The following is a 121,896-nucleotide window of genomic DNA, read 5'->3' as shown; positions in this document are numbered from 1 at the left end:
TTGTTCATGTATGTTTGCATTTAATTAATAGGATTTCTATACTGCTTTATCATCAAAACCTGTAAGCTGTTTGCGTCAAACTGTATTGGAGATACATGGGCACAAACTTGCATTTGCTGCTTTGTAAAAAAAAATGGGAAGCTCTAACAACAGTGCAATCCTACACCTATGTATTCAACAGTCAATCCCACTGATTTCAGTGGAGCACAGGACTGCAGACTTAAGTGTGCATAAGCACAGGAGAGGGAACTCAAAAGACAATTTCTAAAAATACTGGCAGCTCCAGTGGGTTCGACACACTCCCTTTGGCTCTCAAAAGCAAATTGCTCAGCAATGCAACAACAAACAGAATTTCACAGCAGGATAGAGCAGGTCACACCCTTGCGTGACTCTCCTGGCTTCTCAGAGAAAGAATGCATTGCTGGGAGGGGTGTGAGGAAGGCTAAATAAATATCTCCTGGCACATACTTAGAAAAACAGCTATTGTAGATGGCCAGGATAGCTAGAAATAAACTAGTATGAAAGGGGAAGAGACTGACCATTGCAACAACAGAAAAGGAAGATTTATGAAGGCACATAAACAAGCAAGCAAGTGAAAATTTGATTGCAGTGAATCTACTGATCCTTGATTCCCAGGTGCACCACACAGCACAATTGGCAAGGGATTTCTTCCATTAATACCCCACCTTTCTTCCATCCTGGACCCCAAGGAGGCTAGGCACTGGCCATCCCAGGCACTGAACAGATGCAGGCCAGTTTAGCTTCAGCAAGATTGTCACCTGGACAACCTTGGATGTACCTAGAGAGTGCTGTCCTCCTTACTGGAGTGAGGAAGACATTTTTCTTTCGAGGGCCACATTTCCACCTGGATGCCAGTGGGTCAAACCCAGCAATGGGTGGGTATGGATGCAGAGGTACTCTATTGCTCTTCCTGACCCACAAGCTGCTAGGAAAGAGGAAGAGGTCTGAACTGATTGCTTTTGAAATGTGGCTGAGGCCCACCTGCACAACACACACTTACCTGAGAGCAAGCCTACTGAACCCAACAAGCGACATCCAGCATTAGTCATAGTTCATTAAAATCAACAGTAACAAGTCCATCCATCTCATTCGGTCTACTCCAAGTACAACCTAGCTAGGTATCACCTAACAGGTCTATGTTCCAAGTATGCACATACAGGATTGCATTTTTAGGGAACACACACACACACACACACACACACACACACACAAGCATTGATAATCCCAGTGTGGCTGCCCCCGTTTCGCTGAGCAGCGCCGCTGCTGAGATATGACAGGTGCCCACTTCTTACTTTCTGTAAATCATTGAGACATTTTTGTTTCAACAAGCTTTTCCAGTTGTATGAAAAGGTGTCTGCCTTAGGTTTATAAACAATAGAAGATGAACACCTACTTTCAAGGTTTCTTTGAACTGTTTTCAAAACCATTTTTAGCAGTTTTAATTGTATGCTTGTAATCACCACTTGAGATGAGTGTCAAGGGCGATTCAAAAATTCGTAATTATATTTCTCATTTTTTGAAGAAAGAAAAACCAACAATCCATACTTTCATTTGCTTGGTATAGGAAAGAGCAAACAACTGTTGTGTCGCCAACTTATTTTATGGCCCTGGATCCTGTGCCTTTAACAGCTGCATGCCATGCAGAAAATGAGCAGGGGAAACCTTTCCCAGCGGTTGAAATGAGCCAAAAGAAAGCAGTTTCTGCCTGTACTCAAGGAAATGCAGGCATTTTCATGCAAGAAGAGGATGAAGTTTTGCTCATCGAGTTGCACTCTTGCTAATCGTTGCAGTAGTAGAAACTTGTCAACTTCCCTGCTCCTGTGCCTTTAACAGCAGCAGTGATACAGTGGTACCTTGGGTTAAGAACTTAATTCGTTCTGGAGGTCTGTTCTTAACCTGAAACCGTTCTTAACCTGAGGTACCATTTTAGCTAATGGGGCCTCCCACTGTCACTGTGCCGCCGGAGCACAATTTCTGTTCTCACCCTGAAGCAAAGTTCTTAACCTGAGGTACTATTTCTGGGTTAGTGGAGTCTGTAACCTGAAGTGTCTAAGGTACCACTGTACATAGAAATGTGGTAGAACATACTTATTCTGGCAGGAAGATAAAGCAAGGGGAAAAGGTTGGACTGCTTTGTTTCAGAATGTCAGGCTCCTGTAGGGCTGCGAGATGTTCAGCTGGCCTCTGTGCTTGCGCCTTCAATTGCAAAGAATGAGCAGGAGAAGCTTTTCACAGCGTGAAGACAAACTTCAACCGCCATTTTCTGCTGCAGATCAAGCGGCTCTTAGAAGGCACTGCTGCAAAACCTGGCTGAAAAGCTGGAAGACCAAGCCTGCTCCTAAAGGCACAGGTGAAAAGCAGGGTTGCCTATTTGTTTCTAACAGGTTCCTTACTCCTGTTTAACAGCAACTTGAAGACATGGCGAAGGTGGTTTCAGGTTACCTTCCCCCCATTGGTTCCAATACTGTTTGATAAGAGACTAGTCCCATTGCCCACTGTCTCTGCATTCAGCACAAGGGCTCTATGCACCTCCAGTGGTACATTCCTAGAGGCCTTCTTTGAATGCTCACATGTTGCGAGGGATGTGGCTGGTAAACATTTTGCTAGAAGGGAGCAGGGCTAGTTCCTGTGCCCCTCCTGGCCTGCCCATTCTCTGAGCATGTGAGCGAGGTCATCTCAGCACCTCTTTTAGCAAGCGATAATGCTATCTCTATGCTGTGATAAACATCCCTGGTTGATTTTTTGCAGACCAAGCTACTGCAGCAAGTAAGGACATTTTCCTGTCCAGCTGGCAAACTTAAGGAAAAGGGAAGAAATAATCACACACGAAACATGAATTGGTTGAGTCCTCAAACTGAATAGTCTTGTGATTTGGGACACTCACAAGTGTGGCTGTCTAAAAGAAATACAAAAGGGGAATCCCCAAGTTCACAGGCATTTTAAAAATAGCTCCATTGGTACATTCTTTCACTTCCACATTGCTAGAAAGTTAGGTTTTAGCAAACACACACACACACATATGCAGCAATGGCCACTGGAGCATTATGCTAAAAAAAACAACCACAACAGCCCAGGAAAATGTTTCAAAAGCAGTCTATAAAGAATCTGCCTCCATTTTTCAACAGATCTGGCAGACTAGGGCAGTTTTGTAGGAAGCACTGATTAGTAGTTAGGCATAGCAAAAAACAGCAAGCAAAAAAAAAATTCATAGAAATTTCTGAAATCCCATTTTCTTTGGTTATTTAGTTTCTCATAATATAAAACCAGGATACTGAATTGATCCTTGTCCAAAAGCGGGCCAACATATAATGTGTGAATGGTTGTAAATATCAGAGTTGGTACTCAAATTATTTACTTTGATGCAACTTGAACGGCCACAGGATTTGCAAATGAGTCTTGAGTTCAAAAGGAGTAAGAAGCAGTAGTGTAAGGCAGAGATTATCTGGGAAGGGAGGGGGCACTTTCTTCTGGTTATCCTTTGGGAAGTATAAAATCAGTCTCTTGGAGGATGCCGTGGTGAGTTAATGCTGAAGATATGGTAATACCATTTCCTGCATGGTCTCATCGGTCCTTAAGGTCTTTATTGCCTAATTTTCAGTCTTTCAGTGAATTGTAGGCTCTTATTGTCTTGTTATTGATGAAATCAGTCTTCTTAAAGTTAGCCTTGTAAATGAAAAAATAAGAGAGATTAAACCAAAAGAGTTTAAATTCTCCTGCTTTCACAATACTAGAACCCAGGGTCTGTGCATGATGCAGAAAACTATGTTTGTTTCAGACATCTCTACAGAGCTGACCACGTGGTTTGGAGGAAGATATGCAAACACTACTAGGCAAACAGCTTTCTGGAGAACTTGCAGGATATTTGGGTAAGAAAAGGGAGACAGGAAATTAATACTTTTAATGAAATGTGGACTACCTTTATTACTTTTTGGTACAAAACACAGACTAAAAGTTCAGCGAAGAAACTGCTTCATTTTATTATGAAACACTGAACTTTTCTTTAATGATTATACTTTTAAACTGAAGTATTAAATTAGAGAAAATGTGTCACTGGCTTGTCTCTTGAAGACTAAGGCTACAATCCTAACACACTTAACTGGGAGTAAGTACCACTGAATCCAATAAGGACTTACTTGAGAGTAGACATGGTTAGGATTGTGCAGTTAGAGAACTGACTTTGCAAACAGACCTGTAAAACTTAAAATCCATTGAAAAACAACAACTGTGACCAACAGGAAGGTTATTGCCCCAGAATTAGTTGACAGCTTACCTTTTTGTAGGCACTGTGGAGATCAGCATGAGACCACAAAGAATACAAGAGGATGGAAGCAGCTCTGCCGGCTTTGCTGAGGAGGAGAATAATAACAGCAGCAATCAGCATTATTTGCAAAGCAGCTCAGCTAAGTTAAAAGGAACAAACCTTGCCCATGGGGCATTGAGTCTCAAAAAAACACAGGAAGGTACACAACAGAAAGGGCGAATAAAGAAGGAGGGAATCTAGGTTAAAAGGTAGGAAAGGAAAGAAGCACAAGGAATGAGACATGTAGATTATTATTAGTTTAATGCTCATTAAATTTAAACAGCTGCCCATTCACTGGGTATAAAATAGTTTAGATAGGTGATCTAAAACACAGCCCAGGTGAATAAAAAGGTCTTCCTTCACCTGTCACTAAAAAGACCATGGATAAAGCAGCAGGTGAGCCTCTCTGTGGAGGCTGTTGTATAGCCGAGGTACCAACCCCAGGAAGACCTTCAATTTGGTACTTGCTCACCTAATTTCACTTGGCAAGGGCACCTTGAACCAAGCCCTGAAAAGGAACTCAATGTCTGTGTAGGTATATACAGAAGAAGGAGGAGGAGGTCTTTAAGGTGGATTTCAGGAAGCAGTGAGTTGCCAAAGAGAAAGGGGAGTTGGAGAAGGGGTGATGCAGGCACAAAATACAAATCATAACCTGAGGTTTAGCAAGGAGGAAGGGATTTTGGCAGAATCAAGATGATGAGAAGGCAAATGGGAGAGTCTAGAGAAGAAAGTGTGAAGATATTTAATAGAAAAAGAGCAGGAGCACATGCTGCAGTAAACAAACAGAGCAACAGAGGGAGTGTAACAAAGAAGAAATGTGGGCAAAATAAGACAGAGAAAAGCCCACGTTCCCCGCCAGCAGAATAAAGAATAAAAGAGGGACAATTATTATTGGGTTGTATCCAATGCTAGTTATGCAAAACAGAGAAGTTAAATATACATGATTAACTTAGATTCCATTAACTTAAATGGGTTTAGTTAGATGAAATCCCTATTATTATTATTATTATTATTATTATTATTATTATTATTATTATATTTAATTAATTTCTTATCCATCCTTCACCATGAGATCACAGGGTGGATTACATCAATTTTAAAAATACAGTTTAAAAATCAGTTGAAAGCAAATAACCCTACTCAAGAGGAAAGGAATTAATATCTGTCTCTCTCTAGTATCAAATGCCATGGTAAAGAAGTGTGGCTAAGAAAAAGGTAAAGCAGAAAGAGAAGACAAGAAGGAATGAGAGTATAAAATATTTCCAATGGAGGGAGATTGAAATGGACGCATTTTAGGAATATATAAAAGTTGGAAATGGCACACCACTGGAATGGGTTTGAGAACTAGGTCTACAGTGCCAGTGATTCCATAAGAGAACAAAGGGATATAGTAACTGGACCACATAACTGCAGGCAGAAACAGTAATAAAGGAAATGTAGTTATCACTCAAGTGCAACCTCTTGAAACGTATTGAAATGTTTTTATATCAATCAAACCACTCACTAAACTCAATTGCATGCTGATGCCAACCTAAGCAAATAATTGCTCAGAACAGAGCATGCCAAGCATTGCCCTGAAACAAGGTAGTTCTTTAGCACTGCAGGGATACCACACAGGGATCTCTGGACAGCAGGACAATGCTGGGGACACTGCTTATTTTATGCTTTTTTGGGGGGCGGGGAGGGCAGGCATATATGAAAGTGGCTCACCTGTCACTCAAGCTGATGTTCAGAACCTTTGAGATGCCATCAGAGTTCAAGAGAAGCCGAGCATTCTGGGAGCTGTTCTGAGTCAGGTTGTATAAAGCATAGCAAGCGGAAGCCGTGGTCTCGTTGGCAATGTCAGAGGTTGGGGCAGCATCTGGAAGCACGGCGACCAAATCCGGCAACACTTCTCTGGCTGGAAGGTGAAATATGATGTGCCCTTAGAATCCTCAAGTTTAGAGCTCTGCAGCTGTCTGCTCAAACGGTATCCAGCAAGTAATATTCAGCATATTTAATTTGCAAAACACTTTAGATGTGGTTTTCTTTAAAGATGCTTACTCCAGAAAAACTTTATGGGGCATGACACTTTTTCATTAGGTTTATCCAGAAGTTGGCTTCCGTTTACCAGTGATCCACTGGGCACCCAGGGCCCCCACTCACTAGGATGAGCAGGAGGCCCCCCTGCGATCATCTGATGACTTTTTTAATGTGTCCCCTCCACGAGAGGTCCGGAGGGTGGCAACATGAGAGGGGGCCTTTTCTGTGGTGGCTCCCTGCTTGTAGAATGCTCTCCCCAGAGACGTTCACTGGCACTGCCATTACATATTTAGGTGCTAGGTGAAAACGTTCCTCCTGACTGATTAAACCATCTATGGACTTTAAAATGTGCTGGGGTTATTTGTTCTGGAGTGGGGCACAGCAGAAGTGGTGCCAGTCCAATCTTGATTCCCTAGTGTAAACAGGATTTGAATGCCATTATAGAGCTAATGGAAACAACCATCACAGATGAAACACCACAAACTGAACTTCCTATCATCCCAGACAGAAAACATTAAGATGAACGAAGTATTGTTCCTATTATTAACGGAAGGGGATTCATCAAGCTCAGCTTTCTTTATATACTTACCATGCATTTAACAGTAATCTGACACTGAAGTAATTTTGACCAGTCATTGCACATTTATTTACCTATTTCATTCTGCAGCGAGGTGTTGCGAGACAAGTTCCTGAGCAAGGAGACGGCCGTTTTCTTAACACTTGGACAGCTCACATGCAGCATGTTTCGAATACTTGGGAGGCCGTTGGCCTTCTTGACAATGACTTGGGCTACTCCAAATGGCATCTGTCAGAAAACACACACAGCTTCTTCAGGCAAGAGCGAAACCACCAGCATGGCCAGTTGTCAGAGATGATGGGAGTTGTAGTCCAACAACATCTGGAGGACACCACATTGTTCAAATGTGTCTACACCATAGACTTAGCAGGTTTACAAACCATTCCCTCTCCCAAGGACAGCTTCTGCTCTATAGTAAGCGACAGGAATTCTCAGCTCCCATATCCAACTATAGTTCCCAGGATCTTTTTGGGTGCAGCCATGCCAGCTAAAATGGTCTAAACCAATTATAATTTCATTGCATGCCACTGAGAGACATTAGAGCTAATTCAGTTCCAGAGCTGTGCTAGACACCTAATAGGATGTCCCAGTTCCATTTCAGCCTTTGCAAGATGCTCCCGCAACAATATTGCTGCCTGCCCCCTACACACAGCAGATAAGGAAAGGGAATAGCCTGGTCAGATATAGTGCAGCTGGTCTCAGAAGAAACTTCTTTGGTTGGTGCAGCAGCACTGATGGCTGCTGCTCAACTAACATTGGAGAGCGGAGTTAAGTGGCAAAGGCACAGAAGGAGAATGATGCAAGATCCAGCATGGAGCAGTATATCAGACTAGGACAGGGATAGGGAACCTGTGCTGGACTACAGCTCCATAAGCATTGACCATCTTGGCTGGGGCTGATGGGAGCATCTGGAGGATCACAGATTCTCTGAACAGAGTTATTGTGAGGACAAAAACATATGCCACCTGAAGCTCCTTTGAAAGAGGACAGGGTAGAAATATATATATATATATATATATTGCACAGCACAGGGGACAGTGATGGCCTCAGGTTTGTGTGCATGTCTGCTGGGCAAGGGCCCCCCTTCTCTGCCTTCCTGCAACTGCCACCCTGTTCTGCCTCTGCTTCTAGTAACAATCCTCCACTGCTGCCTAGGGAGAAAATGGCAGACAAGTGAGTTGGTGGCAGCTCTTGTTCCTTCTGCTTCTTCTCTTCCATTGTTCTCTGGTCCTATCCCTCTGGAGGCAGAGAGATGAAGTGGGTGAATAGGTAGCCATGGCAAGAGAGGACCACCACTGGCACCAGGGAGCTCCGGCAATCAGCAGTGGAGCTTCCTCTTAAGATGGGGGCCCAACAATTCCAACCCGACTCTGGCCCTGGAAGTTCAGAATCAGATCTCGTTTACTGAACAATGTGAAAAGCATTTCTTCAGATGATATTTACTGGAAGATCAAGGAGGCAAACGTAGTTCTCCCCCAGGTCCTAGTCCAGTGCTGTAACCACTACACCTCACTGGCTCTCTGTATTGAGAGCCAATACAGCAGGAAACTGTAAATCCCTCTCATGAGGCCATCAAAAACATATTGAACTAGAGGGGAGAGGCTGAAAGGAAAGAAAGGAAAAAGAGGGAATCCTCTCTCTTTCTACTTACAGGTCCACTTCCTGCTGTGAGGTTCTGCAAAGCTCCCAGCGATGCTTCCTGGGTAAAGTTCCTTGTGCTTTTTGCTATTAAGGACAGATATATCCTTATCAGGGTGGAATGCCAGAGGGTTTCAACACCTCGGGGGTTGCTCTTTTCCTCAGGGAGCGGCAGGTCCTGCTGCTGCTAAACATGCAGATGCATTAAACAACTAGAAACAAAACAGTTAAAACCACCCCCAATACGGCTCACCTTTCTGGATCTAACCAAAAGGAGCCCAGTGCCAGCAATGGGCTGCCAATCCTAAATTAGTAACCCTGAATCAGAGTGAAAGGCTGTCTGAAAATCCTTGCAGGATGAGGCTCAGCAGGAACTAGACGTTAAGCCGAACCATTTTGTCCGTGAGTCCATCACAGCATCAGAAAGGACCACAAGACCGTCTATTTTAATTTCCTCACTGAAAGGTGGGGCTGTCCATTTGCCAGCCCCCTCGCTCTGTGCAGCTGAATCAATGAAACAACATTGTCAGTTGTGGCAGGAGCTGCCATGAACCTCTCCCCCTGATCTGGATGTTGTTGCCTTCAGAGCAGATGCTTCTGGAGAAGCCTGGCAGCAGCTCTCAAAGGATTTCAGACCAGGGTCTTGCACAGCCCTACTCTACCTGGAAATGGGCCCTTCTGCATACAAAACGTGTCCTCTGCACACTAAGTTGCTTGAAGCTCCTTCCCCAAATAACAGCCCTCTATTACCTGTTTCGCTTTCCTGCTCCTTGTTCCAAAGCATCCAATGCTGCTGTCGCTAGTAGGAACATTTCTTCTTTGCATGTAGATATTCTGTGCATAGCTACCAGGGAGTTCGGACTCCAGTTGGTAGGAGAGATTGTGAAGGATGCACACACAGTTCTCCGTGGCCTGGAAGGGAAAACAAATGTGCATTATTCTGGCTGTGTAAATAACTGGAAGCAATCGCTAAAGACCTGCAATACACTTTTGTAACTGGCGCTTAGATGTCTGGCCTTAGAATTTCAGAACTGTTATGTACTGAAGTTCTCACCCTGGGCCAGCAGGGGGATACTGTAGATAGTTTTCACTCAGGTCCACATATGCAAATAAGGGATTGAAAGTGACGTTCAGTGATTGGATAGTTACAGAAAGTGTTACAGTTGCGTTGTAGTGGAGCTCTATATAAGCAGGCTGGCTGAACCCTTCAGTTCAGTTCTGTTCTGGCCTGTGAATAAACAAGAGCTGTTTGAAGAATCGCAGTGTCGTCTGATATGTTCACCCACAACTTAACAAGAACATTGGACTGTTGTCTTGATTTTTTCCAGTGGTAGCCAAGGTGAAAAGTGCCCCAAACATTTAATGTCTCAGGTCAGCCCTGGATCCTGAGTAGGGCAGCCTTCCCTCATCTGGTGACTTCCAGATGTTGCTGCACCACAATCCCCATCAGCCCAGCCGGCATGGTCAATGGTGAGGGATGATGGGAGTTGTAGGCCATCAACATCTGGCACCACCTTGGTTATTTCTGTCCTAGAGACTCAGAAAATCCCTTCATTTGGAAAGCTTACCTTATCATCTGGCTGGTGGTCTGCAGTGGTGCCTTGGATATAATACACCAGCGATTCAATCAATCCTTCACATTCTCTCATCTTTTTCCTCCCTTCAGGGCCAGCAGAGCTCATGTTTCTACAAAAAGGGAATTAAAACTGGTTACAAGGGTGCTGTACAATCAGCTTCAGCTCTATGACAGGTTTCTGTTTCTGTAGCAGAGGGTGCTAGTCCCTGTGCAGAAGGGCTCCAACTTCAGGTTGCTACCTAAGAATACACTTAAAAGGCAGGAAAGCAAACTCAGCACTGAAAATGCTCTGGTTTATACAGGAAGAAATCAGCTCTTCAAACAGCCAGCAGGGAACGCCAATGAAGTGCTTTGCTTGCACCGATGATGCAATCTGTAAAGATGAGAGCTGTGTTGTTTACCCTAGATGGGCAGTCTGATCCTGTGCAGACTTAGGCATACCTAAGCCCACTGGAGTCAATGAGCTTAGGCACACCTTCCCAAGAATTGGGTTGTTAAAGTTATAAGTCATCCAAACGCTGTTGTGTCTTGGGTGGTTATCCTGACCCAAGCTCCTTTAAAATTTCTAACAGGCCAGAAACAGCAAGAATTTTCCTACCGTAAGACATAGGATCTACAGGGATGTTTTCAGCAATTTGGTCCATATTTTTGCTTTCCATTATTATGCAAAAGCTCTTCACTAGTCAATGTGCAAGTACCATTGGAAGTTGCATAGCACAATTGATGCAACATACAGCAGACAATACAGCAGCCTTCTATTTAAGCACAAAGAAAATACACACAATTTAGGATCCATCTCGATGAAGGAGTCAGTTCTTAGGTTGATTCTAGTTATAATTAAATCCCCCAAAGCTTCCACCATAGGGCAAGGTCACCACATATGCCACAGTGTGCCTTGGAAGCCACACCCCCTCTAGGAAAGCTGTTTATGCCTCCTTGTGATTCTAAAGTACCTAACTGGTGTATAATTGGTGACTTGAACTTATTTCCTGTGTTTTATTAAAGCAAGCATGTATCCAACAGGTATCATGTTATCTGCAAAATGTCCTCTTGAGAATTCAATCCATGTTTATAGGGGAGCAATCCCTTTTGAAAACAGCAAAGTGTATTCATTAGTAAATATACATAGGATTGGGCTGAAAATATGAAACTAACAAACTTTTTTCTTCAGCCTCCTGTTGATTGGCTTACCTCTTTACAAATAAAGGTTAAAAAGTGTGTGTGTGTGGGGGGGGAATCAGAATCTCACATCAGTGAATCCATGAATAAAAAAAGGCAAAATACATCACTAAAGCAAGTTAAAACACTAGTTTTTAACAAATGGCAAAGTGTGGTGTAATTACAGTTAACAAGAGGGAAAGCCTTGATAAAGGATCAGAGTAGTGTCTTCTGATCTCCTGCCCCAGCAAAAACTGCATTCTGAACCAACTGAAGTTCCTGAGCTCTCCCTCTCTTTTTTTAATTAAATATTTATTAGCATTTTCAAAAAACACACAACAAACAAAAACAAGAAATAAACAAAACAAAAAAAACAAACACAAAAATACATAATATTCAAAACTAAACAACAAAAAAAAATAGAAAAAACACATAAAGTTTCTGATACTTATTATTCTTAACCTTATTTCTCAGACCTCCTCACACCTCCCCTTCTTGTATTCCAATTTAAATTGTCAGTTCAGCAAGTCCTTAACTTATTTCTTTACCTTAACTTAAACATTTGTTCTAACATACTATTGTTTTACTTTACTTCTTTTTTCCATTTCCTCAATTTATTTTTGAGAGCCTTATTTTCAATTAATTTAAAAAGAAAAAACCAATTTTACCTTATTAAAATCACACATCAATACTTATACCTCATTAATTATTCTTAAACCTTTTTCCTAAAGTCGACCAAAATATCCCTTCCACGATTTACCCAATTTCCTTACCACTAACAAAATATAAAAAGCAAATTATCCTTATGTGCCCTTTGGATTCCCAACCTCGACCCACCCTTTTCCCGGTTCCAGTCCCCAACCAATATCCATCAGTCTTTATGTTATTTATTTAGCCTGGAGATCTCACATCCGAGGCCCTTATATCTCTCTCAGTTCCTTTCTGCCGGTCTCTTTGATAGTCCTTGATTTTAAGCCCCAAGTCTCGGAGGGGCTCCGACCCAACAGAGACCATGTTGCTTCCAGCCAGTCCTCCATAATTAAAAGCAAAGCCTATGGGGTGCTCCAACTCTTGTTTCAAATTTCTTACAGATCCAGATGTCCCCAAAGCTCCAGCTTTCACCTTCAACAAATTTGTAATCCTCAGGTCTTCAGATCTCCTCCAAAGGGGATCTCTCCATTTTCCAGACTCCCATTCAGACCAGGCTTTCCACATCCAATTTTTATTGTCCTTTTTTATCATCATGTCAGGCCTCATATTGTAACTCTCCTTTGACTCCTGCAAATCTCCTGCTCCTCCTTCATTTTCTTCAAAAACAACATATTGCTCCATCGTATCTACACTTTCAGTTTCATTTATTTGTTCAGTTGGATAGGCTTCCTTTTTCATCTCCTTATCAGGCTCAAAACTGTTGTTTACTGTCCAGTGTAGTAGTGATACCTTTGTAGACAAAGCATTGTATTCATCTTGCAAGTTTCCCAAGAGAACGAGTGCTCTGTCCAATTCTGCTTGGATTTTACATACTCCAGCCATTTTTGTGATGTAGTGTCCCTATTACCCCTCTAGGGGGATTTTAGTTCCTTAATGTTCCTTTCAGCTCAAAACCAAAAGTCCAGTTATTTTGTATCAGCCCTCCTTATTTTCAACAAAGTTATACCAAATAAACCAGCAAAAACAGCAGAAACAATGTTCTCTTTTTCCAGCTGACAACTAGCTGACTAACAGCTCACTTGACAGCTGTCAAAATCTTCAATGCATCAGGCTTTCTCATGGGACGTTCCCGGGTCTCGGGGGGGGGTGAAATTTCAGCTCCCAAAATTCTTTTTATCCTCCAGTAAATCTTCTTATAGTGTCAAAACCGTGAAGTCAGGATCTTTCATTAAAAAACAAGAAACAGATTCTCTCGACCTTAGCTGCCCAGTCCTTTGCTTTAAATTGTTTACAAAGAGGGGGGGGTGGACTTCCTTTTTAGCCCCTTCCCGCTCGTTCCAAATCCAAAAATTAAAATTTTTTTTTAAGGTTCCAATCTCCGTATTACTCACGGGTTTATATTTTAGAGTCCAATCGGTCTTGGAAGAAGTTGGTGCTCTCTGTCAATGGCTTGCGGCTTCACTCCGTAGGCGAGGGAGTACTCTCAGCACCACGCCTCACCCTGCCTCCGTTCCGAAGCCTTTAAAAAGGCTCCGTCGCGGATTGGGGGGGCGCAAATGGTGCCCGCCGAGTCTCTGTGTTCACAGGCATCCGCGCCTGTGATTTTAAGGGTCTCCGCTTCGCCGCAGCGGCCAGACCCAGACGCTACGGAGCCGATTCCCTCCGGAGCTCGGAGGGAATCCGCCATTAAACAATGGTGCCAACCCGGAAGTCCTCCCTGAGCTCTCCCTCTCGGTCAGCCCTAGCCTAGTTACAGTGGTGCTTCAGAAGCTGAAGAGAATTCATTCCGGAAGTCGGTTCAACTTCCAAAACATTCGGAAACCAAAGCGTGGCTTCTGATTGGCTCCTGCAATTGGGTTCCAAAGAACGTTCGCAAACCGGAACACTCACTTCCGGGTTTCCGGTGTTTGGGAGCCAAAATGTTCAACTCGCAAGGCGTCCAGGATCCAAGGTACAACTGTACTTCCTAACACTGCCTGAGGACTTTTTGTCTCCTCTCTATAAAGTTCCAGATCATTATTAGCCCCAAAGCAGCCACCACTGTGCTCTGTTTTACACAGAGATGCCTGCTGGAAAGAACATGTTCTTCCTTTTGCCAGTTTGCAAGCTTTGTTGTCAGTAGCATGTTTGCCGTGGCCTTGCTTGTGCACACACAGAGAGTGTTTTGTAGGTATGCCAGAGCTAAATAAAACAAAAGCGATAGGGATGGAGTTTTCAACACTGATGCTTGAAGAGCAGTGCAGTGGGCGGATTTCAAAACAAAGTGAGTAGCTGCAGTTACAGAAGAGAGATATTGACAGTGGCCCTGCTGCTCTGCAACACGTGCATTTCTCTCTCTGGGGGCATGGCTCTGGAAATACAATGGTTCTGCTGATTTTCTGGGTGGTTCAGCTTGAATGGGAAATGCTGAGCCATGAACAGCACATATTGGCTAACATCTGTGACGTCACAAACACACTACCCTCCTCTAATCCCTGGAACAGTGTTATGCCACCTTTTTTTTTTAACAAGGCAGATGGTACCACCTGGTGATGTGGGGATATGTGAGACATAGGGCTGAAAAGGAGGAGTTTGACTTACTGGTATGTATATCTATCACACATGTTTCAAAACTGGACTTGTGCTATGGTGAACAAGCCGCTACGTGCTTTTTTAGTAGCTTACATTTGTTACCCAACTCAGCAGCTGGAAGATGGCATACAACTCCCAGCCTCTCCTGGTACTTTTGTTTTTGCTTTTTTGGCTACAGAACAAAGATGTTGAGATCTGAGCATGAAAGAAAGAGCAGGACTTGCTTTGTGTAAATCGGCTTGTTTAACAGCTGAGGCAGAACATTTTAAGGAGGTAAGCCTTAACAAAAAAATTTAAACCCCTCCAATTTGAATGAATATTTCATGCCAAAGAGAAGATCAGATTCTTCAGTGTTTATAGTGTAACAGAAAGCCTTGTGTTGGACACAGTGCCAGTTATGCAGTAATTAACACAAACACTACAACAAAGGCAAAATGTCAAACGTCTATCTAGTCCTTTGAATGTCTAAGGAAATAAGTTTACTTTGCTTCCCAAATTTATTCCACAGTTGGAAAGTGAAGCAAGCTCAAGAATAAAAAACTGCACTCAGACCATGTGGTGGGCCGGACTATATTTTGAAAAAAAATAATGAACGAATTCCTATGCCCAACAAATAACCCAGAGATGCATTTTAAATAAAAGGACACATTCTACTCATGTAAAAACACGCTGATTCCCAGATCGTCTGTGGGCCGGATTGAGAAGGCGATTGGGCTGCAGGTTGCCTACCCCTGGGATAAACATATTGATGTACCTTGAGAGGAGCAGTATATAATTAAGAAACTGGTATTTGTTGTGCCATTCACAAACTTCGCTCCAATATCAGTTGTAGGAAATGAGGAAATGATAACTGTGTACACAGAGAGGCGTGTTCCTGCAAATCAGGTACTGGGCCTCTATAACAGCAGCTGTGTTGATAGCTGAGGGAGAAACACACACACATACACACACACACACACACACACACACACACACAGGCATTGTGTCCTGGGTAGGCAAGATGAGTGAAATCAAAAGGGACATGCTTGATGCCTAACCATCCAAAATTGGTTTTACTATTTAATGAGCTCGTCGAAGACTTACACAAATTCTGCCTACAATAAACTGCGTGTATGGCTGCATTCACATGGCAATTTGTTCTGTTTCCCTAACTGTTACTTTCCGTATTATATTTGAATCTTCACACGATGTAAAACCTACTTCTGGAAATATGGTGGAAGTCTTGCACTCATTTCTGTGTTAACTGTTCTCCAGAAATTTGCTTGCAACTCCATTAACCAAGAAAGTTGTGGGTGTGAACTGATGGGATTAGGGGTGGTATACAGGCAAACTGTTCTTTCCTGCCATTTTAATGGGCAAATCATGGAGGAACAGGAGCATGCATGCGCAGAAAGGGTGGGGGAGCAGTGACATTGCCCAATGACTTCTTCTGTTGTACTACACCAGGCCCACTAGTGTGGGAGCTTGCACTTCTAAATTTGCCCCTACACTAATACCTGCAATTCCCCTTGGAAAGACAGTATGTGACATGGCACAGTGTCACTCTCACTCAGACATTTCATAGGTTTGAATTTCGCCATATAGATCCACCACTGGTCAAAGCATTGGCAAAACTGTGTAAAAGAAGAACTTCAAAATCTTCTGTCATCTTATCTTAACAGCAAGAGCATCCTACCCTCGTTGAAAATTACTACAATTTTGTTTTTGCTGGAAAGGCAGGTCAAATAATTTAGCCCAGCTGTTATCTCTGCAAGTCTAAAACCTTTATTAAGAGCAGCTCAGGTGTGTTATGCATAATGTACCATTACATCAATAAGATAGTCTTCTTTATGCAATATAGGCTGCAGGCTATAGGTTTTAAAAAACACCTGAGCAGCAAGCGTATCAGCTATTACAAAAGGAAGAACTAATTAGGGATTTGTAATCTGGCAGATGTACAAGTAGTTAGATAAATTGTTTGTTAGCAGGTTTCCCTGTGTGCTCTGTCACCAGCTTTTGCAGATCTCTTTTAAGATACACACCGCAACATATATAACTTCACAAAGTAGAATGGCTCTGGGAATGTTAATTTGGCATTAAAAAAGGATATTTTTAGTGCTCCAGGAGCCCGCAGCTCTGCATATGCTTAGTGCATAAGCAAGGAAATAGAGAACATTTTCAGGGAAAACACAATTGCCCTCCCTACAAGGCAATGCAGCAAACCCGTGCCTGTATTTTAAAATCTTAGTTGGTGGCAGCTGGCAAACTATAGCTTAGATAGCATCCCTTTAAACCAGGAATGGGGAACCTTTATGTTGCTCAGCTATACCTCCCATCAACCACAACATGGCCAATTGTCAAGGCTGATGGGAGCTGTAGTCCATATGGAGGGCCAAGCACCCCCCCCACTCCTGTCTTATGTTTTCATCTCTGCAACAGCAAAAAATCAGGAGAACGCAGGAAGGGATTTCCCCATTGTAGGACAATCTGTCCTTGGAAGATCTTTTGAACCTGAGCTGAGCTATATCCAGGCAGCAGTGCTTTTGAGGGTCCTGGGATAAGGGAAATGGTAGTTAGTTGCCTGCTTTGTGAAGTTTAAGAAGCAGGTGTAGGAAAGATCTTTTCAAGACAGGCAGGGTTCAGAACTGTCAAGGTTACAGCTTAATTCCGTACCACACAGTAATTAGAATGCCAGCTTTTATGACACTGAAATTCACCCATTGTGAAATAAAGCATATATCTGTTTTATTACAGTTTACTAAAGTGAAGAGCCTATGCTCTCTCTCTCCCCGCCCTCCCCCCACCCCGGTTAATTATTCTTTGCTGAATTACATCAGTGGCCTTGCAGCACTCCCACAGCCAGGTGAATGTAACTGAATCCGTTCAGCTACGACTGTGTGCAACAGAAAACACTGTCTGCTTCCTTGTGCAACCAAGGATCAAGGACCTGAGAAACAACAACAACCTTTTCCATGGAAATCCTACCATCTGATGACTGGACATCCTGATAGCTGGCCTCTGTAAGGTAAAGGTAAAAGGACCCCGACCATTAGGTCCAGTCGTGACCGACTCTGGGGTTGCGGCGCTCATCTCGCTTTATTGGCCGAGGGAGCCGGCGTACAGCTTCCGGGTCACGTGGCCAGCATGACTAAGCCGCTTCTGGCGAACCAGAGCAGCGCACGGAAACGCCGTTTACCTTCCCGCCAGAGCGGTACCTATTTATTTACTTGCACTTTGACGTGCTTTCGAATTGCTAGGTTGGCAGGAGCAGGGACCAAGCAATGGGAGCTCACCCCATCGCAGGGATTTGAACCGCCGACCTTCTGATTGGCAAGTCCTCTGTACCCACCCACAATTTTTGCTAGATTATCCAAAGTGCTCCCAAAGCTTTTCCTGGCAGGAAATGCAGACCCTTGCCTTTTCCTTGAGGAAAAATAGAAACGTGGAGTCAACATTCTGTGCCCGCATGTTGAACCTTTGACAGCACAAACCACGCTTAGCCTAGCCTAATGTTAAGAGTAGTGGATTCCATAGTGATCAAATTGCAAGGAAGTGCTGACAGGGAAATCAAAGGCAGGAGGGAGGAAATTTAGGCCCAGGAGTGTGACACTCCAGAAGCTGGACTCCAGCTCCCATCAGCCCCAGAAAGCACAGTTAATGGCCAGGGATGATGAGTGTTGTAGTCCAATACGTAGAGGGACACATGTGTCACACTTCCAAGTTTTAACAATTTTTTTTTTTTAAAAAAACCTACAAATCTGAAAATGTAAGGTTGCAAACAGCAGGATCCACTCCCTTGCAGGGATATCCGGCCATTTTTACACACTTTTAAAAACCGTATTTATTCTAAAAACGTTTTAAATGAGCAAAACTTCTTTCCAGAATCTCCTGTGGTGTCCCCCCCCCCACTTTTCTTTGCAACCCAACAGATTATCCTCCATCTGTCAGAGCTTTCTGTTATTCCTCTGCAAAGAATTTGAGTTACTTTAGCGCAACACAGCGTGTACGAAGCCTTGACTATAATCAATATTAAAAGTCATCAGGTTTTAGATACTTTGGGAGAATGAATGAGACCAAATATTGCCTACATGTTTTCTTCTTGTTTGTTACTTCTTGGTAAAACTGGGTTACTTCTTAGGCTTTCTGCTGTGCTGCTTTTGTCCGCTGAGTGTTTGGCTGAAACTGTTGCAGAGCAGCTCTTGATGGCTGCAGACAATTATGCTTCCTGCCAGTGAACATGTTTGCCTGCATCATCTCCATTTGTGGTGACTTTGGTTGCCTGGGCATAAGCTCCCTTAAACAACCACCAAGGGGTGTCCAATAGCCTTCAGGGACCTGGCCCAGGATGAAAAACCAGGCTGCTATCAAATCCTCTATGAATTCTAGAGTGCTTTGTGGGAAAACCTCCAGATTGTCTAAGATGGCATAAAAATAGGAACAGTTTCACCAAATAAACGAAGAATTAAATTACTATGGTTTGAATAAAAACACAAGGCATCATAGGAAGCTGCCCAGCCCACGTTGGACAACATTGGTCCCTCTAGTATTGTCTACATTGACTAGCAGTGGCTCTTGAGTTCAGGACATCTTGAGTCTTGCCTGGAGATTGTGAACCTGGGACTTTCTGCCCCCTGAATGACAGGCCCTTTCCCTGCACCCAGCTTACCTCAGGCATCCTGTAGCGTTGTAGAAGATATCTGGGTCAGGTACAATGCTTGATTTCGTATAATCTCTATCTGGCCAGCCCGAGTAAGGGATGAGAACAGTCTCCGTCAATGGCTGCAGGGCTTCTCGGATCAGCAAGATCTTCAGCTGGTCATTGGAGGAGAGATTCCATAGCAAACCTGCAAAAAGCATAGGGAACAAGAAAACAACATTGGCTCTCCATTCACAGGACTTCATCTGGTAGTGACAGGCATTTCCCTGGCTCTTTGATAAAACTAAGCCAGGCTCCAATTGAATGAAGATCTTCTTTGACAATCTGGTCATGGATCTACCAGGTTGTCAAAACTTTCCGAAAGCAACCTGTTACTTTCATTGTGTTGGGTGTCAAGGAGGAAAGGAAACCTGGGTCTGATCTGGAGATCTGCACATATTAAAAAATGTGAATGCAAGAGATTTAACAGCTGTGCTTTCTGTTTTGTTTTTTTGTTTGAAATAGATTTTGCAAGTATCATCTGGCAATATATCACATGCACAGTGGCTCCCCTCTACAAAGAGAACTATTGTTTGTTCAGTTAACTGCTCTAGATTTCAAAACACATCTCCTAAAGTCTTAGCTCAAGGCAGATGGCATTGCAATCTCAGCACCAAACTTCTCCTCTGACCCTTGGCTCAAGGATAATCGCCCTTTTGTAATATGCAGATACAGTAATTGCATTGTCATCTCAGTGGGGGAGGTGGAATAGCAGTATGCACAACTTTGGCATTATTGCCACACCTGTGCATGTTATGACAGCAGAAGCTAAGAAACTAGGTAAATAAACCCAATTGAAGGTAGTGTAATGGCCAACGTGTTGGGGTGGATAGAATTTTGGGGCTGGACATGAGAGAACAAGATTCAAATTGTGGATTAATCATACATCTCAGTGGTTGATTGAGCAACTCACTATTTGTTAGACTAAAATATGACTGATATAAACTGGAAGGCCTCCCATTCCCTTATCTGCCATGTCCATGAATTTCACATAAATATGGGAACCTTGAATGAGCTAAGCACAGTAAAATAATTTGCATACTTGAGAAGTATTATAGAGTAGGAGCCAAGAAAGGTAAAGAAAGAATTGGGAACATGTGGCACTCCAGATGTTGGGCTACAACTCTCAACATCCCCGACCACTGGCCATGGTAGCTAGGATGTTGGGAGTCCAACAACATTTGGAAGGTTCAAAGGTTTCCCACCCCTGACTTAAAAGCAAATGCCAGGAACTAGTGCAGTGCAATGGTTAAGTAAGTGAGCTGTGAATCAGAAAGACCCCAGTTAAATCTCACTTTTGCAACTAGAGTGCCTCAGTAGTTTTGCCAACTTTTCAGTGTGCCCCTGCAAACTCTGGCATGATACGTAGGAAGCAACAGCTGAAGCTCTTCAAAGTGTGGAGGTACTAAGTGACTTCACTGGCTAATTCTTGCATATCACGGCTGCTGTCTAAAGCCCAGACGTAAGGACAGATTAAAAAGTTGGCAGCTCTATTCAGATAGCAGGGGTGGGGATCTGTGGCTTTCGATATGTTGTTGGACTATAACGCCCATCATTCCTGACCATGGTGGCTGGGGCTGATGGGAGCTGGAGTCCAACAACGGATTCCCCATCCCTGTCCTAAACCACTGTTAAGTGCTAAGTTGTTGTGTATTGTTAGCCGCATTGCCTGACGTGGAGAACAGTGGGATGGATCAAAATTGCAAAAAGAAGTCGGAAAGATGAAGTCGATGAACTAGCTTAATTAACTGTACTCTGATGGGCACGTGAGTTAAAGGAAATCTTGCAGGGAGAGGTGCTTGCAGAACCAGGCCGTTGGGACGTAGCTGCACCGCATGCATGTGACTTCCATAGCCCTTGGGACTTTCCATGGTAAGAGACTTAGAACAAGATGGGTGTGGCTGCCTTTCCTATGCATGTTTTATTTCACGACAGGTCTGTCTGTCTGTGCTATAATCCTCCTTGCAGAAGGAATGTTCTTCCATTTCTCAGATGTATGCAGTATGAGACAAGATCAAGAGGTTAGACACTCCCTGAAGGCTTGGCTGGCTCCCCTTCAAAAGCTTGTTTTGGCTGCCTCGGCTTTGCCTCTCTCCGTCGCTACCAAGATTACCCCATAATAAAGAAAGCTTTGGTTCCTATCAGCCCTGGCACTCGCTCGCTCGTAGCTCCTCTTCCAAGTGCCTTTCAACCCCTGCAAAGCATTTGCTGCTGATGGAATGGGAAATGAAGCCAGTTTCTTGGAGCTACAGCTTCATGACTTTCTGTATGACCTTGAGAAAGGCGCTTTAGTAGTCCTGGCAGCTAAGCAATGGAAGAGAAAGCAACTTCCACGTACTATATACATTTGAGAATTTCCCTTGGACTCATGAAGCCACAGTTGTGTACATGACACAGTGTTTAAGAAAACAAAAACAAAATTCTATTGCTTAGAATGTGCACCAGGATCTGATCTGAATACTAAAACCATGCAGATTTGCATAAGTTAAACCATGCAGATGTGCATAATTTCCTCATTTTGTATAATTTATTCTGCTTTTTCTTGTGTGACAGGGAAAGGCATTACAGAGGACAATGGACACCCTTCTCATTCACCACGGCACATCCATCTCTGCCAGCCCTACTTCTTGGCTACTGATCAGAGTGATAAAGTACAGTGGTACCTCTAGATGCGAACGGGATCCATTCCGGAGCCCCATTTGCATCTAGAAGCAAACGTAACCAGCGATGGCACATCTGCGCATGCACGTGTCACTTTTCGCCACTTCTGCGCATGACGTCATTTTGAGCGTCTGCGCATGCGCAAGTGACGAAACCCAGAAGTAACGCACTCCATTACTTCCGGGATGCCGCGGAGCGCAACTCGAATGCGCTCATCCCAAAGCACATTCAACCCGAGGTATGACTGTACACATTATTATTAACAATTACTACTAAATGTATTACCTGCCTTCACCAGCAGGGTGAAATACTCCCTAGCATGTTCAGGATTGCAGCCTTAAAGGCCTTTGAATTGTGGCAATGCTGTTAGCTCCTTGCATAGCTCAGTTTCTAGAGCTGAGTTCGGGGCTGTGAGTTCAAGCCCCACACTGGGCAAAAGATTCCTGCATTGCAGGGGGCTGGACTAGATGACCCTTGTGGTCCCTTCCAGTGCTACAGTTTCATGAGCCACTGTTTACACGTGTTTTCATGTTCAATGGTTGAGCAAATAGGAGGGAACCTCTTCCCTCCCTGGCAGCAGACGGATGCTGGAAAGACAAAGCCAATGCATGCAAGAGGATTTCACCTTAGTTTACTTTTGCTTAGTGGGACAAAACAAGAGTTGGACTGAGTAAACAACTCTTGATAAGACTGGAGGTTAGATGGCTTTCAAGGGGGATTAGGCAAATTCATGGAAGGTAAGGTTTACACATCCCGCAGCGCCAAAACCATGGCTTAGTATGAACGTGCTTATTCCCAAAGAGGATATCACACCTAGTGTTTGATGTTGCATTGTGCTTTTACTGTTTTTTGTTGGGAGATGCCTAGAGTGGCTGGGGCAACCCAGTCTGATGGGTGGCATCATCATCATCATCATCCCTAGGCTTTTTAGGTCAGGGCAGCACTGCAGCTAAGTCAAGGTTCGGCATAGGGTTTTGTGCAGTTGTGGTTTAAGTTTCTTCTCCTTAACCGCAATCTGTAACTAAGGTTCGCCTTATGGTTACAGGTCACAGTTAAGGAGATGTATCTCAGGTTCAGATTACAGTACATGCCAAGACAAACCCTTTGCTTAGTTGCCCTCTGGCTTTGACCTGAAAAGCCCAGGGAGGAGTGAAACATGTGCAAGTTCCTCTCTGGCAGCCAGCATCTTCATGCGGCCATGGACAGCCACTCTGGCTTGCTGTGACATGCAAAACAGGCCACGGGCCATTAGGCATGCTGGCTATATGGAGTGGCAAGCTGCCAGGCATTGGGAACAGGCGCAACAGAGGGATGTTCCCTTTAAGCCCTTCCTTGTAGGCTTCCTGGTAGTATCTGGTTGGCCACTGTAGGAAACTAGATCCTTGACTAAGCAGGTCTTTTGGCTGTTCCAGCAGGACTTTTCTAATATTCTATCCTCGTGGCTTTTAACAATAGGACTTTTGTTATCTCTGACAGGTGGAGCTCACAGCTCCGGGAAGGAAAGAGCAATACAACCTTGAGATTAAAGCAAGCCTTGCACCTGGAAAGATCTAAGACGCCTCAGTACTTAAAAATGAAGTCTAGCTACGAAAAGCAGACCTTATCCCTCCCCACCATCACACAGGGAATTTCTGCTGACATCTGCAAGACATCCTGCAGGTTTTTCACGCTGGCTTCTCAAAAAAACAAACCTCGAAAAAAGCACCAAGAAAGAGGCACCCATCCTCCCACCAGATATTTTGACAACTCCTACGAGAGCTATATCAGGTGCTGCCCGACTCCACAAACATTCCTGAGCGGTGACATGCTAGCTACAAAATCAGCAGAGGTGTTACCAGAGGTTAACATTATCAACTTCTCTGAAGACTCTTCACCCCCGCCCCTTCCGCAGCCCCAACAGCCTAATTTGTGGTGATTAATCTGGAGAGGGGCTGTCAGCATTTCAGAGAGTGGGAAATTCTGGCTTGCTGTTCCGTTCCCAAGCCTTTCCACTCTCTGTTATCATGTGCAATGCCATTACATTATTACACAGTAACAGGCCTCTATTTAATCATCTGCAATTGATGGGTTAAGAACATCAGGGCTTTGCTCATGCAGCAATCCCTGAATCAGCTTAAGAAGAAGAAATTCACAGCTTCTTGGAACACTGGAAGTTATTCCACAAGTTGGAATAAATGAAGGCAAAGTTGTTTGGTGGACGTGCCCAAGGATTAAGGTTTTCTGGGAGATGATATATAATGAATTGAAAAAGGTATTTAAATACACCTTCCTGAAGAAACCAGAGGCCTTTCTTCTGGGCATAGTCGGCCAACAGGTGCTAAAGAAGGACAGAACTTTTTTTATGTATGCCACAACAGCAGCAAGAATACTTATCGCAAAGTATTGGAAGACACAAGACCTACCCACCCTGGAAGAATGGCAGATGAAGGTGATGGACTATATGGAATTGGCAGAAATGACCGGCAGAATCCGAGACCAGGGAGAAGAGTCGGTGGAAGAAGATTGGAAGAAATTTAAAGACTATTTACAGAAATATTGCAAAATTAATGAATGTTAGAATGATGTTGGATTAAAAGTTATGTGGTTTCTAGCTATAATGCTATAAGGAGTATGAAAAAATGGACTATTAATAAGTAAAAATCTAATGTTACATTATTTTAAGATTAAAGATTAGGATAAGCAGAGAGGGGAAGGATTTGCTGAACTGACAAATTAAACTGGAATACAAAAAGGGAGGTTAGAGGAGGTCCGGAAATTAAGTAAATGAAAGAATGTAATGGAAAGATGGAACTGTTTTTTATTTGTATTTGTATTTTTCTTTTTTCATTTTGTAAAACTTTAATAAATATTTTATAAAAAAATAAATAAATGAAGGCAAAGTTGTACCCTTTCTAACATTTTGTCCCAATCTCAGGAACAATCCCTTAGAAAACTGTAACATGCACAATATTGTAATCCCATAGTATTTTTCACCTAATTGCCTCTCTTTAAATATAAAGAGAGTTTAGGGAAGCTTTTAATGTTTGATGTATTACAGTATTTTAATATTTTTTTGGAAGCCGCCCAGAGTGGCTGGGGAAGCCCAGCCAGATGGGTGGGGTATAAATAATAAATTATTATTATTATTATTATTATTATTATTATTATTATTATTAGCAGCAGCAGCAGCAGCAGCAAAATTGGGTGGTAGAGCTACCTTTCACCCTGACATGCTGGCTTTCTAAGTTAAGGGAGTCCCCACTCCTGAAGAACACACAAAATGTGCAGCCCCACCCCCACCTGCAGAATGAAGTGACCAGCTTTGGCTTACTGCGATGGAGTGAACATTCAGACTCCTAGAAAGGAATATCATACACATATCCTCCCTTATGTTTTTTTAGTCTTGCCATGCACTGAGCAAACCCAAGATTATATGTAGTGTGTCATGCAAAGCCACTCTTGGTTAACCTTTCTCTTCACCAACCATGAGATAATCCTAACCCCTTCTGGAAGCTTGTGCAGTCCTGGTAAACCACAGTCTGGCTTACTGTGATGTGCAACTGATGTACTTACAGGTTGGGGATGATGCTCCCACATGCATATAAAAATACTAGGAACCCCCTCCCCCAAACTAAGCATAGCATTACATTTAGACCTTGGATGTCTCTAACAATCAAGAGCATTTGTTAACAAAAGGTCTGTGCACTTTGAAGGTGGCACTCCAATGCATCAGCGCTGTTTAATTACCTGTAATTTGCTTTTTAGTCTCCACATCTCTGGTTTGCCGTAACAATCTCAGCAGGGCCGTGATCCCTTTCTGCTCTGACACTTCCAGCTTATTGTCATTGTCTTCAAAGACCAGGTTTCTCAAAGCGCCACATGCTGCCCTCTGCACATCCTCATTCGGCACACTCAGAAGATCTAGTAGCTTGGGAATCCCACCTAACAAGTAAACCTGTTCAGGAGAAAGAGGAAGGTGTGTAAGCGAAGAAAAACATTAAGATAGCAGCTGCAGAGCATGCTAAGGAGTCTAAATGCTTGGAAGTCAATAGGTGGGGCTGGAGTTAAGCCAGGATAATTGCTTTTTGACATGATAAAACAAAGCCAATCTCCCCAAACAGGGAGTGTGTGCAGTTTAGCTTAGAAAATACTGGGGACAGAAATAAGGAAGAACTTATGACCTTCCAGTTCTTAATGCTCTCATGAGATACAGTTGCTACCCGATGCACATGGACTAGCTATTAAAAATACCATCCGAAGTTCCAACAACTAGAATAATACTTTCTTCCTTAGTATTTTTAGTATCTTTATACTGCAAATATTGTGCTGTACATCTGCACCTTCATACTACTGGTAAAAAAAGTATCTCCTGTACTGTTTTAGATCTGCCTTTCCACATGTGGTCTAATTCAGATGACCACTGAACACACTGGGTCCTTAGTGGTTTATTTGAGGGGTGGTGGTCTTCCTTATGCACCCCACTTTTTTGTACTTCTGCAAACACTTAGGTTTCCCAAAGTATGATTCTTGTGCATGGGTGGTTCTGTTTTGGCCGCATAACCAACAGCTCTCACAGCTTGAACATCAGAAATAGAGGGAATGATTGTTATTGCCCATCTGTATCTTTCTCCCTCCTGCCGCATTCTCCCTCTACTGCCTCTTGTGTATCTGGCTCATCTCTGTGCTTCCTGACATATCTCTTTATGGTTTTGTGCATGGGTGGTATTGTATTGTAAGGAACTTTGGCTGACATTGGAGGTAATGTCTACTGGGCGCAGCAGATGAATGGGAGTAGAGGTCAGTTAGGGAGCAGAGTTCCTTTGCCCTACTGTTCAACATAATAAAGATGCTTCTTAGATAATTTAATCTTACAAGTCACAAGTTGTCCCTCGGAAAGGGGTGTGCATTTTGATCTGGGCACATGGCATCTGCATGCATCTTTAAAAGCACGTGTGTGCGTGCACATCCAACCCTGTTTTAAAAAACAACTAGAGGTGGGGAGGTTTGCTTTCTTTATCAGGGTGATTTATAGTGTTTTGTACTTTTTCAAGTGAAACTCAGATTTATTCCATCATAATTTATCAAAATTATTTATGTGACGAAAAAGGGAAGAGAAAATGATCTGGAGGCGGAAGTTGACACTTGGTCAAGCAGCATATAAAAATGGAATTTTTATACGTGTAAATGGCTTTAAAACTTACCTGGACATTAAGTGATATATAAACAAATAATCAACCCAAGGTAATTTTAAATAGGATTGGATAAAGGCATTCAGTGGGTTGGAGCATGGGACAGGACATTTTCTGTGGCAGCCCCCTGTTATGGAACTGCCTCTTGAGGGAGGCCAGACTGGCTCCATCCCTGATGGAGTGGGGAAAATAAAAACATTCTGCTTGGCTTTTGATGCTTTTAAATCTGGGATGGAAGGTTTTAAACTCTTGCTCTGGGGCTTTTCATGCTCAGTGTTAATTGCTATGGTTTCAACTGGTTTTGTGGCATTTTTCTTTTCTTGTCAACCACCATGGGCGGGCCCTGTTAGGGCTGAAAAGCAGCATGAAAATGCTTTTGCAAATAAAGTCACATAGAATAGAGGTGAATAGTGCAGGTCTTTTAATTTCATTAGGTCCATTCTGTGTAAAGCTTCTAACAACTCCATGTTTATTAGCTATGAGGCTATTGAATACTTTGGCTAAAATGACACCTCCGAGTTTAGCAGGAACATGCATGTCGCTGGAAGTGAGATGAGAAGCAAATAGGGAAAGGGCGTGACCTTCACAATTTACTTATCACTTTCCAGTGGTATCTGGCTGGCCAAAGACTGCTGTCTATGTCCCTGGGGTGTGATGTTATCTTTATGAAGGCCTTTGATGTTTTTAGGTAGGAGCCGGCTTGGCAGCAGCTTCTTCTCATGCCAGTCAGTCTGATTGCAGAAGGCTACAGAGTCATTCCATCCTATCTCCTAAGGATTAGACCAAATTTTCCCAACCTGGTGCCCTCCAAACGTTGGGTTACAATTCCCATCATCCACAATCACTGGTCATGCTGGCTAGGAATGGTGGGAGATGCAGTCTAACAACATTTAAAGTGGGGTGGGAAAGCCCTTTTCAGTCTGAGGGTCAAATTCTGGGCAGACTTATGCCTAGAAGTTGGCGGTGAGAAGGCCCAGGGGTAAAAGTGGACAGAGCAATGGGTGCCATTTTTGACCTTTGTATAATAGGCCTGCTGAAGGCATGTGAAATTTAAATGTATCAGCAGAAGCCAGAACTGAGCACTGAATCCCTCCCTACTGGAGGAGCACACTGACACTCCGAGTTTGGAAAACGAGGAAAGCTCAGTTTATTGAAGGAAATAAAGGATCTTTTCTAAGGACCCATGCTTGCATGTTCTCAGCAGGAGACATACAAATATGAAGTAGGAAATGAGATCAGTAAACTTGAAATGTTTTGAGGTTTCTCTCTGTCTATTCACTTTCTCCCCAGGCAGACCCACCAGTCTTCAAGACAAGCTGAGCTGCATTCCAGCTCTAGTTTTTACACAAACTTGCACACCCCTTCATCCAGGCAAACCAGAAGCAAGATCAGAGTTCAAGGACACAACCGGGCAAAAAAACTCAAGGAAGCTGTGAAGTAGGGACAGTGAGGGGGTGTGGCTTAGAAGACAGGGGTGTGGCAGAGGAGGAGCTATATTCTAGGGAGAGTCCAGAGGGCCAAATGCAGAGAGGCATTTGGCCTCTGATCAGACATTTCCCCACTCCTGGATCAGATAAATGGGTGAAACCCAGAGAGCCAAACAGCTTAATTTCTCTTCAAATACAGTGGTACCTCAGGTTACATACGCTTCAGGTTACATACGCTTCAGGTTACAGACTCCGCTAACCCAGAAATAGTGCTTCAGGTTAAGAACTTTGCTTCAGGATGAGAACAGAAATCGTGCTCCGGCGGCGCAGCGGCAGCAGGAGGCCCCATTAGCTAAAGTGGTGCTTCAGGTTAAGAACAGTTTCAGGTTAAGTACGGACCTCTGGAATGAATTAAGTACTTAACCCGAGGTACCACTGTAAACATCTGCATGGGCACGTTTCCCTGCAGTGCAGGCATAGTGACATCAATATAATGTAACATTGATAGTGTACCAACATTGGGTGGTATACCCCTATCTATAGGAAAGATTGGTGAAATTGTTAGGGCTCTAACTCCTGAGAAATTTGTCAAACGACACAATCAGTTTTGCAAGTAGCTTCTTCAGAATCAAATGGTTTATAGTGAAGTAACTTGTTTATTCTTTTAGTCCAATGTTATATAATGCAATGGTTTCTCTGGTGAACAAACCTCTCTTTGTGGAGACAGAAATGCACGTACGAAAACATGGAAATGTTACATAATCCTTAGCAGCGGTGAGGAGCTTTGTGGTAGAATGAAGAATTTAGCTGGCAGGTGCTGAGAACACGCAGAAGTGAAACTCAACAAAAGCTCCTGTTACCCTCAAGCTTTGGCATGGAACCATGAACACCACCTCTTGCTTTCAGTCAGTTCCACACACTTTCCTACAAATGCTTTGCTTACCCATTTCCAAGCCTTTAAAAATACCCTTATTTTTGGTGGAATGAGTTGCAGACAAGACTGTTTGCTTCTAGACTATTACAGTCTTTTGTGGGAGGGATTCCTTCACGGACCAGAACTAGAGGGTCTGTTGCACCAGAGTGTTTAGACTGCTTAAGCCATGTAAACCTCCACATACCAAAACTGGAGGTTTGCACAGTTAGTTAATTTAAACACCCCAGTGCAACAAATCCATTTAGAAATACAAACACAGACTTTCTGTGGCTAGGAAGTGATGGGGAAATGCATTTGAAAGGGTTCAATTATGCGACTGACTTCAATTATGAAGATAAATTCAGTAAAACAGAACAGGAGTAGCTGCATAGTGCTCTCCAGGTGTTCATGAACTCCAACGCTCTCCAGTCCCGGCCAGCATGGCCAAACAGGAGCTGCAATCAGTAACTGGAGGGAACCACTGGCTACACTTGAAACAAGAAACCAATGCCTATTTTATTCTAACATCGTTCCATGTGAAATGCCGAAGTGTCTATAGCATTGTTCTTTAATTGGTGCAATATGATTGATTCGCAAACTTTAGATGGACCACATCAATAGCTGACTTGCCACCTCTGGTCGGAAAAGTCAAAGGCAATTATGGCTTTTAAAAATAGTTTTGCCAGCAATAGATATAGCTGCAGAAGACTGAAGTGAACTCCAGTGCATGAGGAAAAAATATGCTGGGTAAACTAGACTTTTGCTGATAAGTAGGCTAGAGTCTTCACAGAGCTATCTTTTTCCTCCCATATTAGGACAAAGGGTTCCCAGGAAAAACACTGATAAAGTGACAATATTTTCTCTTGGAGAGCTCACCTTGGGAATGCTCAACAACTTGCTGTAAATCAGCGGCTGAGATACAGAGGCGGCTCTTTGTAGAATCTTAGAGTTGGAAGGGACCCTGAGGGACACCTAGTCCAACCCTCTGCAGGAATCTCAACTAAAGCATCCATGACAGATGGCCCTCCAACCTCTGCTTAAAAACCTCCAAGGAAGGAGAGTACACCACTTCTTGTGGGAGTCTGTTCCACTGCTGAACAGCTCCTGCTGTGAGAAAGTTTTTCCGAATGTTTAGTCAGAATCTTCTTTCTTGCAACTTGAAGTCATTGGTTCGAGTCCTACCCTCCAGACCAGGAGAAAACAAGCTTGTTCCGTCTTCTGTATTTGAAGATGGCTATCCTGTCTCCTCCCAGTCTCCTCTTCTCCAGGATAAACATACCCAGCTCCTTCAAGCGCTCCTCATAATGCTTGGTTTCCAGATCCTTGATCACCTTGCTTGCCCTCTTCTGCACATGTTCCAGCTTGTCAACATCCTTCTTAAATTGTGGTGCCCATAATTGGACACAGTATTCCAAGTGTGGTCTAACTAGAGTGGGACTATTATTTCCCTTGATATGGACACTATACTTCTGTTGATGCAGCCTAGAATAGCATTAGGTTTTTTTGCTGCTGCATCACACTGTAGACTCGTGTTAAGCTTGTGGTCCATCGAGACCCTTAGATGCTTTTCACAAGTACTGCTAGTAAGCCAGGTGTCCCCCATCCCACATTTGTGCATCTGGTTCTTCCTGCCTAAGTGCAGAACCTTACATTTGTCCCAATTGAAAATAATTTTGTTGGCTTGCGCCCAGTTCTCCAATCTGTTAAGGTCATTTTGAATTCTGATTCTGTCTTCTGTGGCATTAGCTACCCCTCCCAGTTTGGTGTCATCTGCAAATTTGATGAGCATCCCCTCAATTCCTTCATCCAAGTCATTTATAAAGGCGTTGAACAACAATGGACCCAGGACAGAACCTTGCAGCATCTCACTTGTCACTTTTTTCCAGGACGATGAGGAACCATTAATGTGTACTCTTTGGGTTCAGTCAAACAACCAGCTACCAATCCACCTAATAGTTACCTGGTTCAACCCACATTTTACTAGCTTCCTTGTGAGAATATCAGGGACGCAGGTGGCGCTGTGGGTTAAACCACAGAGCCTAGGACTTGCCGATCAGAAGGTCGGCGGTTCGAATCCCCATGACGGGGTGAGCTCCCATTGCTCGGTCCCTGCTCCTGCCAACCTAGCAGTCTGAAAGCACATCAAAGTGCAAGTAGATAAATAGGTACCGCTCCTGCGGGAAGGTAAACAGTGTTTCCGTGTGCTGCTCTGGTTCACCAGAAGCAGCTTAGTCATGCTAGCCACATGACCCGGAAGCTGTATGCTGGCTCCCTCGGCCAATAAAGTGAGATGAGCGCCGCAACCCCAGAGTCGGTCACGACTGGACCTAATGGTCAGGGGTCCCTTTACCTTTACCTTACTGTGAGAATATCATGGGGGACTTTGTCAAAAGCCTTACTGAAATCAAGATACACTATGTCCACAGCATTTCCTTGATCCACCAAGTTTGTAATTCCATCAAAAAAAGAAATCAAATTGGTCTGGTATGACTTATTTTTGAGAAACCCATGCTGGGTCTTAGTAATCACAGTATCCTTTTCTAAATGCTCACAGACTGACTGTTGAATTATCTCTTCTAGGAGCTTCCCTGGTATCGATGTCAAGCTCATTGGTCAGTAGTTACCTGGGTCTTCCTTTCCTCCCTTTTTGAAGATGTGGACAACATTTGCCTGCCTCCAGTCTGTAGGGACCTCACCTGTTCTCCAAGAATTCTCAAATATAATTTTTATCCATATACTCTCAATCTGCTTTTCATACTCCAGTTTATGGATTTCTTCACAAGAGTACACATCTTTTATATACAATGCTATTCCTCCTCCCTTCCTGTTTGGTCTATTCCTCTTGCTCTGTTATGGACCACAGAGATTACAGTTGTCTGAATAGTTTTTGAGCCATTATGTAAACAGCTTCACAACACGCTTTCACAGCTACTGCTATATTAAATATAGACTTGGAACTGACACTGAATTATGGAGGATGGAGGTGTCTCAAAGATTGTCCAGTCTAAACCCCTGGGGTGAGGACATGTTCTTTGGTAAAGGAACACCGGGTCCTCTCCTCCTTTTATGGCTGGAGACTTGTTAGGCATACAGATTTAGAAAGAGTCATGCCTTTGAAATCCACCAAGAACCTTTCCCCCTCAGATACCCAGTTCATGAAGCCGGTCTGCAGGACTCTTCTCTGGAGCCTCCAACATGGTGTCTGTGGGCACCATGGCACCCTCCGATGCTACCCTTGATGCTCACCAAGGCCACTTTCATTTTTTAAAAACCGGATTTTGTTGTTGTTTGTGTGGTCTGCTTCTTTGGTGGGGATATTGACTGCTTTTTTTGCCTGCAGTTAATTTGTTTTGTTGTGTGTGTTGGTGCTTTGTCTAGGGGTGTGTGTACCACAAGTTCTCCCCCCCCCCAGTAAAATGGGTATTTTGTTGTGCCCATGGCAGTTTCTTACAATTTCCAAATGTGTCCACAATGTTTGGAGAACCCTATTCTTGTTCATAGGGACTAACACCCATACTGAGCAAGATGCTGATATCTGGTGCTATGATGGGCTCAAGCTTGATTTAACTGATGGTTTAAAAAAATTATGAACCTCCATTTGGGAAAAGGGTGACCATGCTTCATCCTATACATCCTCTATCTGCAAGGCTCACTAGTCCAAGTCCAGTTTAAAGGGAGGGCAGGCTTGAAAGTTACACATCAACAGGCAGCCCCAGGGCAGTAGACTTGGCAGGCACACAGACTTCCCTACAAACTTCCATTCTGTGGTGAGATAGACTATGTTACAGTAGGTGGGTTGTGTTCTACTGAGAATTAGACCTGTGTAAATTCATGAACCCATTTGTCATGTCTATAAATTTCAATGGGACTACTCAGAGTATTGCCAGCACTGGACACATCCCATTCTTTCTAAATCTCCATCTATACTGAAAAGTGCACAAATAAATTTTATGCAAACTTATAGCCTTTATTTTTGGCCACCCTCTTTGGGAGGAACCAAGATTTGTCGGCCAATAAGCTAGTCATTCGGAGCGCTTAAAAGACATGTGAAGTTAAAGACCATCTGCATCATTGTGTGAGCTTTGTTTGTTAAAACTCAGAAACAGTGGAGCTGGAGTGGCACTGCAGTAGAGAGCTTCTTTTTCCAATCCAAGGCCTAATTCCCAGCAAGGTTGGGGCAAGGGCCTATTGCTGCAGTATTTGCTTCCCTCAGGTCCAGAAACAACTGTGGGCCTAGGTTAAGTGACTTTTGCGACACTAGTGTAATCTTGCTTTCTGTAGCATCCCAGGATGGTCAGAGGCAGTATGCTTCTGAATACCAGATGCTGGGAACCAGAAGGGAGAGGGCTCTGGTGCAAGTCCTGATTGAAGGCTTCCTATAAGCATATCGTTGGCCACCGTGAGAACAGGATGTTGGACTAGATTGGCCATTGGCCTGATCCAGCAGGCTCCTTTTATGTTCTTACATCCACTGAAAAGCAATGGGATGGCATCCCTGCCCACTTTGAGCACTGGACCTCTCTCATATACGCAATCACACAGTCAGTCACATGCAATATTGAAAAGCATATTTGAAATAAGAGAGCACCAAGGCCTTAACAGTAAAAGTAAAGAAAATGTCAACTGGATTATTATTTCTCCGTCTCACCTAAGTACTGCTGCCAAAGGATTTTTAAAAAGTTACAGATTCCAAAAAGTATTTTATTTGCGGCAACTTCAAGTAACAATATGGCACTTATGTAGCCTATTCTCCAAGATTTGGAGTCTAGATAAAATTGGATTTCAAGCTGAAAGGTAGATTGATTTGTCTCCAGTCTGATCCCTCTGCATATTCAGTGCATGGAGGGGGTTCATCCAGAGGTAATGCACTAATATCCAAAGAGAATTTCATCCAGAAGGTCCTTCCAACCCTAGTATCTCTTAGTTCCATTATTCTCCCATACCAGCTCCAGACGCAATACTCTGCGTGGAAGAGTAGCCTCTGTAAAGAGCCACAATAAGTAAGAAAATGGTTTACTCACTTTCCTCCTGGCTTCTGCTCTCTGGAAACTCTCATGCTGTATGAAGACAACTGCTGGAAGGACTCGAGGGGACGAAGCATTTTCAGTCTGCAATATATTTACCGCACGCTCCAGAGTCATCTCTCCTTCTGGATTCCTGGGTGATTTAAACATTAACACTTTGTAAGCCCAGACTGCAAAATGAGGACCAGTGGAACTAATGGATGTCCTTCAGCAGGCTGTGAACGTCAAGCAACAAGCCTGCTTAAAAACAACACTGTAAATAAGTAATAGATCTGGTGCCCTCCAGATGTTGCTGCTAGACTGCAACACCCATCGCCTATGGCAGGCTTCCTCAAACTCGTCCCTCCAGATGTTTTGGCCTACAACTCCCATGATCCCTAGCTAGCAGGACCAGTGGTCAGGGATGATGGGAAGTGTAGTCTCAAAACATCTGGAGGGCCGAGTTTGAGGAAGCCTGGCCTATGGTGACTGCTGGCCATGCTGGCTGGGACTGATGGGCGTTGTGGTCCAACAACTGCTGAAGAGCACTAGGTTGGGGAAAGCTGGATTAACATACCTTCTGTGCTATAAGCTTTTATGGGCCATATCCTGTTTTGTGAAATACATGAACTTACTGCAGTTGGCAGAGGTAAGTAAAGAGATGGGTACAGAGGAGTAAAAAGTAAACAGTGGGTATAAAATATCAGGAAAAGCACACACCCACACCCTACATTTAAAGCACCATGAGCCCATTTTAAACAGTCATGGCTTCCCCCAAAGAATTCTGGGAGCTGTAGTTGGCTAAAGTTGCTGAGACTTGTTAGGAGAACTCTCTTTTCCTCACAGAGGTCCTTGGGAAGAGAGATTAAGCTGCTCTGGGAATGGTAGCTCTGGGAGCAGGCAAGCTCCTCTTCTTTCTCAACAGAAACAATGCAACAATAAATTAAATAGCCAATGTTCGGCTGTCCTTTCATGATGCTAAGAATCAGCTGCCTGAGACGGCCGACTCGCTTTACCCAACAGTAGGGCTGGCCCAGCTTGATCTCAGCACACTATGTAGAATGTAATAGGTAAGAGTGGCACCATCACATGCTTCAGATGTCACTTGCGGTACAGCTGCAAATAATAATAATAATAATAATAATAATAATAATAATAATAATAATAATAATTTATTATTTATACCCCGCCCATCTGGCTGGGCCTCCCCAGCCACTCTGGGCGGCTTCCATAAAAACCAAAAATACAGTAAAATATCACGCGTTAAAAACTTCCCTGAACAGGGCTGCCTTAAGATGTCTTCTGAATGTCAGGTAGTTGTTTATCTCTTTGACATCTGCTGGAAGGGCATTCCACAGGGCGGGCGCCACTACCGAGAAGGCCCTCTGCCTGGTTCCCTGTAGCTTTGCTTCTCGCAATGAGGGAACCGCCAGAAGGCCCTCGGAGCTAGACCTCAGCGTCCGGGCAGAATGATGGGGGTGGAGACGCTCCTTCAGGTATACTGGACCGAGGCCGTTTAGGGCTTTAAAGGTCAGCACCAACACTTTGAATTGTGCTCGGAAACGTACTGGGAGCCAATGTAGGTCTTTCAAGACCGGTGTTATATGGTCTCGGCGGCTGCCCCCAGTCACCAGTCTAGCTGCTGCATTCTGGATTAGTTGTAGTTTCCGAGTCACCTTCAAAGGTAGCCCCACGTAGAGCGCATTGCAGTAATCCAAGCGGGAGATAACCAGAGCATGCACCACTCTGGCGAGACAGTCCGCAGGCAGATAGGGTCTCAGCCTACGTACCAGATGGAGCTGGTAAACAGCTGCCCTGGACACAGATTTGACCTGTGCCTCCATGGACAGCTGTGAGTCCAAAATGACTCCCAGGCTGCGCACCTGGTCCTTCAGGGGCACAGTTACCCCATTCAGGACCAGGGAATCCTCCACACCTGCCCGCCTCCTGTCCCCCAAAAACAGTACTTCTGTCTTGTCAGGATTCAACCTCAATCTGTTAGCCGCCATCCATCCTCCAACCGCCTCCAGACACTCACACAGGACCTTCACCGCCCTCACTGGTTCTGATTTAAAAGAGAGGTAGAGCTGGGTATCATCCGCATACTGATGAACACCCAGCCCAAACCTCCTGATGATCTCTCCCAGCGGCTGCATGTAAATGTTGAAAAGCATGGGGGAGAGGACAGAACCCTGAGGCACCCCACAAGTGAGAGCCCAGGGGTCTGAACACTCATCCCCCACCACCACTTTCTGAACACGGCCCAGGAGGAAGGAGCGGAACCACTGTATGACAGTGCCCCCAGCTCCCAGCCCCTCAAGACGGTCCAGAAGGATGTTATGGTCGATGGTATCAAACGCCGCTGAGAGATCCAGCAGAACTAGGAAACAGCTCTCACCTTTGTCTCTAGCCCGCCGGAGATCATCAACCAGTGCGACCAAGGCAGTTTCAGTCCCATGATGAGGCCTGAATCCCGACTGGAAGGGATCCAAATGGTCCGCTTCTTCCAGGCGTGCCTGGAGTTGTTCGGCAACCGCTCGCTCAATCACCTTGCCCAAGAATGGAAGATTTGAGACTGGGCGATAGTTGGCCATCGTGGCCGCATCTAAAGATGGTTTTTTAAGAAGCGGTTTAATAACCGCCTCTTTCAGCGGGTCTGGGAAGGCTCCCTCACGGAGGGAAGCATTCACCACCCCACGAAGCCCATCGCCCAGTCCTTCCCGGCTAGCTTTTATAAGCCAGGATGGGCAAGGATCCAGGAGACAGGTGGTTGGTCTCACTCGTCCAAGCAGCCTGTCCACATCCTCGGAGGTAACAGATTGGAATTGATCCCACTCAACTTGACTAGACAGAACTCTAGCACTCTCCCGCCCCGGCCCTGCTCCCACGGTGGAGTCTACTTCTTCCCGAATCTGAGCGATTTTATCTGCAAAAAACTTTGCAAAATCATTGCAGGAGAACATGTGGCCCATACTGGGCCCCGATGTTGCAGGTGGTTCCGCTAAATTGTGAACCACCTGAAAAAGTCTCCTGCTGCTGTTTTCTGCAGATGCAATAGAGGCAGTGAAGAAATTCTTCTTCGCCGTCGCTATCGCCACTTGGTAGGCTCGACGTTGAGCTCTAACCTGTGTCCGGTCAGATTCGGAATGAGTTATCCGCCACCGGCGCTCTAGCCGTCTCAACGATTGTTTCATTGCCCTCAGATCCGTGGAAAACCACGGGGCTGTCCGGGCTCCATGCAATCGGAGAGGGCGCTTCGGAGCCAAACAGTCAATAGCCCTGGTTAACTCCGCATTCCAGCGGGCCACCAGGGAATCAGCTGAAAGGCCATCAACATGGGATAAAGCATCCCCTACCACTCTCTGGAAACCATTTGGATCCATTAAGTGGTGGGGGCGGACCATCCGAATTGGTCCCACCTCCCTGCAGAGGGGATGGGTCGCAGAGAAGTCCAGTTGCACCAGGAAGTGATCTGACCATGGCACTTCTTTCGTTTCGCTTTTACTTAGTGTCAGATCACCAACATCCATAGAGGTAAACACCAGGTCCAAGGCATGTCCGCGGCTATGGGTTGGGCCAGACTTATTCAGGGACAGCCCCATGGAGGCCATGCTTTCCACGAAGTCCCGAGCAGCCCCTTGTAAGGTCGTGTCGGCATGGATGTTAAAATCCCCTAGGACGACCAAGCTAGGTGTCTCCAGGAGAACATCCGCCACGACCTGAAGCAGCTCGGGCAGGGAATCCTTGGTGCAGCGGGGAGGTCGGTACACCAAAAGGAATCCTGTACTGCCCCTATTGCCCAACTTCCAGAACATGCACTCGGAAAACTGGGTCTTGCCGCTACTGTTGTACATCACCGTACACAACAGGATTCCTCCTTTCCAAGGTTCTACCTTAGATGTTGGACTACAGTCCCAGTTAGCCTGTTGTGTTGACCCCACTGTGTTAATGCATCAAACTAGCATGACAGAGAAGCCAACATGTGACTCTAGGAGGGAGTAGTCTTTACCCACATTTTTGCATGTACTTAAGCCCCCTCAAAATAGCCTTAAATTAAGTAATATTAAACATTAGAAAAGAGCAACCAGATTAAATTTAATTGACTGAAAATGTTTAAACGGTTCTAGTCAACTCATTATGCCCTGCCCCTTTCAATGCCTGTTTCAAGCAATGTGTTTTGAGCTCTATCCATTTTCTCCTACACTTCTCAAGTGATGACGAAATCAAAATGTCAGCTGCTTATATCTGCACTACTGAGCCAACCTGGAATTGACAGCAAACATCACAGTCACCTGGGGAATTTCAGCTGTTCTGTTCAATCCAGTTGTTATCCTAACCAGAAGTTCAGTTCTTGTTCTGACCTGACATCTTGAACAAACCCTTTCTGTCCTCCTGACATTGTATACCTTAACAGCTGCAAAGTTAATTTCCGAGTACAGAAAATCATGTTCTTATAACTCAGTAGACTGGAGTAGGAATTCCAGCAATGAGTAAGGCAAGATATTGTTACGAAAACAATACATAGCAGTCGAAATAAAAATGATCTGCTGCGTTTGGAAGATAGTTTATTCCAACAACACAATCCTGAGCATGTCTGCTCAGAAGCCCCATTTAGTTCAATGGGAGGGAAATGTGCAGTGGACTGCAGCCTATGTTATGTAAGATACATGTGCAGTAAGCTCTGTGTCAACATGGGAAGGTTAAAATAAAATAAGCTCCATGAGTGCTTATTTGCTGAGTATGCGCAGAGACAAGTTGAGCCGGATGCTTTCTTACATTGCTAAGCCTGGTCAGGATCTTTGCTGGATTTGCAAAGTCTCATGAACTGGGTGCACTGCTCATGAAAACTAGATAAGAGCAAGATGTAAAGCACTGGTGCCTGGTGTGTCTAAAAAAGGGTGGAGTTAAACCATACCCTGCTTGGGATCCAACGGCGCTGGCCCGTTCTTGAAGCATGTGTCCACTTCCTGCTGCAGCTGCCATAGCTGCTGTCATTGCCATCCTCCTCCCTGTCTCGGCGGTGGTGCTGGTGATTGAAGCTGGTTGAGAGGCCTCCCTTGTGCTCTGCGACCTGACCGTCGTCTGGTGCCAGCTGGACCTGTTCTGAGACTGCCTGTTCTGAGACCAATTTTGGGAAGCGACAGGAGTCCTGACTTGTCCCGTGGCATAACCAGAAGTCGGGTAACTCTCTTTCTCCAAAAGGTTGTTCATGCTCCGACTGGTCCCAATACGCTGATAGACTGGTACCCGTGGGCTGTTTGGGACGCTGTCAACCTCCGTGTCGTTACCAGACCCAATGTAGAACTGCCTCTGCACAGCATACCTTCTGCTTGCAGCATTCTGGCCTCCGTAGCCAAGGATTTCGGAGCGAGCGTACCTTGGAGGCACGGCACCGGATCTCTTGCTTTCGCCATGCCTCACAGTTAGAGCCCTGTGGTAATGGAAGTCGTTTGGGTAGTGTGCCAGCTTGCCAGGGCTGCCATTGGGGGAAACTTCTAATCTCTTCAAAGGCTGCCTTTGAGATGTCTCTTCCATGCCCCTGTAGGAGCTATAGGAAAGGATTCTAGGCTCCCAGCCATTTTCATAACTGCTTTGCGATCCTATCTGTTAAACACACAAAAAAGGGACAATACAGTCAATGAAAAGAACATCATGATAAGGCAGTGATATGGGGTGGAATGTTTTCTGGGGGGAAATTCCTTTGGTATATGATCCCATGGAAAAATGTGGCCATAGCCACATCTTCTGGAAACTGAGCCTGTAGTTTAGCTATGCACTTTGTGAGGAAATATGTCCTGAGCCCTTTGTATTTATTACATTTACAGCTGCTCATTCCTCCAGGAAGCTCAGGGAAGCTGCATTTTACCATCATGATAAGCCTGTGAGGCAGGTTAGGCTACGATATATTGGTTGGCCCAATATTATCCAGTGATTTTCTTGAATGAGTGGGGATCTGAAGTAGAATGCTCTACCTGTTTCATCACCCTGGCTAGCATAATTCCCCGCTCCTTCTTTCCTAGCACTTAGCTGTTCAGTATTCTTTGCATTATGAGTTCCTGGGCCAAATGTCCCATCTGTCCAATAGATGTCTGGGATGTTTTTAGCAACAAGAGTCCTTCACAGGAGGTTAAGTTACAGTTGTGCAGTTTCCAAAGCATTTCCATTGCCCTATACAACATATAAAAACTTCGGTATTTCCTCAAAGGCTTGCACGACTTTCCCATTCTACCTCCTTTCCAGAGCAGTTACTTTTTTTGTAATCTAGCAAGAAAACTACATGCAACTACAACAGAATCAAAGACTGAAAACACAGAGAACTCTGATGCAGGTGCAAAGGAGACTATTGATAATGGAGAAAGCAAGTAATTAGATAAATTCAGACACTGTAATTAAAAGCTGGGAGATGTACTTAAGTTAAGCCACACAAGATGATTTAGTCTACACAGGGTCCACAACCTGTCTGACAAATATAAACAAAGGCAGAATTCCTCTTGGCTCATGTACAATCAAAAGCTCTAGTGTCTGAAATGAGGATTAGTTTCCTTCCTGGAATCTAATATTGTACGCAAGAATAGTTAGCTCCCTTAAACATTTTTGATCCTGCTTTGTAAAACTAAATGCACCATTCCTTCCTCAACCTCAAACACATCGCTTTTGTAGCAACAATCTTTTTTCCGTCCTTCGATTATCACATTATCGATAACATAAAATAGAGCCCATTTGTCACACAATGGGACTGGGTGACTAAGCCAATTTTCCTCAGCAAATCTTCTATTTAGGAGATTACTTTTGTTTGTGGAATTATAGCAACGCTTAAGATATGGGTGGCCTTCAAGCATGAGAGGAAAACTCAGCAGGCATTCTCAAGAGTATAAAATGGATGAATCTGACTATGATCCAGCCACTATCCATCGCAGCAAAGCAAGGAGGATAGGCATCTGAATTCATATATACATCCACCGTGTGTGTGCATATTCCTTCAGTGTTTCTTACCTGATATGATGGATAGTATGAAGTTCCATGAGGAGGTCTTGAAGCAAAGTCTGTTTCATCTGATATGAACACATATTCTGGAACGCTGGCAGTCCGATGCAGACTCCCTGTACAAAGGCATGAGAAATACGTTCACAGCACAGTGCGCACATTAATAGTGAACTCAGGTGCTGAGTTACAATGGCTTTACTGTCAAAGTAGGACTCACTGAAAATTAAGAGAGGCGCATCAACATGCTCAAGAGAACCCTGCAAATTTTGCAAAAGTGGGATGGATAATTTTAACAGGATCAAAATGTTGAGCCAACTACCTGGCTGAAGCTCAGCAACTCTGGGTTTGGTTAGTGCTTTGGATGGGCGACTCACATATCATGGCTTCCATGATGGAAGGAATATGAATAAAATAAAATAAATAAATAAATGTGTTACATTAGTGAGGTCAGTAATAATAAGAGCAACAATACCAACAATATCTTAGAAGTGCACAACAGTTTGCAAGTCTATCCTTGCCATAGGTGATTAAACTGTTCATGCAAGATGACAACTACACACTTTCATGCTGTGGGTGTGTCCATAAAGCGCTGTGCTTCTTCTCATTCCTCTACCTCTACAGCCGATCTCCCTGCTTTGACATCTCTTTAATCACTCAATTACAAACACAGCAAGCAATACTGTTCTAATCCCTATCCTCACATTACTTTAAAGGCAACCAGCAAAATTCTGCAAATTTAGAGGAGACATATGGCACATGGTGTGCAGGGAAGAAATGAGAGTTAATGAAACTCTCACATCCATACCTGGAAGGTTAAGTAGTTCAATTGAAAATGGGAGAGGCAGAGAGCACAAGGTCATGCTATTTGAACTGTTGCTCTGTTTCCTCAGCCACAATCTGGTTTCTGCCCTAATTTTAAACAAAAATTTCTCCCAGGCTGTATGTCTCAACATACGGTCCCCCAGCAAATCAAGTCTGCTGATTAAAATGGATTATTTGTCTATGCAATGATGGGGCTGCGGGACTCTTTTGAGGTCAGAAAAGCTGGGAGCGATTACTCTAGATGGCAGCAGGTTTTAAAAAGCGGTGAAAGAGGTTACTTGGTCAAAACCTTAAGAGGAGACCTAGCCGAGAACACTGTGGGATTTCCCTCATTGGATATTTTCAGAGAAAAGGCTAGAGAAACATCTTTTAGTGTAGCACTCCATCCCGGCCCTCGCCAGCCTCGTGCCCTCCAGAAGGTTTGGACCACAACTCTTATGTCCTGGCTGGGGCTGATGGGAGCTGCGGTAGATCAAAATATCTGGAGTGCACCAGGCTGGTTTATACATTCCTATGCAAAGCACAGGGAATGCATGTTGAAAACACAGCCACTAGCTACCACCCACAGGTAGATGAGGAGAGCTGATGGATGGACCGGTTGTAACTGATGAGGTGTGTCTGGTTCATATGTTGTAGGTCCTGCTACCTGCACCTAATGCAGAAGCTTATAATAACCTGTGCAGTCAGTTTGTCCAATGACAGTGCCAGCTGTTAGCCCCCTGTTCAGGCAAAGAGTGGTGGTACTTCTAGTGTACAAACTGGGCTCCCACTCCTCTGTCACAAGCCGATCCTAGCTGGCTCCTTAGGGGATGGTGTGTATAAGCACTGAAACTCAGTGTTTGTGGTTTTGAAGTGCTTGGTAGCTACCACAGTGAACTGATGTGATGGGATAAGTCAATCCTGTTGACAGACAGAAGTTTGTGACCTGGGTTGCTGTTCCTCTGTCCTACTCCTCTCAGTCCACTCCGATTGCTACTAGGCACTGCACAGAACACCTCTACCCTTCCCAGTTTTGTATACTGCAGTGCTGTCTTTTCAACTGACCCCATGCCTTGTGCGTCACTCCATAGAAGATCAGGCAAGTCCTATGATAGTTTATACAGGTGCTCTATAAAGTATTGTTTTGATTTCGATTCAGAATACGCAGGCCCTGGCCTCAGGGTTGGCTTCTAAACAACAGACTAAACGTCATGCAAACAGAGCAGAGGGAGAAGGTGCAAGATCAGTTAGAGTAAAGATGCAAATGATCTTGAGATGGGAAAAATTTCACACGGAAAATGAAACAGTTTATAGCTTGCCTGTTTCACATATAGCCAAAGATCAGCAAACAGAAGATGCTTGTCCATATCCACCACTGACACAGATACTGTACATTTGCTGTGATGGCATTCGTGCAACGTCCAGCATCAGATTAGAAAGTGATAATCCTCAAGGAACGGTTTTGTGGATGATCAGTTGTTAACCGAGATTTCAATTTAAGTTTCTACAGATTAGGGCTTAAAGCATTTGCCATCTTAATCAGGGCGATAAATCAACCACTGCCCTATCTCTAATTGGACTAAATCAGAGCTGTGCCCTCAGAAGCAACGTTCAGCTAGGCTGGTACTGTAAACCAACTTCACAGATATCCACTCCAATGGAGCAGGCTGCAGTTCCAGTGATGGTGCTATAAAACCACAGGTGGGGAATCACCAGCCTTTGGGCCAAACCTGGCCAAATGATAGAATCATAGAGTTGGAAGGGACCCCATGAATCATCTAGCCATCTAGACCCATACAGGGATCAAACTTGTGACTTTGGCATTATCAGCACCATGCTCTAACCAACTGAGCTAACCCACGAGGCCGTTTTACTCAAATGATGGCCACCTGCCCCACACCTGACATTGTATGTCCCACTGTCAGCTGACAGGCAGAAGGAATAAATCCTGCTTTTTGCTGGCTTGCAAAGTACTATGTATGGGGGCTCCTAAACACCTGAAAGCCAGGAACCACAGTAAGTCTTTCACTCAGCATTTCCCCAAGTGTTAAGCATAGGGCTGGAAAAGTTCCTTGCACTGTGGTTCAACTGGCTGTTGGTTCAACTGGCTGTTATAGATGCTTGGCAAGTGCTGCACAAGGGACTTTGACAGATGGGTGGGACAACCCACCTGTCAATCACCTGCCATCGTCTGACAATACAATGGTAGTTTACATAGGTACTCTGTAAAGTGTAGCCCCATCCACCTGCCAAAGGTGGCCCTTGAGGCTGGGGGAAAGATAAGCCAGAAAAATTCCCAATCCTTTTTGGAAATCTTCCTAGGTGTGTACACGTGTCTCTGACTGCTTATTATTTTTATTTATTAAATTTGCATACCACCCTTCATCTTCATCACGGGTGGTTCACAGCATAAAAAACACAAAATATGTAACAAAAACAAATAAATCACACACACACACAGCCTTCGTATAATTCATACTCAACCCATTCGTCTAATACAGGGATGTCCAACTGGTCGACCGTGATCGACTGGTCGATCCCCGGAAGGTTTTAGTCGATTGCAGTCGATTGTGGGCTCTCTAAGTGCCCACACTTTTCCTTTGTGGGGGGGAAAAAGAGCACCCGGCACCACCCCCTCGCTCTGTCCTTCATTCGCGCATGATCGCTAGAACGAAAGATGGAGTTTTCGCTGTGAGGTTGATTGTTTCCTTTTTTTGTTTTTGGCTATTACTATTATTTATTAAATTTCTGTACTTCCCTTTATCCGAAGATCACAGGGCAGTTTACAATATAAAAAGACAAAAATACATACCATAATAACAAACAGACAATACCACCCCCAGTATTATCATTTATTAAATTTTCTGTTGCATAAAGTACAGTGGTACCCCAGGTTAAGTACTTAATTCGTTCCGGAGGTCCGTTCTTAACCTGAAACTGTTCTTAACCTGAAGCACCACTTTAGCTAATGGGGCCTCCTGCTGCTGCCGCGCCGCCAGAGCATGATTTCTGTTCTCATCCTGAAGCAAAGTTCTTAACTTGAGGTAATATTTCTGGGTTAGCGGAGTCTGTAACCTGAAGGGTATGTAACCCGAGGTACGATGTATTTGCTTGGCTGCTCTGCCAAAGGCTGATTGTTTCCTGAGCAAACTTTTGGTGAGCGACTTTTTCCTTTCCCCCCTAAAGACCTGCCCCTCTAAAAAAAGGCCAACAGCTTTGACCTGAACCCCACCCCCAAAAGGGGTAGATCACTGCCAGTTTTTTATTCTGTGAGTAGATCGCAGTCTCTTGAGAGCTGGATGTCCCTGGTCTAATAGATGGGCCGGCTCTGCAGCTAACTCACAGGAAAGTTGTAAGGATGTGGATTAAAAAATGGATGCTGTTCTTCCACCTGTGCAGGGTGGGATTCACATCTAATACTGAACTCAGGTGGTGCGTGCTGACAGAAGTGGATCTAAAACAGGGCCACTGAGAAAGGAGGAGATTATCAGCATGCTCAGACGAACACTGATGTTTGCAGAGGCACAATAACGCTTTTTACAGACAACCAGCCCAATAACCAAATGAGTACAGTGAACACTCAGTCACCATGGAATGCCAAGTCAGTTGGAAAAGAAAGACAAGCCTTCATTGTGCAGCTCAAATCAGGTAAGGGTGTGTATGTGTTCAGGTGCTGCTTTTGCACAAATCAGCCCCACCCCTTCCTGTCCCAACCTTTATACATTCAGCATGAAAGTCTGGAGACTCTAACCCTGTTCAGCAGAATACCATTAGAATCCTCCCTGCAGATATTCAAGCATTGGGAGAGGAGGCGAGAGGAGTCCAATGGGAGGAGCTGAATGCCCTGTTCGGAGGGAATTGCTGGCCGCAAGCCTGAACAGAAAGGATCCTGTTAGGAAGGAGAACACACTGCAACGTTTTGCTCCAGGTCCTTTACATCCAGAAGCCAGTTATCAACATCCATCCCGTTCCAATGTAGATTAAAGCAGGCATGGTTCAGGAATTGCTAGCAGAGACAAGGTAGATTGGCTCACATCTCTGGTGCCTTAGAGAGCACCTGTTTTGACTTTCTCTCACATGAGTGAATGGTTGCCATCCACTCGCGTGGGATAGGGAACCAATGCATTTGCAACACTGGCTGTGCAAAGATTCACTTCACAACTGATGCTGAATAGCCCAGCAACACATTCGCAGGGATCCTGCAGTGTCTGCAATCTGTTCTGTTTCCTCCCCAGGGACCCTTATCTTATACAGCTCCTTCACACAGCCTCCTGGTCCCCAAATTAACAGGATGTTGGGCATCTTGCCAGCAATATGCAAAAAGCATATTGTGGTCAGGCATGCTTAAACAATTTTTGTTTTTGAAAGCCCTATGCAGATTTTCTTTTGTTTTCAAAAACCCATGCAGATTTCCGAAAGCCTGTGTTGATTATCTTTTGAATGTCTTTAATACCTGTTTTTAACAGTCTTGTATCGATAATCTGAATGCTTTGTTTTTTGTTCAGGTAGGTAGCTCTGTTGGTCTGACGCAGTAGAAATATATATATATAAATAAAGAATTGTCCAGTAGCTCCTTAGAGACCAACTAAGTTTGTTCTTGGTATGAGCTTTCTTATCTCATACATGATAAAGCTATTTTTGGCCATCTCATCCCTTGCTTTTTCCTGTAAGACCAACTGCAGTCGTTAACAGTCGTCAACAGGTTTACCACACCTATCAGCCAATCACCCATTCCCACCACCCTTCTGAGTAATACCCCTCCCTTATTATTATTATTATTATTATTATTATTATTATAATTATTATTATAATATAAAGGTCTGGTGACTTCTGTTTCAGTGTATCTGAAGAAGTGTGCATGCACACAAGCTCATACCAAGAACAAACTTAGTTGGTCTCTAAGGTGCTACTGGACAATTGCTTTGTTTTTTGTAAAACACCTAAAGGTTTTATTACAAATGAGTAGTGTATAAATTTTGTTTAAAAACATTCAAATAACATTCAAATAAGACTTCAGCCTTAAAATCAAGATGTCTTACATTTACCCTGCTTTACAGATAAACATAGCATCAGAATCCTTAAAGCAGAGTTTTAAACATTAACACAATTCCTTATTATTCTATTCGGTATGTAACTAATCTAATTTAGGCATCTCCTGCTAATTTTTTTTGCCAGAAATACATGAATACCATGTCTGTCTAGAGATAGATTTAGTGGCTTTCCTTCAGCAGCTTTATCTCATTTAATTAGCAAACTGGGCTTGTAAGGGCTCTGCTCTGATCTAGCAATTGGGTTACACAAAGTTCATTTTGGTTAGCTTGCAGGCTCCGGCAATTCTATCAGGCTAGCTGAGCTCTTGGGCAACTTTCTTTAATTGCCAGGAACATCATTTTTAAGGTTTCCTAGAAGGCTGGCGGACCAGTTTCAGAGAGATAGCTCCATGCCTGTCTGCAAATGTGGAAGAGAATATTGTGAATATTCCAACTATGATTCTATTATATATTAAGATTTAATATTTTGTTGACTACAGTATGCTTAACCAGCTGGTGGGCTCTACTCTATGAATGTGTATGCCACTGCGGCATCTGATCATAGCCTGCATTTTAATCAAGGCTTATATTTTGATCAGATTCCTGTATTCTAAAAATGAGCTTAAATTCACAAATGTTTCTTTTCGAGACAGGAAACCAGCAGGCAAGGTCTTTGTCGCAGGCAAGGTCTTTGTCAGAGGCCCCTTTGGTTTATTGCGGTCATAAAACAGGCTGGGAGCAAAAGGTCACACTGACCATACAAATTATAGAATACAATCAAGGTTGCAAAAATAGTAATAATTATTGTGCCTCCCATTAAACTTGAGCCACATCTTCCTAAGGTTAAAAGGGCAAGAGCTAATACAAACAGCAGCTGGCTAGGGAAGAGGCTTCTCTCTGAAGCTGCTTTGAAGCTTCAGAGAATTTAGAATTTAGCTTAGCTTTTACTAAGTTCCCTTTCTTCTAAAAATCTATATATGTTATGAAATATATTGGCTTAAATGTAATTATGCAAAGGATTTAGAAAGTAAGAAATTATAGAATCATAGAAGAGTTGGAATAGACCATGAGGGCCATTGGGTCCGGACCCCTGCCAGACAGAGAGACGCCATCGGAGCACTCCTGACATATGGTTGTCGGGCCTCTGCTTAATGACCTCCAAAGAAGGAGATCTTTCATTGATAATGTGTGAGGAGGTGAACCCAAAATATCTGTTTAAGATAAAAATTAGAACCATTAGCCACCATCTGTTTTGGAGTGAATAGGGCAATAGGGCAAAAGATGAAATGTTAGTTAAGGCGCCTAGTCTAGGGCAAAAGGTTATTTGGTAATTAAGGTGCCTGGTCGAGGTAAATGTAAGATATATGACTACTTATTTGCCAATTATAAATAGAAGAATATATAGCTCTTTGTCTCCCATAAAAGGTAATAGGAAATGGGTGTATCTTTTATGATTGGTTCTAGCAAACAGCCAATAGGAATTTTAACCAGGCTGATTGGACAGAGGCAGCCAAAGGAGGAGCAAGGGGGCTGAGCTGAGGGAATATAAGTGCTGGCCATAATGGCAGGAGGCCAGGCCAGAGCTTGGTAACCATATACCACTGTGCCTCTTATTTATTTGTCCGACAAATAAATTATTATTTTAATTTCTCTATTGCTGCGTTGAATATTTCATTCCAGCTAAGCGTTAACCACAAGCAGGGTGCTACATTTTATGGTGCCTCTGTGACTCGGATAAGTGGTCTGCTGGAACGCAGCCCCATCGCCTTACTGGGCAGGGTACAAGAGGGAGGACCACTGACTGCTTACCCAGCGCGCACTGGAACATTTTTCCAGGGGAACGCAGAAGTCTCGTCTGTCTGATACCCTGCCCACCAACGGCGACGGACCGGGGGTAACCAGAGAAATAAACTGGGAACCAGCTAAGGGTAAGTGCACAAAGGGTTTGGCCCTCCAATTAATTAGGAGGAAGAGAAGTCCTGATCAAACTTCTGCGTCTCAGTAAGGGGAAACTGAGTACGCTACATGGCTGGGTACATCAGATGGTGATCTGATGTAGGGAAAAGGGAAAGGTTGGGAGGTAGAGTGTGGTGAAGTATCCAGCGCATTGTATGTGTGAGAAAGTACAATCTGTAAGTGTGGAGTGGGTACTACTTCGTTTCCCAGTAAGGCGAGTGTGTGAGTGACTGAGTGGATACTTCACAGGCCCATATAATGGGAGTTGGAGGTTCAAAGGGGGGAAATACACCTCTTGAATGTATGTTAAATAATTTTAAGAAAGCCTTCTCAGGGGCATATGGAGTCAAAATGACGCCAGAGCGCTTGAGAACGTTATGTGAATTAGAGTGGCCGAAACAAAATACTGAATGGCCATCTCAGGGAACCTTTGATATAAATTTAGTAAGCAAACTTTGGTCTAATATCGCCAAAGAAACTGGAGGGTGCCCAGAACAATTTTCATATATAGATTCTTGGCTGAGCACATTAAATAATAATCCTCCATGGATAAGGGAATGCAAAGTCCAACGATGCAAATTATTGGCTGTAAAAGCCGAAGCTAGGAAAGGAATCTTGCCAAATAAACTCAAACCCATTTTTGAGGGACCAGAGGAAGAGGTGCTTCCACCTCCACCCTATGCTCCACATCGAAGGGAGCCTAATCCAAATACTCCACCAGTTGTAACCCCAAGGCAAGAAAGTGGAATGAATAATGGGGGTGGAGTCACAGAACTTGATTCCTTGATAGATTATGATAAATATCTTCAGGAGGCCTTGGAGTCCTATAATAAAGCCCAAGCAGAAGTGGTTATTCCACCTGTGAGTCCCAGTAGAACTCCATCTACAGTCTCCTTTAGTGGAACAACCAATTGCCCACCCCAAACCCCTGTACATCCAAATCCTAGAGAACTATTACAGAAGTTACAGGGAGACCTTGATCGGTCAGCAAGCAATAGAGCCAGGCGTATAAAGCTGCTAAAAGAACGCCTTGGGGCAGATACCATCCCCTATGATTTGAGGCCCCTAGAGCAAAGCGAAGAGAAAGGTCACGTAGTAGCCCCTCTTAGAAGAGTATTTGATGCACTTGAGGAGCCTGTGCTGGTTAACGGGTAACCCAGACCACGGCCACCTCGAACTTCGACCCTCCAGTACTTTCCATTCACAACTACGGATCTGATGAATTGGAAAACACACACCCCATCTTTCGCAGAAAAACCTCAGGCTATGATGGACTTGGTGACTTCAATAGTAAATACTCATAGTCCTACTTGGACAGATTGCCGCCAACTCTTGAATACTCTGTTCACCACTGAGGAAAGAAGAGACATAATTATAATAATAATAATAATAATTTATTATTTATACCCCGCCCATCTGGCTGGGCCTCCCCAGCCACTCTGGGCGGCTTCCATAATTGAAAAGGCACAGATATATTTGCGTGAGCAGGCCAGAATGGGAAATATTTTTAATATTGACCGTCATCTCCAGGATAACTTTCCTTTGGAAGATCCTAATTGGGATCCAAACAATGCAATTCACCTGGCCAGGCTTACCACCTACCGCCAGACGCTTGTGCAAGGTATCCGCAGGGCATGCCAGAAGCCCACTAATATGTCTAAAGTCTCAGAAGTAGAACAGAAACCTAATGAGAGTCCGGGAGACTTTTTAGAGAGGCTGCAGGAAGCCTATCGTATATGGACTCCTTTTGACCCTGAAGCCCCTGAAAACAGCAGAATGATTACTGCTACTTTTGTGGCCCAGTGTGCTTCTGACATTCGTAAGAAAATTCAGAAATCAGAAGGATGGGAAGGGATGCTGATGAGCCAAATTATGGCCATTGCACGCCGAGTTTATCGGAATAGGGATGAGGCTGAGAAACAAGAGAAGAAGAAGTGGCAGAAAGAAAAGATGGTAATGCTGGCCACAGCAATGATGTGTTACCCATAACACTGTTTCGTGTTCGGTGCGCACCCACAAAAAGACTTAAGTTGTCACCTTTTGAGCTCCTGTATGGGAGGCCACCCTCCTTTGTTCAGGATATTCCAGCTGACCTCAAACAAATAGGAGACCATGTGACACAGGGACAAGTGCAATCTCTCTCCTGTGTTTTTGTCTCTCTCCCGTGTTTTTGTTGTTGTTGTTTATCTTAACAGGTGGGCCCTCAAGCACACGCCGTGCAGCATTGCCGAGCCGATTCATCAGTTCCAGGCTGGCATAGCCTATGGGTGAAAGAGTGGAAACATGATCCACTTGCACCTAAGTGGCGTGGACCTTACACCATCTTGCTCTATACTCCAATAGCGGTGAAGGTAGCTGAGGTGACCCCCTGGATTCATCACTCCCGTTTGAAGAAATCCGAAGGCAGTTGGACGTGCAAAGGTGACCCCTCTAATCCTTTTTTAAACTGACTCTCTCCAAAAAACCCCTGTATCTAGCCCTACGGGGAACGGGCTAGGTCACGGGCAACATTAGACGACTGGCCTGCTGCAGCCACAACCTGGAAGCTGGCTGACCTGCGCACGCCTGAAGCTTGAGGAGCGTCTGAACCAGCGATTGTGAACGGGAAGATTCTCTTATACAATTGATTGACTGCCCCCCCCTGTGGAACAATTATCAGAGATATTACTCATTGGGGATCCTTGGGATATATGTTTTGGTCTTGGTGGTTCCCCATTTCTGTCACTGGAGGAATTATATTGGGACTAATATTTTTTTGTTATCACAATAAGGTAATCTTTTGTGGAAGGAATGCATATACTAGACATCAACATGATTTTATTATTAATCCTGATCCCTTGGGAAGGGGAAGGGTCCTTGAATTTGAGCAAATTTGCTAAATATGGATTCCGCCATGACCACAATATGTGGGTAGGCTTAGCTGAGATGTTACAATGTTACAAATAGGACCAATTGTCTTGTTTGCTCTCTTGGGCCAGATGATTCAGAGGGAGGTATGCCCTTATTACCAATACCATTAAATGCCATTGGTATGGTAAGCGAAATGCCACACCAAACAGAAGTACAGAATTTCCCCGGATGGAACTCAACTAAACCAATACGAGTTATACCTGTACAAGGGGAATTCTGTGTACATAAATCATCAGAGGCAGCTGATTCTACCATGATAGGCTCTTCTCATTGCCACTATACTTGGGATTATATTAAGAATAGTCAAACCTGGGCAAACGGTACTACCTATCGAACTCGGAATACCTTGCCCTGTGCACCTCCTTTTATTCATGCATGGAAAATGGTGTGGAACATAACTGTGACAGAAAAAGGCAATCTAACATACTGCACTGTGAACTCTGTACCCCTTTTGATATTTCGCCTTATGCACTCCACATACCAAAAACCTCAGACCCGATGGTTGTGGTGGATATGTGGAGAATGGGCATACAAGAAACTCCCTTCCAAATGGAGTGGGACTTGTTTCCTGGGATGGGTATTACCACCAATGTGGATTATGCCCACTAGTTCAGCCAAGCGTACACGAAGAAACGCTGATATTCCTCATATAGCAGGAGGAAGTACCCAAAGTTGGAGCGATACTGATGATTGGCCACCAGAGCGCATTATAGCCTATTATGAACCTGCCTCCTGGAATCCTGATGAGCTCATACAAGGGGCTCGGGATCCTATTTATAATCTAAACAGAATAATTCGATTGCAAGCAGTAGTGGAACTTGTAACCAATGCAACGGCCCAGAGTTTGAGACTTATTGCACAACAGTTGGATGAAAGTAGAGCCGCCATTTTGCAGCTGAAAATGGGAATGGATTATGTACTTGCCAGGCAGGGAGGCCTATGTGGAGTCTTGAACTTGACAGGGAATGCCTGTTGCTTTAACATTTCTGATAATGGTGAGGCAATCCGTGTGTTGGCCACAAAGATGGAGAATATAGCACATGTCCCAGTACAAACATGGGAAGGATGGGATATGGGATGGCTCACCAATTGGTGATACTATTGTCTTGCTTGTTTTTCTTGACGGTAGTAGTAATGGTTTTATGTATGGTGCCATGTATCATTTCATGTTTTAGAAGTACAATTAGCAAGATGATTTCAAATGAAACTTTATCTCATATCATGGCCCTATACAGAGCTTTACCTCAGGAATATGATGAAGGTCAAGCTATCAAGGACACTTGGGAAGGTCCTTGAGCTTGAAAGGGGGGAATGCGGCATCTGATCATAGCCTGCATTTTAATCAAGGCTTATATTTTGATCAGATTCCTGTATTCTAAAAATGAGCTTAAATTCACAAATGTTTCTTTTCGAGACAGGAAACCAGCAGGCAAGGTCTTTGTCGCAGGCAAGGTCTTTGTCAGAGGCCCCTTTGGTTTATTGCGGTCATAAAACAGGCTGGGAGCAAAAGGTCACACTGACCATACAAATTATAGAATACAATCAAGGTTGCAAAAATAGTAATAATTATTGTGCCTCCCATTAAACTTGAGCCACATCTTCCTAAGGTTAAAAGGGCAAGAGCTAATACAAACAGCAGCTGGCTAGGGAAGAGGCTTCTCTCTGAAGCTGCTTTGAAGCTTCAGAGAATTTAGAATTTAGCTTAGCTTTTACTAAGTTCCCTTTCTTCTAAAAATCTATATATGTTATGAAATATATTGGCTTAAATGTAATTATGCAAAGGATTTAGAAAGTAAGAAATTATAGAATCATAGAAGAGTTGGAATAGACCATGAGGGCCATTGGGTCCGGACCCCTGCCAGACAGAGAGACGCCATCGGAGCACTCCTGACATATGGTTGTCGGGCCTCTGCTTAATGACCTCCAAAGAAGGAGATCTTTCATTGATAATGTGTGAGGAGGTGAACCCAAAATATCTGTTTAAGATAAAAATTAGAACCATTAGCCACCATCTGTTTTGGAGTGAATAGGGCAATAGGGCAAAAGATGAAATGTTAGTTAAGGCGCCTAGTCTAGGGCAAAAGGTTATTTGGTAATTAAGGTGCCTGGTCGAGGTAAATGTAAGATATATGACTACTTATTTGCCAATTATAAATAGAAGAATATATAGCTCTTTGTCTCCCATAAAAGGTAATAGGAAATGGGTGTATCTTTTATGATTGGTTCTAGCAAACAGCCAATAGGAATTTTAACCAGGCTGATTGGACAGAGGCAGCCAAAGGAGGAGCAAGGGGGCTGAGCTGAGGGAATATAAGTGCTGGCCATAATGGCAGGAGGCCAGGCCAGAGCTTGGTAACCATATACCACTGTGCCTCTTATTTATTTGTCCGACAAATAAATTATTATTTTAATTTCTCTATTGCTGCGTTGAATATTTCATTCCAGCTAAGCGTTAACCACAAGCAGGGTGCTACACCACAATAAATGATTTAGGTGTTTTAAGGTGCCAGAAAACTCTCCCAGGTTTGTTCAAAGCAGAAGCAATTATGGAGAACAAAGGCTAAGCAGGGAGATTAGATTTCAATGCGAGAAGGAAGAGAGGCTTTACAGCCTTAACACTAGATGTCTCTTCTTCAAAGCTGGAGAGTTGGCAGGCCTATCCCTAAGCTGCACACACAAGGAGAAAGTGTAGCTCATAACACTGAAGAATTAAGATGCAACACATTTTGGAACCTACCACAATAAAAGTATCTGAAGTAAATAAACAATGGGGTTTGTCAATAGCCTTTGGATGCCTTCAGAGTGGTCCTAAATAAACACTGTTATTTCAGGGGTAGGAAACCACAATTCCAGGGACAAAAAGCAGATCTCCAAGCCTCTCTCACTGGCCTTCAAAACTCTCTCGCCCAAGGCCAAACCTCTCATTGTCCCAATTTGCACTGCAAATATTTTTGCCTGGCAGGAATTCATCCTTGAACTCAGATAATGCCTGCTGATTGTCTGAACGGGGATAGAGAGGGGTGTGTCAGAGTATGTGTAGAAACAAGCCTCCTGTACAAAGGTTACTTTTACATCTGTTGCTTCGCCCACTTTTGCCTGTGGTCCTGCCCACCCACTGGCATATGGCCCTCAAAAGGCTGCGCAGAAAGAAAAGTGGCCCTCAAAGTGAAAAGATTTCCCTGTTCCTCCCTCCCTGGGGTTGTGGCTAATTTGTAATCAGGGCGATAATTCCCCTTATGCTGATACACAGTATTGCAGGAAAGAAACTGACCGGTACCCTCAAAATATGTGAGTCTGTTGCGTACACGCCTATTTGTTCAGTGATGTTTATTGTTTGGCAAACGTTGCAGCAATTGTGAATAAACGGCTGGTTTTATGTTCCCAGAGCACGGTCTAACTGAGGGAGGGCAAAAGGGAAACCACAGTGCAAAATTGGGCCCTGCCCCAAGTATTCCAAGATAAGCATGACTGCAATAATTTATTTACAGAGCAATCCCTCATTTAGGATATATTTCATGGAATCACAATATTGTAGAGTAGGAAAAAACCATGGGTGTCATCTAGGCCACCCCCTGCAATGCGGGAATTTCCCCCCACAACGTGGGGCTTGAACCCAGGGCCCTGAGATTAAGTCTCACACTCTACCAACTGAGCTATCCCAGCAGTAATTCACATAAAGTCGATAAAGATGCAAGATCACCTACACCCCCTTTAAACATCTAATGCTACATTGTTTTTAAAGGTGTATGAATCTGGAAGGAGAAGAGGAAGCCATTGATGTCATTAGGCCCTCAACTGAGTAGTCCTCATGATTACTATTAATATCCAAATTGCAATGACGTATGCTCAAAGTATTTATAAATGACAGAAGAACACAGGCATTTGCTTGTATTCATTAAAGTCTAAGTTTACTATGAAGCAGAAACAAGACCAATTTGTTCTTCTTGCTCTACCTTGCGGAAAATAATAAAGCTCAAAGGTGCAGAATACAGTTGGCCCTAGGAAGCAATGCAGCGGAGGAAACTGTCAGGTGCAAAGTCCTTATTTGTTTTGAATGAGTGACAATCCATTTCCATGTAGGGAAATTCTTAAAATGGTCTGCTGTGCAGACTGTCACATCTGATAAGTGCATGCACGCAAACATGCAGGCAGGGTAGAACTCTGTAGCCACAGCTCTGTGCCTTTCCAGCAGACATACACCCAACAAAGCGCACACAAGTAGAGTCACCACATGCAATACATAGCCTTTCCTACACAGAAGAATCTTCTATGTAGAAAATCTAGCTTACGTTAATGAGTGTGCAAGCTCTCTCAGTTTTTCATCTCGTGCTTTTGTTTATGAACATTATACTCTCAAAATCCCTGACATTTCAAAAATGCAAGATGCCCCAAATACCAGCATCTTGGAAAAAAACAAAGTTGGCCAAAAGCAACAAAACAACTCCAAGTAACATAACAATGTCCCAGCAGGTCAAGTGCAAATGCTTTGTAAGAAAGTTAAGTGCTTCTGGAGCTTTCCCTTTTGTAGGTATATTTTGGTAGCTTTGCATGCATAGGCATTGTTCCAGCTTGCCTTGCCTCCTCATTGGCTGGTTTCAGATAAATAAGTATTTTACAGAGCTCTTTTGATACACTCTGAGTAAACAATTGGGTGGCATTCACCGTAAAACCAGAGACATTGTTCAACACCCAGAAGCTTTTCTCTCTCAGTTCTCTTTTTATAATTACAAATTACACACCTGGGATGACCCAAAGTTTTTATGGCTTCTCAGGAATGAGCAGGATGCTGCCCGATTGTTCCTGCTTCTCTCCTCTGGTGCACACAGGATAAACTAACCATGAAGCCTTGGCTTCCCAGTACATCTGGATGTGGGACTGTGGTTTGTTGCTTTGCAACCAGTCATGATAGGCGATGCAACAACAAACCGTGGCTTCAGGTTAACTGTGGCTTGTTATGGAGCAACAAACCATGATCCTAGGTTCAGACAGAATGGAAAGCCAAGGTTTCCTGATTTATCTTCTTTGCACCAAGAAAGGAGTGAGGAGTTAGGTTCCAAGGTAAGTAATCTATCAGGAAATAGAATTGTTAAAGGATTTTTAAAAGATCGGGAAACAGCAGGCAAACTCTCTTGACTTCTGAGTTTTTATTCTGTTGGCAAGTGAAATGCCTGCTAAGAGAGAAAACTTGTGTGAGCTGTTGGAAGTCCTCAGAAGGGAATTCCACAGTCTAGGCATGGCATCCCCCATATCCCAGCCAAACACAAGTCAGATGTCAGTGGGATACACTCATGTGATCTTAAGCAAATGCATTTGGTTCAGTCTTCCCTACTGAATAGGTGGAGTTCGAAACCACACATCAGATTCATTTAACAGCCATGTGCAGCTTCCAGTAACATTGGGTGGATCATTAAATCATGTGGGAACTGGCCCTTAAATTGTCCTGTTTCGTTTATTTCACTTGATAGGCCACCTTTCTTCTGAAGAGTCCCAAGTTTTCCTTCTGCCCCACATTTTATTCTCAAAACAACCCTCTGATGTGGACCAAGGGTGTGTGTGTGTGTGTGTGTGTGTGTGTGTGTGTGAAAGAGAGAGTGTATGAGTGATGCCAAGTAACCCGGTGAGCTTCATAGCTGAGCATGGATTTCAACTTGGATCTCCCCAGTCCTGGACACTCAAACTAATACATCACATTGTTCTCACTCTGTGTTCAGCAGAGCTAGGAGAGAATTGAGGACATCCCATATCTGGTCTACTAGACTGCTGTGAGGCTGGACCACCCATTCACCCACAGAACAACATTGGCACTACAGATCCAGAACACAATGTACCAGAAGCTCAGAATAGCCAAAGGCCACCTGATCTTATCCTGTCAATTTCCTGTAGTAGTATATACCTGTGTTAGAATAGTGCACTCCAGGTATTGTTGGGACTACAACTCCCATCAGTCATGACCAATGGTCATGCTAACTGAGATTGACAAAAGCTGAACTACATCTGCAGGACACTGCATTCTCTACCCTTGGTCCACACCATCCAAATGCAGAATCCTAATGACATGCCTACAGTCAGTGCTCAAAGTTCACCAGGCGCATTATGCACGTTGTTATCAGCCACTTGTGACCAAGTGAAGATGTTGAGGTGCCAGGATGGCGTCTCCACCATCTGGGGGTTCCTTGGACCTTGACTGTTTCACACACTAGCAACAAATCCTGTAGAATTCTGTTATATTTTATCTGCGCAAGCAGGATGTATTTCAGGAATCAAAAAGTTGTTTTGAAAAATACGACTTTTGAGCTGCCTGGCCCCATACTGGCAACTAGGCATTGTTTTGGCAACTGTAACCCTGGTTTAAGGAACCATTTGGCACCTAGCTTATATACCGTATATCCGAGTTTCTAACACTGCCTACCATGTGCGGACAGGCAGTCAGATGAAGGCAGACCAATTTAGGAAAGGTGCCTTCAGGGCAAGGGGTAATAAATACATGAGTCAAACACTGGGTTGAGAATTCAGACTGACTATCTGGTGAACCATTCAGCCTTGAGTCACCAGCCCTGCAGGGCAGGGGGGAAATTGTACGAAAGCCAAGACGGGCCGCATGCAAACACAGCCCAAACAGATAAGACCTAAAATGGAAAGGCCAAATGTATGAACTTTTATGTGAGTGAGCAGATAACATGTAGCTCACGGGTTGATGAATGAGGTAATGTGGCAACATGATTTCACACTAAGAAGTGCCGAATGAGTTACGCACAAAAGGCAGCAGATTCGCCACTGAGAGATAAAACTCTGGACAGAGATACAGACGATTATTTACTGAGCGGAAATAATTTGCACAGCCACAACAGGACAGACAGCAACCGTGTGCAAAGCAGGTTATTTGTAGAGCCCAGCCCCACATGACTAGCTCTTACACTATTGGAGTGTCAGTCCCATTCCCCTGTGGTCACTTTGCAGGATGCTATGGCAATGATTCAACTTGGAGGTCACATGGGAGGAGCTGATGATGCAACTACTTCTCACACCAATGTTGCCTCTTCTTGGAGGGTTGGGAAACAGAGAGAAGCAAAAAGCAGCTGCAGTTTCTTCTCGCATGATCTCAACATCCTAAAGTCAAGAAGCAGCGTGGAATGAATCACATGCCAGCAGCAACCACACCACTCTTGCAATGTTGTAAATTGACAACTGTGTGTTGTTGTTTTTAAAGAAACAATTCTACGTACTGTGATTTCACTGTTGTTGTCCCACTGCATCCACCATATTGGGCATTTTTATTGTTGCAAAGCTGGCACATAACTAACTACCTTCCTTATGTTACTAGCTCTATAAAACATGGGGCATTATGTTTATGGAGGAAATAACTGCAATTACACATAATAAGGTAGGAAATGTGAATACTACCAACAACTTCATTATGATCTAGGCTGGAACCCTTTCATATTATATTGGAATGGCACACCTAAGCCACAAAATGTTTGAGTTCAGGTACAGAATTTGTTGTAACACGAGTATTTCTGTGTGAAATACAGTATAAGCAATTTAATACATATTATTGTACTTAATGCATTAAAAATCACTGGGTAGTATTCAAGTTTTACTTTGAATAGAGTCACTGAAATTAATGGACCTAACTTGGTCAGGTTAATTCATTTCAGGGAGTCTACTCTGAGAAAAACACCTCTCTCTCCCTCTCTAAATCTTCTCCATTTATAAATATGGGGGCAGCATCTACACAATATGGTTGTCATTGAAACACTCTGCCTCATTTAATCCAGATTTACCTTTTCCAGGGAAAATCTGGTATGTTTTTTTAAAAACAAACCTGCCACCAACTATTCATTCACGGTTTTTACAATATTTACAACATTAAGTCCCACCCCACCAGGTATGGAAGAAACATCTGAATTACCGACTCCGCTACACAGTAAAAACCATGCAGATTATAAATCTTAAAGCGTCTGTACTAGATCTGGAGGAAAATCAAAACAGACCCCTCTCCCCTTCTCAAGTTTCTGATAAGAGGGGCGGGGGGGGGGGGGGAGGGAGGAGAGCCAAAAGTATTTGAAAGAAGAAAGATTGGGCAGGAGAGACAAAGGAGATAACAAGCTGAAGAAAGGTGCCAAAGAAGGAATGGTGGGAAGACCTCATTACCTGGAAAGTACCTGGCCAGCTGCAATCCTAAATATTCACCAAGGCACGCACCCCATTATCCACAACAGAATGCAATCCAGACAGGTTTACATAATAATAATAAAATTTTATTTATATCCCACCCTTCCCAGCCGAAACCGGGCTCAGAGCCGCTAACAACAATTAAAGTAACACATCATTCTAAAATCATATCATTCTAAAATAAAATCAAAATAAAATTAATGGCAACCACTGGGCTAAAATTCTATGATTACCAAAGGAGGGGGTCAGACTGTGCCTTGGTCAAACGCATGCACACCACAAAGTCACAAGTTAAGCACTTTAAAAAAAAAGTCTCAAAGAAAACATTTACACGGAGAAAGTCGCGGGTTCAATGACTCCCGGCTTCTTGTCTGGAAACCCTTGAGGGCCGCTGCCGGTCAGTGCCGACAATACTAGGCTTGACGGAAGCAACGCTCCGACTCTAGGTCAGCTTTACAACGGGGAAAGTGCGGTTCTCACGCCCTCACCCATGAGATTTAATTTCTGAAAACTTTGGCTAGATCAAACTTCCCCGCGGGAGGGGGAAGTTAAAGGACGCTGCGTACTGCGGGTGGGGTGAGACTACAGAAACCGTCCAAAGTTTGGGGTTGTTCATTAAAAAGAAAGTTGGAGGGAGGCCGGAAAGGGCCACTCACCGTTGACCATGGAGCCTCTGCTTTTCCTCGCCAGGGTCTGCTGGACCTGCCGCTGGATGCGCAGCGACTTCTGCGCCTCGGCCCGGCCGCCCGACAGCTGCGGGGGCAAAGCCAGCGTGGAGCTGTCCAGCCCGCCCAGGAACTCCTGGCCCAGGACGGTGCGGATGTAGCCGGGAGAATCGACGCCGACGCCGGGACCTGCCATGGCCGGAGAGGGGCAGGCGAGCAGGCAGGTCGGAAAAGCCGGCCAAGAGGACGGGCGGCCGTCGGTGCCTGAGGGACCTGCCCAGCGCAGTTTGCAGCGGCCGCGACGAAGCCTCCACCCCCTGGCGGAGAGCATGAGGCCGCGCAGCTCGGGCCCCTCCCTCCGCCCGCCCCTCGGAGCGCCACGCCCGACGGGGCCAAAAGGACAGACCTGCCGGCCCTCCCTCGCCCGCCTGCCTGGGCTGGGCGCGCCGCTCTTCACCTTTAACCGGCCTGGTTCAGTAACGTTTCGCTAACCAAATTTGAAACCGTCGTGAGCGGTGCAGCAGCAGCAGCTTGACTTCCCTCCGAGAATAATAAAGCGAACTTTATTGCAGGCACTTCCGTGGGAGCAAGTCCCAATCGACGGCGCACAGCTCGGCTGACTCCGGATTCAAGAACCGGCGTCGGGTGGGGCGGACGCGATCGGCTTGAATGTTTATTGGGCAGCGAGCCAGGCCTCACACAGGTGCAGGCGGGAAAGCGCGCCGCGCCCGTCCGGTGTTTCATTTACACGCGGCTGCTGGTGGTGGGAAGCCTGCGGCCTTCCTGGTAACGTTGGTCACGGACACCGTTTAATTTTTGACAACTCATAGGTTTAAGCAGTACTTTCTTTCTTTAAAAGAATGTTTAGGGGTACTCTCATTTTGACTCAAGAAAACCACATTTTATAGTTCAAATCAGGAAAAACAAATACAGTAAATGGACAAAAGTGCAAAGATCCACTCTTTAGTGAAATCTTTAGTGAAATTTAGGGGTATGCGTACCCCTGTGTCCCCTCACAGAAAAAAAGCACAGGGTTTAAGTGCTGCCAATGCATGCCACTTTTTGTAATCCAACGCTGGTTGTGCGCCAGATGTTCTTCGTAATGACAATAAAGATATTATTATTATTATTATTATTATTATTATTATTATTATTAAAGTTTTGCTCTCTCTATTTCTATGCAGTGGAAGATGAAAATGAAACAAAATGGATGAGCTAATGGTGAATTTGGGCCCCGAGGCCCAAAGTGTTTTAGCCACTCCTGCTTTAACAGTTTGTGAAGAGTAGATTATTCCGTCTTTTCTGCTCGCAAGTAGGGGTGATCAGCTTTAGCTGGTTGTGATTGACTCATGCCAACTCAGAAGCAAGTCCTATTGATTTAAGTGGGACTTCTAGTGAGGTGAATAGGATTTCAGTCTGAGTCATTTCCCCTGGGATTTGTATTGCTGCTGCTGTTTAGTCGTGTCCGACTCTTTGTGACCCCATGGACCAGAGCACGCCAGGCAATCCTTTCTTCCACTGCCTCCCGCAGTTTGGTCAAACTCATGCTGGTAGCTTCGAGAACACTGTCCAACCATCTCATCCTCTTTCATCCCCTTCTCCTTGTACCCTCAATCTTTCCCAACATCAGGGTCTTTTCCAGGGAGTCTTCTCTTCTCATGAGGTGGCCAAAGTATTGGAGCCTCAGCTTCACGATCTGTCCTTCCAGTGAGCCCTCAGGGCTGATTTCCTTAAGAATGGAGAGGTTTGATCTTCTTGCAGTCCATGGGACTCTCAGGAGTCTCCTCCAGCACCATAATTCAAAAGCATCAATTCTTTGGCGATCAGCCTTGGTTCATAGCAAAAAGCCCTGGGAATTTTTGAATCAAAGGGTGGTATAAAGAGGCTCATTAAAAACAAAACAAAACTCAGTGACTTTTAATAGCAATTCCCTTCACCCCCCAACCTGATTCTGTCAGTTGAGCACAGAATAAGTGGTGATTCTTTTTCTAGATAAACAAGGTAAAAAAGTAGGTTCATTGACAGACTTGTGAACATTTTTATGTACATTTTAGTCTCATGCCAATTTCATTCTTAAACTTTCAGAAAACTTCACATAAACCTAAACTTTCCTAAATATCAGAGACAGATAACGTCTGTGCAGATAACAAATTATCTTTCCTCCACAGAATTACTATTTTCAGCTGTGATGCAATGCTTTGCACATTGGTATCCTGGTTTTGTCAGTCTCAGGGAATTTCAGGTAGAAGTCAATCCATGTTTGGAAATCTTCAAAGCTTGCTTCCCCAGCCCCCACCCCTTCCCTACCCCAGAAGGAATGTCTGCTGAATTTGGCCAGGGCTCTCCCCTATTATCTTCTCCAGTTAGCATTCTAAGAGCACTTAACTTCTACATTCCATTAGCCATGCCTGAGATTCTAACCTTTCTTGAAGATTCCTTATCATGGAATTGTGAATGAGTGGTCACAGACTTGAACAAAAGCTTACCAGGATCCTTAAAGATACAAGCGGAGAATTACTAATCAGTGCAGGAAATCAAGGGCTTAGTCCGCCCACAACAGTCTTTGCTTGAAGACCTTCAGGAAAGGGCACATGGTTTTCCTGAGGGCTGAATTGAGCTTTCAGGAGGTGACTCCTTCAGGGCAAATGGAGGACTGAAGAACCAGTTTGGAACCTATTTTTCTGTTTGAACTAAGAGAGAACAGCGGTCTGACAATAAAGCAGCTTGGGGTACCCTCTCTCCTTTGAGAAATAGGAGTGTCTTCAACATGCTCTAATTGTAACATCACATTGAGAAATATTTTGACGAAGATACCCAGTGTCTCCAATGCTGTCTCATAGACGTGGCACATTGCTCTGCAATGCGTTTCCTAAAATGTTGACTTTTAGGTGTCTCTTGAAGACTTTCTTATGCCGACAGACCTATACAGTTGTTTAAAATCTTATTGAGTAGCCAGTTGTTTTAATGATAGTTTTGTACTGCTTTTAATGGGTTTTATTTTAATTAAAAAGTTTTTACATTACCACACACTGCTTGATATTTTATGAGAGGGCATTATGTATGAATGAATGAATGAATTTCTCACTGTTTGGGAAAGTGCTGCATGCCTTTCTGTTCATTTGTACCTAAACAACATTAAATATAGAGAGGGGTAGCACATGATTCAGGTCCAAAATATTATTAAGCAAAACGTTTGGCTAAGCAGATGCAAAACCACATTACAGTTTTCTGCTTCTGCATACCGTGTTGTCAGAATCTTGCAATTGCTGTCAGGTTTTTTAAGTGTCTTTCACTTACTGTAGGCAACCAAGGAGATGACCTATCACTGGATAATTTGAAGCACCTTCGGGGCAAAGACTAAGCTTCAAAGGAAAAATAGGTTTTATGAGCAGTTGTTGAAACTGGACCTGTTAAGGCAGCCTCACACTAGTTGCTACTTGAAAGTGTTTAATTCTCAGGGTACTATAAATTAGGTAGCTTTATCAGGCCACATGGTGGTTTGCAGACTGTCTATATTGGAGTTGTTTTTAAAATGGTTTTTTTTGTTTTATCACTTGTGTGCTGCCCTCAGCTCCTTCGGGAGGAAGGGCAGGATATAAATTTAATAAATACACAAACCTGTGGCATTTTGCTGCCTGAAGCAGATCCCAATTGATGTCCCAGCCCACGAAGGCTAAGGCTTTAAAAAACAACAAAACCTCTTGCTGCCCCATTCAGACATCACCAGCTCCTGCCTTTATCTTCCACATCCTTCATGGTGCCACTCAAAGCAGGTCACTTTACCCTGCTTCATGGCAGAGCTGGCCCCATTCCTGACTCACAGATTTAATCATTAACTGTCTCCCTAACCAGCATCCATTGTCATTGCATCCAGACTCTTGAAACCTCTAACTTAAGAAGTTCATCAGACCCCACCCCTTAATCTTGGCTTTCCTTTCTGTTTCAGAAGGCATGTGGGTCAACGCTTTAGAACAGGCTTCCTCAACCTCGGCCCAGATGTTTTGAGACTACAATTCCCAGCATCCCTGACCACTGGTCCTGCTAGCTAGGGATCATGGGAGTTGTAGGCCCAAAACATCTGGAGGGCCGAGGTTGAGGAAGCCTGCTTTAGAATCAGCCTTGTCTGACCTTGCTATAGTTTCTGTCTTTCTTGCTGACTTTATTTCAAGAGAGCTTGCCGCTTTTTTGGCTATTATATTTTGGTTTTCCTGCTGCGGTTTACTTGGTGCTGTGCAGTGGCTAAGTGACTCAGCTTCAAATGAGGAGGTTCCCCAGTTCAAATCTCACCTCTGCACCTCACTTTAGCTCACTTCACCAAGGTAGGGTTTGGCAAGCCAGTCTCAGTCCACCCCCATCCCATCTACAATATGGGGTGTGCATGTTTGATAATACAGACTTATGACAGCAGTAATGGGCCAACCCCATCAGCTCTAACCTGCAGGTTCCCTACCCTTGCTTTACAGGGCCAATGTAAGGGTTATAACAGGATGAGAAATTATTTGAACCCTTTAAGGCACTTTAGAATTGTTTATCATCATCATCATCAGTCTTTTTTTTTTTTTTTTGCTTGTTAGCGGCTTCTAATGCTTCCTAACCCGTTAGTTAAACAGAAGAAAGGAAAGGCAGGATAGAAACATATTAAAAAACCAAAATAAGAAACATGGGTAGACAAACTAAGGCCCAGGGGCTGGATGCGTCCCAATCGCCTTCTAAATCCAGGCCACGGATGGGCCAGGAATCAGCGTGTTTTTACATGAGTAGAATGTGTCCTTTAATTAAAATGCATCTCTGGGTTATTTGTGGGGCATAGGAATTCGTTCATTTCCCCCCCTTCAAAATATAGTCTGGCCCCCAACAAAGTCTGCGGGACAGTGGACCAGCCCCCTGCTGAAAAAGTTTGTTGAACCCTGCAGTAGAACCTTGGCTTCACCCGCCGTGCGAATGCGCAGAACAGGTGCCTCTGGTTGCGGAAACCTCGGAATCTGACCGGAGCTCCGGAATGGATCCCGTTGCATCTGGAGGTACCACTGTAGAAAGTCTGGGGGAAAGACATACTTGGGCAGCTTTAAAAGAGGATTGGCAAATTCATGGAGGATAATGCTGTCAATGGATACGAGCCATAATGGTTACTCTCTGCCTCCATGGCTGGAGTCACTAATGCTTCTGAATACCAGTTTCTGGAGAGGAAAGTGCTCTCATGCTCTCATGCATGGGCCCTGCTTGCCAGTTTCCTGCAGGCATTTGGCTGGCCACTGTGAGAACAGGATGGTGGACTAGATGGGCCATTGGCCTAATCCGGCAGGCTTTTCTTGTGCACTCCATCAGGCCTGTAAGGTCCTCACGTGAGCAAAGCACGTTGGCATCCTGAGCTAAGTAAAATATGCACCTTTGGGCATTTTGCACAGGTGGCGGGGACAACCTTTTTGTGGAACGCATTCTCCAAACAGCAGCAGTAGTTGCCCTGTTGCAAAGTTGTTCTTCACGTTTTGCAGGAAATGGGGGTTTAAAAAATTGTGAGGAGGAATATGTTATCGATTCACCTTTTGCAGACAGAAGCCGAGTGATCATGCATACACGAGAGAAAACCTACCTTTTCAAACCAGGTATATGTTCCAGGTGCTTCTAATCTCAGCTCGTTACATACAGTGGAGATACCAGGTAGCCTGACACCTGGCTGGTTGATAGGGGATCAAATACTTATTTCACGCATTATAATGCACATCAATCTCTTGACTTTTGTCTTCTGGGGTTTCTGGGGTTTTTCCTGTTGTTAATCTGTCTCACGGCTACAATAAACCTGCCATTAAAATTATGGACTGGTCATTTCTTCGCCAGAGGGCAAACGGGCAAATTTAGCAGGGGATCAAATACTTTCCCCTCCTCACTGTAACTTTTTTCCACAGTAAGCAAAGCAAAGAAAAGCAAACAACCTTCAAGAGCTGTGAAATGCAACAACAACAACAACAACAACAACAACAACAACAATTTATTATTTATACCCCGCCCATCTGGCTGGGCCTCCCCAGCCACTCTGGGCGGCTTCCATAGAAACCAAAAATACAGTAAAATATCACACGTTAAAAACTTCCCTGAACAGGGCTGCCTTAAGATGTCTTCTAAATGTCACGTGGTTGTTTATCGCTTTGACATCTGCTGGAAGGGCGTTCCACAGGGCGGGCGCCACTACCGAGAAGGCCCTCTGCCTGGTTCCCTGTAGCTTTGCTTCTCGCAATGAGGGAACCGCCAGAAGGCCCTCGGTGCTGGACCTCAGCGTCCGGGCAGAACGATGGGGGTGGAGACGCTCCTTCAGGTATACTGGAATAGAAAACACCTCCCATCTATAGCAGGACTCTATTACAAAATATTAAATATTCAGTTATCATTAAAATCTAAAGGTAAGACAAATCCCATGGCCCCTAGGAGAGCTTCCTAGGTCCATGGAATGTTTTGGATTTCCCTATCAAGGAATGGAGAGAGAGAGAGAGAGAGGGAGAGAGAGAGAGGGAATGTCTGCTCTTGGAGAGGAAGCTATGACTCTGTGAGGCCTCACTGCCACTGTGGAAACCTCCATAGCTCTTGGCTTACTGATGGCTGAGCTCCAACATCAGAAAAGGGAAAAGTGGGGGTGCAAGGGAGAGAAAACGACGACACCCAATATTTCCCAGCCTCCCAACCCACCCCTGAAATGGGCAGCAGGGTAATACAGTGGTACCTCAGGTTACATACGCTTCAGGTTACATACGCTTCAGGTTACAGACTCCGCTAACCCAGAAATAGTCCTTCAGGTTAAGAACTTTGCTTCAGGATGAGAACAGAAATCATGCTCCGGCGGCACGGTGGCAACGGGAGGCCCCATTAACTAAAGTGGTGCTTCAGGTTAAGTACAGTTTCAGGTTAAGAACGGAGCTCCGGAACAAATTAAGTACTTAACCCGAGGTACCACTGTATATCCCAGCCCCAGTACTATCAAATGTATTTTCCCTTCCATTGGAAACAATGGAAGGGAAATTGCAAATAAGAATTTTAAAAAATCCAGGGAAACTAGCAAACAAACATTGCTCTTTCCTCATTTCTTCTGCTCTGCCAAAGCAAGCCCAGCAGAGCATTGGCTATCTTACTGGATCGTCTGCCATCAGTTTCCCCACCCTACAAATCGTGTTGATAGCAAATTCTTAGGCTCCCATGAAGCTGCTTTATCAGGCCACTGCTCCTTCTGGCTCATTGGCTCTCCTGGCTATCAAGACAACCCCTGTCCTACCTGGTGATGCCGGGGACCACATAGACCCACTGAAGCTAATTCCCATGACTGACTTAAGTTCAGTAATTTCAGAGGGTCTATTCTGGGCAGAATACAACCTCAAGTGTTTTGCAATTAAACACTAATACGCACTTTGCCAACATGCCTGTGATTTGAACCGCTGACCTAGTAGCAACTTTTCTTTTTTGCCCATATAAATGAACTCAATAGCAGAAAAGATGCTGCAGTGTCACCTTGTGGCTAATTTGAGGAACAACACCCATTAAGAAATGTCTGCCAGTTATCACAAAAAGGCTATTGAGTTAACTTTAAGTTCTTATGCAAAAATTAGGGAAACCCAGCCGTTGCATAACATGCACATTTGTCTCTGGTTCTCTGTCTCTGTCTCTTACACACACTATTACAATGTTTGGCAGCTTTTTCCAACTACAATTTATTTTTTATACCCAGGTTAGTCCAAATGATCAGTTATTTGTGCACTTTATATAAAGGTAAAAAGATAAAGGACCCCTAGATGGTTAAGTCCAGTCAAAGGTGACTATGGGGTTGCAGTGCTCATCTGGCTTCAGGCCAAGGGGGCCGGCATTAGTCCTCAGACAGCTTTCTGGGTCATGTGGCCAGCATGACTAAAAGTCTTCTGGTGCATCGGGACACCATGCAGAGCGCATGGAAACACTGTTTACCTTCCCACCGCAGCAGTACCTATTTATCTACTTGCACTGGTGTGCTTTCGAACTGCTACATTGGCAGGAACTGGGCCAGAGCAACAGGAGCTCACCCCATTGCACAGATTTGAACCACTTCATATATACTTCATATATGATGATATGCATGGGTTGATGGAATAATGCATTTTATCATTCCAATAATTGGCAAAACTCCATTTTCTCACAAACCTATGGTATTTTACTATACCTTTTCTTACTCTTATTAAACCTGTCAGATTAACCATTTCCCACACCTTGGAAAACCATGTCTTCATAGATGGTGGTTTGGAATTTTCCCCATTTTGGCAGATTAACCTTCTGGCTGCTGTTATTAAATGAACCACCACTATGATACCTGAACAAAACCAGTACTGGATCCCCTGGACAAAATCAGTACAGTGGTACCTCGGGCTACAAATGCTTTGGGTTACAAACACTTCAGGTTACAGACTCCGCTAACCTGGATGTAGTACCTTGGGTTAAGAATTTACCTCATGATGAGAACAGAAATCACGCACTGGCAGCGTGGCAGCAGTGGGAGGCCCCATTAGCTAAAGTGGTACCTCAGGTTAAGAACAGTTTCAGGTTAAGAACGGACCTCCAGAACGAATTAAGTTCTTAACCAGAGGTACCACTGTACTGGATCCACATTCAACACAATCTTGTGGTGTTTCAAATGCACTGTTTTCAACTTACTGGTTAACAGCACGTGCTACAAAATGCCAAATCCCTGGTTGAGATCTCGCCTTCTCCATGAATCCATTGGGTGGCCAAGCCCCAATCTGGAATACAGGAATAAGTATGTTGGCCTACATGATGGGATTTCTGGAAGGATAACGAATGGACATGAAATTTTCTGTACCCTTCCAACCCAGAGCTGCGTATGTATACTTGGAAGTCTCACAAGACTCAATAGGGATAATGCCTAAGTAAGCTGGGTATAGAATTTACATGAAAGTAGGTCTTATTTAATTTAGTGGGACTTACTTCAAGTATCCTTCATTGTAAGGTAAAAGGTAAAGGGACTCCTGACCATTAGGTCCAGTCGCGACCGACTCTGGGGTTGCGGCACTCATCTCGCTTTGGAAGGAAGCCGGCGTACAGTTTCCGGGTCATGTGGCCAGCATGACTAAGCCGCTTCTGGCGAAACAGAGCAGCGCACGGAAATGCCGTTTACCTTCCCGCTGGAGCAGTACCTATTTATCTACTTGCACTTTGACGTGCTTTCAAACTGCTAGGTTGGCAGGAGCTGGGACTGAGCAACGGGAGCTCACCCCGTCGCAGGGATTCAAACTGCTGACCTTCTGATCAGCAAGTCCTAGGCTCTGTGGTTTAACCCACAGCGCCACCCGCGTCCCATCCTTCATTGTACTGGGCTTCAAATGGCACAGACATCTACCTGCCCATATTTACTCCACCACTGTATTTCCCTTAGATGTTCATTGAAAACAAGAAGCAAGAAGTTTGAGAGAGAGCATCGGTCAGTATGGTGGCTGCTGACGGCAGTCTTCCCAGGGCCCCCAAAGTCTGAGGCCAGGTCCCCAGTAGCTCAGGAAGGACTGTAGCTCAGTGCTGGAACATCTGCTTTGCATGTGGCAGGTACCCTGGCACTCCAGACTGGGGATGTTTCCAGCCTGAAACCCCAGAGAGCTGTTGCCCATCAGTGTAGACAATACTGAGTCTGTATGAGACGGCTTCCTGTGTTCCTTTGGCTGCTGCTTGGTCAAACTGCTCCCTCCCATTTCTTCTGTTTCTTTCTCTGTTGTGTGGCTTATTCATTGGGCATCTTGCATTTGCCATCTGTTAGCCCAGGTGTTCACCCCGCTAACCCACGTTCTCCAGAGTTGCTTTTACCCAGGTGACCAATTTCAAGCCAGTTTACTCTCATCTAGATTCTTGGAACATCTTCCTTCCACTGCCAATTATTTTTAAAAATCTTCCAATAACTACACTAAGTTCTCTTTCGGTTATGGCACCCTTTTCCACACTGTAGGTCATTTTTTATTTAGACCATCTGGACTCCGCGGTGCTAAGGTTCTTTCCACTTGATAAGCAATGGATGAAATTTTGTAAAGCAGTTCCTGGAACTATGGACCCATCATCATCCCTCTTGTGTGGCACCATTGATAATGGTGATGATTCACTAGTCCCTAATGTGAACCGTGATGCCCATATTGAATCATTCTAATTTGTGTTGGCAGAGCACATCCTTAAAGCATCTTTTAATGATGACTTAGAGAGGCTTGCCATGTACTGATTCATAGCAGCCAATATCGCTGCTAACTGTGGATGGGGAAATGTTCCTCACAATTCCTGCTTAGTGCAAAATGATTGCTTATATATGTGCATCCATCTGAAGAGAAGAAATTGAATATAGACGACACATTATAGATATAATAGCAAGTTGCTATTATATCCGTCTCTAGATATCTTGACTTTGTCATTTTCATGAGTTGTATTTATGGCTTTAAAGGAGGGTGGGGGCTGAATGTGGCCCCCAGGACTCTTTATCTGGCCCTTGGGACCTTCCCTAGGCTACTCACCATCTCTAGTCTGCTGGTGCAGAAGCACAAGCCAAAATTCACCTTGGGCACAAGGAAATAGTTGTGCAGTTCTTTGGATTCTGCCTAATAGATGTTCAAGAGTTAGGTTATAGCAGTTGTTTCCTAAATTTTGATAACTGGGGCACAGGCTAGGTGTCCCGTCTGGATTAAATATGGAAGGCACATTTGATCCTTACTTTTAATTTTCTTCAGTTGACTCCCAGAACACTGGGCAGGCATCTCCTTGCAAGGGCAGGATAGCAATTGTCTTCCAGCATTCCACCTTATCCTTTCCCAGGCGACCAGAGATTACAGGCATGGAAGGATCTCTCAATTTCTGTTCTCTCATTGTTCCACTCTTAAATTTAGTTCTCCACATTTCTGCAGCAATTAGCTTTTCTTTCTTTTTCTTTTTTCTTTTTTTAAAAAAACCTCATGAAAATTCACCAGCATGTTAGTGTGAATTTCTCCTAATAATAAACACATTTTTGTATGCTGTTTGGACTGATGTTCACATTTCTGAAGGCCATTCCCCCAAATAAACTGTGTCTTTTGTGTGTCATTTTCAGTAATATATTTATTTTTATGCACAATTCCAATATATGCATCACAATATTCGGATAAGTGAGAATTTCGAAGGATGGCTGGGGTTTCGGCTCCCCTATTGCTTTGGAAAGTCAAATGAGACAAATCTGCCTTTAAAATTTCCCCTTGTCCCTACCTCAAGGAGAAAAGCAAAAACTCTTTAACCAGGCAGCTTTAGATCATTTGAAGAAGAAACTTCTAATGAGGATGGAAATGGTTTCAGGGATTTGCACAGATTAAGCAGGGGAAGGTTAACATTGTGAGGTTCCTTGGTCTCCTCTTTGCGCATCCGGAGGAAAGATGTTGGTGAAATGTTCTGTGTTTATTGTGTACAAATACATTTATATGTGAATATAAATACCAAGCGGTTGTAATAAAAATGTAAAAAACAACAACAAAACAAAGACCTAAAGGGGAGGGGGAATAAATTATTGAAGGCACCACATAAATGAGCTCTGTATTCAAAATGCCATAAAATGTCTCATTAGAAATTAGAGGAGTCTAGACATTTGGAGAGCTTTGCTTCTTTTTCTTCGAATGATACAAACAGTGAGATAAAATGTCAAGAACTTGTCCTCTGTCTGCCTGTAACTTAAGTGCTGTTAAAAATAAAAATAAAATCTATGCAGCTGCAGGAACTATGAAGTGGCACTGAGAAGGGTTTTTAAAATATTCGTTAGAGAGATGTATGATAGCAGCCTTCCAGGTTAAATATTTCTTTCATCACATTCTCCATGGAAATGCTGAGCAAATACCAATGTTTAAAAAAGTGTGTGTGCCAGTGTGTTGCAGTGGTTAGAGGACCTGGGAGACAAGGGTTCAAATCCTCACTCATCCGTGAAGCTCACTGGGCGACCTTGGATCTGTCACTATCTTGCATCACAACCTACCTCACAGGGTTGTTGTGGACATTAAACAAGGAGAGGAAGAACTACGTATTCCACCTTGAGCTCATTGGAGGAAAAGATGGGATATGAATGCTATAAAGGTAAAGGGACCCCTGACCTTAGGTCCAGTTGTGGCCGACTCTGGGGTTGCGACGCTCATCTCGCTTTACTGGCCGAGGGAGCCGGCGTACAGCTTCCGGGTCATGTGGCCAGCATGACTAGGCCGCTTCTGGCGAACCAGAGCAGCGCATGGAAACACCATTTACCTTCGCGCCGGAGCGGTACCTATTTATCTACTTGCACTTTGTGCTTTCGAACTGCTAGGTTGGCAGGAGCTGGGACCGAGAAACGGGAGCTCATCCCATTGCGGGGATTCGAACCGTCGACCTTCTGATCAGCAAGCCCTAGGCTCTGTGGTTTAACCCACAGCACCACCCCCATCCCAGTATGAATGCTATAAAAAAACAAAAAAACCTGAGAGTTTATTTAATGTTTTTGCAGAATCCTGCCAATTTTATTTTTTTTATAAAGACAACCTCTGATATTAGGATTCTTGACATGTATCAGGGATGATGGGAGCAATGTATGGAGGCCCAAAAGTTCCCCACACTTAATGTAGAAGGAAATCCTGGCCCCAGATGTCACAACCATATCCTTAAGCATGCTTCTTGTGAGAAAAGAAAGTTGAGTGATAACTCTTCAACTACGTACCTTAAACTAATGTATCTTCACATTTAGCACCAGCTATGTTCCCATAGTCAACACTTTATACAGGGCTTAGAAAGACCCTGGGTGACTTGAGCTACTCAGACAGCCATTATCAGGATGCTTGATAGAGAGGCTTAATTTTTCCTCTATAAAAGTAGCACTTGCTCCCTGATGGAGCTACAGAAGTGATAAATCGTAGCTGTAGAGACGATTGCACAGGGTAGCCTCATTAGTCTGGAACCAGAGACTGGCCTCTTTATGTTAGCAGAGGGGGGAGGCCACATTTTACTCTTCAGAAATGGAACTGGATATAATTAAGGGCCAAATTAAAGCCCAGGAATCTGCATTTGTGACAGAATGAGTTCTTGGGCTTATATTAAAGGACCTTAGGAAACTGAATCAGCGACTCCTTTCCCTCAAAGCACTAAATAATAATTTTCTCCTAAATCTCGACTTCTATGGTCAAGAGGACACTAGTCCTTCACTGTCCCTCCTTTTAAAAATTGCCACAATAATAAAAAAATGAAGGCATGAAAAGGGGAGAATGGATAAAGGCACATTTCCTCACAAAACCTATTACATAAACTCACCCTGAACTTTAAGGGCTTAGCACAGCCACTTGCTACTCTCAATTTCTTACAAAAGTGTGGGGATGGGATGGGACACAACTATGGTCTTCCAGATATTTCTGGACCACAACTCCCATCATGCCTTACCATTGGTCATGCTGGTTGGGGATGATGGGAATTGGAGCTCAATAACACCCAGAGGGCCACGCCTTGTGTTGCAGGGGGAAACCAGGAAAATGGGGCAAAAGTTCAAGCAAGGAGCCAGGAGTATGGACAGTTCTGAGTGAAGCCTGAAACAGCTGGAAGCTCAAGAGCAGGGTGTTTAGTTTAAGCTCTAGTTAGTTATCTCCCGCTTGGACTACTGCAATGCGCTCTACGTGGGGCTACCTTTGAAGGTGACCTGGAAACTACAACTAATCCAGAATGTGGCAGCTAGACTGGTGACTGGGAGCGGCCGTCAAGACCACATAACACTGGTCTTGAAAGACCTACATTGGCTCCCAGTACATTTCCGAGCACAATTCAAAGTGTTGGTGCTGACCTTTAAAGCCCTAAACGGCCTCACCCAGTATACCTGAAGGAGCGTCTCTACCCGCATCGTTCAGCCCGGACATTGAGGTCCAGCTCAGAGGGCCTTCTGGGGGTTCCCTCACTGCGAGAAGCCAAGTTACAGGGAACCAGGCAGAGGGCCTTCTCAGTAGTGGCACCCACCCTGTGGAATGCCCTCCCACCAGATGTCAAAGAGAAGAATAACTACCAGACTTTTAGAAGACATCTGAAGGCAGCCCTCTTTAGGGAAGCTTTTAATGTTTGACTACTGTATTTTAATACTTTGTTGGAAGCCGCCCAGAGTGGCTGGGGAAACCCAGCCAGATGGGTGGGGTATAAATAAATAAATAAATAAATAAATAAATAATAATAATCATTGAGCTACCTGTGGTTTAAACAGGCAAAAGGCAGAGCTTCTAGCTCTATCCCCTCTGGAGAAGCAACTGGTGTTTCCCATAGAGATTCATTTGTCCCTCATGGCCATTTAACATTGTTTGGTAGCTGCCGGGAATAATCTACAGGAGTTTTGGATTGAAGTGGAATCAATATGTGGACGTCACCCAGCTCTATCTGTCTGTTCCATCTGAATCAGGAGAGGAAGTTCAAATGCTGGACCAGGTGGAGATGGGCTGGATGTGGTTGAATAAATAGAAGCTGAACTCTGATATGAAAGAGGTGCTATGTGATCCATCTTCTTGTGTCCATGGGGTAGGAAGGTGGCCTGTTTTGAATGGGGTTGTACCACCTGGAAGGAGCAGGTCAGTAGCTTTCAGGTATAGTGGATCTGCATTGACACTGGAGGCACAGGTAGCCTTGATGATTTGAAATGCCTGTTTCCAGTTTTGAAAGTTCACCAGCTAAAGCCCCTTCTGGACAGAGATGACTTGACCACTGTTTTGCATGCACTGGAGCCACCCACCTGCCAATCATCTCAAGTGACTATGTCTCTGTTTGAAGGTGAGTGGACATTTGGGTGCCTAAGAAAGAAAATCTAAATTTTCCCTACGATGGTAAAATGATAATAAAATAATTGACAAATTATTGCCCTTAAACCAAACTCCTTAAATTAGACTGAATGGTAGGACCAGTCCTGGATTAAACAAATCCAGTTTCATGCGAGGTTACATAGTTTAAAATGATCATAAACCACAGAACAAAAGCAAAAAAGACTCTGGAATCCCATCAATAGAACCTGGGATTGAAATTGACGAACATTTTTTAATTCAGTGTCACAATACCAACATTATTCTTAAAGACTGTGATTCAAAGAACTTGATGCTAAAAAAAACCTCACGTTGGAAGAAGAAGGAGCCTGCAGACATCTAGGATGCTTTCTAATGAGATCACAACCAATAATCAACATAATCACATTAACAATAGCCTAATCCCTGAATCTAATTTTGTGACAATTAAATTAGGAGTTCACTTGTTTTAAACTTTGACAGATGAGGCCCTACTAACTTGTAAGGTAAAGTCAATTTTTTTTGTTTTATTGAGATAGGAACAATGATTCATATGGGCAAATTCTACAGCACACGTTTCAGTACTTAACAAGCTACTTGTTGATCCTGAAGTTTCTATAGTTCATTGCAATACTCAGCAAAGCATTTTATTTAGCCATCGTTATTACTTGGTTACTACCACATGTGTGTATTGCATTAGTGACCGTATTTTTCGCCCTATAGGACGCACTTTTCCCCCTCCAAAAATGAAGGGGAAATCTGTGTGCGTCCTATGGGGCGAATGCAGGCTTTCGCTGAAGCTTGGAGAGCGAGAGGGGTCGGTGCGCACTGACCCCTCTCGCTCTCCAGGCTTCAGGAAGCTATCAGCAAGCCTGGGGAGCCCGCGGGAGTTCCCGCAGGGCTCCCTAGGCTGCGGATAGCAGCCTGCTGCACAGAGCGCGGGGAGCGCTGAAGCAGAGCGCCCCGCACTTCGGGCAGACATCGGGCAGCAACACAAGCTCGGGGGACAGCGGGGAGGCGCAGTGCCGCCATCCCGCTGTTCCTCGACCTGGTTTGGAGGCTGGCGCTGGGGAGAAGCGCGCTTCTCCCCAGCGCCAGCCCCACAAGCTCGGGGGACAGCGGGGAAGTGCAGTGCCGCCATCCCGCTGTTCCCCGACCTGGTTTGGATTCCCCAACCTGGTTTTGGGGGGAAATAAAGGAAAATTCCCCCCCTTTATTTCCCCCCCCCAAAACTAGGTGCATCCTATGGGCCGGTGCGTCCTATGGGACGAAAAATACGGTATATAAGGGGTATTAAAGGAGGGGTAGTACCTCCCTGGCTGAATCAATTACCTTTCAACTCATGTTGATTTCCTAGGATTAAGAAGTACCTAATACACAATTTAGGAAGTTTGCCTAATATAATTAGTCTTGCACACTTGCTAATCAAAGGATTAAGGCATCTAACACACATCTTAAGACAGGCCTGATACTCCATTTTAACACATAAACTCTAATTAAATTCTAACTTTTACTGAGCCCAGGCATTTAGTACCCCCAAACCTGTGACAATATATAGATATATGTCTGTATGTAATGCAAGGTATTTAGGGAACATTTTCCATGTTCGCAGAAATCTGCAATATTTTATAAGGTCACACTTCACCTCCAATTGAAATTTACTAGACAAAAGTAATCCTTAAAAGAAAATACTTGTGTCACCAAAGCATGAAGCCATAGAGGTGAAAATCTGGAAGCTGATTACTGAAATGTCATGTCATTTACTGTCACTATTTTTCATTATTTTCTTAAAATACCAGTAACCTTTGCAATACCAAGGAGGCTTGTCTGGCACCTTCATTACATATCTTTAGGCTCCAGGCAATGACGTTTCTCTGTAACCAGGCCTTTGGCTGATTAATGTTCTTTGGCCATTAAATGTGTTTTTGGGAGTATGGTTATTGGTTTGTTTGTTTGTTTAATATGTATTTTGTATTCTTATTTTTTTTTTATGTTGTGAACCACCTTGTGATCTTTGGATGAAGGGCGGTATACAAATTTAATAAATTACAATGCTAAATAATAATATTAAAATCCTCGAGAAGACACCAAAAAAGACAGGCAAACAAGTGTCAGACCCAACTAGATAAACTACTTCAAAATTTTTCATTAGGGTTGCACATAGGATTTAATGGAATACATTACAGAAGGAATGGGGAACCTCAGGTCTGGCATCCAAATGTACCCCTACCCAGGCCCCTATCTGGTCCTTGGGCCTCGCCCCAGACCACAGCACTGTTTCAGGTGACACCCCTCACTGGCGTTGCTTTGCACCCTTCTTGAGTGTATTCTGCCATGACACAAGGGCCACCTTCCCTTCCAGGCAAGCTTTTGAGGGCCACATGCCAGTGGGGCCAGAGGCAAAAGTGAGCAACAAATTCAGGTTTTACCTATATATAGCAGACTGGTTCCTACAAACACTCACTCACCTCTCCCTCTCCTCATCCAGACCAGATAGAGCATTAAAAGGTAAAGGGACCCCTGACCATTAGGTCCAGTCATGACCAACTCTGGGGTTGCAGCGCTCATCTCGCTTTATTGGCCGAGGGAGCCGGCGTACAGCTTCCGGGTCATGTGGCCAGCATGACTAAGCCACTTCTGGCGAACCAGAGCAGCGCACGGAAATGCCGTTTACCTTCCCGCCAGAGCACTACCTATTTATCTACTTGCACTTTGACGTGCTTTCGAACTGCTAGGTTGGCAGGAGCAGGGACCGAGCAACAGGAGCTCACCCCGTCACGGGGATTTGAACCGCCGACCTTCTGATTGGCAAGTCCTAGGCTCTGTGGTTTAACCCACAATGCCACCTGCGTCCCTTAGATAGAGCATTAGTAGAGTTCAAATATGCATTTCAGCAAGGCAAAAACACTTTTGGGGGATGGACAAAGTGAGGCCAGTGAAGGGCACAGCCTGGGCCAGAAGGAGAGGCCTGGAAGTTTGCTTGAGGTTCCCCACCGCTGTTTAAAACCTTGCACTTGTTCCTTGTTCCTCCTTAACTTGCTGTTACTCAGCTAAATCCACATCAGCATGGGGTATCTGTGAATGGGATGTAGGCCACATCCACACCATACATTTAAAGATACCACTTTAAGCAGCCATGGCTTCCCCCAAAGGATGCTAGTTTGTTAAGGTTGCCGAGAGCTGTCAGGAGGCCCTTATCCCCTCACAGAACTACAATTCTCGGAGGGTTGGAATGTTGAGGCAGCATTAGACATTTCTCCCTCTGAACAAAAGAATATGACCCAGCAGATCCACTTTTTAAAAAACTCCTCTGTCTTTGAAGGTAGCTTTCCCCTTTAATCGGAGTCTATTCGTTTTTTAATCTCCATTTTTCTTCCTGTCCTTTTTCTCAAATCCCTTTGCAGCACTTAGATGGCTCCTTCCATCTGTTCTTGGCACTTTTAGGAGTGATTCTGAGTTGCAAACTGCAAGAGCAAAATGTGTAAATGGCAGTTTGACTTCTTTTCTGTTTCTTTTTTTGTAGCCCTGTATCACTTTTATATGAAGCTTTAGAAGTCAGATGCAGGATGACAACCCCTTGGGGAAGAGCTGCTCTTTTTTCTGATAGGATTCAAGATGGATGACTACTTGAGAAACCAGTTAATTGTAAATGGGACCTGCAACTAGTTGCTGCAGCTCAGAGTATTTCAGTGTTTCAGCCATTCAGCCATGCCCTCTCCAACAACACTCCATTCCATTCTATTCCCTTCCCTTCCCTTTCCTGCCTGGTTTTCAGGTACTCCAGCCCAAACAGACACCCACCATTCCATCACCAATGTTCTTTGCAGTTTTTATATCTTTTCTCCTTGGTTTTTATCCACTCCTGCAAACCTGAGTATTCCCTTCTGCACCTCAACAGCTTCATTTTGGCTACACGGCTGTCATAACTCAACCCCTGAGCTATCAATATTTCTATTCTTGATGTTCAGGCTGCGATGCCATTGCTTAGCAGCACCATACAGAAGAGGGATACATTGGCTGCCTTGGGAGAACTTTAAGGTTTGTAGAGATACAATCCTTCTTGTTCTTAAATAAAATAAAAAAACCCTGTGGGGGAAAATTCCCCAATCTAATAAGGGCTGAGCAAGAGTCTATCCAGCAGCGCCAGCTATTGTAGTTGGAGTCAGTCAGGGCCCTGTCCTCCCAGATGGGAAAAGGTATGCAAGGCAGGGAACACATCTTTCAGGACTCACAGCCAAGATGATCTGCAAAGGCAGATTGCGCTCTTGCCTGCATCAGCTTATGATATTTCTGCTGTGTATTGCTTCCCACTGCAGCTGTAACAATAAAATTTCAAAAATGTCCTTAGCTCAATATACTGACTGCATGCGATTGCTTTATAGGTTCAAAAGAAAACAACAGCAGCAGCAGCAGGACAAAAATTATTTAATCCCCCAGAGGGTGCTTTCTTGGGAAACAGAGCTATGAAAACGGTTGCAGGATATGCAGCTCTGTGTTGGTTGAAACATATCTGAGAAATGTCTGGACATACTCTTCTTTTTGTTTACAATTTGTTCCCCTCCTGGATCATTTATTTCTAAGTAATAAGAATACAGTTCTTGAACCTGTTTAAGCCCTAGGCCATTACGGCACTGCTGTAGAATAACTATGCAATGGTAGGTAGCTACAGACCACAGAGTCTAGGACTTGTAGTTGTCTAGGGTGAAAGGCATTGTTGGCATTGTTTACTTTGAAATTTCATGATGGCCTTGGGAATCAGCAGGTGTTCTGTAGAATGCCAACAGGAATTTTTTAAAAAACCGGGAATTTAAGTAGTCTTTTTCCTTCTGACAAGCAGATGGATAGCCAGCATTCCCTGGGTTGGTTGTGCAGCTAGATATTGACTTCCAACCCCACAGGTCTTTGTGGTAATCTCTCTCTGGGGAGTATGCCACAGAGAAATACTGCATAGAAAGTCTTTCAAGTTGTAGGGGCACACTGTCCATATTTACATACACTCATATAAAACATCTATTCTGTGATTTATCTCTACAACTCTGTCGGAAGCGCCATACACTATCATGTTGACTATAGTTGAGAGAACCTTAGCAAATCATTCTGCCCTCAGATTCCCTGTTTTGGTCAAAGAATAGCAATTCCAACATTTCTTGTTCTGGAGTCATTATTATTGCTCCTGATTGGGTTGCCCCGGCCACTCTGGGGAGCTTCTAACAGATATAAAAACATAATAAAAACATAAAACCTTAAAAACTTCCCTATACAGGGCTGCCTTCAGATGTCTTTTTACAGATGAATAGTAATTTATCTCCCTGACATCTGATGGGAGGGCGCAAAAAGATTGCAACCACTTGCAAACTCTTCACGATTAAGGAAAAGTGCCCATCAAGGACAGTTTGCCCAGGGTCCTCCTAGACTTGGCACCAACTCTGATCAACCTCACACATATACATAAAATGGGGCAGTCATATGAGCAAACCTAACTGGCCTCCTCACATCTGGTTTGGCCATCTAGTTCAGGTCCAGTTTCCAGTGGAAGTAGGTAGATGCCTTTTATACAAGATTACCACAGCTTCTCCAATTGTCAAGGGGTGTCAACATCAGACTATCACATTGTCGGCTCAGCCTTTGCTCATTTAAATTCTTCTCTGCTCATTTAATTAAACAAGGCTTCAGCTGTGTTTCATGTGGCTCATCAGATTAATCCATCCCATTTCCTATTATTGGAGGGAAAAAATAACTGAATTAGAGTATAAAGTGTCCAGATTTATTTTATCTGAAGTTTGTTTATAAACCTGGTATTAATAGATGTAGTTTTGTTTTGTTTGTAAGTGTTTTGTCCTAGGTGATGGTCTCAGCCACATGGGGGTTCAAGCCCAAGCAGAGGCTCCTAAGCAAGAATTCATATTCCAGCCAGGCAAGCAAAGCCAGTGAAACTTCAGTTTCCAATAAGGCAAAGGGAAAAAGAAAAGAAAAAAGAAAAAGATTCAGCACCCTGGATAGCTCCATGTGGAGCACAGTCCTGCTATTCATATGCACAGATTCAAACGTTGCTTCAGCCATAGACAAACCCAGACTGAGAACTAAATAGGGCTTTACTCCTAAATAGATGGTTTGCTCCATCTCTGCTGGCAGAAGCCATTTCACATTAAAGTGGCTTCACCTACTTCAGCAGCCATTGGCTTGGACAATGTAGAAGAGACTGTCATTCTGCTGGGGTTTCAGGCCAGTTCATGGGACATACGGCAGTCTAACCTCTTGGGAGGCAAGGACAGGAGAGACTTTGGGGCGGGGGTGGAATGTCACCTGAGGTCAGCATTGTAGGTGATTCCCTTTCTTACTCTTTACATTTCACTTGAATCCATGGCCGAATCCCCTGAACTTGGGGACCATGAATTTAATTAAAATCCAGTTTGTGTTAAGGCTTGAAAGTGTTAATTTTATTTGGCTAAACAATATGGGTTGATTATTGGTATAGAAATCTCGTAATGTGTAATAAACCTTTGGCCTCACTGTCCGTTTGTGGCCCATATGCAGAGGAAAATAATGTGTAATATCATTCTAATCAAGACCCTGTAAATTAAGAGGGTTCAGCAGACTGACTGTCTTCTGTTCCTGTTGATCTTTTCTTTGGCTAGGGTCAAGAAGCCAATTTCCCCCAGATTGCCCCAGAAGAAAGAAAGTATAGTGCAGGCCCACTACAGTATGTGGTGAGACTCTTTGCCTGCACTCTTGTGGAATTTCACACTAATGCTAGATATACAGTATGCTTTGTTTATATTTGATCCACATTCAAAAACTGAAATGATATAAGCTCCTCTCAATAGTATAACTTCATTTTCTCGACATATTGAAAGTGACATGTTAAAAACGATAAAGTATAATATTTCCTGTCATCATATTCCTATGAGTTCTGCAAGAAACAACTTAGCTGCTGAAAATGCAGTTGAAAATCCCCCCTTCCGTATTTCAAGTTGCATTTTACATTACTGTTTCACACTTGATAGTTGATTATCTGATTCAAGCAAGTGAGACAAGGGACGCATTCAAAAGAAAATGGAATTCTCTTCTTCTTGGATCTTTTAGCCAATCAAAGCTGGGGGAAGAGTGCATTTGCTATCCCAAATACGGCAGACAAATGCTGCCCACTGGAAACTTGCACATTAGTTTTGCTTCATCCCTTCAACTCCTTTTCCCTTTGCACCCACTGGTTCTTTGTGTATGATTTGCAATTATGGAACCCAATAGGACAGGAACAGCTGCGTGCTGTCAGTCACAGAATCTCCAGCCCAGCCCTCTGCTTGCCAACAAGAAAAAAACGGTCGCTTTAATAATGCGTATTGTGCTTGTTCTCCCTTGGAGTTAAAGTAATGGGCAAAGTAATTGGGCTCCTGCAAATGTGACAGCTACAGGCAGTAATCATAGTTGCGTTCTGGTTCCTATGGCAACCGTCATGTTTACATAGGGGCTAAAAAATGACACACTTGTTCTCACCCTCCCCCTTCTCAGGAGAAAAAAAGTACCTCGGGAGAAGGGTGGGGAAGAAAGGTGCCAGCAATTGCTTAGGTTGTGCTACCAGGAAGAAAATATGTTTACTTTGCAAAATGAAATCTCAAACATTTAATAGCAAGCTTTTGGATGTTGACAGCTTACTTGTCCTTTTTGAGATGTACATTGCTGTCTTTAAAAATTTCTGCCACCTTTAATGTGCATAATGCTTCCTCTCTTTTGCCCTAAACAACTGTAAGGAGGAGGAGAAGAAGAAGAGGAGTTTGGATTTGATATCCCACTTTATCACTACCCAAAGGAGTCTCAAAGCGGCTAACAATCTCCTTTCCCTTCCTCCCCCACAACAAACACTCTGTGAGGTGAGTGGGGCTGAGAGACTTCAAAGAAGTGTGACTAGCCCAAGTTCACCCAGCAGCTGCATGTGGAGGAGCGGGGAAGCGAACCCGGCTCACCAGATTACGAGTCCACCGCTCTTAACCACTACACCACACTGGCTCTCAGGAGGGGTTTGCTAACATGCCAAGGACCATATGGATTTAGTTTAGGTACAAAAGAAGCAAAAAAATAAATAAATAAAAATAAAGTTACTATTCTGTGGCTACTGAGTATTCTTCATCCTAATTGAGCTATATTTGGGGTTTCCCCTGTCCTTAATACAGTTTTCCTAACGTTTCCCCCCCCCCCGCAAAGTCTTTGGGGTTGGTTTTTTAAAGTTGTGCAGTAATGAAAACCGACAGAAAACCAGGAGGGAGGGCGAATGGATTGGACTGTCAAGGACATGGGCAGAACCAAACAGGAGTTTTCCTCACTGCAACATTTGTTTTGGGTCCTACTTGTATCTATGAGTAAGGAGCTAGGAAGACAGTTGTGTTGCCTTAGTATAGCGGAGCCACACAAGGAGCTACGAGTGCATGCTATCAGTCACATTGGGACTGATGGCAGGTGAAACCGGTGCTCTCTTTTTGGATAAGAAATGAGGAGCCAGTACTTCTATCTTGAAAAAAAAGTGTGGTGGTTGCCAGCACAAAACGGCTGCCATGGTAGCAAAAAGAAAAGAAATTGTGATGGTACTCTGTGCCAGTGAATACTGTTACAAAGAAGACACACTAGGTGGAGCCATCCTTTCCTCTCTTAGGTGATTGTGGGGAAGGGGAACTTGGGCTCATAGACATGAGTGTTGGGGAACTATCTCAAAACTCACATATCTCCACTCTTAACAGTCCCTCTGTCCCTACAGTAGTCATTGGGGTTTATCCAGCTAAGTCCTACTCAGAGTAGACTCATTGAAATGAATGGACCTAAGCTGGTCATGTCAATTATTTTCTGTTGAATACAACCCATGGGTCCGAGGTATGAGGCTAAAGCAGGCTTCCTCAACCTCGGCCCTCCAGATGTTTTGAGACTACAATTCCAGTCATCCCTGACCACTGGTCCTGCTAGCTAGGGATCATGGGAGTTGTAGGCCAAAACATCTGGAGGGGCAAGGTTGAGGAAGCCTGGGCTAAAGGCTTTCTTTATTATGTTGCCTCAGGGGAAAGAAAGAGGGGGGGGCCATTGAATAAAAATGAGTTCTTTCTTCCCTTTCTCTGCCTCCCCATTCATTCTAACTCCACCCCATAAATTTGACAGAGATCCATCTTTGCTAGTTCTTATGCCTAAAGCACATTAACACACACAAACCATTTGCAAGTGGCTGTCCTCCACTGAAATGGTGTAAAGTTATAGGCAAACATTGTTTGCTGTGTTTAATTTGTGTGGGATATTTCATATCTTCGTAGTCTTCTACAGGGATATGGATGGAGTTCATCAATTCAGGAAGGCAGAAAGTTCCTATGCTGGCCAGTCTTTTGTCTTAATATTGAGAAAAAGGGTTATGAATGGTCTTCTTTTCTTTTAACACACTGTTTCTGTCTGTCAACAGGAGCCTAGCATGGTACAATTAACAGGCCCAGTCCTGCTATGAGACAAATTGAGCCAGTCACCTCAGATGGCAAATGCTGAAGGGTGGGTAATGGGCAGAACAGGGCATGCTGCGTTGACTGACCTATGTCCCTTAAGTTACCTTGCTGCACTTAGGGGGAGAAGAGGACACTCTTGGGGTGGTTTTTGAACACTGAATGGGTACAAGAGAGGCACTACCTTGACCTTCATTTCAGGCAGTGAAATGTCTTGGGCCTGTCTTAGCTATTAAGTAGTTGCAGCTCCCATCCGCCACCTCCAATCAGTTTCTTTCTATGCTAAAAACAGCTTCACAAGTTAAATCTCCGTCTCTTGTGCTGCTGGTAAGGGATACTAATCACTATAAAAATAGCAACTCTAGGAGAATATGATAGAATGGCACAGGGGTCCAAATTTGTATCCCATTCATGACTGCAACTGGAAACACCATGCAACAGCCTGAAAGCTTCTGAATTTAAGGTAAGTATGTTTTTAAAGCAGTCAGGTGGTAGCCTAAGCTGTCAACAGATGTTCTGTGGAAAGCTTCCCAGCAGGAGTCTCTGGAGACCCCAAGAGTCTTAATTGCGATAATCTCAGAATCAACAACAAATGCACGGAACAAACAATTAGCTGTCCTATCCATACATTTTCTCCCCTAACTTTTCTTTCTCCCAAATACAGACTGCATTTGCACTTGGCCTTAATGCTCACTTGCCTATATTTTCCTTTACTTATGTGTGCCGTCCTATTCAAAGCTTAAATTGGGGAGGGGGAGTAGGGACATGTGTAAAACTCCACCCCACCCCACAACTTCCTGCATTGAGGAGGAAGGTCTGAAGGGGGCTTCCAAATGTGGGCAGTAGTCAATTTTGCTCTACTCAAGTAAACCCATTGAAATCCATGGACGTGACTAACAAATCAATTCATTTCAGTGGGTCTGCTTTGAGGGCTCACCCAAACTTTCCTTGGTTCATTTGGTCTGTGACTTCTAGAGCCAGTGTGGTGTAGTGGTTAAGAGCGGCAGTCTTGTAATCTGGTGAACTGGGTTCGATTCCCCGCTCCTCCACATGCAGCTGCTGGGTGACCTTGGACTAGTCACACTTCTCTGAAGTCTCTCAGCCCCACTCACCTCACAGAGTGTTTGTTGTGGGGGAGGAAGGGAAAGGAGAATGTTAGCCACTTTGAGACTCCTTTGGGTAGTGATAAAGCAGGATATCAAATTCAAACTCTTCTTCTTCTTCTTCTAGGCTTGGGTCTGAGGGCTTTTTCTTTTGTCCTGCCACTTTCCCTGCAAAAACCAACCATTTACCACTGAAGTGGAACAAACATCAATCAGCAGCAAACCTGACTGATGCCTGCTTCGATTTAGCAGCAAACGGTGAGATAAAAGAAAAACCTCTTGAACTCGTGCCTGGAAGTCATGGGCCAAACGAAAGTGTGCCTGAGCCCTTAGTAGAACTTGAGTTTCTCCACACCTTTTGGCCTGCTTTTTCCAGGCAGAGGTTCACACTCCAATGCTCAATATCCAAGCTTGCTTTTGCTTTTTTTTTTTTTGCACTCTGAGCTTTCCTTGTGAAAAACTGCTCTTTTAAGCTGGACGGGAGCAAATGGCAATTTGGGTTTCCTCTGAATCAATGTTTCTTCCAACTGAGCTTTAAAGAGTGGGTTTTTGTGTTAATTGAGAGGGTAGTTAGCCAGGTCAATGTCTTCTGCTGTATCCTTAAAGTGGGTAAGATTTATTGCTTGAAATATTGGTATATGCACCTCTTTAGGTTCCTTGGAATAATATATTTTCATTTTAGTTTGAAACCAGCTATAAAAAGAGCAACAATTTATGTTTATTTAATTATGTAACATCACTTTGAAACACCTTTAAATCTATTGATTGCAGTGAATATAACTTAGCTTGATACCACCGTAACAAATAAATAATATGCTTTATTCAAAGCAAAATCCGAAATGTAGAAACTTCCAGACTTTGTCAAACATATGCTTCATGAAACGAAGTCCGTTCTAACAAACTTAATAGCTTTGAGCATACATCTACCAATCAGGCAAGGAACTGGCTTTTTTTCTTACCAGCAGAGGGCACTAATGAATACAAATATGCCTTGTTTAAATGAGTACGTGCTTGGAAATACCAAATCTAGGGTTTATTCCGGGTAAAGAGACTCAATAATTCCGTATCTTGTCTCTATGAGCTGTACCTTTATTTATGGTAATACACAGCTCATGGAGAGACAACATCCATGGCATCACAGTAGGTGAACAAAGCACACGGTTACTGAGGTCATTAGTTGTTTGCATTCCTGAAGCTTTTCTTCAAAAACTTTTCACTCTTGTTGCATCCCTTGTCGCCCTGGGGATGTAAGCGAACACATTTTTTGCTCCTCAACAAGGATTGGAAGAAGCATCTCCCTCCTTGCTAAATGAGCCTTGGATAAGTGAAGTCTACCCTGTGCATCTGGGCCCTGCTGTCTATAGAGTTCATCATGCAGTGCAAGGCTCAGGCTAGGTGTGATGATGACTCAAGAGTACCCCTTACCTCCATAATGCCTCAAGGTAGCAGTGAACGGAGTTCTTGCCTTTCCTTACCTGCCTGCACAGCCCAAACAACCAAATTATTCCAAGTCAACAAGTGGGAGTCCCAGGTGCCAACCAGGGCCTCCCCTAAAATTCCTACTCAGCCTCAGAAAAGGTGGCTAGCCGAAACCCATATCTTAAAGAGAGGAAGGGAGGGTGCTACAAAGGTAGAGGACAGAGCAGCCTTAAATGCCAGGAGAAGCCATGGCTATTTAAAGAGATATCATAGTGCTTTACTGTAAATGTATGGTGTGAATGCGGCTTGTGTGCGCACACACATACACAACCAATATCCACCATAAAACCACTCAGGTATGGTCTAGATGTTTTTTTGCTGCTCTGATATCCCTACCAAAATGCCCTTTCAATGAGAACCATACATTGAAGAAGGCAGGGCCATTGGAGACCAAAGCAACTTTTTAGCTACACCTGAGCTTTAATACAACGGAAGTAAGTTTCCACATACTTTGCTAACCCTCTTCCTCTTTGGATGGGTTCTCTTCCAAATGTGCTGTGGTGGGTAGTTAGGGGCTTTTTTGATGTACAAAATAGCCCCTCCCATTCCATCTCCATTAATTTGTGTGTGTTTTCAAAGAGCCCACTTCCAGTTCCGTTAATGATCTGGGGATGAGATTCAAAGCAATGTTCCACAGAGAGGACAGCTCATGTAGCACTTAACCTGCAGGAAATGAGCTGCACCATTTATTTATTTTTTTACATTTATTTGGCAAAGTGCTAGCACTAAGTGAACAGGCGCAGCTCAGCTCAGAAAGCACTTAGTCCCACACAAGTTCTTCTGTCTTCCACAATCCTTTTCATTATTATTGTTATTTTTTAAATGGGCATGCTCAGCTACAGGAAGGTATTTTTGGTAAGAGCTTGCTTTCTCTCTGCATCATGGTTTAACTCTGCGCAGCAGCATAGCTCCTAATGAGCTTGATGTACCTGTGGTCAAGTTCCCTTTTCTGGTGCAGAAAGAGAGAAGCTGGGACTGTTTTTTTTTAAGACAAATGCAGGGTTGCTGCCATAAGGGCCAAGGCTGTTTATGTACTGTATATGCATGCATTTTTATTTGGTCATTGCTAATGCCTAGCAGTCGTTCAAGTGAAAATTCAGTAAAACATAAAACATGCCGTTTTTGTTAAAAGCGTTAAAATACTACCACCAGCTTTTAGAACATTTTGGAATGTTACGGCAGTGGGGAAACCATCAGAAGTTTGAAGAAGGTGGCATACCTTTTCTGAATCCTCCTTGACTGATGGGAGAGGCTGATGAAGATCATTTGAGCTCAGCACAGTGTTTTGTGTCTTACTTTTTGTCTTAACTGTGTTTTAGCCTCCCTCCCCTTGTGGTTTCGCTTTTCCTGGACCCGCAAGTAGCAGACATCCAAATGAGGTTCTCAGCAGATACCATGTTGCGTTCGGGGAAGAAGAAGTGCACAGTGGTATCAGTTCCCCATCTCAGGAACTACAAAACATCCCTTTGCTTTTTCTGTCTTCCAGGGAAAGCCAAGCAAATTAAATACATTTGTTATTATTATTATTATTATTGGGGGGAGAAATTAGTGTAGTGAATTCATTTATGTCTGATAATTTTCTCTTTCATTGGAACATATTTGTTAGCTGATCATTTGCTTGACTAGCATTTATAGTCATACCTTGGGTTACAGCCACTTCAGGTTGCATTTTTTTGGGGTTACACCTGCTGAAACCTGGAAGAACCAGAACAGGTTACTTCCAGCTTTCGGAGGTTGTGCATACGCAGAAGCACCGAATCGCAACCCGCATGTGCGCAGACGCACCGCTGCGGGTTGCGAACCTGCATCCCGCATGGATCACGTTCGCAACCTGAGCGTCCACTGTATTTCATTTCAATTCTTTTGTGATACTTAGTGCATACATACAACTTAGACCCCTCATACCCTTAAATTTAGGCTTGCAGACAGAATTCATGGCTGGCACTTCCCACTATGTTTGCTCTGCTTGAACTCAGTACACAAGGGAGATATGTGCTAAGAGGACGGCACGCTTGGCAAATCCACACCGTGATCAACTCCCACCCAGAAACCAATGTCCCCACTGTGGAAGGACACGTGGTTCAAGAATTGGCCTCCACAGTCACTTACGGACTCATTGTTAAAACCGTGTTTATGGAAGACAATCTTACTCGGCTACGAGTGATCACCAAAGAAGAAGAAGAAGACCATCTGCTGCTGTTTCAGGGCTCCTTTACCTAACCTATTTATTGATCAGTCATCCTGGCTTGCCTGCACAAAGCTTCAATGAAGGTTAGACTATGGCTATGTGCATTACTGGCTTGAAACACAGCAAAATCTTTCCCCCTGCTGTGTTTCAAATAGTTTTCTTTATGTTGCTAGTCACGCCAGAGAGAGAGAGAGGAGTGATGTCTCCATCCGATGCCCATTTCCTGATTTGTTTCCTTGCACCAAACTCCAATCCACTGAAGCCGTTGTCAGCAATTGAGCTATGATCTGTGCGTGTGCAATGCCTGTCTGATATGTATATACACCTCACCGTAACTGCAGCTTCCGTTTTCTAATCAGATGAAAGCTGCTTTGAAGGAAAGCACATCAAATGGTTTCGTTTCTCAAGAAGCCATGTGTACTCTGCTTCAAACACCAGCAGTGGGAATGCACAGGAGCTGGAGCTCATTGGAGGTTGGATGACCACCTGACAGGAAATCTTTAGCTGTGATTCCTGCATTGCATGGGGTTGGAGTAGATGGCCTTTGGGGTCCCAACTCTATGATTCTATGGAGTAAGTTGTAATGCGTTCACAGCCTATGCACAGTCTTTATTGAGGATTCATTCCGATATGTTTTCAGGAAGTTTATATGACTATGAGCATTTCATCCTGAATTCATCTTGGTCTGCTTGCAAGGTGGGTATCTCCTTGTTGACTAGTCATCCCACACTTTTCAATCCATTTACCTGGCACTTTTCTATCTGCAAAAAGTCCTTAAAGAAAATCTTTCCAGAGTATAATACAGGGGAAAAAAATCAAACATACAAATACAATACACAACAATGCAACTATCTGGTATAAGAATAAAAAAGAGACGAGGAAGTAAGAGGGATCATAATCATCAGAATATCTGCAGAATAAAATCAAGCCCCTATTTACCCTTACCATCTCTGTATCATGTCATTCCATGAGGAATGTTGGAGGATATGAAATTTCCAGGATCTGCTTGAATCCTTCATGCAGAGTACTGACATTGTAGAGATCACCCTGCTTTGTGGACCTTCTGTGTTTTGACTGCTTTTGAGTTGAAAAGACCTGTGAACTAATGGCCTAGAATCCCCAGGGATTGGTGTCTAATGACTTCATTTGCACTCTGCAACCCAACAGTTATCTACACTCATTGTTCTCCTGCGGTTTTAGGTGCTTTTGAAATGCTCAGATGCTTGTCATTATTTCCAGCTATGTCAGTTCAGTATGTCAAGTGCTATGTTGTCAAGCACTGACATGGGAAGGATTTTCTTTGAAGGGAAAGATCTGGATGAAAAATTCTCTTTTTTTGTGAAGATCATGTTGAATGTACTAAGCTAAAAAAAGAAAACCAAGGTAAGTTTTAAAAGAATTTAATTTTTCAGCCCTCTTCCTGTCAATAAACCTAGCTGGCACTAACCCTGACTGCCTTCTTCTTCCTGTTTAAAAAGGAGTTTGCTGTTGCTAAGGCATAAAGCTTTTGTAGCCATTATTGACATATTTAAAAAAATGACAATTTACAAATGGTAAGAGCTGCCAACAGGAAATATTTCATCAAGCTCCACTAAGTTATAACAAGGGAACAAATAATAATTCAGAAGGATAGAACAACCTTTAAGTCAAACTTGAAGGACACAGAAAAATGAAGGGATTGGATGCAGCTAAAGTAGAATTAAGACAAGAGTGGTTGGCATTAAACTTTCATCGGCGTTAACAGCAATGTTAGCTGTTACACTTTCATTTTGTTCCTAAGGAAAATTCTGAACACCTAGAATTTTCTTTTGGCTTTCCACCACATGCTGAGGAGGCACGGCAGTTTTCATTTTTGTGTTAACAATTAAACTGGAAGGGAGTTTTATGAAAGTGCCCAGAGACTGGCACTTGTGTATGGAGTAGCTTCTACGTAGACGACACCATACATTATATGTTATACTGCAAATTTGTAAGGAAAGTTGCTCAACACAGAAAAGGTTATGTGGCCTCCCTTCAGATTTAAGATTTGGTTTTTTTATGTGTGTCACTTATTGTGTAGGTCAGATTTTTTAGTTCTCTGTATACTTCATATTTTTCTGTTTGGCTAAAGCCTGCATTTGGTGGGAACTCCCCCACGGTGAGATCGGAGTGGCAGGCCAGGCACTGTAGGAGAAAGAGGCCAGTGATCTTTACCCAGGTTGAGAGCCTGGATGGGTGAGTGGCTGGAGGTCTGGTTTGATGGGATTCCCCCCCAAGTGAGAAGCAGACTAAGGAGTGCAGTTCCAGTTACTGTCTGGCAGAATGGGATGCACTTATTATTGGTCCCTAGTTTATCATTTGTGATCCTAATCTTTCTGCTGTATATAGGGTTATTGGATGATGATGATGTTCAGATTTGTCTGGGAGACCTTGCTCCATGGATTACCCTGTGAGTAAACAATGTGGCAATGCAGACAGTGAAGGGGGCATATTTCGCAGCCTGCATTGCATTCGGTGGAGATATTTGCATTTCAGTTTGCATTTCTTAGTGCAGAAAATATTGATCTGATGTGTAGAGATCTTTCCTGTTCTACTTAATTCAAGAGGGTTCTGGAAGCTTCTCTGTGTGAAAGAAACAAGCAGAAGGTTCCTGATGTTTGGGTTATTCCTTCAGAGAAGCTGAGTACAGATGGCTTAAACTGGTTCTCTTATCTTTTCTGTCAAGGCCATGCTAACTATAAAAGTAAGGCCAGAAGGATCCTGGGTTTCATCTTTCTCTTTCTATCCCTTTCCTTCTGGTGTGGTGTTCTGTACATAGTGTTAAACTTACAATAACTTATAATAAGTCTAAATCTTAAGTTAAGTCTGCTGCAACTGGATTTCTTATGGACAGTGCCAATCCTGAATGTATTGGATTTGTGACCATTATGCTCCTTTGCCTTCAGTAGCAGTAAAGCTCTGCTGGATGAAATACAATTGCCTCTGGTCTATTTTTTGGGAATCCTGCAACATGTTTAAGTTTTTGCTCTGCTAACTATACTGTACATTGGAATCGACTTTAGATCAATACTGAGTAGAATTTCAATAACAATTTTGGAGGTTGCTGATGCAGGGAGAGTCCCTGGGGCATTTGAGGTCTCACTAGGACCAACTGGTAAATGCTGCATATTTTGAGGATATGTTTGCTTGACTTTGGAGTGAGTGTGACTCTACAGTTAGCTGCAGTTCTAAAGTATTTATATTCACAGTCTGCGATGTGCTGTGGAATCAAGCTGATGATGTAGGGAAGGTGCTTGCTGTGACAAAGGGGCAATGCTCAAGGAAGCATCTTGCAGCCCTTTGTTGGCCAATGGCAACGCAACAGCTCTGCGGGGCTGCCCATGGGTCTTACTCTCCAGTGCTTTCTGCCACCCCCACTTACTTCTGCAGCCCAGATGGGACAGGCCTGGGGTGCACAAAAGCAATTACAGTAGTACCTCGGGTTAAGTACTTAATTCGTTCCGGAGGTCCGTTCTTAACCTGAAACTGTTCTTAACCTGAAGGACCACTTTAGCTAATGGGGTCACCTGCTGTTGCCGCGCCGCCAGAGCACGATTTCTGTTCTCATCCTGAAGCAAAGTTCTTAACCTGAGGTACTATTTCTGGGTTGGCGGAGTCTGTAACCTGAAGCGTATGTAACCCGAGGTACCACTGTACTTTTTTTATTACAATCTTAAGTTGTATCCGTTTGTTTTTCTGAAGTGTATAATATTGTGTTGACAGCTGTAATAGTTGCCCTTTTTCTTTTTATGTGCTTAACAATTTAATAAAGATTTCTATTTTTAAAAAGGGTTATCAGCCAGTGCCCCAGCACTCATCAGTTCAGCTGATGCCTTTGTTGTTTACTCAGAGTGTGGCGGCGATCCACATTCTCTCTGAGTCTCTCCCTGACCTCAGAAGAATGTGCTGGTCACTTACAACTCAAATCCTAAACTCCCACTAGCCTGAATGCCAAGTGTCTAGGAATGTGGGGATTTTAAAACACTCAGGTTGGCATACATACACACCTCAGCAGTCAAATTAAATTTTTTTTTTATTAGGATAAAGTTAGGTGGAGAGTAGGCAGAAGGTAGAAACAGAATACAAAATAAACCTGGGCACTGTGGCGCTACGAAACCGAGCTATGCCCCCTCCCAACTATTCAATACACTTGGCATTCAAGTTTACAAGAATGAGCAAGCCTGGTCAGCTTCATAGAAGGTCCCATCTTGGAACTTTGATGCTGGAAAGGGAACTGGGAAGTGACATGAGGGGGTGTTCCCTGTTGCCTTGGAAAAGGAGCTGGTCCAGCTAAAAACTAGTTGGTTTGGGTTAACTATTGACCAGTTTCAAATACCCACTTCCTAAGGCAGATGGTGAAGAGGGTCATGATGCAGTACTGTTTTTGGGGGGGGACAGGGGGCGGGCAGGAGTGGAGGACTCCCTGGTCCTGAATGGGGTAACTGTGCCCCTGAAGGACCAGGTGAGCAGCCTGGGAGTTATTTTGGACTCACAGCTGTCCATGGAGGCGCAGGTTAACTCTGTGTCCAGGGCAGCTGTCTACCAGCTTCACCTGGTATGCAGGCTGGGACCCTACCTGCCCACGGACTGTCTCGCCAGAGTGGTGCATGCTCTAGTTATCTCCCGCTTGGACTACTGCAATGCGCTCTATGTTTGAGCCCGTTGCTAAATACTTAGACTTGTTCTTACAAAAATATGCTAAAGACACCCCTGCATATATTCAAGATACAGCACATTTCATCCAACAGGTTGAACAGCTGCAAGTATCTGAGGCCGCTGTTTTCGCTTCTTTGGATGTGGCTTCACTATACACTAATATTCCTCTGGAAGAAATACATCATCTCATTCAACAATTGTGGGAATCCAAACAGGACCTGCATCCGCCCACCGAGTTTTTGCTAGATTTATTAGATTTAGTTTTTTGGGGGAAAACAACTTTTGTTTTTTAGATCACTTTTATTTTCAATCTGGGATAAGGAAGGACATTGTCAAACTGTTACATCAGCAAGAAGCCAGGTTGATTTTCCTTTTTAAATCCTTATACCCTAAAGGTTTAAATACTGAACTAGACCTAAATTGTTTTGTATAATTCCATGTTTGGGTTTGCAGTTGTAAGTGTTGCTGTTATCTTATTCCTGGTGTTGTATATATTAGGTCAGACATCTCCAAACTCAGCCCTGCAGCTGTTTTGGGACTAAAATCCCCATCATCCCTGACCACTGGTCCTGTTAGCTAGGGATGATGGGGGCGAGGCTGGAGGGCAGAGTTTGGGGATGCCTGTATTAGGTGCTGTACCTTTAAATCTGGATGTCATCTAATTCACCTGCTGGAGGTCTTAATAATGCAACTTTGTACTAACTAACAGTGTCAGCTCATTACACTACTTAGTGAAAGCTGAACCATTTGTAACCTATGTACCCTCTCGGACCTCTCATTTGGTAAAGTATCATTATTATGTTTTATAACTGGATGTAGAATGTTTTGGTATATCATCCCATTGATTGTATCTGAATTAATTTTATTTGGCATCATTCTTATTAGCTGAGAAAGAAAGTTTGAAACAGTCGGTTATCCAGGAAGGACTGTCCTGCTACTGCCTCTGGAGCACCAACTTCTTTCAGCACGTTCACTGCTAAATATGAGTATGTCGTGAATATAACCAGGCATATCTGTGCTGTGCTTGGGACTTTATACTTATTTTGGAAGGCGTGTTGCCTCAAGCTTGAATCATTCTCTGTTTGATACACCATTAAAAAAATCCCCTACTTTGGGAAATTCTCCGAAGTCACATTAGTTGGTGGTACCTTGTATATATATTGTATGCCACTTGACTCTGAATGTAGATATAATTTAGTAGCTATATAAAGTGCTGTAATCAAATTATTAGCCTGTCGTGTTGCTTTTAGGTTGCCAGACACTTCTTTCTCAAAGGCATTTATTACACTCCGGCCAGTTTTGCTAAGAAAAATCCTAACCAACTCCATCTCTAGTTCATAGTATTCTTCAACTATTGGGTTGTCAAAACTCTTAGAAAGGGACAAAACCCCACAAGAGTCTCCGGTACGCTTGGAGTCTTCCAACCAGGGATCATGATCTGGCTCCCAGCTCTTCAACTCTAAGAAGCAAGTCAGGTTTGCCAAGTCAGGTTCATTTGGGCCTGTATGATGGATAAAGCCAGCCCTGGCCATATTTCCAGGAGCACACTTGCAGTTCTTTTAAAAGGCCAGCATGCAAAGGTTCTCAAGCAATTCTCTTATGCATCTCTCTAAATTCAAGCAGGCACTTGGAGTTTGAGTTCATCTCACTCAGGAAAACCTCCATTTTAAAAACCAGTTCTGTGACTACTTAGCCAAGCTCACACATTTATAAGAAATTCAAGAGCAAATATGAGCAATGGGAGAAGAAGGGGGGCAACCAAATAATACACAACATTTTCAGGTTCCATGGCATAGTTTTAAATCGGCAAAGGGCTTATCCACAAGGCAATTTGATGTAGATAAGCAGCTACTAATGTCATTTTTTGTTGTTTAATTGTAAATATATAGCAGAATACATCAGAATTGTAAAAAAAAACCTAGTAATAACAGTACAGCATTTCTCCCCTTCCCCTTTCTTCCCATAGCAACAGGAACAACAATGTGATTGTGATGTTTCGGTAGCAATATTATCCAGAGTGTTTACAGCTCCGTCTGGGAGTCTTTGGGAGACGTAGCAAGATGATATTATAGATGACTTGCAACTTATGTGCATTTAACTTATGTGCACCCAGCTTCCTGTACTCAGCAGTTTTAATTTTTTTGGGGGTGGGGGCAGGCATCCGGGAAGAAAGACTTTGGCAATCCCACCTGCCATTGAACCCAATGCCGCTGAGTGAAACAGCCCTTATGACTCCTGCTATACCTGCAGAGATGGGGCCAATGCAGATTTATATTATCTAAGTAAATGATGAGAAAGTCAAAGAATACAATGGAAGACGCAAGAAGATGAAAGATTAAATGCGACAGATATTTTACCCATTTGTCAATTCCAAGTTCTTAGCCTCGGTAGTTGAAAAAGTGTTCTTTAAATGACATTTTACACCTCAGGCTTAATTGCTTATCACAGCTGATTCCTTTAAGTACACTCAAATCATTTTCTGCATTAAAACGGTTGGCACCTTTCCCACTTTGACATGGAATAAAGTAACCAAGTTTAATTATTGTTTTGAAAAATTACAAGCTGTAAAGAGAGAAAAATTGCCTGACCAAATTTATTAGCGAGAAGTTTTAATTTAATTTTTTTAATTCTTTATTTGTTCAATAAACCACCCCAGGCTTGCTTTAGCATGCATATCGCTTTCAAATGAACAGAAGTGGCAAACAACTGCATGGATCATTCCTTGCCTGGAAAGGGGAAGTATTATCTCAGTTGCCACGATATGCCTTCCCCCAGAGGAAGTGGGGTTATGGCCAGGTGATCATGATGGAACCAGCAATGACTGTGCAATGGTGTCCGTAGTGTTTTGACACATTTTTGCTTCTGTATGTTTTAAAGTAGGATTGTTAATTTTTCTTAATTTTACTGCTATGTTTTTTTTTTTGGTAAACCACTTTGCAGGTTTTTAAAAATAAATTTTATTAAATAAACAAACAATAAATATAAATAAAATAACACAAGTCAAAACACAATCCATCCTGTAGATTTAAATATCTGTCCATAGTCGCTTACTTGTTATCAGAGGCCCAGAATCCACATTCCTTTGTAAGAAAATATGAAATAAAGTCAAACCATTTTTGCAGGCAAAAAGTAATAATATTTCAATGTGTGTGGGGGATGACAAGAAATTTTCTGCACCGGGTACTACCTGACCTTGCTACGCCACTGGCCAGCACACTTGCAAAGCTAAGCAGGGTCCAGTGTGGTTTCATATTGGATGGGGGACCGTGTGTTGGGATTCCTGCATTGCAGAGGGTTGGTCTTGATGACCCTCAGGGTCCTTTCCAATTCTATGATTCTAACTAGAAAAAGAATAAGAAGGCACCTGCAGTATATGATCACAGCAGCCAGATTGTTGCATTCATGAAGATGGAAGGACTTCTTATTACCTACAATGGAAGAATGCTATCTCAGCCAAATCCATTTATTTCAATAACCAAAGTTGATATGCTTAATTACAGAAAAATCACTGTTGACATTTATTAATGATGGGAAACCCATTTTTGCACAAGAAGGAACATGAACTTGTGATAATCTGGGCTCGAAGACCTTGGGGGGGGGGGAGGTTGGTTTATGGAAAGTAGAAGAATTGGATGTTAATATGAAGTAAGTTTTGCACAAGTTTTTAAAGCTGATAAATGAAGAATCAGAAGTCTTTTCTTCTGTTTCTTTTCTTTCTATTTTTATGTTTTAAAAATGCTTGATATCTGACATTGATTTCTGTATATTGTGTTTTCCTTGTTTTTCAAGCTTTCATAAAAAATAGCCTTTGAAACCAGCTGGTACAGTGGTCAGAAGACTTGCCTTCATGACCACAGAATGGAGAAGAAAAGTTCGCCCAACGAATCCCTGGGTATAATCACAAAGACCTCTGGCTCCCAGCTGGCTGAGCCTTCTCATTTCCAACTCACTTTGACGCCCTCTGTTCCCAGAGCTACCATTGGAAGAGCTACTCCCCTTAGCCAGGAAGAGTCGGGGTCCCAGCAGCCTTCCCAGCAGTCTCCCACACTTCCTCCTCCTTGGGCAGTGCTCCATTGCAGGTCCCCGAGCAGCTTTCTGAAGAAAGGTCCCAGTATTTTTGTTTCATCCAACATTTGATCCCCAGCATCACCAGAAGCCAAGAAAGAGCAGCTCCCAGGGAGTCTGTAATATGCTCTGGCATCCACCAAAGAGCGTCCTCCCAGGTTGAAGAATGGCCGTCTCTCAGGCAGTGCTTATCACGCAATGGCATGTCAGAATTTCATTTTCCATTGCTGGATCATGTGATCCTGTTTGCATTCCATACAGCTGTATGTGTGGGAATGGAAGTAAGTCTGTCAGAACTTCTGCCCTTTGTTCTCTCACTCTCTTCTGAGAGACTGTCTGTGTGAGAGAGAAGACGCAGCTTACCACTCGTCATGATACTTTTGTTTATTTTTCTGTAAATAAAGACTCTGATGCGACATTTCTGACGCAACCGTGTTTTTGCTGTACTCTGCCTAGCGTGCTCATGCTCACATCTATGGATGTGGGTCGCAGTATTTTACAGGACTACAGCCAGAAAATGTCCTGTTATGGCAATGGCTGAAGTGCTTCCCTCCCAGGGCAAGAAAATCCATCTCTGGATGAGGTTTCTTCTTCCCAGTGCACCACCCAGGGAATGGGTCGCAAGCGTGCAGCGACGTTCTCTAGCCTGCAGTCTAGAAGTAGGAAAAGTGTGCTCAAGCTTTGAGGGCATCTCTTTTGAGGGTGCTCTCCAGGGGACCGAGGCTGTTTCCTCTGCCTCCAAGCCTCCAGAAGGGTCTGTTCCAGCTCCGAGCACAGCTGATCTGGTTAAAGTCAGCCAGGGTCAAGGCCAGGATTGAAGAAATGCAGTGTGAGACAGGATTGTCACAACTTCTCCTCAGGCAAGGTCAGAAGGGTGGGTGGGGGATGGAGTTGATGAAGTTGTACCACCTGACCTTGCTACGCCACTGTCTACACCATCATCATAGTTGCAACAGTGGCGGTGGAAGCAGAGCAACTGGACATCCTGGCTGCCTTGGGCATCGAGGGATCATTGCACTTGGGGGACTCCTTCTCTCAATGTGCCTCCCCCCCCCCCAGTTTTGTGTGCTGCTTTGAGTACAAAATATCCCATGTTGCTTAACCTTGCTTTCTCCATCACTTTTTATTGGGCTGATTCTGTGGCTGTATTTCCAGTGACAAAAGTATGTGGCCATTGTAGTGAAAACATGGAAATTCTTCATTTAAGCCCTTGCAGGAACACTTCTGCCCTTGGAGATGGCCCAGCTGACGGGACTGGGAAGCGGTAAAAGCAGCACAAATCACTACAGGTGGAGGCTGTTGAGGCATGAAGCCTTGCTTACCCAGGGTGGGTATAAATAATAGGACTGGGCCAGAGGAGGCCTGGATGTGGGGCAAAGCTGCCATATTGCAAACCAGACAAAAGATCCGCTGTTCCTCAGGTTCCTTGCAGCTTTGAGGAGGGATTTGGGTTAATGATCTGGTACTCTACATTGGTTGTTTGGGTAAATGTTTTGTGGTTTTTTTGTTTTTTTGTTTTGTCTATTTGTGTGTTTGTGCTTAGAAAAAAGGGGGTTCATTGGTTGTCTCTGTTTGTATGTGGGTATAAAGGCCCATTTTGTTCAATAAAGCTCAGCCTCCCCCCCCCAAAGTGGCTTGTTGTTTATCAAAGATCCATCAGGAAAAGAACCTGTTTGCGTTTGGCAAAACAGTCATGGGCTGAGCTGTCTGTGTGGTGTAGCACTGGTGGTGGTGTCCCATTGGTTATGGGGTGAAAGTCCCCATCAGAAATTAAGTACAGCCACCCCAGGCAGCACTGTGGGTGCTGTCTATCGCATTTGACTCTGTCCTATAAATGTGTCCTCAATAGCAAATGGGAGCAAGCATTCCCCCCCCCTTTTGACATATTACTAGGCACATTCCACAGCAGAGAGCTCCTATGTAATTACTTTTACAGCAGGGGTCCCAATTTGGATGTATGTTGCTTCATAACAGTTAATTCAGTTTTAAGATGAAGTTCAGTTCCTAGATCATCGCTAGCTGTGGAGATTTCTAGAGTCTTGTTCTTAAGCGGCACACACTATTTTCATGGTTATTAGTGCAGAAAATTCAGTAGCCAAGTGGGTAATGTTCAGATGAAATGGATCTTATTCCACTCATGCTTACTAGGTAATCAGGATGTTGTGCCTCGTAGCCTACTTTCAAAGCTTAAGTTTTCTTTCTCAGAATTAGAGAACAGCAGACTGGCATAAGCACCAGAGAGTGATTGCCAGGGGTCAGAATCCAGATTTTAAGGATAAGAGTTCACTTTTTCATCAAAATGCATGCACTAAAACTTTAACGAAACAGCTAAAGGCTGACAGCCTATTAAAGAAATCTTGGTTCTTCCATCATATGAGTTGTGATTAAAATCCACATAAATTTGCATATGAATAAAGAAAGTTCTAAAAGCAAAAAGACAATGCATGTTACCGTTTATTTGTATGCCACCTTTCCATAGTAAATTCTGTTTATGGAAGCTCACAACATGAAAAAAACAGACATAGTCAACTAAGTTGCAAAATATAACAAAAAATACCGTTTTATTAATTTAAATTAATGAAAACATCTCACTGAGAAACTAACAAAATCACACAGTCCTCTTACCAATCATGTAGTTATTTACATTATTACATTCTAATTGATTTGCCAAGATAATCATGTCTAATGAAGTGTGGTATTGTTCTCTCCACTTATTTCCAACTTTTCACTATGTACCCCCCCCCGCCACAAAAAAAGTGATGCTGAGACAACACTAAGATATTGGAAGCAACTTGACAAAATGCAAGTGTTTGTTTCTTTTTCTTTAAGCACAGACAAAACAAGGCCACTTTTAAAAAGGTGAAAATAGTAAGGTGAATATATATATCTTCAGAGGTACTGTGAAACCTGCCCCGAGGCTGCATTTTAAAATAAAGGAGAACTTGAATTCTTGCACATTTTTTACCCATTCATATCCAAAATGTAACACTGTCTTCAAGTTTTACAATGAGTTGAGGCTGAGACTCAACTAAAAGGTGAAACAGCACAGGCTGAGTGGCAATATTCTGAAGGAGAAAACTGGCTTAAGGCAGAAATTTTAGAGGCAGAGGATGGTTGAAATATTTACTAGCCTCCCTGCAGAAGCCAGCCTGGGAAAGGAAGTTGCATCTGAAAGAAAGGGACAAAGAGACCTTGCACAATACACTCACAAAGTCCTCCTTCTGTTAATGTTGGTGGGATTCAGGGAGTGGCTGCTATTGCCCTTTCAGCCCCACTGATAACCAGTAAGCACCCAGAGAGGTATGATAGCCCCTGCGAAGGACAAACTTGCATGGTTTCTTGCAACTGCCAGAGTATATTAAAAAAAATGGAAGAATTTGCAAGGCTTATAAAACTATGGTATAAATATGTATGGAACATAGCAGTTGCTGGGAACATAACAGAGCCTCAGTCATGGATGGAAAAGAACCTGTGGAACATTCCTACGCAATCTGGTGGGACTTCATAACTATCAGCTGGTGAGCTTGACATTGAATATTTTTTTTTATCAAGCGTATGAGGTAGCTATGTATATACCACGCACAGTGATTATCCTTTTGCAAAAGGCTTTGCACAGAAACATTGCTGCTATCTTTTAACACAATGATAAAGTTAAAAGACCATATTAATAGGCTGTGTTCCAGAGACATTAGAGGTTTGGTGGTATGTGAGGATGAATTTCAATCAACCTTTTCATCAAAGTGATTGATACGCCCACATTTTCTTCTTCCCAATCTTGCAGTGACCCTGCATGGGCTTGTTTGTAATGAAGCTGTACTTAGCCAACCTTGGGATATAATTAAAAGAAGAAAAAGAAATATTGGATAATTACTCTAGGCAACCACTAAGCCAACACTGTCAGCTGTGGAAATGCTCTCTGGAGTATTAAAATACTGCAGTGGCTCAGATAAAATGGTCTCACCTTGAAAATCTGGCAAGTTTACATATAGTAATGCACTATATGTAGAACACCTGAGCATGGGCTAAGTCTGTTTTACCTCTGTGGGCCGAGTGGATTGCTTTGAAAAACAAATTTTATAATTTTGGACTGCTATTACTTTAGATCTGAAAATTGATTACATTTATGTATGAGTTTACATGTATAACATCTGAGCATGGATTAAGTTTGCTTTACCTCTGTTGTAGAGCGAGATGAGCGGGCAACCCCAGAGTCGGTCATGACTGGACCTAATGGTCAGGGGTCCCTTTACCTTTTACCTTTGTTGTGCCATATGGGTCACTTTAAGAAAGAAATTTTGTATCTGTGGATTGCCAACACCTATTACTCAAACCAATAACAGTTGCTGCTTACTGCAACCACTACTATGCTATAAGATCCACTATCTTGCAATATTACATATGGTATGTACAGTTGTTTATGGTTTCTATATTATTTTTTCTGTAAAAATGTGTGAGATTACAATATTGTATTTATTTGCATTACCTAGAAGAGCCTGCACTAATGATGAAGCCTAGGATGGCGAAACAAGGCTAATATTCTGGAAATCCTTGTCTTAGACTCTGTGAAAGGATTCTGTGGAACTGTAACAACCCTTCATGTGGATTATTGGACTCTACGAACAGACAGGTGGAATAGACACTTCTACATGTATGGACCTTATGCATGAACTGACTAGAGAATGAACTGATCCATTGGGTCTTCTGCTTTTTTGTTGAACTTTGAGATGTCTGTTGAAATCTACAATTCGATACAATGGATAGTATACCTTATTTATTCAAAAGTACAGCCGGTTACATCTTGTGTGTTTATTGAATCTGTGCACAAAACGCCAGGGTCAAGCAACAGGGAGCAGCCACCTCCAAACTACTCTGTGAGCAATTGGCCCACAGGAAGAGAAAGAAAGGCTTTCAATAAACCTTGAAAGGTGGAGGGTGCATGCAGATAATGACAGTGGCTTAGGTCTGGGGCTCCGCTCTGTCCCCAGGCAAAATTGTGTCCCTCACAATGATTTAAAAGTAAAAACACACCTAAACACAGGAATCTGCAGTGTAAGAGATTGAGGATAATCTGTGTGTAAAGATTCTCCACTTTTAGACTTTTAAACTCCAGTATTTTATTGTTAAAATGATCAACTCTGTGAGGGAAGAGACTCCCAGAATTGCAACCAGAGGCAAATCTAATTCTGTTAAAGGAGACAGTGCTGTTTAATGAATTACATCCACGGGTCATGGACTTTACAGTCACTGCAAAGCATACATTATATTATTTTCCTTGAATGACATGTGGGATGTCATTATCACAAATTTGGAATCCCTGCTGGAGGTGCAATTATCACTGGACATTGTTTATGGGTGTTTAATGGCAGAATGGGAGCACTGAGTCAAAACAAGCCCACAAGTCCCCAAAGAGAGTTGCTACAGGACAAAGCTTTCAAGCAACTGAAAATTCAAAGGCATTGCAAGTGCACAAGTGATTGCTGGAAGATGCAGAGTGGAGTATCTGGAGGGTTGTCTCGACAGCATCAGAGGCAGCAGAAGCAATGTTTCGTGAAAAAGAGAGCCATGACTGTAAAACTGACCAATCGTTCTCTGAATTACATTATTGATTCTGGTTGTAGAAAACATATGAGTTGTAAGAGGGAGTTGTAAGAACCTACTCCTGTATCAGAAAGTTATGTGGGAACGTATACTTGAGTTAGGTTGTTTATTTCCCCTTTTCATTTACCATTTTCTTGTTCCTCCCCCCCCTTTATTTCACTTGCTTTCTTGTTTTGCTTGAGAAGCAAGGATGATGGATGTATAATGATTTTTGCTACATATTTTACTATATATACAGTGGTACCTTGGGTTACATACGCTTCAGGTTACACGCTTTCGGGTTGCGCACCACGCCGAACCTGGAAGTACCGGAATGGGTTACTTCTGGGTTTCGGCGCTCGTGCATGCGCAGCAGCACCAAATCACAACCCACGTGTGCACAGATGCGGCGCTGTGGTTTGCGTTTGCGAACACTGTGGGTTGCGAACGTGCCTCCCGCACAGATCATGTTCGCAACCCGAGTGTCCACTGTATTTAAAAAGAGCTTCTCACAATGGGGTTGTTTCTATTGTGCATGTTCTATGATTACAAAGATAAAAAGATGGTTGCTATGCAATTGAAATGAGTGAATAGTGCATTTTATTCACAACAGTGCAACCCTTTTCTCTGCTATCATGGGCAGATATATACACAATTACTATAAAAGTAGGTCTAAGGAAGCAATACTCTGAACTGTATCCAGCAATGTGCAGAACAAGTTGCAATTATAGCCAGGTTCATAGCAAGACCACTTCATTTATGATTTATTCATTTCAGCACGAATACACTAGATTTTCTGCAGAGGTGTACCTAGGGTTGCTTGCACCCTTGGCAAGCAGCTGTATTGGTGCCCCCTGAACTTTTAAAAATGCAATCCAAGTACATCCAGAGTGAGAGCAAGGCTAGACATCTGGAGGGCACCAGATTGGTGAATGCTGGCATAAGGCACACATGCAGGGGCCTCAGGCACAGAAACATAGCTGTCAACTTACAGATTTGAAAGTAAGGGACCAGCAGTCTCGAAAATAAGGGATCAGCAGCCAAAATAAGGGATTTTCCCAGCACAGGTATGTTCAACATCTGAGCCCCTCCGAGCCATAGGCAGAAAGCCCAGCCAGCAGCCAAACGAAGCCTCAAGCGGTGGTTCCCACAGTGCAGCAACCCGGCAAAGGGGATGCAGCAAGGAAAACCACGTCACCTCTCCACTGGGAAGCGCTGAGCAAAGGAGAGTTGATTGGCGCAAGGCATGCAAGCTCCACCCCCCAGTTGTTCTTAGACTCCTTATTGGGTGAGCAACGCAGCCAAGCATCACAGTTGGAGCCTCCCTCCTCCCTGGCCAGCAGGGAGGGAGGGAGAGGAGCTGCTTCCTTTGAAACCTGGGAAATTTAAGGGACATAATCAATAAGGGACATCATCAATAAGAGACAGCAGCGGGACACGGCGCTGGGATAAGGGAGTTTTCGGCCAAATAAGGGACGGTTGACAGCTATGCACAGAAAGAAAGAGGAAATTTGGTAGAAACATTATCTAATTTCAAAGAACACTGGGTGTTTAGGATAGTGGTCTTAACCCCCAGTCAAACAAACCAGAATTAAACATGTCAAAGTTTTGTCTCCATTATTTGCCTCTGCCCCTAATTTCAGCTAAATAGGAGTTGAGACTACAAAGGAGGGAGGAGGTGGCACGCTACTTGTGTTGGGCAGGGGGTACTCTAGCCTTTTTCGGGAGAGCCACATTTTAGACATTTTCAAAATAAATAAAAAATAAAAATTGCCCAGGATTTTAACTGATATTATATCTACTGCCTTTTGTATTTTAACTGCTGCTATGATAACTGCTTTTCCCCTGATGTTTTGATCTCTTTTGTAGGCTATCTTGGAAATCTAGATTAATAAAATTATTTTTTTCTTCCAGGGAAAAATGATTTATGAAATGCAAATACAAGAATAAAAAGGACTAGGTAAGAAGGAATACTGGGGACCCCAAAGTTTTAAAAAACAGTAACAAAATTGTTCCCTAAGGAAAAGCCATGAATTCATAACTTGGTTCAATTAACTTCTTTTAGGTTTTCTTGGACTTCCCAGATCCTCCGGTCAGCTTCTAGGAAGATATCGTCAGTGGGTTACCATGTTTCTGTTTGGCGTTAAGCTTGGGCTCTGCACACGAAAATTCTTTTCTTTTTCTTTTTGGCCGTGTTGCAGGTGCTTCCAGAGCTGGTCAAATCTTTCAGGACCTAGTGCTCTTTTCCTTGTGCTGTGTTTGATGAAGACCCTTCGGACGAAACAGAGGAATACCCAGGAATCCTTGTCTTGTCTGCCTGTGCCAGCATCCATCAGTGCCACGTTCTTTTGTCTGCCAACCCAACCATCTTCATTAGACACTTAGAAGATTATTTCATGCCATTCTTTTAATGAATACGACAGACAGAAAAATACAAGAGAAGATGAAGAAATTAGAAAAGAATGTACTACGGCACTGACAATAGGACTTGTATTTTGTACATACCGGATTTGGTGGTCAACTGGAAAGCTGCATTTTAATATATTGTGCCACGATGTTGATTTTTACATTATAAAGAAGCTGTATCTATTTTTTTAAGAAGTAGTTTCTAGTAAATAACTTTGCAATTGTTACTATACGGCTTATTACATTTACGTGTTTTTTCAATTAGATTTGCATAATATACTGGTAGGCATTCTGGTGTTTTTTTGGGTTGTTTTTTTTTGTAATATCAGTCCAGCATCCAGCATCCCAGAGCATGAACCATTCTCAGGAGGTCTGGTCTGCTTGATTGCTATTTGCAAGTAGCTGTTCATATATTTGTGTAGTTCATTAATATATTTGTTCACTTTGAAAATGCTCCACTGCACCAAAAGCTGTTCTAAGTGACACAGCTCCATTTCTTTCTGCAATAGCATCTTCTCATAAGTTAGTCTTTGACTGGCTGCCTTTGCAGCATTGAGAGTCAAAGCCAATGCTTTGTTGTTCTGTTGTAGGGAGAACTTAATTATAGAGGAGTTATTTATCGTTTTTGTTCTGATCTTTGATGCAAGAGAAGCATTCAGCTTTGCTGTCTTTAATAAAGACACCATTTTTCTTTTCATTCATACAATCCTTGACTCCTCTTGTGAAGAAAATAGATGTTTCTTCAAGTGCCTTTTTTCAGACATTTTTCAGACAGTCCAGTATTAATTCAATTTCTTTTTTTAAAAAAAGATAACCCTCCCTCAGGCAACCCAGTTCTGTCCTCCAAGCGGCTTCAGCCTCTCCCCTTAATGCTCTGGATAAAGAAAGTTTGCCCTTCCTCTTTTGATGTCCTTTCCTTTCTGTTGAAAGGCAATTTGCCTTCATCTCAGAGGTCTCCGATACTGACTGACTACGCTTTCTAATTCTATTCATGGAACATTTATTTGACTCTATTATGTCCCTTTACCTTTACCTTTTTATTTGTGACTTGATGCAAGGATTACATAGTTTCTGCTTATTATTTGTGAAACAATATAATGTTATAAATATTAGCCATGTGTTGCTTGTGGTTGTTCAGAGTTTTCTGTTTTTGCAACACAGGGGATTTCCTTTGTTGTATATTGTTGTACCATGGCTAAATGGGCACAAACTTTAGCTTTCTCAGATTTGGATTCTCATGAAATATTGAGTGACATACCTACTTTTAATCTTGATAAGAACTTACCATCCATGGACTTTACTCAACTTTTAATGCATGTATACGTAAGGTTCGATATGAATTCCATGCCTCTTCTTTAAGTAACTACCTTAAAAATAGTCGAATTCCTAGAGGCTTAAGATTACAAAGGGCACCTACTTTGTTTCAAAATGATGTGGATTTCAAACACAAATGGATAGCCATATTGAACAAATGCTCTTTTGATTTGATGCTGTTATTAATTCAAAGATCTAAGGCAGAAGTTTTGACTGTACAAAATGAAGTGACCAAATACAGAAAACAATTGATAGCAATTCCACTTAGATATCAGCTAAGCTAAAATCATATAATGGTACATAAAATAAAATACAACAACAAAACCAACTGAAGTAAAATATAGACTTCCCATCATTTCCCGATATAGTTGACATTTGTGATTTTGAATGTACTTATAATTATTACCTTACATTTAATATACTTTCTTACAACCTAGCTTACCGATTTCCCTTTATTTCTTAATATTTTATGTACACAAGGGTCATTCAAACACTACCATAGATAATATGTCACTGTTATTTTTTTGTAAGTATCTCTTAAACGTTTCCCATTTTTGAGAAAATAATTGTTTGGTGTTACCTCTTAACCTCTTTGTTAGTTGAGCCATGAGGAAAGGGTACCGTATTTTTCCCTCTATTACACGCAGATTTTTTCTCCTAAAAAGTAAGGGGAAATGTCTGTGCGTGTTATTGAGCGAATGTGTGGTCCCTGGAGCTGACAAGCGCGAGTGAAGGCAAAAATCAGGCAAATATCAAATTGTCCGGAGAAGGGAGGAAAGAGGAAGCTGCTGCTTTCCTGCATTCTGCCTCAGGGTCTTACTGCCCACCCGCTTCTGTTTCCTTACTGTGTTTGCTCAAACCGAACAAAGAGCAGAGAAAACCCCTCCCCTCCAGGCAAGCAGAGTGGAAAGCAAAGCGTCCTTCTAATTCCTCTCCGTGCGTCTGGGACTCGAAGGCAACATGCAGGTTGGGGGGGGGGGAGAGAGAGAGCTGGTTGGCTTGTGTGTGGGGGGGGACTTTTGCCTTCCTTTCCTCCCTCCGGTAAAACCCCTCTCCTGCATTCTTAGCCAGCTGCTTCTCTGCACACCCCTCTCCTTGTCGCTTCTATGTTTTTCCTTCCCTCCCTACTTAAAATGTGGTTCCAATCACGGATCCACATGGATCCTCAGGATCTTTGCATTGAGTCACCCCAAATTCACCATCAGATCACATAGCATGTCCATGGCTACAGCCTGCACCAAAAAAATCACGCACCCACTGTTGCCTGGGGCTGCAATGGTACAAAAACGTGGTTACAAAGCATGGATCCACATGGATCCTCAGGATCTTTGCATTGGGTCACCCCAAATTCACCATCAGATCACATAGCATGTCCATGGCTACAGCCTGCACCAAAAAAATCACGCACCCACTGTTGGCTGGGGCTGCAATGGTGCAAAAACGTGGTTACAAAGCATGGATCCACATGGATCCTCAGGATCTTTGCATTGGGTCACCCCAAATTCACCATCAGATCACATAGCATGTCCATGGCTACAGCCTGCACCAAAAAAATCACGCACCCACTGTTGCCTGGGGCTGCAATGGTGCAAAAACGTGGTTACAAAGCATGGATCCACATGGATCCTCAGGATCTTTGCATTGGGTCACCCCAAATTCACCATCAGATCACATAGCATGTCCATGGCTATAGCCTGCACCAAAAAAATCATGCACCCACTGTTGCCTGGGGCTGCAATGGTGCAAAAACGTGGTTACAAAGCATGGATCCACATGGATCCTCAGGATCTTTGCATTGGGCTACCCCAAACTCACCGTCAAATCACATGTCTGTGGCCGCAGCATGAAGCACAAAAATGATACATCCACTGTTTCATTCAGAATTTTTTTTTCTTGTTTTCCTCCTCTAAAAACTATGTGCGTGTTATGGTCAGGTGCGTGTTATCGAGCGAAAAATATGGTAGATTTCTTTGAGGGCATAGAGACATTCTCTTGGAAGGGATCCATTCCTTGGGGGGCAAACAGCTATCCTCTCATGCTGAGAATACTTCTCAGGGTGGTGGTGAAAGGGCTGAGATTTACCCCAAGGTGGTTGTCACCGATGGAAGCAAAGGCTCAGAAAAAGCTCAATATGGAGGCCAAATGGCCGAAATATTGGGAAATTCTGGAGCAAGAAGGAGACAAATTGAAATTGCAGAGTTTTGAGAAATTAAAAGATAAAGTGCGAGACTGGCTTCACTATTATCAAATAAGGGAGGCTTATAATTGGGACAAAAAAATTGGCTTCCAGGTGGAAAAATCAAAATTGGAAACAGAACTGTTAGACCCCAAAACTAAGATACTTTCAAGAATGTATAACTTGCTACTGAAATGGAACACCCGGGATGAAACGGTTAAATCTGCTATGATTAAATGGGCACAAGTTGTTGGACATAACATTATGTTCGCTGACTGGGAACAGTTGTGGACCACAGGTATGAAATTTACGGCATGTAATGCCCTAAGAGAGAATATTATGAAAATGATATACAGGTGGTACATGACACCAGTCAAGCTTGCAAAAATCTATCATTTGCCCGATAATAAATGTTGGAAATGTAAAGAAAACGAAGGTACATTCTTTCACCTTTGGTGGATGTGCCCAAAGATCAAGGCTTTCTGGGAGATGATCTATAATGAAATGAAAAAGGTATTTAAATATACCTTCCTGAAGAAACCAGAGGCCTTTCTCCTGGGCATAGTCGGCCAATTGGTGTCAAAGAAGGATAGAACTTTCTTTATGTATGCTACAACAGCAGCAAGAATACTTATTGCAAAGTATTGGAAGACACAAGATTTACCCACCCTGGAAGAGTGGCAGATGAAGGTGATGGACTATATGGAACTGGCGGAAATGACTGGCAGAATCCGAGACCAGGGAGAAGAGTCGGTGGAAGAAGATTGGAAGAAATTTAAAGACTATTTGCAGAAATATTGTAAAATTAATGAATGTTAAAATGATGCTGGATTGAAATTAAGTGGCATTAGCAACAAGGTCAATAAGAATATGTAAAAATGGATTGATAATGGATGAAAATATATAGTCATAATATGTTAAGATATAGAGTTAAGATAAATGAAAGAGGGTAAGGATTTGCTGAACTGACTATGTGAACAGGAATACAAAAAAGGGAGGTGTGAGGAGGTCAAGGAAACAAGCAAACGAGTTTAAAGATATGAAAAAAATGGATTTGTTTTTAACTCTTTCCACTTTTTTTTGTTTTTTTCTTTCTTTTTCTCTTTTGTATTTTGTATTTTCTTTTTTTCTCTCTATGTATTTCTGTATTTTTTGTATTTTTCTTTCTTTTTTTGTTTTCTTTTTACTCTGTAAATTTCTGCTTTTTGTAAAACCTTAATAAATATTTTATATAAAAAAAGAAAGGGCTGGGATTTAAGATGACACTGGTGCCATCCTTACTAGCCATAATAGCTTTTACAAAGAGTTTCACTTCAAGGACTTCAACCAGTCCTTTGGATTTATGGACGAGACCAGAGGAACTCTACAGGCAGAAAAATTGGACCAACATTTTCTATGGTTCAATGTCTACTACAAGGCTCACCTAAATTTAAACACCCATAAGTTTGCAGGCTTGGAGCAGGATACCAACTTGGCCAGTTTCATAGAGCAAGTTGCAAACATGTTAGTTTAAAAAAGAGCCAGCTTTGCCATCTGCTTACTGTTGTTGAGAAAGCCAGTTCCCCCAGCCAGAAGAAATTTTGAGATGCTAATGCGGACTAATTTTTTGATCCAGTTTGCTGACGGACTCTGCATAGCCTCCACATTGGCCTACTGTACAATGGTCACAGGTATAGGGAACAAGTCTTCTGCCATTTTCTATTCAAGTTCTTGCATTCTTTCATTTTGTCCGAAGCTGTCATGTGGCAAGTTAATACTACTATCTCAGAATCTGTAGTCTCTATGCAGGTGTCCTGTACAGTTATAGTCAACCTGACGAGGTGAAAGCAGTTTAGAATAAATTTCTTATTCATTTTGTTTCCCTTTTCTTTTTAAAAAGGAAGACATTTACAGATTACGAGTCAACTCTTATGATTTGGCTTTTGAAACCACTAAACAGACATAAACAATATAAAGTGTTTATGATGTTGGATGCTCAAAATGGTTTGATATGATACTGCCATCATAAATGACCTTTCTAGTAACCAAATATGCCATTGGAACCCAAAGAGTAAACTGGATTTCAAGGATTTATCATAGGCCTGTTTCAAAAATTGTTGCAAATAGGTTTATTGTCCCAACTGTATTAGAAAGAGGAGCATGACAGCTTTGTATCTTGGAATAAGCAATACTGGGGACAAGTATTGAGCTGTTAAGCAATGTCAATAAGTGGTGTATTATTTTTAAATGTAACTTTGGAATACAGAAAATAAACTGGCAATTTGTTCTGGTGAGATAACATTACACACCAAAGAGTCCAGTGTGCTCCATAAAAGTTTTATCAACATGCTGGGGTAGATTCTGAGTGACTTCTGCCCTTCCTCCACCACCACACATGACCTGGAGACAATGCAAAAATATAGGGTTTTCCATGTTCTAAACCTAGCCTATGAAGTTACAAATGCCTTCCCCAATGACTCTCTCTATATGACCATCCCTATTGTTGATCTGCCAGAGGCTGACATTATCTCCTATTTTCCTGAATGTTTTGAATTCATTAAGCAAGTCAAATTAAAGAATGATGTGGTGTTGGTTCACTGTAACATACCCTCCAAGCACCCCATTTTAAGCAGGACATCCCCACTTTCCTTGGAAGTGCCCAGGACTCTGCCTTTGGCTCAGGACATCCCAATTTCTTGTGGTCCGAGGACAGAAGCCACAGAAGCAGCTCCTGGAGCGGTGGTGGCATTCCTGGCCCCACCAACATGGTGCCCTTCTAGGACTACAACTCCCACCAGTCCTTGGGAGAGAGGCATGAACGTCTGCATGCGTGAAGGGAGGAGCCTCAGCTTCCATTGGCCCAGCACAGCTGTTGTAATGCTCCTGGGCATGGTTTTTGTAAGGCCTCTCAGGAGCTTCCACTCACCTACATAGATGCTCCATTTCCCCTCCTCTGGTAATAATAATAATAATAATAATAATAATAATAATAATAATAATAATAATATTTATTTATATCCCACCCTCCCCAGCCGAAGGTGGGCTCAAGGCGGTAAGTGGGATTGCTCCACAAAGACTGGACCCTGAATAAAAGGGATCCAAGAGTTTTTATATTCATTTACAGTAATTACAAATTCAGTCACCCAATCAGATCATTTTGTTTCTCTCTCTCTCTCTCTCGCTTACGAAGCTCATTGGTACGCACAAGCTGTCTCTTTGTGATTTGTGTGAATTGCAAACAGTGAGAGCATGTGTACTAGCTGGCTTTAGACAAAGGAAATTCCTCGTAGTCTGCTAGATTTTTATTGCAGGGTTAAGTTTCACCACAGTATTAGGTTTCACCACCATTATCGAGCATGTTCAGATTGTACCAAAACCTCAGTTCAGTATGTTTCCCTGTTCTTCATTACCTCAATACCTCACAATAGCAGAGGGCCAACGAAGTTGGTGTGCATTGCCTAGGTTGGGGTTGGGGATGACTGAGCTGGCTGTGTTATTTATTTTTCTCATATGTGACACCACCACCTCCTAAGGCTCCCCTGGAGCTGACTGCCACTTTCTCTATAGCCTGGCTGTTCACCACAACTTTAGTTTACTTTCCTCCTGCCAGTCCCCAAAACAGGCTTCATGCGAATGCTGTTCAGCAATGCTATATAGGCAAAATTGCATCAGGTCTGGTTTTTACTCAGTAAGTCAGTCTTTATTTTTCCTGACCCTGAGTCACAAAGAGCCTTTTTTATTTTAACCCCTCTAGCTACTGAGGACCATGAAACCAGTCAAGAACATTCCATTTTATGATTCTTGGCAAAAGTGTGTAAGTACTTTTTGCAAAGGCAGGGGGTAAATGATAGCAGAAAAGGGGAAGCACCTAATTTTTTGTGTGCAAGGTGGGAGGAAAGCACATGGACAGGATTCAAACTATGTTTCAATAGCTTAGCATTCCAAAACTGCTGCTTCTCACAGCTTGCACTCAACAGTTCTCTCTTAATCTCCTCCCGGTGTTCTTCATTTCTACTTCACTTTGCCTAAGTCCAGCTGCACCTTCACAAAAACAAAACAACAAAAATGCTATAGAGTTGCTGCATCTTTAAAAGTTGTGCAGCAGAGATTTTTTAGCACGTGTAGCTTTCCAGATGTTTGCAAGAAATACCTGCTGACATTCCTTCTTCTAGGCAACTATTAAATGTTACTTTCCATATGTGAAGTCCACAGCAAAGTTTGAATTTAAAGGGGAAACCCCCCCAGAACATATTATGAAACCTGTTAAAGAGGATGATAATTTGGTGGAATTATAAAATGTGTATGTATGGAATTTGGATTTTAAACAATGATGGTGGGCAAGTGCAGAGACATTAGTATTGTAGAGCTGGATATAACTTTTAAGCTTGTTAAGGAAAAATCTAGGTGTGAGGCTGCTCAGTCACCCAGCTCATTGGGCAGAGCCCGCAGGTCCCTGCGGAATAAAGGAAGGAGTCCAGCCAACCGGAGCAAATAGCTGTAGACCAAAGTTTATTGCGCAATAGGTTCAAAGAGCAAATTTTGAACCCCGAGGATGGGGTGACAAAGACTTTTAAAACTTTCCCACCACATCCCAGAATACAGTTCAAAGGGGAGGGGTTAACCTTGGCAAACATGTCCAGACAAGTCCTTGGTACAAGATTAGCATAAGCAGACATGGCAGGGCAAGACTCAGGTATAAGATTAGCATAGACAAATATGTCTTAAGTACCCACCACCCAAAAGTACCATAGAAGTTCCTTTGCATGGCTGGAGCCTGAGGTGAGTCAGGTGATGAGATTTGGCTTCCTTTGGCTAACAATGAGCCCAGCAATTGTCACCTGTGAGAACTTCCTGGAGTCCTTTTGCAAGGGGAAAATAGCTTTGGAATGGGGGGGAACTGGGAAAGGAGATGATTTTATATTAATTTTAAAGCTAGGTGACTTCCCTGAGCTGTCAAGTTGGAAGGATATATTCAGGCATAATATTTGTAATATTTAACTTTAAAGATGTGCCCCCCCGTAATTTCCATAACAAGCTTGAAATAAAATAAAATATTTTTTAAAAGGAGAAACTTGGTATTTGCATTTAAAACTAAAAAGAAACAACCAGGTTTCTATTTTTAATTATTTTTATGTAGTCTGATTTATATACATGAGTGCAGAGAGGGGGGGGGACACTGTTTGGTCAAGCGTTAATAGGACGCAAAAGATACAATTCAATTAAAGCTTAAAGTTATGCAAAATAAGCAGAGAGATCATTTTACAACAGCAGTAACTATTGATACTGCAAGGCAGAGTTTTTCTGCCTCCCATACAGCTTCTTGATGAATTACAGATGCTCTGGTTGTATTCATAATGAACTTGTTGGGCTGTAAACTTGTTCATAACTTCATAATTTTATTCCTAAAATTATATATACCACCATCTGCAGAGCATAGGTGGTTCAAAACAAAGTTAATAATAATAAATAACAAAAGTAACTCTTTAGTGATCCCCATATTAGCTTTAACATTTTTTAACCTTTAAGAATTAATATCCCAAGAAAAGATGGGCTCCTTTTGTGAGAAGATGTGGGATACAAATTTAATAAATCAATCTGGAAAGGGTGATCAGTTGTGGAGGAGAGTTAAGTAACACAATGCTTGTTTTTACAAGCTATTAAGAACAGCCTGAGTTTGACCAGACTGCGGGAGGCAGTGGAAGACAGGAGTGCCTGGCGTGCTCTGGTCCATGGGGTCACGAAGAGCTGGACACGACTAAACAACAACAACAAAGAACAGCCTTTACCAAAGGGGTCATGGACTTTGAAGCAGCACAAACTCAGGATAAAAAGGAGAAAGGTGCTAAGAGGAAGGCACATTTGGCAAACCCTCACTGTGATCAACTCCCACCCGGAAACTTATGTCCCCACTGTGGAAGGACGTGTGGATCCAGAATTGGCCTCCACAGTCACTTACAGACTCACTGTTAAGCCCATGTTCATGGAAGACAATCTTACTCAGCTATGAGTGATCGCCAAAGAATAAGAATCTCTTAAAAGCTCTTATTACACTTCCTAGTGGTGTTGTATATTAGAAAAATCTTGCAGTTCAGGCAGATTGTATACAAGATCATGGGCTTTACCCTCTATGAAAAGGGGAGTCTAAGCCAAAAAAAAAACAAAAAGGTTACAAACTTTTGTGCATCAATAACTTGCATTTTGTATATCAGCCTAGAACATCTTGGGTCTGTCCACATGCATTTTCTGTCATCATTAAGGGGCAGCATATTTCAGACAAGGGGACATAGCTTGCTGAGGAGCACCCAGAGACTTGAAGTGGGGCTTTCTGGTTGATTCAGTTCTGGCCACCATACTATGCAAGCTTTCAAGAGGGAAAAAAGGAGTAGCGGTGGTGGAATGAACAGAACAGTTTTTGAAGGCAAAGAAAAATGCTAGAGAGTTCCCCAAATACAGAGTGCAAGATGAATTCAAAAGCAGTTGAGTATGTTTCTTTAGGAGGCAAAGCTACCAGGTGTGTGCCTTTAATACTACCAGATATCTTTTTGAACATATGGTTTAAGTTTGAAGAAGGAAGAGAATGACTGCAAATGTTTCTCTATGATCCACCAAACTGCAAGGTATTTGTTTGTTCATTAGGAAAACACCTCCTAAATGAACTTAAGGCAAAGTGATGAGGTCAGAGGACATGCCAGCCAGAGGGAGGATGCTACCAGCAGAGAATAAACGACATTTTGTGGAAGACTTGAAGAGAGAGTTGAATTTGGGGGCTCTGTAAGCTAACAGCATCTTGGGGCACTGGCTGCCTCTACATATCAGATGTAAACTTGAATGTAGAAAAAAAAGCTGTTCTATTGTTCAATAAATTTGTATATAAATCTCAAGTATTACACTGAGCATCTCATCTTAAGATATTTGTTTGTTGTTCTAAGTTCATGGGCATTTGGTTTGCTTAGCTGCAGGAGTGCTATTCTTCTCTTAAGGACCACTGCTTTCTTTACTGCTGAAGCAACCGAGCTTCTACCATTAACTGTACTTAGTGGAATATTAGAATTGACCCAGTTATATCTGAAAATTGCCCCTCCTGCCAATATATAGAAGCCTGAAGCATGGGCCTCTATAGTTTCTCTAAACAAACACTTACAACCTCTTGGATATAGTTCTAATATAATGCAACTGTTTCCTTGGTAACTAATTGCTATCACCTCACAAAGCTTATCTAGGATTTGAAAAGATAAAACAATTGTATCTAGAAAAAAAGTCATTTTCTACCAGTCCTTTATCTTTGCCTTGCACCTTCCTAAGATAAGAGCAAGTACACAAAAGGTTTGCCCAAACTGGAGAGTTTGTTAAGAAGATCTAGAGAGATATTTGCTTTGTAAATTTAAGGTTTCAATAGTTCAGCTTCTACTGTTAAATAACCCTTGTTACTTGTTGCTCCTTATCTAGTAACAAATTCTACCTTTACAGCACAATGTCCCTCCTTAGAAGTAAAAGCAGGTTTCAATATTTCAACTTCTGCTGTTAAAATAACCCTCAGTAACATCAAGCTGTTAAACTGTTCCCCTTTCAAGTTGCAAACTGCTTTTACAGTACAATGTCTCTCCTTGGAACTAAAAGTGATTCAGAAAAGGAAATTGGATCACCAGCCCTACTGTAAAACCCTCATAAACCAGCCTCCCCAAATGCTCCTTGTGAAATCAGTCTTCCTTGTTGCTTCCTTCTCTTTTTATATGCATGGTAGAACCTACTCTTCCCCCCCCCTTTGGCTGGTTGGCTGGGTAGATTAAAGCCATGATTCACCTGACTTAAAATCTTGGCACTACTATAACCTTAATTTGCAGCTGAGCTGATTTTTTCTTTTTTAAAAAAAATATAGGGCTTTAAAAAGTTCTTAAGAATAACAGCTGTTAACAGCTTCCAACTATTTTATTCAGCTGTGTTTCGTTGAGTCTCTGCCCCACCTCATCTCTTCCTGTTACACACAATAAGTCATGACCTTTATAACAATTCTGCCAGCATGCAACTGGTCCTCTCATTAGCCTTTGCTCTTTCAACAAATGTTTGTGGACAGATTGAGTTTAGCTATAAAGGAAATCTGGGCAGCTGCAGTTTCCTCTAGCTTGTGATTCTGTCTTGCCAACCTCTCTTTCCCCAAGAGATTGTCAAATAGCTGTGTTTAGAAGGCTGACGTGAATCTTAGGTAGAAAATGAATCACAAAGGCCCCGCAGAAATCAGTGGGCCATGAGCTAACTTAGTCAAGCCGAAGGCTGCAATCCTAACTCCATTTACCTTGCAGCAAACCCTACTGAATTCAGTGGTACTTACTTCTGAGTAGGCTTCGTTAGGATTGCACTGTTGGCCCACTAAAATCAATGATTGAAAACAACACCAATTCCTTTGCTTTCACAGACTGCAGCTGGATCTGTTCCTAGGGCATTATAACTTGTGCTCTGGGCTGCTGCAGCAGGTGGCTCTCATTTGCAACACAGCTACTCCCTATACTTCTCTGGAAATCATGACTACCTCAGAACAAACACATTGGGAATTCTCACGTTTGTGGGATTACCTAGTTGAGGATGTTTCAGGGGTGGGATGTCCAAAGCCAAACTTTCCCTTTTGCTCTTGGAAAAATACAGTCAATGAAATACAATCAAACACACTGAATATAGATCGATATACATACCAGCAGTTTGAAACACAGCAAGGTTCTCACCACCCTGCTGCATTGCAAGTTAATTTTTTTATCTTGCTGTTCAGATCAGAGGGGGGAGATGTCTTCACCTCATGCCCATTATCTGATTTGCTTTCCCATACCAAACTCCAATTCACAGAAGCTGCCATCTGCTCATGCACTATGGCTGCCTGAAATGTATACAGTGGCACCTCTGGTTACATACTTAATTTGTTCCGGAGGTCCGTTCTTAACCTGAAACTGCTCTTAACCTGAAGCACTACTTTAGCTAATGGGGCCTCCCGCTGATGCCACGCTGCCACCGCGCGATTTCTGTTCTTATCCTGAAGCAAAGTTCTTAGCCTGAGGTACTATTTCTGGGTTAGCGGAGTCTGTAACCTGAAGCGTATGTAACCTGAGGTACCACTGTACAACCATGGCTTCTGTTTTCAAATTGGATGGACACGGGTTTAAGCAAAAGTGCGTCAAATAGGGGCATTTCCCAGGAAGCTACAACCTACTTTTATGGGTTGCAGCTAATGTCACATGCAATTGCTATGAAGTAGGTTAGGCTAAGACAGGCACAGGCAAACTCTGCCCTCCAGATGTTTTGGGACTACAATTCCCATCATCCCTGACCACTGGTCCTGTTGGCTAGGGATGATGGGAGTTGTAGTCCCAAAACATCTGGAGGGCCGAGTTTGCTTATGCCTGGGTTAAGAGATATTGAATCCTCCTGGCTGAGCAGGGATCAAACCCAGATCTCTCCAGTCCTAGTTCTATATGCTAACCACTACACTACACTAGCTTTCCATGTTGACAAAACCATGGTTTTTGGTTTGCTTTGCCTGAAAGAATAGGAACCTAGCCAGAAAAACAATGGCCAATCCAAGCTTAATGCACATGTGTGCCTCTGTGCTGTGGATGCACTGAGGGGGTAATGTGGAATTGATCTTCACTGAACTTTTATTTTTGGAATGAAACCAGTTTCTGAGAAAGCACTTTTCAAGGGTGATAGATCTGGATTGTGTGTAGACTACATAGGAAAAACAAGTAGCCTCCATTGATTCCAGAATCAGTCATGCAGTTCACATGGTTGCAGAACTCCATGTAGGAAATGTACCACAGGCAAAGAGACCTTTCGTCCTTGAGAAATACATTTAGGATCACAGCCATTTTGATGTAGCCTACGCAGCCTTTTCTACTCCCAAGAGAACAGATTTTCTAACAAAGGCCTTAGTTCTCTGACAACCAGGGTCATGTCCTTGTTGACTCATGCCTTTGCCTGGCAGCTCTCGGCAAAGTATTGTCCTTTTCTGCATGAGTTTCTCCACTGTTTAACACTTGTAATAATGACCCATCTCCCTGGGATATTGTATTAATGTCAGGTAATGATGGTAAATTACTGTATACACCAAATAACTATTTTATTAGAGCCCCTATTGGAACATTTCTAGCCGAGTGTTTGTTCTTGGAAGGCAAGTGATGTTGCTAAGTAGTGGCAGGAGTTACTTAGGGACACAGAGGTGAGACCGTGTCACTGAGCAGAGAGGATGTAGCTACAGCTATCCAGTAAATTGTGCCTGTATATATTATAAATCATGTCAGAGCTAATCCGCTTAGTGTATAAGTTAGAACACAGACATTATTTCTTCTAGTCAATAGCTCCATGTAAACATGAGCCTATTGCTGATCACATGCAGTATAGGTTAATTCATGGATGCAGCAGCTTATGGTGTGGTGGGGGACTGCCACTTCCTTGACCTCTGATCACTGCTACTTTCTGGGAAGTAGAGGGCGAGAGGTGAGGTGGCAGTGAGTCTGGCCTGGTGCAAACATGCTGACTGGTGGAGCCAATCTGGAGTGCTGATCTTGCCACTGCCTTGCCCTTTTGTCTCACCAAAGGCAAGGTGGTTCTTTCAAAATGAGATTGAGAAGCAATACAAAATGCACAAGTGAGTGAGAAGATGAAAGATTTTATTCTAAAACAGCAAGCAATGCATTCATACCAAGCAAACACTTCAACCTGCCACTTGGAAGCCCTCAAGAAGCAGCAAAGCGACTCTCCCAGGTCTCCTCAGTTTGCACAGCCCTGCGGCTGATCAGTCTGTGCACAAGCTTCAGAGAAACTCTACCTGAACCGTCAGATTTTATAGACAACCAGTAAAGCTTTGGCCATGTGCAGATCATCCATTAGCTACCCCTTCCCAATGTCTCACCAAGCACTGTCCTCCCAAACTGATAAGGCAGGCTTCACCTCCTTCCAATGTCCCCCAAACATTTAAAACTGTTCTCAAAACATTCATATTGCAAAATAGCGATGAGGAACCAAAATACATTCCATCAAAAACTTAACAGGAGAGGGAGGGAGAAGGAACAGAGGCAGGAAGCGCTCCATGACAGACCACTTACTCCTCAATACATTTTGTCTTCTGGGTGCATTTCCCATACACCTTTCTTCTTTCTCCCTCCTTTCATCTCTCTTTTTCTATGTTCTTGTCATTTTTTTGTATACAGTCACAGAACCATAGAATTGTAGAGTTTGAAGTGATCCCAGGGGTACCGTAATCTAGAACACCCCCCTGCAATGCACTGTTGAAAATACAATAAAAGTTATTTACCAAACAACAACAGCTATTTGATAGGCTAAAATGCAGCTGAACAGCTGACTGGTGCTCTCCCTGACTCCCTGACAGGGCTATGGAAGTTCTTCCCCCGTTTCTGAATTGGTCCATGATGAATTGCACTTTGCACGTCTGACTGGAATACTCACCTAGCTTGTAGATACATGTAGAGGTCTGCCTCAGTGACCCTGCTTGGATTTGGGCATCTGTAAACAACACAGATGAGGCGCATACATACCTAAACCATTCTAAATGCAGCTTAGTGAGGAATGCAATTAAACGTAGATAAATTAGGGCCGAAGCAATACTTGGTCTTTGCAGTGGTATAACAAGAACTCATTGGATTATAGGGACATGTGACAATGACTCAGGGTGGCAAAGACCTTGGATAGCCTTACTTATCAAGAAAAGCGTTCATTAGTCAGATAAATTTAGATACAAGTCAGTATGCAATTATCCACAACTTCCTGCAGAGCTCGCGTACCAGCCCATTTCTATGCCATTGCTCCCTCTTCATTTTCTACTGCCTTT

The 121,896-nt window shown here is 43.3% G+C and overlaps 1 protein-coding gene across 2 annotated transcripts; it reads right to left on the bottom strand.

Annotated features, from left to right (window-relative positions):
- Positions 1 to 3,541: 3,541 nt before the first annotated feature.
- On the bottom strand, positions 3,542 to 61,229 carry PKP2 (plakophilin 2). Of its 2 annotated transcripts, none has more exons than XM_053405602.1 (13): positions 60,871 to 61,229; positions 41,355 to 41,461; positions 39,277 to 39,965; positions 34,380 to 34,515; positions 25,577 to 25,784; positions 19,160 to 19,337; positions 10,127 to 10,244; positions 9,309 to 9,470; positions 8,572 to 8,742; positions 6,995 to 7,148; positions 6,032 to 6,221; positions 4,292 to 4,367; positions 3,542 to 3,684 (listed from the first exon to the last, which is right to left on the bottom strand). In XM_053405602.1, exons 1-13 carry the CDS (start codon positions 61,208 to 61,210, stop codon positions 3,616 to 3,618), a joined length of 2,598 nt encoding a protein of 865 aa, XP_053261577.1. In that variant the 5' UTR covers positions 61,211 to 61,229; the 3' UTR covers positions 3,542 to 3,615. The 2 variants fall into 2 exon arrangements, with proteins under 2 accessions (XP_053261577.1, XP_053261576.1); XM_053405601.1 differs by having other exon boundaries at positions 8,572 to 8,745; positions 60,871 to 61,224.
- Positions 61,230 to 121,896: the final 60,667 nt, after the last annotated feature.

This window comes from Podarcis raffonei, chromosome 10 (assembly GCF_027172205.1).
Source record: "Podarcis raffonei isolate rPodRaf1 chromosome 10, rPodRaf1.pri, whole genome shotgun sequence".
NCBI lineage: Eukaryota > Metazoa > Chordata > Lepidosauria > Squamata > Lacertidae > Podarcis > Podarcis raffonei.
This window is presented reverse-complemented; position numbering and strand designations above follow the sequence as displayed.

What these genes read in the sequence shown, in the direction of transcription:
- PKP2 (XM_053405601.1), bottom strand. Translation starts at nt 61,210, where the DNA reads ATGCTCTCCGCCAGGGGGTGGAGGCTTCGTCGCGGCCGCTGCAAACTG. An exon ending in GACTAAAAAGCAAATTACAG is followed by an intron (nt 19,338 to 25,576) that starts GTAATTAAACAG and finishes TGCTTTTTGCAG; the next exon opens with GTTTGCTATGGAATCTCTCC. An exon ending in TCCACAGTGCCTACAAAAAG is followed by an intron (nt 3,685 to 4,291) that starts GTAAGCTGTCAA and finishes TTCATTTACAAG; the next exon opens with GCTAACTTTAAGAAGACTGA.